At 39.1% G+C, this 119037-nt stretch overlaps 9 protein-coding genes, 1 non-coding gene and 1 pseudogene across 13 annotated transcripts; 6 read left to right on the top strand and 5 right to left on the bottom strand.

The window, feature by feature from the left end:
* Window positions 1-9476: 9476 nt before the first annotated feature.
* Window positions 9477-17938, bottom strand: LOC121328026 (NF-kappa-B inhibitor zeta-like). Of its 2 annotated transcripts, none has more exons than XM_041272478.1 (12): window positions 17833-17938; window positions 15647-15783; window positions 15169-15205; window positions 14522-14616; window positions 13782-14413; window positions 13204-13309; window positions 12718-12864; window positions 12060-12123; window positions 11514-11683; window positions 10906-11016; window positions 10633-10800; window positions 9477-10520 (listed from the first exon to the last, which is right to left on the bottom strand). In XM_041272478.1, exons 2-12 carry the CDS (start codon window positions 15698-15700, stop codon window positions 10467-10469), a joined length of 1638 nt encoding a protein of 545 aa, XP_041128412.1. In that variant the 5' UTR covers window positions 15701-15783; window positions 17833-17938; the 3' UTR covers window positions 9477-10466. The 2 variants fall into 2 exon arrangements, with proteins under 2 accessions (XP_041128412.1, XP_041128411.1); XM_041272477.1 differs by lacking the exon at window positions 17833-17938 and adding an exon at window positions 16693-17233.
* A 9981-nt stretch (window positions 17939-27919) lies between these two features.
* On the bottom strand, window positions 27920-35529 carry LOC121327932 (centrosomal protein of 97 kDa-like). The gene is made up of 11 exons (XM_041272289.1): window positions 35477-35529; window positions 33986-34128; window positions 33570-33728; window positions 32649-32750; window positions 32111-32224; window positions 31540-31706; window positions 31142-31306; window positions 30540-30673; window positions 29745-30378; window positions 29288-29363; window positions 27920-28907 (listed from the first exon to the last, which is right to left on the bottom strand). The coding sequence occupies exons 1-11, from the start codon at window positions 35523-35525 to the stop codon at window positions 28248-28250; spliced, it is 2403 nt and encodes an 800-aa protein (XP_041128223.1). The 5' UTR covers window positions 35526-35529; the 3' UTR covers window positions 27920-28247.
* A 158-nt stretch (window positions 35530-35687) lies between these two features.
* On the top strand, window positions 35688-40133 carry LOC121327934 (60S ribosomal protein L24-like). The gene is made up of 6 exons (XM_041272291.1): window positions 35688-35763; window positions 35887-35962; window positions 38127-38237; window positions 38653-38789; window positions 39143-39206; window positions 39958-40133. The coding sequence occupies exons 1-6, from the start codon at window positions 35702-35704 to the stop codon at window positions 40036-40038; spliced, it is 531 nt and encodes a 176-aa protein (XP_041128225.1). The 5' UTR covers window positions 35688-35701; the 3' UTR covers window positions 40039-40133.
* Window positions 39460-39529, top strand: LOC121328196. The gene has a single exon (XR_005951657.1). It is a non-coding gene; the product is annotated as a small nucleolar RNA SNORD2 (small nucleolar RNA).
* A 2101-nt stretch (window positions 40134-42234) lies between the features above and the next one.
* LOC121327780 lies at window positions 42235-42911 on the top strand (annotated as a pseudogene).
* A 1274-nt stretch (window positions 42912-44185) lies between these two features.
* Window positions 44186-57958, top strand: LOC121327878 (zinc finger and BTB domain-containing protein 11-like). Its single transcript, XM_041272176.1, has 11 exons — window positions 44186-44719; window positions 46008-46252; window positions 51315-51546; window positions 51878-52800; window positions 53153-53335; window positions 54058-54315; window positions 54719-54863; window positions 55200-55317; window positions 55811-55969; window positions 56495-56670; window positions 56986-57958. The coding sequence occupies exons 1-11, from the start codon at window positions 44410-44412 to the stop codon at window positions 57525-57527; spliced, it is 3291 nt and encodes a 1096-aa protein (XP_041128110.1). The 5' UTR covers window positions 44186-44409; the 3' UTR covers window positions 57528-57958.
* Window positions 57959-60510: 2552 nt separating this feature from the next.
* On the bottom strand, window positions 60511-70381 carry LOC121327887 (PEST proteolytic signal-containing nuclear protein-like). Its single transcript, XM_041272196.1, has 5 exons — window positions 70302-70381; window positions 67581-67801; window positions 67092-67166; window positions 66667-66722; window positions 60511-61124 (listed from the first exon to the last, which is right to left on the bottom strand). The coding sequence occupies exons 1-5, from the start codon at window positions 70345-70347 to the stop codon at window positions 61004-61006; spliced, it is 519 nt and encodes a 172-aa protein (XP_041128130.1). The 5' UTR covers window positions 70348-70381; the 3' UTR covers window positions 60511-61003.
* A 5788-nt stretch (window positions 70382-76169) lies between these two features.
* Window positions 76170-79331, bottom strand: LOC121328097 (tRNA methyltransferase 10 homolog C-like). 2 transcript variants are annotated; one of them, XM_041272585.1, is made up of 2 exons: window positions 79251-79322; window positions 76170-78461 (listed from the first exon to the last, which is right to left on the bottom strand). In XM_041272585.1, the coding sequence occupies exons 1-2, from the start codon at window positions 79297-79299 to the stop codon at window positions 77248-77250; spliced, it is 1263 nt and encodes a 420-aa protein (XP_041128519.1). In that variant the 5' UTR covers window positions 79300-79322; the 3' UTR covers window positions 76170-77247. The 2 variants fall into 2 exon arrangements, with proteins under 2 accessions (XP_041128519.1, XP_041128518.1); XM_041272584.1 differs by having other exon boundaries at window positions 76173-78644; window positions 79251-79331.
* Window positions 79332-79562: 231 nt separating this feature from the next.
* txnl4b (thioredoxin-like 4B) lies at window positions 79563-81914 on the top strand. Its single transcript, XM_041271776.1, has 3 exons — window positions 79563-79814; window positions 80011-80162; window positions 80484-81914. Exons 1-3 carry the CDS (start codon window positions 79683-79685, stop codon window positions 80647-80649), a joined length of 450 nt encoding a protein of 149 aa, XP_041127710.1. The 5' UTR covers window positions 79563-79682; the 3' UTR covers window positions 80650-81914.
* A 90-nt stretch (window positions 81915-82004) lies between these two features.
* LOC121328168 (putative protein FAM172B) lies at window positions 82005-85176 on the bottom strand. Its single transcript, XM_041272716.1, has 2 exons — window positions 85000-85176; window positions 82005-83283 (listed from the first exon to the last, which is right to left on the bottom strand). Exon 2 carries the CDS (start codon window positions 83274-83276, stop codon window positions 82200-82202), a length of 1077 nt encoding a protein of 358 aa, XP_041128650.1. The 5' UTR covers window positions 83277-83283; window positions 85000-85176; the 3' UTR covers window positions 82005-82199.
* A 1045-nt stretch (window positions 85177-86221) lies between these two features.
* LOC121327981 (sentrin-specific protease 7-like) lies at window positions 86222-118112 on the top strand. 2 transcript variants are annotated; one of them, XM_041272381.1, is made up of 24 exons: window positions 86222-86361; window positions 87322-87388; window positions 88042-88115; window positions 88630-88752; window positions 89205-89320; window positions 92320-92520; window positions 94436-94542; window positions 95741-95937; window positions 96467-96824; window positions 98485-98672; window positions 99285-99431; window positions 103451-103484; window positions 105630-105815; window positions 107761-108026; window positions 112615-112745; window positions 113107-113223; window positions 113806-113925; window positions 114562-114654; window positions 115258-115376; window positions 116224-116282; window positions 116496-116539; window positions 116846-116914; window positions 117357-117507; window positions 117808-118111. In XM_041272381.1, exons 3-24 carry the CDS (start codon window positions 88056-88058, stop codon window positions 117937-117939), a joined length of 3018 nt encoding a protein of 1005 aa, XP_041128315.1. In that variant the 5' UTR covers window positions 86222-86361; window positions 87322-87388; window positions 88042-88055; the 3' UTR covers window positions 117940-118111. The 2 variants fall into 2 exon arrangements, with proteins under 2 accessions (XP_041128315.1, XP_041128316.1); XM_041272382.1 differs by lacking the exon at window positions 92320-92520 and having other exon boundaries at window positions 117808-118112.
* The last annotated feature ends 925 nt before the right edge of the window (window positions 118113-119037 follow it).

The raw sequence follows: 119037 nt of genomic DNA, 5'->3' as shown, positions 1-119037 counted from the left end.
GTCATTTGAAACTTCAGGATTAAAAACTAATATTTTAAAGGAAGAGTAAATCGTTTATTTGATGTATTGTATTTTTTATGCTCAATGATATAGTGGTTATTTATTTATTATTTATTTACACAATCATAGTCCCAGCTAAAGGCTGGGAAGCCTGTTGTTATTGTTAAAGTTTTCTTCCCTAAACAAACTGCTGCTGCTTGGAGGCGCTTATCTCATGCAGGACACCATATGTGACAAAGACGGCTGTAGTGGGTGACGTCAGACCTGGAACAATAACACAGGACAGACAGACATAGATGTGGATGTTTGGTGAAGCTGAGCTGTGCTCAGCATTTAATAAACGAGATTTAAACAAAACAGCACACGGCACTTGAAGCCAAAATAAAAAGGTAAACAAAATGGACAACACTAAACAAGACAGTGGAGAAACAGACAAACAAGTACCATGCTGGCACTTCCAGCATGCTGTAGCAATTGATATTTATAATTATGCTTCTCCTCTCTCTCTCCCGCGTTCTCAACTCCTGAACACACAACCCCGGGTGAGTGAATGCTGCTTTTATGCAGCTGTACCGAGACTCAATTGCTAATCAATCATTCAATTGGAGTCTCTGTACAACTGCACGTGAATTAATAAAGTGCAAATTACACTACTAAAATACAATATAAAAATAAAATGGAACAAGCTAGGATTACAGCAATGTAATCTATGGTAACATAATACAAGTGCAACAGTGCATCAGCCGAGGATCCAGTAACTTAAGTCAGGCGAGTACAGTACATAGTAGGAGGAGAAGCTCGAGAGACATACAGGTGCAGTCTAAACAGGTGTCTTGTCTCAGTCGCAGCTGGAAAAATCTAAGACAGTTAGCAAGCAATTAGTCTAGTAATCTAAGACAGTTAGCAAGCAATTAGCCAAGTAATGTTAAGCTAACAAGCAGTTTAACCTATAAAGGGATCTAATTGTTAAGCAGTACAATCACCAACACAGCTAGTATTAAAATAAAACTGGTGCCAGGTGCGTTGCCACCACTGTCTGATCATTTGGTAAGTGGTCACAGATTTAGGCAATGCCCACGTCTGGTGTTCCTTGTAAATGACGACTGATAGTGGCCCTGAATCACATGGAGCTTGTCATCTGTCTCAGCAAAGCCAGCTTTCCCACCCACAATTATGAGTCTCTTTCCTTCTTTCTAACCCCTGGTACTGCATACTACATACAGTTTAATTTACGAAATTAGAAATACAAAATAAAATAGCTGAAAGTGAGACAGTATATTTAAATTCACTTTTAATCTTCCAAACAACCACTAGTAACTTGTAGAAGTAACTTGAAGTGCATTTTTTTCCATTACCTAGGAATCATACCTAAAGTAAAGTAAACTAAAAATAAAAATAGCACAGTTTTACCATGCTTACAGATGCTATCATATGTTGTGGTTTTAGCATAAGTTTGAATGTTTTCAGTATGGGCACACAGACATAGTAATAGCATATATTTGCCTAAAACTTTACACATTTTGTGTGAATCCAAATGCTAGGAGGACTGTTGAGGGTTACATTATAACTCTACTTTTGTTTTTTTTGGACTGCCATGACTGGAAACAAACAGACCTTGTTATGGTCTGAGAGTACTACACTACCCAATTGTGAGAGACAGCAGCCACCAATACAAGCCCAGATTGAGGCAGATACTGTATGCAAAAAGGTGTACCATACATGGAGGGATGTGAGCTCTGCACAACAATCAATCCCGTTTGGTCAAGTCAGCGAGATAAACACACAATACATTCTTTCAACAAGGATTTTTTTTTCGAGTTTTGATATCCATGCCAAAATCAACTGTACGCTACGTAACGTAAAGACATCTCTGGAAATCTCTGGAACTGATATACTTTCTATGGTCAACAGACTTCTACGAATTTCAACTCATCAAAAAAAAGCTTCACTATCCTATGCTATTCTTTCCACTGAAATCTGTTGATTGGTATATAATGAACCTGTGCTACTTGCCATAATGATTCAACAGGGTCACGTCTGGCTTCATCACTATTATGGATGTATGCCATGAAAAACCTTTCCTGGAAGTCATGCTTAAATTTACAATGCTGCCCACTGTGTCATGGCTGTAGCTGGGATGAAAACACAAATATTTATACATTGAGTCAATGGGCAGGCAAGTCTTGGCAGCTCCATTACACAACGCCCATTTGCACTTAGAGAGTATACATATACAGCATAATGAATAAAGCTGACTTTTGAGACTGATGAACTTGCTTTACCCATGAGCCAATGTTTGCAATAATTGAAAGGTGATGTCGATTCCACACTGCCCTTGCTGTCAGGAGAAAGCAGCCCGTGAGCCTGACAGAAAGACATTGCGAGCGGGTCGCCAGTGTGGTACAGTAAGTGTCTCAAATGCTTATCACAGCCTATACATGGCATGTGCAAGACAAGATTAAATTGACCAGAATAGCTATGTGGGACAGTCAAGGAAGGTGATCTCTCGATCGAGTTTGAAAAGCCCTGGTGTAGACAGTAGTGGCAACAGTTTTGTCAATGTGGAAATGTACTGATGGACAGTTCCCAAGCCCCTCTCTGCTACAGTGCTTTGTAGAGGTTTGAGAATATAAAGAGAAAGACATGGACAAACTGTTCTTCTATAATTGTAGCGTGATGCAGGTCACAGTTTGACACATATCACAATACATGTCAGAGTCCTAATAGGCTACTACTGTGCGATGTGTAATAAGACCAAATGATAATTAATTAGATTGCAAAACTTAAATGGGATTGGGGAGGATGCATTCATGCCAACTTCGGATCACAGGTATTACTCATTAAAGGACCACGACAAGTAGTAGACAAGAAGCGGATATGTACTGTTTTTGGTCACGTGTCAGAATACACACATTGCATTATAACAATATTATTATTTAGTCATTTAGCAAATGCTTTTATCCAAAGCGACTTACAGTGACTAGAGGGTGAACTATGCATCACAATTGCTGCTGCAGAGTCACTTACAACAGGATCTCATTTGTTTTATGTCTCATCCGAAGGACAGAGCACAAGGAGGTTAAGTGACTTGCTCAGGGTCACACACAAGAGGGGCTGACTGGGGATTTGAACCGGGGACCTCCTGCTATCAAGCCCTTTGATATATCATGAAAAGGATGGACGAATTGCTACACCCGTCATTCTAAAATGATAAAAGAATGGTAAACTCCAGATGCAGTCTGATACAACTTTCACACGCACGCACCCACACATTTACTCAGACACACATCTGGCACAAGAAAAAATAGAACAAAATTCTACATGTCACAGCTGAAGAGTTCCACCAAGACAAACTAAGTTCCCCTTTTGTCATCATCTGTGGTGTAAATGAATGCTTATGATATAATTTTATAGACACTGCTACTGAGGTTTACTAGCAGAATATATGTGTGTACTTACTAATGCTTTTTTATACATAGAATAGTATATAAAAGCTGCAGAACACAAGCTGATAGCCACTCTACAAGAAATCAGAGCAGCTACAGCGGGATTACTGGCCGCTCTGACCTTGAGTGCTCAAAATCATCTTGTATCATTCAAAGCACTCTGTCAACCTGTTTCACTTACTTCAGTTACTATTACTCTCTGTACTACCATGTGCATTTTTTTACCACCCATAATAAAGAACTACTTTTTGACTTGGTTTCCACAGAATGACTACATCCACGCTCAACTCGCTTTACTGTGAATGCATGACACAGTCTGTAGAGACCAGTGGTACAGCATTTACTGCAGCCCTTCACTTCACATTGGGTCCTTCGTGTTTACTGACATTCTACACATCAAATCGTGTTAAACCAGCAGAGGAGAAACAGCAGTATAGACTTCTCCATTGTGAGTGGATCTGATTGGGACTGTCCCGGTGATAAAGGGACTGTTGGCTTGTACAGTAAAACATTCCTGTGACAGTACTCTAATGCAGTGGTTCTCAACCCTGGTCCTGGGGGAACACTGCCCTGCTGGTTTTTGTTCCAACCAAGCACTCAATTACATAATTGAACCCTTAGTTGAACTAATAATTTGCCTAATATGACCTTTTTAAATAGATTGGCTTATAAAAAGTTTAAGAATTTATGTTCATTATACAGTTGTATACCTAAAGTGAAATCTTCATCTGTTTAAAATAATTAAAAAGCTCAGATTAGGCAAATGATTAGTTCAATTAAGGATTAATTATGTAACTGGGTGCCAGGACCAGGGTTGAGAACCATTGCTCTAATGGTTCACTTCTGGTGTTGCTCTTAACAACCATTATAACAAACAAACAAAAAATCTCAGAATTGCCAAACAGAAAAGCTGAAGAAAGGCACACATAGTTTATTTTGATTCTGGTGTGAAATCCCTGCATATGTTACATATGTAAATAGTAGGTATTCTGGTGGTGGTTTGCTATTTTGGATTGTATATAGTTAAGAATGGTGTGATCTTTACCATCTAGTGGATCACCTGATCCTGATTGATGACCAATTGCCAATCAGTTCATTCAAGTTGATTCACCTGCAAGGCAAGTATACAATGACATTAGAAATGTGTGTAGCAAAGGAGAAGCCATACTAATGGGGGATTTCAACTTCCCCCATATAAAATGGGAAAACCCGGTGGGGAGCACGACGGATGAAATTGAAATGGTGGAAATGACAATTGACTGCTTCCTAACACAATTTGTCAAGGCATCGACTAGAGGGGAGGCATGCCTTGATTTAGTCTTTTCAAATAACGAAGACAGAATAACTAAAACAGAGGTCAGAGAACCATTAGCAAACTCAGACCACAACATGGTCTCGTTTTAAGTGCTTTTTAAAACCCCAAAAGTAATGACTAAAGCAAAGGTTTACAATTTTAGAAAAGCAAACTATGAAGGTATGAAACAGAGACTAACAGAAGTAGATTGGAGTAAAATAGAGAAAACAGAAAAAGGATGGCTGTTCTTCAAAAATGTAGTACTAGAGGTGCAAAACAATTACATCCCTAAAGTAGACAAATCTACATGTAAAACTAAATTGCCAAAATGGTTTAATAGATCAATTAAAAAAAATATACAGTGAAAAAAGACACTTTACAGAGCGTTAAAAAGGGACCAAAATGGAAGTACACAGAAAGAGTACACGGAACTGCAAATGCAAGTCAAAAAAGAAGTTAGAAAGGCCAAGAGAGAAATAGAAATGAACATTACTAAAACCAATTCCAAAATGTTTTTCCAATATTACAACAGCAAGAGAACATTCAAAGAGGAGGTTAAATGTCTAAGAGATACAAATGGCAAAATCATAGATGAAGAAAAAAAAATAGCAAATATATTAAATGATTACTTTTCACAAGTTTTTACAAAGGAGGATACGGACAACATGCCCCACATGTCATCCAGTTCCTATCCAGTTTTAAATAACTTTAGCATAACTGAGGCAGAAGTGTTAAAGGGACTAGGAGCTCTTAAAATAAACAAATCCCCTGGGCCGGATGAGATCCTCCCAATAGTACTCAAAGAAATGAAAGAAGTTATTTACAAACCGCTAACCAAGATCATGCAGCAGTCTCTTGACACAGGGGTGGTACCGACAGACTGGAAAATTGCAAACGTAATACCGATCCACAAAAAGGGAAACAAAACTGAACCAGGTAACTACAGACCAGTAAGCCTGACTTCTATTATATGCAAACTTATGGAAACTATAATAAGATCCAAAATGGAAAATTACCTATATGGTAACAGTGTCCTGGGAGACAGTCAACATGGTTTTAGGAAAGGGAGATCGTGTCTAACTAACCTGCTTGATTTTTTTGAGGATGCAACATCGATAATGGATAATTGCAAAGCATATGACATGGTTTATTTAGATTTCCAGAAAGCTTTTGACAAAGTCCTGCATAAAAGATTAATTCTCAAACTGAACGAAGTAGGGATTCAAGGAAACACATGTACATGGATTAGGGAGTGGTTAACATGTAGAAAACAGAAAGTACGGATTAGAGGAGAAACCTCAGAATGGAGTGTGGTAACCAGTGGAGTACCACAGGGATCAGTATTAGGTCCTCTGCTATTCCTAATCTACATTAATGATTTAGATTCTGGTATAGTAAGCAAACTTGTTAAATTTGCAGACAACACAAAAATAGGAGGAGTGGCAAACACTGTTGCAGCAGCAAAGGTCATTCAAAATGATCTAGACAAGATTCAGAACTGGGCAGACACATGGCAAATGACATTTAATGAGAAAAGTGTAAGGTACTGCACGCAGGCAATAAAAATGTGCATTATAAATATCATATGGGAGATACTGAAATTGGAGAAGGAATCTATGAAAAAGACCTAGGTGTTTTTGTTGACTCAGAAATATCTTCATCTAGACAATGTGGGGAAGCTATAAAAAAGGCTAACAAGATGCTTGGATACATTGTGAAAAGTGTTGAATTTAAATCAAAGGAAGTAATGTTAAAACTGTACAATGCATTAGTAAGACCTCATCTTGAATATTGTGTGCAGTTCTGGTCACCTCGCTATAAAAAAGATATTGCTGCTCTAGAAAGAGTGCAAAAAAGAGCGACCAGAATTATTCCAGGTTTAAAAGGCTTGTCTTATGCAGACAGGCTAAAAGAATTGAATCTGTTCAGTCTTGAACAAAGAAGACTACGCGGTGACCTAATTCAAGCATTCATAATTCTAAAAGGTATTGACAATGTCGACCCAAGGTACTTTTTCGACCTGAAAAAAGAAACAAGAACCAGGGGTCACAAATGGAGATTAGACAAAGCGGCATTCAGAACAGAAAATAGGAAGCTCTTTTTTACACAGATAATCGTGAGGGTCTGAAACCATCTCCCCAGTAATGTTGTTGAAGCTGACACCCTGGGATCCTTCAAGAAGCTACTTGATGTGATTCTGGGATCAATAAACTACTAACAACCAAACGAGCAAGATGGGCCAAATGGCCTCCTCTCATTTGTAAACTTTCTTATGTTCTTATGTTCTTATATAAAAGGCTGCTACTCGCTTTTATTCTCAGTTTTGTGGAGGCTGGAGCTTAATAAGGAGCTCCAGTAGGGGGTATTTATAACAGCCAAAAGTCCAACTTTAGTGTTATTTGTACTTAACAGCATTGATTTCAATGGCTGTCTGATTTCTTGTCTTTTTGCCTGATCGCTTTTGCAAGCTTTTGCTAAAATAGCCCCATGCAGTTTGCAATTATTAAAAGCAATGTACTGTATGTGTTGTTCGGTTGTCGAGCATCCTAGATAAAATTACATTGGACCCTAGAGAACAGACAATTCCCTATTGTTTTATAAACGACTCTGGTCATGTAATTAGACACAAATGAACCGTGATGTTTCACCACAGCTCCACACCACCCTAGAGAGGGTACAACACCCTGACGTTTCACCACAGCTCCACACCAGTCTGTTGGAGAGGAGGGTACAACTCACCCTGTCCATTATAAAGCAGCCCTTCACTGTAGTGCTGTGGACAGACTGGCATGTGTTGTTCAGACAGGGCAGGTTTGAAAACAAGTAGCAAAAAGACTATTTGGTAAAATTGCTTAATCACCACAGGCCCTTTGTTAATCTCAGACACATGGCAAGTTGCTTCTCATCTGGTCCTCTACCCCGATATAGTAATGATGTTAGGAACATACATCCCCAAAATGTGAGCTATCAGGATCATGACACATATTACCACGACCTACCTCCTCCTCTGAATGTACATGTACAAATGACATAAGTACTGATGGCCAGACACACAGGTTCCATCATATGCCCAGATTCTGATACTTAGAAATGGCTGGTAAAGAATGTTTTATCACAATTTGGTGGCAAAATGATCAAAATTATCACTGGAACGACCAACCACAAGAGCCTCTCGATTTACTAATTCCACTTTTATTGACTAATAAACTGTATATTTTATTTACAGGCTGCCTGCAGACTTTGACACAGAAATTCAAAGTTGCCTCAGGCTATTCATCTCCAAAATCCATTTCCCAACTAGCCATAATTCTCACCTCTGCTTGGCGCCAAGCACAATATTTCCCCACACAATAGATTACAGATCCTTTTCTCTCATTAATCAGAGATCCAGTTTGAGATATGCAGCACACGCTTTGATTTCTGTATAATTTTGTAAAAACACGGGAGCGCCCAATTTTCTTTTAATTATCTTGGTAAAATGGGTCTTGAGAATGATTAGGAAGTTAGGAGTCACCTTTCTGGCCTGTACTACAAACAACATGGAAAAAAAGCACAACCCCTATTGATATGTGCTTCGCAACGCCACAGACCCCTGCCCCTGCACATGTTGAAAGGGTGGGGGCTTTAGGAAGGACAGTGCTGTTACTGACCAGTATGCAGCCTGGCAGGCACCACAAACATCGCTATACTGTAACCTAATCTAGGTTACAGAGTGCTTGCAGCAAATCAGAGATATTTCTAAAGCTGGATATATGGTATAAAAGGTATGGTACTGTTACTTATTATGTAATTCTGCTCTAAAACCTTATGCAGGGAGAAGGAGAATTCGCATCCATCAAAAAATCTGTAAGTAGTGTTTCTGCCATACAGGTTGACAACTTGTAGGCAATTTGAAAGATTTGTACAATGGGTAAATTATGTAGAAGCAGAACACATTCAGGGTTTGTTCAGCTTCTATTAGCCTTGTCAACTGCCATTTCATTGAACAGCTTCCCTGGACCCTTGAACTTTACTCTGAATCTCTGCCAGCAGTGAACGTGACTAAAACAGTCACATTTTCACAGTACTCCCAGTACAGGAGCACTGTTATTTGCAATTGTGGGGATAATCTGGTTAACAAGATTAGCACTCTTTTACCCCTGGTTCTATGCTTGACTTGGAAAACGATGTTATAAAATGAGTGTTTATTAGAGCTTGCTATCAGGCTGTTGGAAAATTCCATTATTGCTCAAGAGCCTTAGATCATTACTGTGACGTGTTCCAAAAACTGGATTCCTAGCATCCGGCATTTACAATGTAAAAAGTGCCTGTTTTATATGTATAGTTAATCCCAGTTCAGTTTACCTAGATGTGGTCATTTCAACAGCAGCCAATAATCGACAGCCCTAATTTACCAGATTAGACACACAATTAAATAACACTGAAGCAGGTTGTAATTTTTGGTAGTACAGTGAAATGGTAAAAGGCATTTTGCATGAGTGAGTGGTTGGGGGTCAATATATGAAGACAGAAATCAGTGTTTTGCTTGTTAACCAGTGGTGGCAACCCTTTCTCCACCGTGCATGATGCAGTGATTTACTGATAGGGTCAGAAAAAAGTCTACCTCCCTTTTCACTGTTAAAATGAAATGTTGGTAACCCTATTAAGCATGCTGTAAAATTGCAGTTGACATACTGTAAAGAAGATCAATTCTAAACATAGGTAAAGAACATTGTACAAAAAATTCATACAGGCGATTCGTTTAGAAATGTCTTTATTGGAATTATGCATAATTAACAACAACACAAAAATGAGAAACACACACAGGCTTTTATTGATTGTCTGTCACAATAAAGCCTGGATGAAGAAACATTGTCTACAAGACATACTTAGTCAACTGATGTGAGCTCTGAGCAAACAAACTACAGTTGAAATTAAACTCTGAAAACTAACCTGACTACATTTATAATAAACCAGGATACGTTTTACATCTAAACAACCCCCACATTCCGCATAAACAATTAGAGAACCTTAAAGAAAGAAATAATATTAATAAAAACATTGCAATCATACACAAGTCAATTTAATATCCAGCAATTTATTTCATTAAACATTTACATTAAACATTCTTCTTTTACTGGATTTCAATGACTAGGTATTAAATATGTACAGCATTATCACAACTAACTGTTGATGTTAAACTTCTTAGCAAAAGCAAGTCCGGTTTATCAGCGTGTTATAGTTGCGTCAATCAAATAATAAATGTAAGGGATGGAAGCAAATTGTAATCCTTAACAAAAGTTTCCCATTGCAAATGTGCATGCTTTTCAAATACTTTTACTATACATTTAATTTGCCACACAATACTTTGCCTCCCTGTGTTTTACCATTCCTGCTTAATCTTTCTTTCGTTCACTATGCTTTACAATTCTCTGCTGTGTTTTTACCATGACATTTTACATGGGAAATGTGGCATGGATTTGCATTTGCAAGACAGTCGTTTGGAACAACTTATCAGACAAGGCTATCTCTTAGATTAGATCACCTTGACAAACACTGCTGTTGCACACTGATCAAACCGGGTCCTTGCTTAAATGTACCTCTTTTAATACACAAAACACTACACAGTAGTGAACAAAAGCTCCTTTGTTTCATAGAAACAACACACATCTGCCTGTGGCAAATGCTTACGGACGAATAAACTGGACTGCCTAACTGACAGTGGTTGTCAATGAAATGCTGGTGGCTCAGAAAGGAGAGCTGTGTATCTTCACTGCTTTCCCCTTCAGAATGCGCCGGACCTGAGGGCAGGAGAGAGAACAGGAGCAGGTTACTATCAATGCATCCCTAGTATTGGTTTATGTACTGTTGTGCATATCAATGGCTAGGAACAAACTAGAATATCCAGTCTACCTGCTCCCCCACAGGCCCATCCGGCACCAGGTTTTGGGGCTGCTCGTTCTCCAGGTTCCGGGTGCTGGGGTCAGCCCCTTTCCTCATGAGCAGACGCACCGCATTCAGCTGAGCCACACGGTTCTGCAGGCTGGCAGCAATGTGGAGAGCCGTGTTTCCATTATACAACTGAGGAGAGAAGGGGAGAGGGGTCAGGATACACAAAGCTTGAAACCCTGAGTTCTGTTATTAACTGTAAACATACCGCACCAATGCCGTTCAGACATGTCATACCTTTGTATTAACGATCGTGAAGCTGTCAGGCTGGTCCAGGAACAGCTGAAGCAGTTCCAAGTTGGCCTCTTCTGCAGCAATATGCACTGCTGTGCGGCCACTCTTCCTGTCCTGAAATGACACCAAATAAAATACAAAGTTAATAATATCAACACAATCCCCTTAAAGTGACAACTTTAGCAAAAGCTAACTAGGATAATGTAACAGTATATATACCGAGCATCAAAAGAAAAGTATCACCTATATTTGAGCATCAAAAGAAACTACATTTGGATAAAATTCACTAGATGTGATCAAAAAATGACAAACTCTGTTTTGGAGCAGGTGCAGTGACTTTTATTGTGCTGATTAACAACTGACATTACAAAGATGCTGCAAAACAATTTGTCGATCTTGGGCAGGTGTTATGACGCTTGGTCTTCCAGTTCGTGGACTGTCATTGACAGAGTGTGTCTGGTTACACTTTTTTTCAAAAATAAATGTGTTGTAATAGTGATAAGTTTCTTTTGATGCTCTGTATAGTTATCCATGAGTAAAACTTTAAAAAAACATGTGATATTGAAGCTGAATAACATCCCTAGAGAGGATGGTAGGTGCACCAGACTCACCCTAGAATGGACGGTTGCTCCCATCTGAAGGAGAGTTTTGATACAGTCCACCAGCCTCTTGTTCTTGATCAGCAGACCCTGGATGTGGGGAGAACGGGGCTGCAGGGTTTTCTGGAGCTCCTGCACCCCAGCATTGTGGGAGACCACCGCAAGGTGCAGCGCTGTCATACCTGAAGCAAAGCAGAGGCACCTCCTTACAATCTCTTCCTCACTGAGATTTCACACTACTGACATAAGGGCCAAAGCGCGAGCAGGAAAACTGTCTACAAACAACTTAACCCTGTAATGCCCAAGCATTTTTTAAACAAGAAAAGCGACTTTATTTACGTCCCTAGATTCTGTTTTTCCTGTCCAGCAACACAATGTACTGCATATGAAAAATTCGGGTTGGTGAGGCTGGATTTAAAAAATAATACTACAGAGGGGTGGCTAAGCATTGTATCACGATAAGTATTTGGAAATGGGCATTACAGTGGGAATTATCCAATTATCTGGTACCAATTTTCTATTTTATATAATGAAACATATTGAAAAATAGAAACTCACCATCATAATTTATGGCCTCCAGATCCAGTTGCTGGCCATTTTGAAGGACTCCCTTCTGAATTGCCTGCCAAGACACAAAATAACTCAACGTTAAATCAAAGGTACACACACTTTGCCCTGCATGGTACAGTGAGATCTATGCAGCTATACACATTTCGATATAAACTACAATACATAAACTCATTTGACTCGCCTTTCTTGATTTCTAAACATGGGCATTTGTGTGCTGAAACTGTTATGGAAATACTGTGCATTACTGTCTGTAATTGTCAGACAGAATCAAGTTACCCAAGCGGACTGGGGAATGAGGAAGAAAGTAACACAAGACCAGGGATTCATTTCTAACCAATGCAGAGTAAGATTCCATGGAAGTTCATCAATCTGCAATCCCTTGCCTTGCCTGCTCAGTAAATGTTCAGTAATCAGTCTGTTAAACAGCAGCAAGCCCCAGACAGGACAATACCTGCCTATGTACCACTTAGATTTTTTTATTTGTATATATTTTTATATTGAACAAGGTTGAAAGGGTGATGTTTCACTGTTGCATTTTTTATACTGTAGTTAGGGAATTGATAGTCTTACTGTTATTATATGATACTTCACAGTTGAGAATAGTAATTGTAACTTAATATTTAAATTGCATGGTGGAGAACATTACCTGGATAGCCTGTGCGTGACCCTTCTCTGCACACACATGCAGTGGTGTCCTGCCCCAGCAGTCGGCTGTGTTTATTTGTGCACCCAGGCTCAGAAGGTCCTGCACAATCAGATGCTGGTTTGCTGCCACGGCAACCTGCAGGGCACTCTGCAAGAAAAAAAAACAAACAATGAAAAACACTCTTATCAACGCAGGTGACGTAACACTCTACAAGGAAGTAAATGCACTTACTGGTAGTGACTCCCCAACAACGCCCTGCCTTCCATAAATTAGTTAATTTGAGATTAAACTCTATTTTAAGAACTGGTTAAATATTGACCCAGAATAATGGACTTTGATTTGTTTGTTGCCTTTTTTCTCAAAAGCAGCCCCACACTGTCTGATATCTTAAGGACATTTTAATTTGCCATGGTTTCAATAATTGAATTATTTGGACTGGATCAGAACTGTGTTCTGGCAGTCAGATTACAGAGCAGGAGATCTTACCTGGCCATTGTGCTCCTTGACATCCAACATGCCAAACGAAGCCATCTTCCTGGCAAGCACGTAGGACAATGCTCGTCTTCCTTGGGCCACGGCAATGTGGAGGAACCTAGGAACAAGAGATAAAGCTGTTAGCCTGAGCCAGCTAGTAAAAACATTAGCATTAATCTCAATTAAACTTGCTGCAATCTTTGCAGAAAAGTTTGAAAAAATACCATTGGTGTCATTGGCTACACCATTCTGTTATGGCAGCACGTGGTACTGCAATCGATGACAACTGTGAATTGGTTCATTTATGTTTAAATGAGAAAATAATTTGGGATCACTCTATCAATAGCCACTGCATTGTTAAGGAAGAGAGTGGAATTAGAATTTTCCATTGCACATACCCTAATTGTTAGTGCTGTTTAAAGTTATGTTGTTCCTTAGTCTTTATCTTTTTGAAGACTGCGTGCATATTTTATTTAATAAATATAATGAAAGAAATGATCACACGCAGCTGACAGTTCTAGCAACTCATGTATGGTTTACACTGGTTTGTTGTGGGCTTTTGGAAGCAGTTTGTTATTTTGTCTACTTACATGTCACCGTCAGCGTCTTTGGAGAGAAGATGTTCCTGGGAGATGTTGGCCAACTTCCTGTCCTCCTGCTCAATCTGCCACTGGAAGAACGACATGCCTACGGGCTCCTGGGGAATCTGGGGACACTTTGAAGGAAGCTGTGGAGCAGAGAAGATCTGAGGGTCCAGCCGAGGGGCTGGGGAAGAGAAGATGCTTGGCATGTTGAGGGGGTTCTTCTGCTCTTCTTGGTTCCCAACCTGGCTTGGAATGTTGAACTGCAGGATATCTGGCTGGGTTGCTGGATAACCAGGTGACTGATCACTGGCCAGGCATGGTGAAGTATAGGGGAACTCTTGCATTTGGGCTGGAGAGTAGAAGGGGAACATCTGGTCTGGATCACTGGCTTGGGGTGGGCTGCTAACCTGTGGCTCCATGGAAACTTGCCCCCCATAAGACTCATAATATTGCTCTCTCTGGTGATCCTGTGATGGATTACCCCCATTAAACTGCACTGTTGTCAGGGAAACCTGAGCGGCATTGTCATTGACCATTTGGATGACGTTCAGGATGTTAGGGTTTGCTTCTGAGCTTCTGGGTTCGTTCTTTTGGCCATTGTCCATGGTCTCAATGGATGTGGGTGTTTGGGGGGGTGTCTGGAACATTAGACAAACATAAGAGACATGTTAGGAAAAAGACAGAATGGACTAGGTGAAAACAGGAATAAAAGGGGGCATACAATTGCAAAATTAGGGAAGAGTTACCAGAAGATGAAACGGAGCAGCTCTTTTGTAACTGAAAGCATCGAATACATTCTCTGATGCATGTCTCTTTCCTTCACACAGGATCGTTTTCAGCTCTGTCAAAACCAAAGTACACAGGTATGTTACCAACACTTAGAAAGGACTCTGAATGTAGACCATGGAGAGCTATGCTAACTGGCAGAAACACTAGGCAACAAGATTCTATACCTCCCGGTTTGTCAATAGTAATAATCTAAGACTACTTATTATCATTTCAAATCTAAAGTTCGTATTGAAATGTAAGGGAATGACTTTTAAAAAGAATATGGACAACCTATAAAAAGAAATTATGATCTCCACAATTGATCGGTCAACCAAAGACACCACATGAAACCAGAAACAGTATTGTAAAAGATGTACAGTAAAAAAAAAATTAAAACTCTGATATCAAGTATTTTAGCAGCTCTCCTGGCTTATTTTTGGGTTATTTGTTATTAATATTTCTCAGGTGAAAGGTGTAGAAAATGTATTAACAATGTACACATATATTAAGTCATTAAAAACAATACAAGTTAGGAACCCTGTAACCCGGTAACAGTCTGAGGTTCAATTTCTCACTTTGTGCACTTGTTATTAAAGCTGTGTATAACTCGACAATCAATACATACCTTTAAACTCCTCGGGTCCTTCTGTACTCCACTGCACCTATTCACAAAACAGAACAGGCTGGAGTTAGGGTTGCTTTTCTCACTTGTTAATCTATGGAATAGGCTACTGGGTGTCAGTCTAATAAAAAAAAAAGTTAAGAATAACTAATAAACACTATAGTGCAGAACTTACAAATGCTAAAAGAGACATGATACATTCAATGAGAAGCGTTTCGACTAGAAGTCTTTTTTAATGTCTTCAAATGATTAAATATTGAGTTAAGTATGTTTCTTTTAGTATTTCTAATCAAAACATGCATCTAAACTTATCAAAAGCAAGTGGAACACCAAATCCTGCCTTTAAGGACACCAGAACTAGAATGGACAGCCATTTGTTTAAAACAACCACAAATGTTTAGTGTACCCAGTGTGTGTTTAATTGAGGCTTGACCAGTAACAGTGCTTCTGTTATCTGTCCTACTGAATCTCCCCTAGTTACCTGGTTGTGTTCCTGCTGTGGGCTCTGCGATATCTGGTTGCTTCGTTTGTTCATCAGGAGCTCCTTCACTGGGTTTTTCACACGAACTCCCTGGAACCCTTTGTTCTGTTGTTTCACACCCCCCCTTGGGGACTGACCTGCCAAAACAACAGGGAGAGCAGGATTTAGTACTGGCTGTACTTTACAACGTTCTTCCTAAACTAGCTAAACATAGGCTGCTCTCACTGTTTAAAATTTCTATTTTTGACTTTTTGTTTCTCAAAAAAAGCTGAAAAAAAAACTGAATTGTAATTGTAGTCTTCTCAGCACCTCAACCAACATGACCCCCTGGCTGGGCAAGGACCCGAAAACAACTGTCAAAATAAATACATAAATAAATAAAAATCAGTTAACTCAAAACAGTGCTGCCAATTAGAAAAGGTTTATTCGTCTAGTCTCATTTTGCAAAACACTGGTAAACATAAGGGAATCTGTTCAAAATACCTGCCTTAAAAACAGTTCTTAAAATTCTGTCCATATTGGTTCATTATCTGACTATGGGGCTTTTCACTTTCTTTTCTTATCTAACAAAAATGGTTCCTAATCCCACCAATCCACTTGAGATTTATTTGTATTAAACTGGCTAATTTTCCTCCATGTGTTATTCAATTAAAACAAATCTTACAGTCTATTCTGGTAAGTTAAATCAAGTTTTTATTTTAACAAAATCGGGTTGTCTGTTATTAAAGAAAAAAAATATTAATTTTATTTATTTATTTATTAAATTAGTTACTTAGTTTTGCGAAATTTTTTGGGTAATTAAATTTAATTTATATATATATATATAATATATATATATATATATATATATATATATATATATCCATTTAATATTACTTTTACATACACATCAGTGAGTACATGAAGAAATAACCTTTAATTTAAATTAATTTCCATTAAATACCGCGCATAACAGTCAATTGTTTTTTTTTTTGTTTGTTTTTGTTTGTTTGTTTCTTTTGTTTGTTTGTTTTTCCGGGTGATAGAAATTTGGAAAGTCTGTTTACCGTTTTCGGTGGATCCGTCTGGACTGGCGTAGCACCCGGCGGAGCTCCAGCTGCTGGAAGATTCCGAGTCAGAATTTGGAGAACAGGGGGAATAGTGAGACTCAGGGGAGCCGGACTGGTTGCTCGACGCCGGGGAGTCCCCATAGAAATAACCCAGATTGATGGGACTTGTCATCAACCCACATTCGAGGTCCAGGAGGTCCCCACTGTGTTCGGTAATCCTGTCTACTATCATTTTTCACAGAGCTTTTGCTTTCCCTAACCTTGTATTTTGGGAGTAACTCGCTCGCTTTGTTTCTCAACACTTCAGCAGTCGGATTCAGTTATGAGAAGTTTTATGACAGAGGTGCTTCTTTCACATTGTGTTTAACCAATTGAAAATGGGAAGTTTCGGGTTGCAGAGACACCATTGGCTACATCTGACCCAGGGTGGAACAAAAGGGACGCCTACTCGGGTTTTGGAACAAGTAGTGTAAATCATTTTGTGTTTGTTTATATTTATATTTGTTTTATTTTACAAAACCAATAACAAAGTTATGCATATGTTGGCATACGATATAAGTGCATCAATGTCCATGGTACCACTAAACCATTTAAATCACACAGAACAGTCCAACAATTACAAAGATAATTACTTATATCATTAACACAGAAATAATAAGACAAAAATGTATAAAAAGAAAGCGTGTGCCCAAACCTTCTGTATTAATAAATAATCCAGTTCACATACCTCATGCTTTTCAACTACCTGTACGGGGCTGATGAACAGTTAAACGCGTTTTCTCTCTCTTTACAACTGAGTCAGAGAAGACCAGTTCAAGTGTATGGTGTTGTAGTGACGCCTTGTGTTAAAAATTGTATCAACCCTTTGTACAGTTATTATTACTGAATTCACTGAAATGTTTATATTGTCCACATCATTGTCACTGCGGTGTGCAGGGGACTCATGGTCCATACGCCATCACTACCCCTATCTTGATTTACAGTCCTTTTCATGTACTAATAGTACCGGACTCAGTTGGAAGTTGCATTATCAACAAACACTCAGCTAATTACTAACATGTCATTATTTAATGCATTTACATTTAACGAGACATGAAAGAGGTACAACAAAATCAAAGTGAATGGTGTTCACAGTACCTTCATTTTGTTGATCAGCTGGTTTTACTCGTGTAAAAATAAACGTTTTGCTCGTGATAAAGCTCTCCCCAATACATTAACGATCACACCACAATAGTTGCTAGTGGCTTAGTGAATTATTTTCAATCAGATTTTTTATTAAATAATTTCCTCATTTCCTTCTTCTGGTAACTGCAAAAATTCCCTAGTTGCCAAACTCAATTATATGGATCTCGTTATTCTACATTTTTTTAACTATTATATTTGTTTAATGAACGTAGGACCTGTTTGTGTGTTTGGAAATTCCCGAGAAACACAACATGCCTGAAGGTGGGGATTCCCTGGCTGCGCCCAAAACCTGAAACGGAGTCAATTCATGTGGATCAAGACATCGGGCGACTGTTAAATTCATACTTATGTTAGAGCTCTAAATGTTGGCACATATATTGTCCTATATTAGCACAATACAAAGTTCTTTATCACAGGTACAGCTCAAAATAAGGACCTAGGAGGTGCTACATTATTAGCGAATAAAACAAACACACTGTACAAAGGGTCTTTTACAATCTTCTGTTCTTTTTTTTTTTTTTATCAAGCGTGTTTTGTTTTTTAATGTTATTTACAAAATACATATGGAATTGTTTAGGCCACCATATAAAGTGTGTTTTCTTGATTTATTTTGTATACCGCCATACCACCAATGGAGCGTATGCAATACTGAGAACTTTGTCATTAAAGAATAACAAAATATATACGAAGTGAAAGGCATTGAAACGATGAATGTGTACGCACAGACCAGCATCAGCAATGAGTTTAGTGCTAATACAAATAAATGTTATCGCGTGAACCAGCCCTTCTGTTCTAGTGGTCTGACATAGAAACAAAAGGAAAAAGGCGGACATGAATAGGAGTTGTTGATATAGTTAACTAACCATTACTTTAGGCGAAGTACAGAAAGCAGGACCAGAGGGCACTGTTTGAAATTAAGTGGAAGTAGACTTAGGACAGAGGAAAGGTGACACTTGTTGACATAGAGTGGTGAGGGTATAGAATGGGCTACATTGTCATGAAGTTGAGGCAGAATCACAGAGATCCCTTAAGACCTAATTTGACAGCGTTTGAGTTCAATCACATACTAGGAACTGGAGGATCTTAGATGGGCTGAATGGCCTCCTCTCGTTTGTAACATTTTCTTATGTTCTTATACACTTGTGTAACCCTGGAAAGAATAACCAGAATCTTAGAATTAAGAGCCAGTGCCAAATAGTGAACAGCTACTCACAATCAAGTTTGTTTTTGTTTTGCTGGCAATACACAGCTTTGCACTAGGTGGAAAAGGCTTTTCTTACTCAGCATGCATATATACTATTAAAGTTATGTATTACTGTGAGTTCAATAAATAGTAAACATATACCATTGATAATATATTTAAATGTATTATTATTAATATAATACGTGACGTGCTGGTTCACATGCAAGATTTACAACAAAGTTTTTTTTTTTTAATACATTTTAATAGGATTTGCTAATAAAACATAATGAAGACATATAACTTAGCTGTGTATAAATCCTGTATCCTTAATTGATATGCAATATCTGATTGCTATATAATTCATATGTATTTCATGTTCATGTTATAAAGTGATCAATAGAGTTCAAACATGTTTGAAATATGTTTTAAAGTTTAATAATTCTCGGCACAAGTAGGTTTCAATCACCCCCCAGCAACCCCTACAGGCTGTGCAGGTAATTACAGAGTAAGTGCTTGAAAGTAGTTGTTCTTCCAGTTTCCTGCCATAGATATAACCCACTCTAGATCGGCAAAGTATCTGTATAGAAGAGCTGATGCCATCTAGTGGACAGCTGTTTATTGCCAGCGATACAAAAATAAACTTGACTTTGACTGAACAAGCTTGGGTTACATGTCTGTGGTAGGCAACAAGAGCAGAAGAGCTGCTCTGACCTCAGGATAACATCAGCTAAAAAAAATAAATAAATTACACAGCATTTGAGTAATTGCAGCAAAAATGACTCAAACTGATTTCAGACACAATACAGACCAGGGCACATGAACAATGAATTAATACCAAGTTAAAAAGTTGCAATATAAACATTCAACATATCCTGCCAAGAACAACACTTCTTATGCTTCTATAAACTGGTCTGGAATGGTGTTTCTGTCTAAACTACTTGATAGCTTTTGACGGTTCTTTTTCAAATCAGATCTGATGATACAAATTTGTATTGTCCAGGTTAAAAAAAAAGAACCAATATAAAGTTGAAAATAATGAATTGTGTTATGCATGATTTACAATGATGAATTTATCATCTAAAAAAAAATGCATTCCATTTTCAATATCAACCAAAATAACATCTTCTTATATATATAAAGATTAGATTTCATTTCATGTGCTATTTGTATTGACCCCACAACCAGCAGACATGCCAGTTTCATTTTATGAAGTCTTTTAAAATCCTTTAACCTATTATCGTCACACTTTGTGGTAAACAGCGGATAAGCACATTCATTGTACACTTTTTCATATTTCAAGTGTGAAACTGCATTCTTATACAACTTTAGGTGCTGAACATTTTCTGATAAATGCCAATTGATCAGCACCCCCTGGTGGCTTCTAGTTTTCTAGGTTACAGTTCAAGGTACTTGTAAATACCTGATAGCTGTGGAGTAAAAGACATGCCATGGTTTTATTCCATTTTGTGGCATTTTCTGAATTTTGGTAAAGGCAGGGAGAGGGGTTAGGTTTGTGGCAAAATGGTCAATACAGAAACTTTTGAATTGATAGTATTGTGTATAATTTTACTCCACAGTTATCAATGCAGTTTTTGAGGTCTTTACAAGTACCTGGAACTGTAACTTAGAAAACTAATGGCCAAAATGTGCATGAAACAGATATTATGCAGCGATATTTGCTCATATCTTTGATTGTTTCATCACATTCATGCCAACATTTAGAGCAATCTTGAGCCTTAATTGAGCCTTAATGGTTGAAAACCCTTCAACTGGTAGACTGCTTGCTCGGGTCGGCCACTAGGTGGCGGTATAGGCCGCCAGGGTGTGTTGATTAATTGGCACTATGTCAGAAAATGTTCAGATACCTGAAGTTGGATAATTATGCAAAGTTTCACATTTGTATGAAAAATGCACAATCTTGCCTATTTTTTGTGCTTATCCGCAGTGCTATAATGGAACTTGTGTCCAAAGTGTTCTTTTAGCTGTTATTGAGAATCATAATGAGAACTGGATGTCTCTTAAGCACTCTCAGATTGTTTGATTTGCATTTTGTAACATTTACATAAAAAAAAATAAAAAAAATAAAAAACAGTACATGCTTTAAATTATGTTTAAAGGCATGCTCTATGATAGTTACAGAACATACAGAAAGATTATTTACAAAGATTAGTTTCCCCAGATAGAAATCGATACAAAACAATGATTTGAAATACATGCAGCTGCATAGATTTGATGTGTGTGTGTCAATCAATAGGGTTAGGAAGCAATAGAACACGTAAGGCCAGAGTGATTACTCTGATTTATAACCTGACCCCATGAAGTCTTTTGCAGCAAAATGTGCCAAAACGGCTGTACCAAATAGGATTAAAGCTATATTTCAAGCAATGTGGAACACTGTTATCGATAAGCTTGTTTGACAAATGGTTTTACTTCTATTTTACGCAAAACAGTACTATATGAAACACAGAAAAGTAAAGCACTGCACGGTTTTTTGGATGCACTATAATAAACAATGGGTCAAATTCAGGCAATCTTTTGTAATCTAAAGTTTGTTCTCAGTGCTTTAGATCCTACTTCACCTGGTAGGCTATTCCATGCATTTTGAACTGGAAGAAAGTGCTTCTTGTCTTCTTTTCTTAATGTACCTTTACTCAGCTTCCTCTTCTGCTCTCTTGTTCTCTGTGCTGAATTTGAAGTTGTGTCTTAGGTTAACTTTATCATTACCATTGATGATTTTTAATCAAGTCCCCTCTTTCCCTTTTTTTCTAGGCTGAAGAGATTTAATTATTTTAACCTGTCCTCACAGCTCATCTCATTGAGTGCTGGTATCAGCCTAGTTGCCCTTCTCTGTACTTTCTCAAATGCAAAGATGTATTTTTTGTAGTGAGGTGACTAACACTGCACACAGTATTCTAGGTGGGGTCTAACTAGGGCATTGTATAATCTTAGCAGGACCTCTCTAGACTTGTATTCCACACTTTTTGCAATATAACCTAACATTCTAGTTTCCTTTTTGATTGCCTCACCACATTGGTGAGATATGATGACGCCACTACAACCCTGAGATATTTTTCAAAGTCCTCTTCCTCTGTTTCCAGACCATTCATTTTATACTTACAACACAGTGTAACAATTTTTTTTTTTTTTTTTTTGTTCCTGGGTATAAGTGTTATTTCCTAATTGCTTATGTATCTTCCATATGAAATCTTCCATATGAAAGACAGGGCCTACAAACACACCTGGAAGGCAGTTAGTCAAGTATTCAAACCACTGGCGCACAGTGGAATCCACGAAGAGGTGGACAGTCTTTCTCTACAAGCACTTCGTAATGGAGGTGTTATTGAACTGATGAATCAACCCCGTATTAATTAGACACCCATGCATCTTGGTAATAGAAGCCAGCAGGAGAGAACTTCACAGTATAGTGGTGTGTTCGTTTTCTTTAAAATTACCAGATCATCTCTCAAATCAACATGCATTATCTACAGTGCTGTAATATTACACAACAGCAAAAGTTTCCAGAAATATAGTATGTTTATATTTTCAGCTGCTTCCTTGTACTGTATACATTAGCAACATTTGTAAACAACTCATTTTTATCAATGTTGTGCAACATAAAATGTCCATTGTACTGTATGCTGGCCTTTAGCAACATATATACACGCCACCCACTGTGAGTGTCGGCTCCAGTATAAATCTGATATATATCGAGGGTCACGATATAACGAGAGACCCATAGGAAAACAAATAGGCTAACAAATAAATACTGTACAACCACTCTCTCGTTTTATCGGATGCGTCAGGGTCCGGTATAAAACCTCTACGCAACCTGCTTTTTCTCATTTTTCGTGTAAAAAGCAGAACACCATTTAAATTTGTACAGCGGAGGGTAATTGCTTCTCATCAACTCCAACTAATTTTTTCCTCTTCCTCTCCTTTCTCAAATGCACAAACCCGCTGCATTGAAATAATCCATTCTCACAACATAGGAGCTTGTTGCTTGGGAGCTGATGTCACTGCCTTGTGGCTTTTGCTAGTGCATTCATCTTTGGATAGAACAAAAACATTACCATTTATTACCTGTATCTTGACCTTCATTATCAAGGGGTTCCACAGTCACTAGTTTGTTCTTCTCCCATCCTTTATAAATTATTCATATACAGTACAAATTGCAAAGCTTTTTAGTGTGTTTTGCTTTGTATTTCTGCTATGACATGTGTGTCTGCTTCAATATTTTGCCATGTAATTTCCATTTGCAATGTCCATGTCTGCTCCTGAATCTAGCAGCAAGGAAGTTAATAGTGAGATGAACAGCCAGCGCGAGCAGACAGCTATCAGGGCACGGCAGTGGAAAGAAGTAGTAATGAATGTGCCTGCCTTTACATTTTTTGATCAGTTAATAGTTTTTATTTGCTTATTTATGCTCTTTTACCTGCTCTTTTATATGTATATACAATATCTGTGTTACACACAGACACATTATATACAATATGTACAGTATATACAGTGACTCTCAAAAGTATTCACCCCTCTTGGACTTTTCCACATTTTATTGTGTTATAACATGGAATCAAAATTTATTTAATTATGAGTTTTTGCCACTGATCAACACAAAAAAAGTCCATAATGTCAAAGTGAAAAATAAATTCTACACATTGTTCTAAATTAATTACAAATATAAAATAGAAAATAATTGATTGCATAAGTATTCACCCCCTTTGCTATGACACCCTAAATAAGCTCTGGTGCAACCAATTGTCTTTAGAAGTCACATAATTAGTTGAATGAAGTCCACCTGCGTGCAGTTAAGGTGTTTCACATGATTTCAGGTTAAATACACCTGTCTCTGGGTGGTCACACAGTTGGTTAGTACATTTCCTAACAAAAACTACATCATGAAGATGAAGGAACATTCAAAGCAAGTCCGGAATAAGGTTCTTCAAAAGCACCAATCAGGGGTAGGATATAAGAACATTTCCAAGGCATTGAATATCCCCTGGAGCACTGTAAAGTCCATTATTAAGAAATGGAGAGAATATAGCACAACTGTGAATCTGTCTTGAACAGGCCAACTTCAAAAACTGATTATCCAGGTGAGAAGGGCATTAGTCAGGGAGGCCACCAAGAGGCCTATGGCAACTCGAAAGGAGTTATAGTCTTCAACAGCTGAGCTGGGAGACACTGTGCATACGGTAACAATAGCCCGGGTGCTTCACAAAACTGACCTTTATGGGAGAGTTACAAAAAGAAAGCCATTGTTGAAAAAAACTCACATCAAATCTTGGCTAGAGTTTGCCAGAAGGCATGTGGGAGACTGAGACCAAGTGGAAGAAGGTTCTATGGTCTTGTGATTCTATGGAGCTTTTTGGCCTCAACGTTAAGCGCTACATTTGGCGCAAGCCTAACACCGCACATCATCCTGAGAACACCATCCATGCTATGGGGATGCTTCTCTGCATCAGGGCCTGGAAAGCTTGTGAAGATAGAGGGCAAAATGGATGCAGCAAAGTACAGAGAAATCCTGGAGGAAAACCTGCTGAAGTCTGCAAGAGACCTGGGACTTGGGAGAAGATTTATCTTCCAGCAGGACAATGACCTCAAACAGCCAAAGCCACACTGGAGTGGCTTAAAAACCAAAAGGTCAATGTCCTGGAGTGGCCCAGTCAAAGCCCGGACCGCAATCCGTTTGAGAATAAGTGGAAAGAGTTGAAAATTGTTGTTCACCAAGGTCCCCAAAGTGTGCAAATGTGCAAAGCTGGTAGAGACTTATCCAAATAGACTCATGGCTGTAATTGCTGCCAAAGGTGCCTCTACGGAATATTGAGGGGGTGAATACTTAATCAATTAATTATGTTCTGTTTTGTATTTATAATAAATTTAGAGCAATTTGTATGTTTTATTTTTCACTTTGACATTATGGACTTTTTTGTGTTGATCAGTGGCAAAAACTCCTCATTAAATCCATTTTGATTCCATGTTGTAACACAATAAAATGTGGAAAAGTCCAAGGGGGGTGAATACTTTTGAGAGCCACTGTGTGTGTGTGTGTGTGTGTGTGTGTGTGTGTGTGTGTGTGTGTGTGTGTGTGTGTGTGTATATATATATATATATATATATATATATATATATATGTATATATTAGTGCCTTGCAAAAGTATTCAGACCCCTGACCAATTCTCTCATATTACTGAATTACAAATTCTGTGTGTGTGTGTGTGTGTGTGTGTGTGTGTGTGTGTGTGTATATATATATATTGTGTGTGTGTGTGTATATATATATATATATGTGTGTGTATGATCATCCAGGCAGAATACCAGAAGGAAAATATAAACTAGACAACACTACTATGTCAGGCAATGAACATTGTTTTATTAAATACAGGTGGTAAACTATACTTAACAAACAGGGCAGATCTACAATACACATTCACGGCAAGCAGTTTGCACTGTCCATTAATTAAAACAATAACTAAATGAAAGCACCCCACACTGCCTGTGAGATTCTACCACCTTGCTGCCAATGAGAGACTGCAAATCGAAGTCAACAAAAGAGTACCTCCTGCCACCTGGAAGAGACTGCCCTACGCTACCAGAGAGAGAGCTCCAGAGAGAGCCCTGCACCACCAGAGCCCCAGAGAGGGAGAGACCCTCACTGCCCCAGAGCCCCAGAGAGGGAGCACAGCATTGCCAGAGCCACAGAGAGAGAGCTCAGCATCACCAGAGCCACAGAGAGGGAGCACAGCATCGCCAGAGCCCCAGAGAGAGAGCCCCACACCGCCAGAGCCCCAGAGAGCCCACTATCACCGCCTTATACTGAATGCCCCACGCGGTGGCTGCAGCACCCAGCCCCCGCCAAGCTGGGTTCCGAGGTTGCTGTTGGGGTTGTGCTAGCTAACCTCTGCCCCATTGTGTAGAGAGGGGCAGCGGTCCCAGGAAGCCCGGACCCAGGAGGGACTGCAGTCCAGGACTGGCACAAGGGTCTGGAATTGGTGGCTGCCCTGGAGCGCAGTGATGCGACCCAGCCCCTGAAGTGGTCATCATGTTGCGTTGCTGTCCTCCGCCCTGGCAACCACAGAGGCTGCCACACAGGGACCAGGTCAGAGCTTCTCGAAACGTTTGAGTGGGGGCCAGTGTAGCGATGGGTCAATTTGGGGATCCTTGGGACTGGATGCCGGGGATGGGGTGTAGAAATGTTAGTGTCAGTGTGCTGTTGTCAGAAGCGTGTTTTGTGTCTAGGCAGTGTTTGGGGCGCTGCCTGGGGTGTCACATGCACAGTGCAGCTGTATGTAGATTGGATCTGTGTTGGCTGCACTGTAATTTGTGCTTGGTTCTGCCAACCAGCTGTTTGGGCAGGACCGAGGGTCTGAACCATTGGGCCGTGTACTTCTGTGTGTGTGTGTGGGTGTGTGTGGGGGGGAATCAATATTTTATTTGTGCAGCTCAGGGTCATGTTGTGGTTTTCATGTAGCTGTGTGTCCTGGAGCTGTCAATCTGTGCTAAACCATTTAATAAGAGAGCATCCATTTGCCTGCTGTTCCAATAAAAATAGCAGTTTTTGCTGCTTTAAACTGTAACCTGTGCCGTCTCCATTTCTTCCTGCGGCGGACCAGATATGCTGCCACTACAATATATAGCAGATTGTTAAATATCTGGAATCTGAATTGAATGCATTGATTGCTAGATTACTATTTCTAGTAATCAGAGGTGTTAAATGACAGTGAGTACCGGGTGCATTTAATAGATCTAACAAGTTCTGCTTTCAATCCGTTCTGATGACATGTCAAAACACATCAGCATACCTGTTTTCACCTTGTTTTAATGAATAAAGTATAAATAATGGACACACTTTTGGGATGTAGAACTTTATTTAGCATCTATATTTTCTTCTCTCTCTCTCCACAGACACAGATGCACCAAAAAAACACAACGCTCACGTCTAATGGATTTAATCAAATATTTTAAAAAGATGTCAAACAAAATCACAGAAAATGTGAACAAAAATACAGATCAAAGAATGATAAGTTTTCAGTATAAAACGTTACACACGTGTCAAAATGAAAACATTACAAAGTTAGTATCGGGTATGACCTCCCTGAGCATTAACACGATCCTGGTAGTGTTGACTAATAGACCTGATCATCCTCTGGCTAGACTGCTGTGGGATGTTTTGCCACTCTTCCTGTGCAGCTGCAGCCAGCTAGCGAAGGGTGGCCGGTCGTGGTTGCCTTGAACAATGCAATTGTCAACATAACAGTCTTGAGCTTGTGTGGTGACCCTCTGCCTTTCACGACGTGGCCTGTCCCTCACAGAGCCGGTTTCCTGGTTTCTCTGGTCTAATCTGCTGATTATTGAAGCAGAACATCTAATTTTCCAGGCAACTTCTCTCACAAACAGGCCGCCTTCAACCATGTCGATAGCAACCAGGCGATATCTTTAATTGTTCTTGCGTTAATTAAAATCATGTCTTTTCCAAAATGGCTATTTTTACAGATTCTTAATCAACTCATTTTGGCAATTTTAACTCAACTCAAATAACAAACATTTTTTTTATGAAATCACATGACTTGAGCTCAGTATTTTGCTATCCCAAGAAACAATACTACTCAATGAACAAACCTGCTCACTATTCAAAATGCAAATAACATTATGTATTTGTCCAATGAGCTTTTAGTGTAAAACTTACCGACTGCTGCATTTTCATTGTGCCTTGTGTTTTTCAGGCACAATAAAAGCAGATCAAAACGGATGAAAAACACAAGCTAAGTTAGTAGAAACAATTGGGGCAACCTTGGCCCCCATCGCCTTTACAGTTGTGCCTATTTGCTTTGTGTTGGGCAAGGTTGCCCCAATGGTTTCTTGAAACTTGGCTTGTATTTTTGATATTTCTACTTTAAATGGCTGGGCACTTTTGGTAACTTGGCATTTTTTCACCTTTACCAGTGTCTTTGTTTCAGCTTTATTATACAGTGCCGACTTCTAGGTATGTACAAGTGTAGTCTGAAATGTACATTTTGCAAAGTTTAACCCTTAGGTTTTGAAGTTTGAGACAACAGTTTTAAAATGTTGGCGATTCATTCCCCTTAGTTCTGTGCTTGATGAGGGGAACAAACTGAAATAAGATAGCTTGAATGGCCCCAGTTATCTGTACAGTACCCACTGAAAGTTACGGCTGTGGCAAGCACTCTTACGTGCCTGCTTCCACTGACAGGCCTTGCAAGGCTGGCTCCACCCCCCTGTCCTTTACCTCTGGACTGGGAGTCCAGTCAGCCTGTAATACTGCCGATGTCTCTTGAGGAGGAAGAGGAAGACGTGGGGGGGTCTCTCCCACTTCTGCAGAGTTGGATCTGGGGCTCTCTATCCTCTCCCCAACCCGGTCCTCTGCCTCCTCCAGCTGCTGGACAGAATTCAGATATTGCTCAAGCAGGCTGCTGTCCTGTTCACTCCGTGAACTCTCCTTGCTGTTTACCTCCTTGCCCAGTTCCGTGCCTTCCCCGTTCTTAGTCTGCCCCTCAGTGAATGGCCGCACAGTCTCTATAGAGGCCCCAGTGCCAGAGCTCAGGCTCTCGTCCGTACTGCATTGGCTGGAAAGCAGGGTGCGTCTTAGCTGGTCAGGTTCGCCCCCACCAGCACAGGAGTGGAAGCCAGAGTCAGGGAAGGACTGCTCGCAGCAGTGGGATGCTGGTCCTTCGGTGCTGAATGCCAGAGAGTTGTGGGGTTTGGGATCATAGAGATTTGAGAAGGAGAGAATGGATGGAGCCAAAGTACTGGATGAAGGAATCTCTCGCTGGGAAGCATACTGAAGCTGCTGGTTTACAGACTGCTGCCACTGCTGGAAGTACTGAAGCTATATATAAATAAATAAATAAATACACATAAATGTCACATAAGATCTACCATATTCAGAAGACCTTTGATTTTATTTGACTACCAGGGATTTAAAACTTTCTAGAAAGAAAATGTAAACTCATTTTGATGTATATGAAGACACATAATTTAAAGACGTGTGTATGTATCATTTGAATGATTCTGAAGATGGCATGTTCAGAAATGAATGTTGTAATAGAAAGTAAAACTCAAAACCTGTCACTTCCTTTTGTGCTTCAGCCAGCATTTACAGTCATGAGAGGCCAAACCAAACATAGCTTAAACAAAGACACTAAATAAAAATCTGGATTTGAAATAGGGGCCAGTGGTTAACATGTCCTAGGCTCTAGTGTGAAATACCTGTTTCCACATGAATTTTACAGCCTCTTCTTGCACAAGCCTCTGTATTTGCTCTTCTTCATACTCCTTTCTCAGCCTGGGAAATGCAACAGTAAGGCTTGTGTAAATGATCATAACAAACACTGCTTTGGAAAATAAGCTTGTTTACAAAGAAAAAAGTTTTGAAACACTGATTCATTGATATTTTATAATATTATAACTTACTGAAACCATATAGTTAAGTTGGTTAACATAATCTTGAAATCCATAAGTTCTTTTTAAGCATATCTAAATGCTGCTGCAACTAAAGAATATATGAATGATGGGTGATTTACTAACATTCCAATGATGGGTGATTTATTGACCCCTTCACTAAAATTATTATAAAAATCCAGTGGACTAAGGCAGTATTAATCTTGCGGTTACAATGGTTAAACTACAGCGGTTTACTAATAAGACATTAAATATATTATCTTACTGTCTTAATTCATCAGACAGGAACACAATGTGGTCCTGCATTCTGCGCAGGCGGATTTCAGAGCAAACTTCCTTAGCCCTGGGGTCGAAACGCCTGGTCCAAAAGCCTCGCCAACATGCCTGAATTCTGATGGCTGCTTCATTCAAACCATGAAGGATACCTTTCTCTTCCTCAGTAACGGTTTGCTCAGACCTCTCTTCAAAGGGCAGCGCTATCTCCAGCAGATTGCTTCCAGTCACAGAAGCTGCAATGTCACAACTGCTGTGACCCTCTCTTGCTGCCTTCCCAACAGTCTGCTTCTCTGTCCAGACTGGCTCCTTAGCCTCTCTCACCCCAGTCTCTGAACTATTTCTGAATTGCAGGACTGTAGCATCAAGGTCCTTGTCTGACACCTCCTCCCTTTCAAGCTTCAGCTCGCAGGCAGGTGACAGAGGGGACATGCCGGAAGTCACAGGCATGAATGTGGACTCAGAGGACAGGAGGCTGCAGTTCAGCTTGTCCTCGTCCGTGTGGACATCTTCCAGGTATAAGAGCTCGTTGCGGGATGAAGAGGATTGTGCTGACTGCTCAGCAGAGTAGGAGTTATCAGCAGACACACTCATTCCCAACCAGGTGTTGACCTGAGGTATAGGCTCTGAAGCACAAGGTGAAAATAAACAGACTTTTTTTAAAGATAATTATTCATTTTGCAAATAAAAAGTGTGTGAACTGGTATCATCACCACTCAGTGCCACCACTGCACATGAAGCCCTTTTAGACACTCCCTGATTTTGTGACGTGGAAGGCAATTCCTACCTCTGTCAACGGACCCCAGTGGTGTGTGTACTGGACTGCAGTGCTCGACTGGGAGTTGAACAGGTTGGTTCAGTGTGGATGAGCTGGGTGGACATCCTTTCTGAAACTGCTGCTGCAGCTGTTTCTGATGAAGTCTGGACAACAATATTCATATACAGATTAACATAACCCAAAACAGACCTTTTTTTTGTTTTTCTTTTACCAATTCTGACCAAAACATTTAAATGTTCATGTAGTGTTACAAAGCAAAAAATGTTGACGTTTACTTTAGCCTTACTACATTCTATGATTGAGTGTTTTATATGAACACTAAAATGTTGGATTATTTTAATGTATAATTATTAATCTAAACTATATAAACTTGCCATACTTGAGGAAAGTTCTGTAGAATTTGTTGGAAGTGTTTTTTATTCCTATTCCTTTAATGATGAGAAACAATATTCAAAGCTGTCACACTTAGAAGACAAGACACTTGGACAGTGAAATAGGACAACAAGTAAATACAAATGTCACTGTTCTATGTGTATTTTGGAAAACATTTTCTAATTTGATTTCAGATGAAGCTTTACAAAAAAAAAAAGCAAATATCTTCACAGTCCCACCTTTGTTTGTTTAGTATCTTCTCCAGTTTGGCATCCTCTGCAGACTGCAAGGCAGGGCTGGATGACAGGGGGCAGACTGAAGCCAGGTACTGCACCAGCTGGATGTGCTGCCCAGGACGGTATGATCGCCCTTTGCCTTGACTATAGAGCCACTCTGCCTTCAACCTGGAATAAAAAAAAATATCAGAATTACCAGTGCCCTTGTGTTAATATAAAAAAGAACAGCTTAGGAACATGTCTTATTCTCCATTGGTGAAGCATATCACTGCCTGGAGATACAGTGGAAGTGGTTTTTGCATATATATTAATACTTGAATACTCCCAATTATATCATGATAGATATCATATCAAGAGGTTTTCACTGACTGAATAATAAGGAGATACTGACAAATGCATACCCTTCCTTCTGTGACACAATGTACCCATCTAGGATCTTGAGACTGAGGCACCAGCTAACTATGTAGGGCCGATAGTCGTACCCAGGAAGGGAGGGAGTAGCCATTACACAGGGGTTGCTCATAATGGACAGCTGTTCCAGTTCAGAGAGCGAAGTCAGAAAAGAAACCTGGAATAAGAAGCATTGGTCCTGTGAATTAGAATATGAGTTACAATGGTGGAGCTAGAGGGCTCAGAGGATTGGATTTTTACAACTGACATCTGCTTTTGAACCTGTTTAATGTGGTCTAGTTGATGGAACAGTACTTTGTTCACTCTTCTAGTTACTAATAATGTAATAGCATACATTGGGTTAGATTATAGGAGAAGAATGAAATATCTAGAAGTGTATAAAGGTGCTTTAACCTTTAAGATACTGTATATTATTTAAATACTGTACTAAAACTAACCCTGGTGGTGTGTTCTTTGCTAACTCTGCCCTCTGCTGGCGAGAATAAGCTAAAATGCTATATACATGCTACAAAAAGTGGCGATTTTCTAATAGTACAGGGTTATTTTAGTCCAAGGTAATACCTCATTGAGATCACATATTTCATTTTCTGCCAAAGACAGGATGTTCAGCCCTTTAGGCAGATGAATTGGCACAGTGCGCAGGGTTGTTATGATGTTTCCATGAAGCAGGAGAGTCTAGTTAAAGAAGCAACACGATTAAAGTAACAGATGCAAATCAGCATGAATTTAAACCTGAATTCTTGAAGTACAAATACATTCTGAGATGCTTGGTAATGAAACATGTCTACATTTTTACAAAAAACATTTAAAAGACAAACAATTCTGTTTGTGAAAAAAAAAAAAAAAAACAACAAAAAAAAAAAACATAACCACTCACAAATACCATTTCACAAGAAGTGGAGAAAACTGTACTTCCGCTGTGTAGGAACAGTATTAATAAGGCAAGAACAACAATATATTAAATGCAAGACAAACTTTAAATTTCACAGAATACTGACCCTTCTATTAAAATAAATCTCCCATTAAATATTGGTACCTGAATATTAAAACAGAGCCCCCACTTCTACTCTAGTTTACACAAGGTTACTGGAATGACTACCTTTAATGAGGGAAGCTTTGAGAGGTCTGTTATCTGCGAGATGTTGTTGTCAGACAAGTCCAGGTGCTTCAGCGCAACACAGTTGTTTATCTGATCAATTACCTGAAATATTAAAAAAGGTCAGTTAGCCATCATGTGATAGTTGTCACTCAGATTACATTGTTTAAGTTGCATTGTTTATACTCCTGTTGATGTAATGCACTTCAAGGTGTAGTGATCCATCAGGGTTAACAAATACATCTGTATTTTGGATGGTTGATACTATGCTTGTGTACTCAAGAAGAATGCCATTGACTGACAGGTTGATTTATCCAACTCTAGATCTACCTTTACCCACCTGTCCAATCACTGCATACAACAAGCGATTAATGAACAAGCCACCTAATTTGTGGAAGGAATACGGAGAGTTAAGTTTGCTTTTTTATGTAAAATATTGCAATGGAAAATGTCTTGGATCACTGCAGTGCAGCTGTACAGGAATGACTGAACCCAAGAAAGAAAAGCACTACTGACACAGCTGCATGAATCAAATCAATGCACTGTGAAATGTTAACAGGTTAGACTTTAATATACTGTGTTTGTTTTTTCTTCTCTTGTGTGGCATGCTAGGCACTTGTGTTTCGAATCTTGTATCAATTTATGGTATCACTGAGGTAGTCCTTTATAAATTAAGATTGTGCCATAAAAAAAAAATGCTTTAGTTTGATTTACCTTTCTTTTTTTACTGTACTAAATTGCACTGAATAAATATATTTTAGAGTTATATTGAATATGAAAATGTAGTGCCACTGCCTCAACCTTTTTTTTTTTTTTTTTTTTTTTTTTTTTAATGTGGAAACCTTTGACTTTAATGTTAACATCTCGCCTACAAATAAAGCCTCTAAACAAAACACTTCCTTTACATGTTAGCAAGAAAGCTACCTTGATGTTGTTCCCAGCTAAGTTCAGCCACTCCAGATGTCCCAGGTCCTTTAGCCCTTCAACATACCCAATGCTGTTGTTGGGCAAGTTCAGTACCCTGAGGTTCGTCAGTTTGGCTACTCCCATCATCCGCACAAGCCGATTGTTGGCCGCAGACAACTGGAAGAAATAGAATTTATTAAAAATAAGATAGAAAAATTAAAGGAGAGCCAGCTTCCCTTCATTGTGTCCAATCTGTATTTAACCAGGTAGGGAAGAATCTTGTAAAAACTTAATTGATAGGAATGGTTTAAATAGTGCTTAATGACAAGTCCATGATAACCAGAAAAAGAAATGGTCACAGCAAGTAAAGAAAACAGAAAACGGTTTTACAGTTTCAGTGGGAGCATCGATCATCCCCTTCTATCAAGCTGTACCTGCATTAACTCTTTACACTTTTCCAGATGCTCCAGCTTTATGATCTGGTTCTTGTCCAGGATCAGCGTGTGGGTTCCAGCAGCGCAGGGAAACACTGGATCCAGCTTCTGCATATCCTGGCCTGACAAATCAACCACAGATCCTGTGCACAGAATAAAAAACACATCTGTGTTAGGTCATGCAGAAATATAAACAATGGAATTCCAACCACTGAGCTGAAGGCTGTCCAGGTTACATGGTTCTTCTCCATTTTTTTCTCCACATTTTCAACTATATCTTGTCTGGACTCACAACCACGGTTGTGTCATAAGAATTGCAGAAGATCAACGTATTTGCATGTACTAATGTGTTTATTCTACAGCTTGAACCAGAATACACTGGTGTTCTCGTTTTTCATTTCAGGCATCCATCAGTGCAAATCTATTCACAATAATGATCTCACAGCCTATAGACTAAGTGTAGTTCTCCCTAATTGGATAATAAACAAAGCTTGATGTACTGACAGGGTACAGTATTTGACACCAAACTAACCTGGAGCCAACGATCCAATTAAAATTCCCGTAAAATGCACTCCCATAAAATGTGCCCCAGATTATGAGGTGAATTTCACATTTTACGTGCGTGTTTTGTTTGAAATGTTGGCACTGGTTTCCGTGATGTGAGATATAAGATTAACACAACATTAACGCTAATGAGAAATGATTGTAACGCTGCTCTAATTATGTATGAGGGCTGACATTCAGTAGTGGGTTAAAAGTTATAGTGGCAACATTAGGTGAATTACAAAGGACACAGTTAAACTGTCACCGAAGTCTGTTTCATCGCATAAACTTTAGCTTTACGAAGCACGGTCCAGTCTGTTTGTATTTTAAATATTTGACATTAGTAATCTGCAAAATGTCAATAATAATAATAATAATAATAATAATAATAATAATAATAATAATATAATTCTTACCATATTTGTCCAACGTGAGACTCGAAACACCCATTTTGCAAGACTGTTTCCCAGTACACTGGTGGTAATTATACTGTGTTCCTATTTCACAGTTTACGGTTTTACTTAGTTCAGACTGCAGGTTAACTGGTTGATGACATTTACACAACGTTGCTATGCCTGTCAAACAACATTTACACAGTATTTTGTTTGTCCAAATGACAGGATCAGACTGTATTGAGACTACCAACCCACACCTGGCCAACTGCCTGTCGCCAGGGAAGCGCAAAAACGCATGGAAGCTGTAGTTCCCCTCTGAAACCACATACATTCAATCAAATGATAGCCACATATTAACAAAACTACAACTCCCTTTGCGCATCGCGCGCCATTTGTCTTGCGTATTTCAAAACAAACCAGGGTTACGCTGCAAATTAACACACATTCAGAGTTGATAGCCCCTCTACGATTTAAGGATAAGCTCGAACTGTGTTATTAACACCATATTTACACAAAACCGTGTACTGAATGCCCAGTAAGTTACTACAGTTACCTTGAATATTTGCCATATTACAGTCTTCTTCCCACTCAGATGCCGCCATACTTCCCGCTTATGTTGACGCCAGGCAACGGGTCTCACAACTGACTGGTCATATTAATTTAACAAAACATAATTGTAAATCAACACTTATAAAACAACGTTAAATTACTATAATATCGTTTGAGAACAGTGCTTTATATTTTAATTTAGTATTAGAATAAATAATTATGAACAGATATGTACTTGTGCCCGTCCCATGATCCTCTCTTTCTTTTCGCCATCTTAGCCGCAGCCATGAAGTGAGTGATTCTGTTTGTTATCCGCAGCCATCGGCGCTTAAAATTAATAAAATAACAAACATTAAACAATCATGTTGCATGAAGATGTTTCAAAGTTTAATAATTCTATTGTATTTCTTGAAGGGTCGAGCTGTGCAGCTTTAGCGGTTACAAAATCTACCCTGGTCACGGTAGGCGATACGCCAGGATAGACGGAAAGGTAAAGAGACGCCGGCTTTCAATTTATTTGTTACAGTTTAGAACATTGTTGCAGTAATAAAAGCCCAATAAAGACATATCGACTTAATTTATTTGCATACAGTGTTTATGCGCTAGTTTGTTACTGTGTGAATATACATGACATGACTTTGCTATGTGTGGAAATCTCTACCAATAGTACAGTGCGGCGAAGGAACGTACGATAGACGTCCAATTTCCGTACGTTTATAGTATGTTGATTCCAGATCATACACACAATCCTCAATTAATTGATGTTCATTAAAATACTTATCATTCATGGTTGGCTGGTCAGCCGTGAGATATGCGCGAAAATGTAACATATCTTTAGTAATAACAGCATATTGTAACTCCATTCTTGCGTTGTGAGTGTGAATTTGTCTTGAGCTCAAGTACCTGTAAAGTTAAGCCTTGCTGTGTCGTGTGTTTAAATTGAATTTATGCATGGATGTGGTGCGTCTTATTGCTGAGGTAATTGTGGAGTGCAGAATGACTTATCATTCTATAGACTTTGTGTGTCTCTCTCAAGCATGTTGCCACAAAGTTTAATTCATCTGTAAATGTGGATTATTTATGTACAATGTTTGCTATAAAATTACTTGTTTTAATTGGTGGTTTCACAGCTTCTCATCTTAGTGCCGATTGTAAGGTGTAACTGGTCATATAGATTAAAACACAATGTTAAATGTTTGCCCTAATTATAATGGCATGTTCACCTTGTTGGAGATCTATGGTTTGATCAAGAGAGTCTACTGAGGTGGGGGCAACATTAGTTTGTGGAGATTTGATCTGTATCATGTATTGTGCACAGGGTAGACTGTAAACATGACTCGTCTGTGCATAAACTGGTAGTCACGTCATAATTTGGTAAGAGTATAATGGTTACAAACGAGAGGAGGCCATTCGGCCCATCTTGCATGTTTTGGTTGTTAGTAGCTTATTGATCCCAGAATCTCATCAAGCAGCTTCTTGAAGATTCCCAGGGTGTCGGCTAAAACAACAACATTGGGGAGTTGGTTCAAGAGCCTCAATTCTCTGTTCTGAATACCCCATTATCTAATCTTCATTTGTGACCCTTGGTCCTTGTTTCTTCTTTAGGTCGAAAAAGTCCTTTTGGTTCACTGGTAGAATTTTTAATGCTTGAATTAGATTGCTGGGAAGTCATCTTTGTTCAAGACTGAATAGATTAAATTCTTTAAACCTGTCTGCATATGACATGCCATTTAAACCCGGAATAATTCTGGTCGCTGTTCTTTGCACTCTTTTTAGAGCAGCAATATCCTTTTTCTAGCGAGGTGAACTGAACACAATATTCTAGATGAGGTCCTACTAATGCATTGTAATGTTTTGACATTAATTCCCTTGATTTAAATGAAACACTTCACTATATATCTGAGCATTTTGTTGACCTTTTTGATAGTTTCCCTAATTGTCTAGATGAACACATTTCTGAGTCAACAAACTCCTAGATCTATTTCATAGATTCCTTCAATTTTAGTATCTCCCATGTGGTATTTTATAATGCACATTTTTATTGTCTGTTCAGTATCTTACACTTTCCTATAAAATGTCATTTGCCATGGGTCTGTAGAATGTGGTCTAGATAATTTTTGAATGACCTTTGCTGCTGCAGCAGTGTTTGCCACCCCTATTTTTGTGTGCAAATTTAACAAGTTTGGTTACTATACCGGAATCTAAGTCATTAATGTAGATTAAGAAGAGCAGAGGACCTAATACTGATCCCTGTGGTACTCCACTGGTTACCTTGATCCAGTTTGAGGTTTCTCTTCTAATCAGTACTTTCTGTTTTCTGTATGTTAAACACTCCCTGATCCATGTGCCTGCATTTCCATGAATCCCTACTGTGTTTAGTTTGAGAATTAATCTTTTATGGAGGATTTTCTCAAACTTTCTGGAAATCTAAATGCAATTATCATCAAATCAAGCAGGTTAGTTTGACATGATCTCCCTTTCCTGAAACCACGCTGACTGTCTCCCAAGGGTACTGTTACCATACTGGTGATTTTTTCCACCCTATCCAACAGTGTATTATGTGGATTAGAATGTTGCTGTACATGTCATATTTTTTCTTATTAATGTTGCTATATCTCTCTTTCTGAATATAATGGTTTGTTTTTTTGTAATAGGTTTTCCAGTTCCTGAATGGAAAATGCGAGGCAGCTTTCCTTTCCAAGAGGAATCCTCGGCAGATCAACTGGACTGTTCTATATAGGCGCAAGCACAAGAAGGGCCAGTCCGTAAGTGTTTACATGGCATGGTTATTGAGCTTGCATGTCCATACAGTGGTGGGAAGTTTGAGAACCCCAACTGTTAATATAGGAATACAGATACTCAATAAATAATACTATTTTAAAATTGGAAAGAAAGGCTGTTAACCCTTGATCTGATTATGGAGTTTGACTTTGCATCATCGTACCCAATTGTACATTAGAAGTTCAGTTCCATTGACCTAATTGTAAGATTCTGTTACCCTGTGTGTACTGTTATTGCAGATGCATTTATGATTTGCAAAACATAACTTGCGTATTAGGTCGTGGCAGTAGGTAAACGTGTTATAAGTAATATATATTTGTCCAACATGCTGGAACTCCAGCCCATGGAGTGGGTTATCAAGCACCATTTCCTAACTATGCCTGTGTTTCTTTGTCGTAGGAAGAGGTGCAGAAGAAGCGAACCCGCCGTGCTGTGAAGTTTCAGAGGGCCATCACCGGCGCTTCTCTGGCAGAAATTATGGCTAAAAGAAACCAGAAGCCTGAGGTGCGCAAGGCCCAGAGGGAGCAGGCGATCAGGTGAGAGAGAGTTCAATTTATTTGCAGCTTCTGTGTTGTGTGGCGAATTCAAGTGGCATTTTTGGTTCTGACTACAAACCTGTTCAGTGGGTGTAACCTAGAATCCGTGATGTACAAGTTCTGGCCATCGAAGTCTCTCGCGTTTTTGGTTCACGTCTAAAATAGGGAAAGCAGTGATTTGGAAACTGCAGTGCAACTTTAAACAATAATGCTGAGCATCTCATCTGTCATACATGTATGGCCTCAAGTATCTTCATGACTAACTTATTTTCACATGTAATTTAAAATGACTGTAGGGATGTACCATTGGTTTTGTACAATAATTAAATTAACGTTTGTTTGAATATAAACAGGGCTGCTAAGGATGCTAAGAAAGCCAAGCAGGTAACCAAGAAGACATCTGCCCCAAGTGCTAAGGTAAGATAACTAATTTTTTTAAATTTTTGGACCATGTTTCACAAACTGCAATGTAGGTATGTTAGGTTAAAGGTTGAGCTATCCTACACTTGTTGTTGCATCACTATCTCAAAACGAATGACAAGTCTCAAAACTTGAGGACATAGTTTTCCTGATTTCTGAATTGGCTCAATTTGCAACCACACTCCAATCACTGCCTCATAGTGACTCTGCACTGCCTCGTTGTGTCTGCGTCGGACTCACAAAACAAAATGAGTGAAATGATGCTTTACCATCTTTCGGGACTGACCTGAAGTGGAGACAACCTTTTCAACTGATCACTCATTTTGGGCTAAGGGGCCTAACTAGATGTCCTCAATATTATGTAATTTCCAGGGCCTTGTCTTTTTATATACATTTATTAAATGTTCAGAAAGGCTGTTGCATTAATGAAGCTCAGCTGAGAATAAAATGTAATTCTTCATATTGGCAATGTTGTAGGAGTTAGAAATACCTGTAGCTATTAGCTGTGTATGTTTCAGAATCCTGGACATATATGAATTCTGATGTATTTAGTGATCTGTGTAGGCATAAAATGTTTGGTTGGTTCCAGATTTGCAAATGGAGACTGGCTAGTTTTTTTTTTTTTATATTTTCCTCCTTATATTGTTAAAATACCTTCATCTTGCCACTTTCTATAGCCTGATAGTTTGGAAAGAATATTGGATGAGTAGGATTTGTGGAACTGAACATTGTATTTTTCTCTTTGCAGGCTCCAGCAAAGGCTGCACCTAAACAGAAGATCGCCAAGCCCACAAAGGCACAGCAACCACGTGTTGGTGGAAAACGCTAAGCAAAATGAAGTGTCAAGGATCTGTAATAAGTTGACATTTGCAAACACTGTGTCATGAGTATTTATCTGCAAGGTGAATAAAGCTTTTTAAAGCAGCATGTAGTTCTAAGAATTTTTGCTGGAATGGCAACACAAGCATTTTGAAAAGACCTGGTTTAAAAGTTTGCCAATTTATCAAGTTTCTTTTTAGCACTACACTAATAATACATGCACCTGGTTGAGCAATTGAAGGCCTGTGCATCTTGGGATCTGCTCACAAATGTAAATATGTAACTTAATACATATTTTTTTACAGACATTGGATATTAGCTGGTACAGCTGATCAATGGGCTATGCTGTGCCACAGTTTTGTGATGTCTGTTTTTGTTAACATAGTATACCACTTCTGAATTGAGTCGCAGACTAAATCCAGCATTAGCAACAACACTGATGTTGGAACTCACAATGTGTCTTGCTTTATACTGCAAATAAAAGGACACTGCTTTACCAATGTTTCCAATAAAGGTCAGATGCTCTGTTACTACTCTAATAGAATGTTAAAAAGCACAGCTGACAGGACTCCTGTTTTAAAACCACTGCTTACTAATGAAGTGCTTCAAGCAGATGCTTGAACCCTGTCTAAAAGTTCACTTTTTCAGAGGACAGATGATTATTACAGACAAAGGTAGGTACACAGCTTCAAGAAGTTGTAATGTAATGGTGATAAAAGCATTGCTGAGCCGTGTTCCTAGTTAATAAAGGAACTCCCTTATACCTTACATTGTATCACACTACAGCAATGCCATTATCCTTTAAAGAATTGGTCAGAGTGCTTTGTTTCTTAAAATGTTTGGTTTTGCAAATGTCCCTACCATATTTGTTTTTAATTTACTCATACCCTCTCAACCAGTTGAGCTCCTGATGTCATTGATGTTTTCTGATTAAAGCGAATGGATTGCCATTGCTTGACCAGTAAATAAGTTTTAACTCAAACTGTGTCTCTTTAATGCAACTTATATATAACACCTCTGGCATGATTAAGGCATAGATGAGTTAATGTTATTTTTATAACAATAAGCACAGTCGGTAAAGCATGGAACTGATTTTTTTCCAGGTTTGTGTTCATCCATCTGTATGTCGCATGTTTTAGCATTTCGCTGAATAATTGGTTTATTCTATACTGTTCTGTACATACTGCTTTTATGTTACGCAACTGTTCCATCATAGTGATGTCTCAATTTATAGCCGTAGCGGGGATCTGGCATATACAGTACCACAAAACTTTACACAGCACATATATCATAAACGTTCATTATTAGCGTACCTTTTTAATTATTTTATTTTATAAAATGCTCTATTCTCATTTCTACACTGAACTCCTTGGTCTCTATTTACGCTTTTACATAGCGCGTTCCACCAGACCACGCCCTAATATAGAATAGTTTTGTCATAGTTACTTTTAAGCCCCATTTCTACTCTGATCCATACACATATTCCTGCTTCTAAAATTATAAATGCACACATTCAAGTTTTATAGCTCAGGAAGCAACGTAAATCTCTTTGTTCTTCCAGTTTCTTACTGAGAAACATTTAACATATTGTAGCGATCTCGGTTACCGCAGGCAGGCGCATTACACAGGGCGAGGCAATCCACACAGGCGGAGGGCAAGCGCGAACCCGGGACCTCAAACTGAAGCATAGCATCTATACCACTGTACAAAAGAGCCGGCTCTGTACACACACATGCACGTTAGCAGACAGCATTATGTTCTAGAAAAAGTACGTTGATATCCATTAATTTAATGTTACGTTTGCAATGCCACACTGATAGGGTGGAACGAAAGTAGCAGTACTGTTCATAAGTAAATCTACATTAAAATACTGCATAAATAGTTCATATTATTTGAAATACAGATGTATTTAATTTGAATGTAGTAATGAAAAAAATGGTATGGTTTAAATAGTAAAGCACTGTATTAATCGCGCGCTGTTTGGTTTTGAACCTTTTGCATCTCCTTCACCATGTGTTTTTGTTTACTTACAAACGAACTCTACTAAATGTTAAAATGATATTGCTTTGTAAGCTTGGTGTGCTGTCTAAAAGCTTGCTGCCTTCCAGGGTTTGTTACTTACCTTCTCAGCTCCGGACACGTATTTTGTCGGGAAATGTTCCCCCAACACAGCAGGGGCAGATGTTCACTCGGGAGTTGCGAGTGAACTGCGCAGAAAGGAATTAGATACAAAGCCACTTTGATCCTGGGTGAGGGCATTGGACCGCAGCTCCTAGAACACGTTGGACAAGTGTTTGTAAAGGCAGCTGTACCTGTAGACTGTGAGATTGTCAACATCAACTCCTGCACTTCAGATGACAAGGAAGTCATGAAGGCCATGAAAACAATTGACCGGGACTGAAGAGCAATATCCAGACAGATCACAACCAGCTCCCTAACCAGGAGTCAAAGAATCTCTTACTTAGGACCAAGCTTGACCTTTTCGCCAATATGCTCCACCATAAATGCTTACCAGGGGTTAAAACCCGACACAACGGCATTGACATAGTTGTCATTAGGGAGAACACAGAGGGGGAGTACTCAAGGCTGGAGCACGAGAGTATGCCAGGGGTCGTGGAGAGCTTAAAGATTAACACACGATCCAACTTCCTCAGGATTGCCCAGTACACTTTCGAGCCTGCCCACAAACATGGGTGAAAGAAGGTGACAGCAGCCCACATGGCAAAGATCATGAAACTGGCTGTTGGTCTGTTTCTCGAGTGCTGCAAGGAGATGGCGTCAGGCTTCGCAGATACCAAATTTAAACAGCTGATAGTGGACAATACAACTATCTTTTTTTTTTTAACAACCCAGAGATTTTGTATTAAGTCTCGGATTTGCTAAAGGTTTTCCAAAATACTAATCTTCCAAAGCATTTTGAAATTAAATTTGACCCCATTTAAAAAAAAAAAAAAAAAAAAAAAAACACTTATAAAGGGGAACTGTAATGCAAATCAATATATAACCATTTCACTAGAAATATGTTAACTAAAGCTTTTGACGCATTTACAGCCTATCCTTTAGCAGTATAACGTACAAAAAACATTAAAACAAATTAGCATTGAATGTATTGGCGCTCTTTTCCGTCGCACTTTGTGTCACGTCCTGTTTTGACTCGAGCTATAGTCACACACAGTATTATATTGAGCGTATGTATGTCCAGTTCCTGCATTATGTGGCCAATGTTTTGTTATGTCCGCCCTGTGTTGGTCTCTAGGGCTTAATCACACAAATATATTTTCTGTTACTTTTGCACCTGAAAGCTTTGCATCCCAAAATAATACACCCTGACGACGTTAACAGGGGTGGGTGGCTGTCAACACTATGACGTAACAGCGGCGCCAGAAAGGTTCTAATATGGAGGGGGCCTGCAAAAAAAAAAAAAAAAAAAAAAATGAAATACTGCCCAAACGCTTGACTTTTTAACAAAATTGGATACAGAGCCTTGTTATTTTGAGTACAGTTCCCATTTAAAGAGTCAATGTACAGTATGATAACATAGTACTTTGCATTTTTATTGCATGTTCAGTCGCCACAAGCTAGAAAGGCTGTATCAAAGAAAAATTCAGTGTTGTGGTGTGATTTAGGCAGAACTGAGATTGAGAGAACAATGCACAAGCTAAACTGACAAGAACAATCTTATTGCACTTAACTATTGAAAAATAATGAATAACAAGTTCTGTTGCAATTGCGTATCTTGGAGTCGCAGGAATAATAATAATAATAATAATAATAATAATAATAATAATAATAATAATAATAATAATAGTCATTTGCTTTACCGACACACGATTAACAAGACACCGCACACAAATTAGAGAACCATGTAACATAATTTATTTTAAAGTTACTTTGCTTTCCATATTAATTCCATTGTATGTACATATACTTCTGAAGCACAGGATACTCAGCAACGTGATGGTGACGCATGTGGAGTTTCCAAATTGGACAAATAGTTGTTTTAAAACAACAGCGAAACGATATTTGTTTGTGTAACATACATTCCCTAACCCACACCATAACGTTAATGTTTTTGCAGATAAAAAATGGTTTCGGACTTTCCGCTCAACATGGTCCGCCCATCAAACGCAACATCCGCTTGTGCAGCAGCCATTTTGTCTGTTCATGCAAGCCTGTCCCGCACGTTCAATAACTGCAGTTCCCCCTTTGAAAACATAACATATATTTATCATTTTTCTTAGCTTTTTAAACCGAATGGAAATTGAAATAGGTTGAAAAAACAACCGTTCATTAGAGCAATCGAAATCGTTGACAGATCTTTGCGCTTTATTTGTTTTGCTGCTGCTGTTGTGCTAAAGCGGCGGTTGGGGGTTGGTCAGGCATGTCTAGCGAGGAGAGCTACCTGGCCATCCTGCGCTACCTGACTGATGAACGTGAGCCCTACGCCCCGGGGACAGAGGGAAATGTCAAGCGCAAGATCCGCAAGGCTGCCGCCTGCTATGTTGTGCGGGATGGTACGCTGTACTACCAGCGGCGTCAGAAAGGCCGGGAGAAGTTTGCCGAGCTGGAAGTAGTTTTGCAGGCTGGGCGGCGGAAGGGACTGATCGAGGCCGCACACATCACCGCCGGAGGAGAGCACCTCAACCGCCACCAAAGCTGGCATCTCATATCGCAAAAGTACTGGTGGAGAGGTGAGTTTCGCACTTTAAAATTGTATTTATGTCATCGTTTAGCTTTGACAATAAACCTACCTTAGTTAATTTAATCAACGGGATCTTTATTTTACTGAAAATGATAGTCTGCTCTTTTTTGTATTGTTGTCAAAACACCAAGGTCATACCTCCTGAGTTTCAGGTTAGAGTTATATTGTACTGAAACCAATAATAATATTAATAATTATACGGGTTTTTAAATTTGCCTTTGCCATTATGTAAATGGGTGGTCATCACGGGCAAACGTGTTTTGTTTTTGTTCGTCTGTGTGGTGGTGTGTACCAATTATCAGCCATATTTTCTGGCCATTACTGTGAGTTGACAAAACAACCGATCTGTTGAACCAATTCAATTATACCAGCTTGACATAGTTCTAAACAATTTATTTCTTTTCATCATTACACTATACATTATTACCAGTTCCAGCACATTTACGCCATGCTTGTCGTCAGGCCTGCTGGTTACAGTGACCTTTTAAAATATTAAGCTGGGACAGCTATGGGTGTAGTTTCTCATGGTATTTCAAGCCTGGAATACCCAAATCGCATTCCAATACACGCAGCATGCTATTGATAGCGCAATGTTATCAATGAGCATGTTGTTATTAATGGGACTGAAACAGAAACACTAACATGTGTAAAAATGAATTCAAATAAAATACCTAATAGGCACAACCGTTATGTCAAATGAAACATTTAGAGATTGTAATGTCACCTCATTTAAATGTGGACCTTTGTTACAGCACTTCCTCCGTCAGAGCATCTGGGGGCAGGGCAGTTCTCTCAGGCTGTAGTCCAAACTCGTACTCTCGGAGTTCCAGTTCAAATTGTGGTGCTATCGATCTGCTGTCTATAGAAAGAACAGAATCAGTTTCAAATATCTTTCGATCCTATTTTAGTGGCAGATGGAATCAAGGCATAGGTTTCTGATTGACTAGAGGTCTGACTTTCATCCTTCATGTCACACTCGCATATTCTGTTGTTGCTACAATGTTGTAATTGTGGTTAATCTTATTAAATAAGACACCATATTAGGACATTTATTGGGTCATTTATTCTGAAGTGGACCAGAGGGGCTATAGCCCCCTTGCCTCTATGACTTGCATTAATACTTTCTTTTTTATGGAAAGCGCATTATACACACTTTAAAATCTTTTCACAATTGTTTTACACACAGATGTAGTCTGCACTATTAGCAATGCTCAGATATCCTGGCATATTGCTGATACACCACCCTGTTCTGTCTGCCGCCATCCCTTTACCTACAGGTATATTAAAGCATGTGAAAGACTATATCAAAGAATGCAGCCGATGCCAGGAAAAGCAGGATCGCACTCGGGTGTGGCCTGACTCGGTACCCCTGGATGAGTTTGGTGAGGACAGCAGAACCAAGGAGGATGATGAGGGCGAGGAGGAGGAAGAGGAGGAGATTAGTATCTCTGAGCTGCAGTCCAGTGCCAGACCCAGGCCCTCTAGAACAGTCAAGCTTGTTTCCAAGCATGAGCTGGTGTTTGTAAGTAAGCCTTGTGAGTCAGCAAAGATAAAGCTGTCATTAAATGTTTTTCACTATAACGTACTCTGATTCATTTTATCATTGTTTAAAAAACAAACAAAACTATTATATATATATATATATATATATATATATATATATATATATATATATATATATATATATAAAATGTATACCTTTTGTTGCCTTAATTAAAAATAAAAACTGAAATAGCTTGGTTGGATAAGTGTCCACCCCCCTTCTAATAGCAATCCTGAATTAGCTTAGGTGTAACCAATCACCATCAAAATCACACACCAAGCTAAGTTGCCTCCACTTGTGTTAAACTGTAGTGATTCACATAATTTCAGGATAAATTCTTGTAGGTTCCCTCTACTGGGTAGTGCATTTCAAAGCAAAGACTCAACCATGAGCACCAAGGTGCTTTCAAAAGAACTCCGGGACAAAGTTGTTGAAAAGCACAGATCAGAGGATGGGTATAAAAAAATGTCAGATGCCTTGAATATGCCTTGGAGCACGGTCAAGACGATTATTAAGAAATGGAAGGTGTATGGCACCACCAAGACCCTGCCTAGATCAGGCCGTCCCTCCAAACTGGAGGACCGAACAAGGAGACTGATCAGCGAGGCTACCAAGAGGCCAATGGCAACTTTGCAAGAACTTTACAAGCTTTTATGGACTTTTTTTACAAGACTGGTCAAAGTATGCATGTGACAACAATATCCCAAGCACTCCACAAATGTGGCCTGTATGGTAGGGTGGCAAGAAGGAAGCCATTACTCAAGAAAGCCCACCTTGAATCCTGTTTGAAGTGTGCAGAAAAACACTCGGGAGATTCTGTAGCCATGTGGCAAAAAGTTTTGTGGTCTGACAAAACTAAAATGGAACTTTTTAACCTAAATGCAAAGCGTTCTGTTTGGCGCAAACCCAGCACAGCGCATCATCCCTTGGCAGCATCATGTTATGGGGATGTTTCTTATCTGCAGGGACTGGGGCACTTGTCAGGATAGAAGGGAAAATGAATAGAGCAAAGTACAGAGAAGTTCTTGAGGAAAACCTGCTGCCCTCTGCAAGAAAGCTGAAAGTGGGATGGAAGTTCACCTTTCAGGATGACTAGGACCCAAAGCACACAGCCAAAGCTACACTGGAGTGGCTGAGGAACAAAAAGGTAAATGTCCTTGAGTGGCCCAGTCAGAGCCTCGACAAATCCAATAAAAAATTTGTGGCATGATTTGAAGATTGCTGTCCATCAACGCTCCCCAAGGAACTTGACAGAGCTTGAACAATTTTGTAAAGAAGAATGGTCAAATATTGTCAAATCTAGGTGTGCAAAGTTGGTAGAGACCTATCCCAACAGACTCACAGCTCTAATTGCTGCCAAAGGTGCTTCCACCAAGGCTTAACTCAGGGGGTGCAGACTTCTCCAATTATGATATTTCAGTTTTGTATTTTTAATATGTATTTTTCTCCCAATAAAAACTTTTTTTCCCCTTAACAATGTGGAGTATGGTGTGTAGATAAGTGGAAAGAAATGATCATTTAAATGCATGAAACTCCAAGGCACTGACACCAAAATGTGAAAAATGTTGGTGTAGACTTTCTATAGGCACTGTGTATATACACACACACACACACACAAACACACACATATGTACTTATATAAGCTGATATTCATAAGTGAAATGCATTCAAAAATTTAATTTTTAAATGAAAATGTAAATCTTGTCAATTTCAATGAAATGGCCACCCAAAGCAAGGGGATTTCAGTCAGTTAAAAGTCTGTATAACACGGTGTTAGAACACTGGCCTAAGTATGAAAGTGTCTATGTTAGATGTTCTCTGAGTTAACTAGCATGTTACCTAATTAACATTTTGCCACCAATAATTGTTAACAGGTGAGGAAACATGATTACTATAAATATGGGTAGCATAGGCACAAGTTTGTCAGTGAATGTAAGGGAGCAGAAAATGGGAAAATACGCTCAGTTAAGCAAAGAAAAAAGACAATTCCCAGAGAATTGAATGTTCATTTCTCTACTATAAGCCGCCTCCAACGTCATTTTAGAGAATTTGGCAGTACGTTAACCGGCCTCACAACCGCAGGCACGTGTAACCACACCAGTCCAGGACCTCCACATCCGGCTTTTTCACCTACGGGATCGTCTGAGACCAGCCACTTGGACAGCTGATGAAACTGTGGGTTTGCACAACCGAAGAATTTCTGCACAAACTGTCAGAAACCGTCTCGGGGAAGCTCATCTGCGTGCTCGTCGTCCTCACCACGGTCTTGACCTGACTGCAGTTCGGCGTCGTAACCGACTTCAGTGGGCAAATGCTCACCTTCGATGGCCACTGGCACGCTGGAGAAGTGTGCTGTTCATGGATGAATCGGTTTCGACTGTACCAGGCAGATGGCAGACAGCGTGTATGGCGTCGTGTGGGCGAGCGGTTTGCTGATGTCAACGTTGTGAACAGAGTGGCCCATGGTGGCAGTGGGGTTATGGTATGGGCAGGCATACTGAATTGCATTTTATTGATGGCAATTTGAATGCAATGTGATACCGTGACAAGATCCTAAGGCCCATCCTTGTGCCGTTCATCCGCCTCCATCACCTCATGTTTCAGCATGATAATGCACGACCCCATGATGCAAGGATCTGTACACAATTCCTGGAAGCTGAAAATGTCCCAGTTCTTCCATGGCCTGCATACTCACCAGACATGTTACCCATTGAGCATGTTTGGGATGCTCTGGATCAACGTGTACGACAGCGTGTTCCAGTTCCCGCCAATATCCAGCAACTTCGCACAGCCATTGAAGAGGAGTGGGACAACATTCCACAGGCCACAGTCAACAGCCTGATCAACTCTATGCGAAGGAGATGTGTCGCGCTGCATGAGGCAAATGGTGGTCACACCAGATACTGACTGATTTTCTGATCCACGCCCCTACCTTTTTTTTTTTTTTTTTTTTTTTTTTTTTTTTTTTTAAGGTATCTGTGACCAACAGATGCATATCTGTATTCCCAGTCTTGTGAAATCCATAGATTAGGGCCTAGTGCATTTATTTCAATTGACTGATTTCCTCAGTAAAATCTTTGAAATTGTAGCATGTTGCGTTTGTATTTGTTCAGTGTGTGTGTATATATATATATATATATATATATATATATATATATATATATATATATACATATATATACATACAGCTCTGGAAAAAATTAAGAGACCACTGCAAAATTATCAGTTTCTCTGGTTTTACTATTTATAGGTATGTGTTTGGGTAAAATGAACATTTTTGTTTTATTCTATAAACTACTGACAACATCTCTCCCACATTCCAAATAAAAATATTGTCATTTAGAGCATTTATTTGCAGAAAATGACAACCGGTCAAAATAACAAAAAAGATGCAGTGTTGTCAGACCTCGAATAATGCAAAGAAAATAAGTTCATATTCATTTTTAAACAACACATTACTAATGTTTTAACTTAGGAAGAGTTCAGAAATCAGTATTTGGTGGAATAACCATGATTTTCAATCACAGCTTTCATGCGCCTTGGCATGCTCTCCACCAGTTGGGTGACTTTATGCCACTCCTGGCGCAAAATTCAAGCAGCTCGGCTTTGTTTGATGGCTTGTGACCATCCATCTTCCTCTTGATCACATTCCAGAGGTTTTCAATGGGATTCAGGTCTGGAGATTGGGCTGGCCATGACAGGGTCTTGATCTGGTGGTCCTCCATCCACACCTTGATTGACCTGGCTGTGTGGCATGGAGCATTGTCCTGCTGGAAAAAACAATCCTCAGAGTTGGTGAATTGTCAGAGCAGAAGGAAGCAAGTTTTCTTCCAGGACAACCTTGTACTTGGCTTGATTCATGTGCCCGTCACAAAGACAAATCTGCCTGATTCCAGCCTTGCTGAAGCACCCCCAGATCATCACCGATCCTCCACCACATTTCACAGTGGGTGCGAGACACTGTGGCTCGTAGGCCTCTCCAGGTCTCCGTCTAACCATTAGATTAGACTGTTTCGAACCGTCCTCGTTGTGCATTTCTCCCGACCTACCGTTTGCCATTCTTTTTGTAGGTCACTTGATGTCATCTTACGGTTGCTGAGTGACATTCAAATGAGTTGGCGGTCATCCCAGTCAGTGGAGAGTCGTTTTCGCCCTCTGCCGGTCTGTAGCTTTGTTGTCCCCAGTGTGTGCTGCTTGACCTTGTTCTTCTGAACCGCCATCTTTGAAATTTTAAGGATGGAAGCAACCCGTTGCTCACTGTATCTCTCTGCCAGTAAAGCCAGAATTGAACCCTTCTTTTCCTCACTCAAAACTTTCCTTTTCAACTCTTTGGGCATGGTCAATAGTTATTTTTAACTACTACTAGCACTGTTTTGCCATCCAGCTGGTCCTATTGCAAGAGGATAGTGATGACCACAGGAGTGGTTTTTATACTTTTTCTCATTAACTAAGATTTGGTTCAGGTGATCCCCTAATCAGTATCTCATTCAGTAGAATGAGGTGTGCCTGTGTTGGAATTCAACAGACACTGGGATGGAATGGCTGCCATACATGTAGAGATGCTGATTTAAGAAAAATTTGCAGTGGTCTCTTAATTTTTTTCCAGAGCTGTGTATATGTGTGTGTAATATATATATGTGTGTGTGTCCATTTTCTTGATTGGAGCTACTGTACTTCTTGAAAATGACTTGAAAATGTTCCCTGAAACAAGGTGGTAGATGTTACATGGGCTTTACTGTCTTCCTGTTTGAAAGTGCAGGAGAGGCGTTCTATTCGTCTCATCCCAGACCTGCCTGACTGTACTCCCCTCCCTCCTCCAAACATTCCTTTCACAACTCTCTGCAAATAGAGCCCTGCCAGTGAACCCTAATACACAGACGACTTGTGAATACCAACATGCAGAGAGAGGTCGTCTTTAAAAATTGATCTCTCTGCAATGCTATCCTTTTGATTTCTCTACTTCATTGCTCTCTTTCGTCAGATATTTTGATGCTCCAACTGTGCCTTTTTGTTTTTTTTTAATATTTGTAATTTCTTTTAGGTGGACAGCAAAGGCATTGTAAAGCAATGCTCATCGAAGCATGGACAGGCGATGCTGGACAAGCTAAACTCGCAGAGGCTCAATAATCAGTTCTGCGACATCACATTGCTGATCGAGGGGGAGGAGTACAGGGCGCACAAGTCCGTTTTGGCAGCCTGCAGCGCCTACTTCAGTGAGCTCTTCATTGAGAAGGGAGCCATCTCCAGCCACGAGGCCGTAGTTGATCTGTCAGGTACTTTGGCGTCTCTCAAAATGAAATGTAATTTTCAGCTGTATGAATGTAAAATTGTAGCTTGCTAAGGAAATGTTAATTTACCAAGCTAGAGAATCCTCAAAAACTGTATACTTGAAGGATGCAGTAAATATGATAAGTAGTAATTTCCAAATAAATAAGAAATAACCTAAATAGCTCTGTCAGTGTTTTAAAATAGATTTGCTCTGCTGTAGGTGTTTCATGCCCGGCAAATAGATCTATCTGCTACGCTTTTGCTAAGTGGAATGAACCCCCCCCCCCCCAAAAAAAAATAAAAAAAATAACCTGCATTGTTTTGTCCACCCCCCAGGCTTCAGCAAATCCAGCTTTCTTCCTTTGTTGGAGTTCGCCTACACTTCAAACCTGTGCTTCAACTTCTGCAGCATGGCTGAGATCGCCACTCTGGCACGCCACCTGCTTATGCTGGAGGTGCTGGAGATATGTGAATTTGTGCACAAACAGGTGGAGGAGAAGAAGCTGACAGTCTACCAAAAGGGGGACGTGCACACCATTGTGTCCTCTGGGGTCGTGTCTGAGGAACATGAGGCGGCCCAGGCTTTCACCGAGGAGCACATAGAGCCGCAGCCTCCCCAGGAGCAGGAGGTGGAAATGCCTGGGAACAGTGAAGAGGGGCCTTTCCTGGTGACTGTCCAGGATGACGACGATGCCTCCGGTGGCATTATTTTTAATGGGGAGACTGCGGCTGCAGGAACCAAACATCAAGCTGACATTCAGACCATGAGGGTAGCAGAGAGTATGACTATAGCTGCTGTAATCCAAAGCACTGAGTCTCCAGCTGCGACTGAAGTCATTCAGGATGACCCCCCAGAAAAAAGCCAAGAGCCTGACGCCATTGTGATAAATATTGAGACAGCCGAGGGTGCCTCAAAAGCCGTGGTGCATTTGGAGGCCAGAGCACCCCCTGTTATAGAGGAGGAGGAGGAGGGGGCAGAGGAAGTCCAACAGCCTGTTCCGGTCCCTAAACGGAAGCGCGGCCGTCCGGCCAAGGTGAAGCAGGAGGTGATTGTGGTGGAAGAGGTGGAGACCCCGGATGTCATGGAGGTGGCCGAGGACAGTGCAGGCCTCTGTGACGGGGAAGCCACAGTGGATGATACATATAAGAGCAGACTGAGGCAGCGCTCCCTGGAGGAGGGGGGCTACATCCGGCTCCACATGGGCATGGAAAACAAGCTGCAGAACAGGAAGGGGAACCCCCGCTCTGCTGTCCAGAAGGTATGGTTTTACAGTCTTTCTTGGGTGTGTTTTTGTGTGTCTGTGTGACAGGTGCACAGGTAAAAATCAATTGTATGCGCTACAGTTATTATGGATCCAGGGTCCACAACCTTAATTAAAAGCAGTTCAATCACAAGTTTCTAAGTAGGTTGAAAATAAAAAATACACACTTGGTGGCCGTCTTGAATTGGTTCAATTTATCAATGGGAGGTGGAAAAGTAAACTGGGCTGTTGTATCTTGTTTCCCCTTGAGGGGTCTTCTTTGCAATATGTTACCCTCAGTGAATGTGTCACAGAAAATCTATTGTAGTAGTTTCCATTTAGTAATTGAGGAATTGATGTCGATCTGTAGGTGGCTCAGCGGCTGGTGAAACGGGGGCGGTTGATGCAGCCTCCCAAGAAGCAGCAAGGAGAGCAGGCTGAGTCGACTGAGAGTGAGCACATGTGCACTGAATGTGGTATGGTCTTTCAGCGCCGGTACGCCCTCATCATGCACACACTGAAGCATGAAAAATCCAGAGGTTATAAATGCACGGTATGTGTGATACACATGTTGCTTAGGAGTGATTTTAACAACTTCTTGTGATCACATGTTCTATTTCATTCCTTGGTACAAATTAAACAGTGGCTTTGTCAGAAGTGTATTTTGAAGAAAGAAGAAAAGTAATTGCCCTTAATTACAAAATTAAAAAAAAATCCTTTGTTTGAACTAAATCAAAGAAATTCTTTAAAAGTGCTAAAGTAGGCTAGCTTTGTAAACAATCAGGAAAAATTATTAATGATTAATTATTCAATCAGGACATAGCCACATTCCCTGCGTGTATTTGCAAGGGATGGAATTAACTCCATCCCTGCCAAAGTTATATTTAAAGTTTACTTAAACGCACTATATACAACTGAAAATACACCCATGGCTAATTTTTAAATAGCATTTATGACACAAGAAGATCTTATGGTGCTACACAGTTTCACACTTTTCAACTTCTGCAGGTTAAAAAGCGGTCTGTAGTCCCTTGTGTAAAATGTACACAGAATTGGCAGTTTATTGAGTTTCTCTACAAAGTAAGAGCTGGAGCATGAACTGTAATTTTCATTGAGTGTGGTGAATGATGCGTGGGGAGGTTTAGAGCAGGTCAGGGATGGCATACATTTAGGGGAAACAGTCCAAGGCATGCAGAACACATACTGGATACCCCTCTACATATGTGAAGGATTAACAAGTGTAGGAAAGTACTTATGATAATGTTTCTTCCATAGCTCTGCAATAAGGATTTCCAGTATGCAGCCTCCCTGCGTGCCCACTTGGTCCGACATAAACGCAAGAGTGAGACCGCACAGCCCAGCAGCAGGGCAATCCCTGAAGCGGATGCAGAGGAAGGGGCAGCAGTGGGGAAGTCCAAGGGCCGAACTAAGAGGGAGTTTGTCTGTGATATCTGCGGGAGGACTCTGCCTAAGCTCTACTCCCTCCGTATACACATGCTGAATCACACAGGCGTCCGGCCGCATACATGCAAGGTACAGCCATCAATATCTCTCACATTTTTAATCTCAGAAAAATATTGTATTCTTGTTTGGTTCTGTCTGCTTTCTTGTTCTTTTGCCATCCACTATGCTACCAGTCTTGCCCACCGGATATCAAACTACAGAGTTTAAACCAGTAAAAACACTATACTGACACACGCTTGCCACCATTTCGCTGCTTTAATGGCTATGCTTTAAACTCTGGCCATATCAATAATACATACCACATACTTTGACATAAGGTTGTTGTAAGTGGTACTTAGTTGTATTTTCTTCCTTATAGTTCAATTACAGGTGTGGCCCAGTGAACATTAACCGCTTCAGTGCCATGTGTGTGACACAGTATGTTTTCATTACAAAAAACAAGTAAATTTCCCTTTTTGGTTTTGCATTTCAGGTGTGTGGGAAGTCATTTGCCCACAAGCATAGTTTGAAAATGCACAAAGCCCTTCACGATACCTTAAAGCAGTTTCAGTGCACGTTGTGTGATAAATCCTTTGTCACCAAGCGCAGCCTCCAGGAGCACATGAGCATCCACACAGGTAAGAGTGGAACAGGGAGCGAAAATAGTTGTATTTAAAAAGAATGGAAATGTAGCTTTGCAATTAAAAAAAACAAAAAACAAACAAAAAGTTATATTTAATGTAGACTGAATGTATGATGAATGTCTACCTAGATCCCATGATGAAATCAAGCTAAATTAAACTGTTGATGTAACCTCATTCAGTCTGTTTGGAGGGTTTTTCTATTTCCTAGAAATGTAAACATTGGAAAACAGTAGTACTTGTCTGATAGTGCACTCATTCTCTGTGAGTACAGAAGGTGTACATATTATTATGCCTTACCTTAATACATTTCTGTTTTTAATTTGGGCACAGGAGAGTCCAAGTACCTGTGCGCTGCATGTGGGAAGTCATTCCACAGAGCCTCGGGACTGAGCAAGCACTTAAAGAGGCACCAGCCGAAGCCTGAAATCCGTGGATTCCCATGTACTCAGTAAGTGTCATTGCAGTAACCATAAAAAGATGAGTGCCGATCAGAATCTGTGAAACCTCAGTTCATTAGTTACACACACTGGAGATGGTTAGGTTGCTCTTAACAGTAGCAGATGTAAATTCTGTTCTGCCACTCTAAAACATTTAAAACATGCTTATTGTGTACAAGGGTTAGAAAAAAAATCAAACATCTAATGATGCATGTAAAGCTCTTTAGTGTAGAACACATTTTAATGATTGAAATTCTATTAAGATCCTCCACTACTTCGATCACTGGTACAGATCACACTGAATGTAATGTTTTCTACTTAATTTTCCCCCTGCAGTTTATCATTAATAATGTCATAAATTGGTCAGACCATTGAAAATGAAAGACCAGTTTAAAAAATAAATCTGTATGGCAAACTTGAAACCCTATTACAGCATTAAGTTGCACAGTTGCAATGTATTAGAAGTGATGCCCTCAGTAGTGAATCAAACTCTCTTGGTAACAGATGTGATAAAAGCTTCTATGAGGCGAGAGACCTCCAGCAGCACATGAACAAGCACTTGGGCTTAAAGCCGTTCCAGTGTCAGGTGTGTGGGAAGTGCTACAGCTGGAAGAAGGACTGGTACTCCCATGTGAAGTCACACTCTGTCTCCGAGCCCTACAAGTGAGTAGAACATCTGGTAAAGCTGGTTGTGTTGTACAAACTCATGTCTCAATTAAAGAATTATAAAAATTATAGTCTACAGTGGAGGTAACACATAACAGTAGTTTTAAACCTAGTAACAGGAGACTTGGAGACTTATTTTGAGGCAACTTTGCTGTATCAAACCCAAATGGTGTTCCATGCTTTGTGTTCCCTCAGCTTAAGTTAACAGGTAAATAAAAAAGCTTAACCAGTTCTCGGTTAAAAAAAAAAAAATTGTAATCCTGAAAACCTTGATTGACCTTGTATCAGGAGGAAATTCGTAGAGGGTAGATGGGCTGACAAGGCATCCCATATCCTTCTGGAAGCAAAATTCACAAGTCCCATTGCTTAAACGTATTATTTATACCACTTTGACTATTCCGGAAACACTGTTATTTGTTTACACAGTCATTGATAGTGGCACTCAGTACCTGAGTTATGAAAAGGATTAGGAATACATAAACTGTTTCTATGGTTAATCTCCTTTTCTAATGGATGTTCTAGGTGCAATGTGTGTGGGAAAGAGTTTTATGAGAAGGCTCTGTTCCGGAGACATGTCAAAAAGGCCACTCACGGCAAGAAGGGCAGAGTGAAGCAGAACCTGGAGCGTGAATGCGAGCACTGTGGTAGGAAGTTCATGCAGCTCCGCGAATACAGGAGACACATGAACAACCACCAGGGTAAGAGACTGGGACAGACCACAGGTGCTTTCATTGGGTGGTGGATCACATTAGTTGGAGAACCCTTATAATGCAACTATATTTAGCACATGTAAAATTACTTTGGCACATATAAATGGGCAACACAATAACCCTCTTAATACTGCACTAAAGCACAATGTGATAGGATATCTGCAGTAACCTGTACCAGAACTGGAGTAATTGTGTAACTTTTATTCTTTATCTATCTTTTGCTTGTTTTGTTTTTTTTGCACATCCTTTTTCTTTTCATTTCTAGACCGGACTGTTTTCTAAATTGCTGTTATTTTCTTTCAGGCGTGAAGCCTTTCGAGTGTCTGACGTGCGGAGTGGCGTGGGCGGACGCTCGCTCACTGAAGCGGCATGTGCGCACGCACACAGGAGAGAGGCCCTACGTGTGCCCAGTCTGCCAGGACGCCTACATCGACGCCCGCACTCTGCGCAAGCACATGACCAAGTTCCACAATGACTACATCCCTGGCAAGATCATGCTGGAGAAGGACACACTGCAGTTCCACAACCAGGGCACACAAGTGGAGCATGCCATCAGCATCATTGCCCCCGACCTGCCTCCCGAGCTGGGGGAGCGGAGCGAGGAGGAGCTGGTCAGCGAGGAGATCGAGACCGTTCTGGTCACTGAGGAGACCATTGAGGCCGTTGAAGCAGTGGCCGCCACTGAGGAGTGTGATGCTGTTTCCACCCTGTCTGACCAGAGCATCATGCAGGTGGTTAACTACGTCCTGTCCCATCAGACAGGCCCCGTCAAGCTGCCTGAGGTTCCCCCTGAAGCCATTGAAACTGTGGAAGTGGAAGTGGCGCATGTTCCAGAGACAGAGTGATACACAGCACTCATTGAGCAGTATTTATCCTAGCTCCTGCAGACCCCACCTCTTCTCCAGCTTGAGTTTTATGGCAAGAACGGACATATGCTTTTGTACTTGTTCGTTTTGTTTAAGCTTAAGAAATGACTTAGCATACTTAAATTGGGTTTAGCCTTTTATGTAAGGGGAAAACACCAAACCTGCTTGAAAAAGGTAATGTTGCAATCTGTGAAAGTGTAAATAGCAAGGTGTTTTTTTTTTTTTTCCTTTTGCTTTACAAACTTGGACAGAGTACAATGACAATACTTAATGCCGCTTCGTCTAGAAAAGTCCACCACCTTGTTTTGACTGTACTTTGTTGGCTCCCTCCTGTATATGGCCGTATCAACCACATAATGTTGTATGTGCTTTGTAATTCTGTTGAAGAATAAACGTATATGACTTATGGAGACCATGCACTTGTTAATAGTCTCCTACCTTGATAAGACCTTACACTACCTCTTTGCAGATCAAAAACGATGGTTTCTAAATAAACCTTGCAAGATTGTAGTTGACTCTTTCTGATGTAGGCCTATTACTTTATGTGCTCTTCTAAATAGGGTGTGTTTTGCTCTAGGATCATTCCAAACTCAATAGAGAGAAATCTTTTGATATCAAAAGTATAAAGCTGTTACAGGTTAAAGAAAGGCTAATTGTTAAACAAATCCAATATTAAAAGTTAAGATACAATTGCAAAGAGGTAACTTGGTGCTACTGAATTTCAATAATTTTCCATATATGTCTCAATTGATATTTAAATTCTGGATTAATTGACAGAGACAATGGTATTTTTACTTCCCAGTGCTTATATCTAATCTGGTAATTAATCGTCATTAGAAAAGAGAGTATCCACACAACTTATCCTAAACACTTTATTTAATCAACTCATTTGAGCAGTCTGAAAATCAAAATGTGATGATCGCACACTTGAAGCATTAAAAAAAAAAAAAAATGTATAGCACACAGTACGTTTTGTTTACATATTTAATTTACATATCCTGTCTTACCTATTTAACAGAAAGAAAATGCTATATATAATACCCGATCTCATAAAAAAAATCTAAATAGTGATGTTAAAGACCATCATTACCAGCATAGTATTGTACCTGCTGACATGTTTTGCAGTTTTACATCAGGATAACCTTTGTGTGATAACTAGAAATCTCAGGGTCTCGAGTTAAATGAAGACTTAATTAAAAACTATGTAACACAATTTTTGTTCCTGGGTAGTAAGTGTTATTTCCTAATTGCTTATGCCTCAAAAGTATAGAAAATGGCTATTATTCCCCACAAACTTTGCTTTTGTGACCAGGACAGTGATATTTTGAAATTTACCTATTTCCAATGAGAAAAGGGTCTTTTCGTTCGCATAAAGTCAGAAAAAAACAAATGTATTTATACTAAAGTAATACAAAAATGACTACAAAAGATTTAGAAGTGAGTAGTTTTTCTGGATTTACGATTATACTGTAAATCACTTTCACGAATCAGCCCCCAAATGTAGTCTCCCATCATGTTCTCGTTATACTGTCCTTGGTAGCGACATTCAAAGTCCAGTATATCCTGGTGGAAGCGCTCTCCTTGCTCCTCCGAGTACGCTCCCATGTTATCCTTGAATTTATCAAGATGAGCATCAAGGATATGGACTTTGAGGGACATCCTACAGCCCATTTTGCCATAGTTCTTCACCAGTCTCAACCAGCCCTGAACCACTACAACAAAGCTGTTCCAAGCCGCTTTCTCCTTACTCGTGAGCTTCTTGGGGAATTCATTGCACTCCAGGATCTTCTTTATCTGTGGTCCAACGAAGACACCGGCTTTGACCTTTGCCTCAGACAGCTTAGGGAAGAAGTCTTCAAGGTACTTGAAGGCTGCTGACTCCTTATCTAGAGCTCTGACAAATTGTTTCATAAGGCCCAATTTGATGTGCAGTGGTGGCATCAGCACCTTCCGGGGGTTCAACCAGTGGCTCCCACTTGACGTTGTTCCTCCCCACAGAGAACTCTGTCCACTGTGGCCACTCCCGCCAATGGTAGTGCGCCTTGGTGTCCCTGCTGTCCCAAAGGCAAAGATAGCAGGGAAACTTGGTAAAACCGCCTTGCAGACCCAACAGGAATGCCACCATTGCAGCCTCTTGATGCCATCTCAGAAAATGCAGATATGTATCCACTTAGGCAGCTGGAACTGAACTGAACTGGTGGGCTTAAGGCCCCTGTATTTATACTACTATTTATATTACTGGAACATTCTAGAAAGTTCTAGAAGTTACTCCAAGTTTACTCAGCACTGAATCTATCTAGAATGTTCTGGAAAATAGGTAAATTTCAAAATATCACTGTCCTGGTCACAAAAGCAAAGTTTGTGGGGAATAATAGCCATTTTCTATACTTTTGAGGCATAAGCAATTAGGAAATAACACTTACTACCCAGGAACCAAAAAAAAAAAAAAAAAATTTGTTACACGGTGTAATCTATTTGGTCTTAACATTAAACACACTATTATCATATTACATCTTTTGTTTCTCAATTACATTAATGCAGATATTTGCAACTGTTGCAAGAATGTGGTGTATTTCTGCTGATGCTGTACATCACTATCACAATGAAAACATTGGACAGTGAAGGCTAGTGTAGTTCTTGGCTGCTGAAACCTGAAAATGATTGTAGAAAGCAGAACTACACACTATCACACCAGGTAATAACTTTCAATTCAATGAAATAATTATTTTACAGAACTAATTTTAAAATTGTGGGTTGCTATACAGTAATGATGAGTTGCCATGAACGGGGAAAAAAAAGTTTTTCCTTAAGAATGTATATGAAAGGTAATCAACCTACCAGCTACTGAACAAGGTAAGACTTTAGTGAAAACAAACTTTAACCACTGCAAAGCTGTAATACAGTACTTGGTTGGCATTTTCAGTAAGTTTTCTTTACTTTTATTATCTTTCATTGTTTTAAAAAAAAAAAAAAAAAAACCTGCCTGGTACCAGAATTGTATTGCATCAACTGTAGGTCAAGTGGTTAAAATTTGTTCACATAAAGCGGTAACAAATATTGTAAAACAGTTTTTTCACCTGAAATGGAATCCAGCAATGAAATGGAAATTTCTATATTATCAGTTTTTTGCACAGAAATGTGTTATTGGTAATATTTTTTTTATGAACTGGAATGAGTCCTCAAATTTGCATGTATTGTTTTTAGTCAATAAATTATCATGGTACAAACTTATATAGTATTAATGTAGTGTATTATACCTATGTTTTAACAGAAAAAATGAGGCACACCATTAAAGAAGACTTTAACTAATTTAAGGACAGGATACTAGTCGGTTTATTTTTTTTTATATATATTTACATTTGTTTTAATGTGATAACTCCAAACTAAAAAACCCTCTCCCCCTCCTCCCTCAAACCCAACCACACAAAAAAAAACAAAAGTTCACAATATGTCATTTATTTATCTGGAGTCCTGTCTAGCTGTTTCTTTTGCTTCCTTTCCCAGAGTTTTTGGTGATCAGAAAAGCCATGCTTGCCCTTGTTAAACGAGTTGGGTCCTGCTGACGTAGGCGTATCTCTACAAAAAAATAAAAATAAATATTAGATCTATATAGTAACACCATGACAGGCCAAACAAATGATACAATTCAAATAGTTAACATACAGCTGGTATGGGATAGGGAGATCATAGACTCAATTTACTGATAATGCATACTCACTGGATGGTTTTAAAATATTTCCACAAGAGTAAATGCTTATCTTCTAGAGTGAGGACTTTTAATCCAGACAACATAGCAATTACTAAAATGTTTACATCTAAAAACAACTGCATTTATAACAAGCCAGACTTCCAGAGGTTAAAAGCAAACATAATTTTTAATGAGTTGTCCTTCAAATCTCTTTTTTTCCAGAACAGACTGAGCAGGCCTGTGGAATACACAAAGCATGGTGGGTGGAAAAGTTATTGTTAGGCGGGATCTGTGACCTTGTATCATTGAGGTTTATGGTCATGGATTCCTGCACCCCTTTAATAGTTTATGCAATATGTAAATGTAAGTACATCATGCCTTTGTGTGCAGCTGAGTACAAAACATCACTACGAGGAAGTGATAGGAGTGTGGTTGTGGGTTGAGGCAGCACAGAATCTGAAAAACTGTTCCCCATCTCCTTATTTTTTGTGATGAATTGTATTTTTATTTTTAATAACAGAAACAAAGCATAAAAAATAATAAAATAAACTATTTGCAACATTGCCAATGCTTGCATATTAAAATAATAATAAAATAACTAAGAAAAAGTTACTACAATATTGTTATCTAAAAATAAAATTACATACCAAAAACAGAAGCTAGTGTGAAGGTAATGGAAAGGAAGCCCATGTCATTTAAATATCACCGTAGCCAAATTGGCAGCAGTTGCACTCCATGCCTGTATAGTTGTCAGACGTTCCTTATTAATCCTGGCTGTGGAACATTCCAAAAAAACAATGCTTCTAAAGTCCAAGAGCCAGGTAGCAATCACAGGAGGAGAGGTTCTACCCAAAGCCGTAAAATGGATTTCTTGGCTGCAGTTAACCCTGCCAGAAGTATCCTGCTCTGGTGTAGAGAAAGACCCAGGGAGGAGTCATCATTCAATAGAAATACAACCGGATATTTTCTGATCCGAACCTCTGTCAGTTAAGTAAAAGTTTGAGCTACACTGTCCCAGAACTCAGCCACAATCAGACATTCCCAAAACATGTGTAGGTATGTGCCCACTGCACCAGTCTGACAACTGCACAGAGCGGACCAGGGGACCTTCTCATTTAAAAAGTATGTATGGAGTAGCATATGCTTTATGGATAAGTTTAAAGTGTATTAATTGGTGAGCTGGGTTCTTGGAAGCTGAAAAAATATTGTTCCATACATTGTCCCAGTCAGGAGAAAAGCCCAGCTTTTCCACTTCACGCTCTCAAATTTTTGTAACTGGCAGAGTATTACATGCTTGTTTTAGAAAGTGTCCATAGATAGTTGAGACTGTCCCTCGTGAACAGCTGTCTGTCACCAGCCAGTCTATCAAAGGATGAGGACATACATCTGAGTCCCAAGGAACCCCATAGGCACGTAAAGCAGACCTTAGTCTTAAATATAGAAAATATGAGAAACCTGGGAGAGAGAAGTCTTCCCTGAGTTCCTGGAACGTTCGAAGGCCTTTACTGTTAAAAATATCTTTAAAACTATGCACACCGCCATTTGATCAGACAGGGTATATAAAAGGCTTACCTCCTGTCAGTAAATGATTATTATTCCACATAGGAGACAAATGAGAAAACTTAAATGGACCACCCATAATTTTTCCACATCATACCAAGCTTTTAATGAATTTGCAATGATAGGGCCAAATTTGAAATTTAAGTTTTTCTTGGGGATGACAGTAAAAAATAAGTCCTGTAGTCTATGTGGATGAACTATAACTGCTTCCAAATTGCGCCAGGTGACCTTTGAGACTATGCTGGTCCATGTTTTTTTTAAGGTTCTAACTTGAAAAGCCCAGTAGTATAGTTTAAGATCAGGAAGAGAAAATCCAACATTAACCTTTGTGCGTTGCAGTACTGTTAGACGAATGCGGGAACGTTTTTCATTCCAAATAAATTTAGATATAATAGAATTGGCTTCCTTAAAAAAAAGTAGGATAGGGGTAACAGAAAATAAAAAATTAACTCTCAGTAATATGTTCATTTTAATTGTGGCTATCCTGCCTTGTAAAGATAAATGCAAGGGAGACCAGGTCTTGTTTAATTTTGTCAAATAAAGTAGTTTAATTAACTGTGTTTATAAGTTGCAGAGAGGGGTGAATTTGTATTCCCAAATATGTCAATTTATTATCAGTTAGCATTGTAATAGGGAGTTCTGCATTCTTTGCTGCTAGATTTAGAGGCATTAAAATTGATTTAGCCCAGTTAATTTTATAACCAGACATACTGCCAAATTTAGTAAATAGTGCTAGACAACGAGGAGTTGATTCTGAAATATCTGAAAGATATAAAATAATGTCATCTGCGTAAAGAGAAATGTAATGTTTTGAGCCTGCAGCAGTTATTGGAGAGATATTTGTACTTTGTCTAACAGCTTGAGCTTGCAGTTCCAACAATAGAGCAAATAGCAATGGGGAGAGAGGACATCCTTGACGTGTTCCCCGTCAAAGTTTAAAAGGGGAGGACTGACAGCTACCAGTCATCACAGATGCCAAAGAATTGTTATATAGTACTTGCACCATATGAATAAAACCTAGACCAAATCCAAAGCATTCCAAGACCAACCAGAGGTAGTGCCACTCAATTCGATCGAATGGCTTTTCCACATACAGGGAAAAAACTGCACAAGATTCCGAGTGGGAGGCAGCATCACAAATGACATCTAGTAATCTACGAATATTGTCAGAAGCTAGACGCCCTCTCATGAAGCCTGTTTGATCAAAGTGGATCAAACTACCAATATATTGTTCTAATCTAGAAGCCATGACCTTAGCATATAGCTTTGCATCCGTGCACGTAAGGAAAATTAGACCATAACTGGAACATTCATTTGGATCTTTTTTTTTTCCCAATAGTGAGATTGACTGTATTTTGGTCCCTATAAAAAGAGCCTGTTTCAATAGCGTAGCTATATCTATATGGTAATAATAATTTTGCTTGGTGCGATGAATGAGGAATTCTGCTTGTGACAACGTCAGGGCTTTAAATTCGGTTTTGAGAATATTTAATTGTTTTGCTCTATCATCAGAAAAAGCCTGCTTCTGTCCTTTCTCAAATTTGAATTTGGGTTTCAAGGTTAATAATTTGTTTGTTTCTAGAGGTGTGTATATGAGAAGAAAATGCAGCACAATTACCTCTCAGAAAACACTCAGTAACTTCCCAAAGAACCTGAGGATTCTTAGCAGAACTGAGATTAAACTTAATAAATTCTAGTATTTTATTACTGAGTTGTACAATAAAAAAGTATTAAAACGCCATCTCTTTGCACCTGAGGGCGTATTGTAGGCAGGCAATATATCACACAGTACATGGGAATGATCCAAAATTAATATTGGCAGTATGTCAATTTTTGTCACATATTCAGTAAGTGTAGATGAGGTAAGAATATAGTCAATCCGAGAATAGGTTGTGTTGAGCAGAAAAGAAGGTGTAATCCCTTGCATTATCATTCTTCAAACGCCAAATATCCCGCAAATTAGTATCTCTAATAAAAATATTAAAAACCACTGACGAATTCAAACAATTATCATCTGAATTGGGATTAGATTGATCTAAAACCGGATTACTTACTGCACTGAAATCTCCTCCTGTTATTAACTGGTGCTCCGAGAAATCTAGACAAGCATTCGCTATACCAGGAAGTAAGTTAATAAAAGTGTTTATTTTGAAAGCGGTGAATGTCCTCAGATTTAAGATGAGATTCCTGTATTAATGCAATCCATATCCTTTTACGGTGCAAAAAATCTAAACACTGTGCGTTTAACATGAGTATTTAAGCCATGGATGTTCCAAGATAGAATATTAATATCAGCCATCATGGTGGACCAACAAACGAAAACCTCTCTCTCAGGAAAACAAACAAAATTAAGACAGACATAGGGTGTATTCTACAAGTTGCAGCAAAGAGCACATTGTGTGAAAAGGTAATATACCAGTTAAAATAGATATCGGACAGATATGGTATGCAAAACAGTACAATATAATTGTAGGCAAGCACTGGCAAATAGAACAACAATAAAGAACAGATTCATAGAAAGTCAACACTGAGACATATTAACAATAAACACAAGGCAGTCAGCAGAGAGGTAGAAATTACTCTCTTATCTGCCAAAAACATAAAACTTCACTGAGCTGTGACCCCTCAACACAGCAAGGTAACGCTCTGATCTCTAAACCCCGGCCCTGACTCCAAGTCAACCAGGTCCATTGCTGAAATAGGGCCCGCACTCCAAAGAGACAGCGAAATCTTCAACTTCCATAGGTGTTTTAAATAGCTAGTGTTTCCCCCCATGAAACACCTTAACCAGAGCTGGATAAATCAGGAAAGACCTGATCCCCTTCTGAATCAAAGGTTTCCTGGCTTGCACCATGTCCAGTCTCTCCTGAGCTGTGACACTGCTGTAATCCGGGAAAAAGCGAAGTGAACAGCCACCGTGCTACAGGGTGGAGCTGGTCCGAACTCCAGCGAGAATAGCCTGGCGGTCGTTGTAACGCAGCAGCTTGAAAATCAAGGTGCGCAGCCTATTTCTACAGCCTTCCTTTCTGCTGTAGATGTGGTGGGCTCTTTCAATCTCAATAGATCTGCCCTCCAAAGCCGGAATCCATTTAGGAAGAGTACGTTGGAGGAATTTGATAGGGTCATCCTTCTCTTCGCCCTCGTCTAACCCAACAAGCCTTAGATTATTTTGGCGGTTTGTCCTCGTACTGGACCAGTTTCTCCTGCAATTTATCAAGTGAGTCTGGTTTCAGCTGACTCCTGTTTGACCGCCCGAACAGTTAGCTGCATATTGTCAAACTTAGAAGTAAATGTTTTCAAATCCTTTTCCAAGGATCCGAGCCTCTCCGTTAAACCGTGAAGTTCTTCCCCAATAACTTGTCTCATTAGGGGCTGCAAATCCCAGAGCTGTTGTTTCAGCAAACCCGCAACGGTAGCACGCAGCTGTGACTCGGGGAGGTCGGTACTCATATCCTTTAACTTTTTCTTTAATGGTGAGGAACTCATGTCTTTAATACGTTTCATTGCCATCTCCGATATTTTATAATAACTTATCGAATTAAGTGGCTGAAAAATATCGGGTGGGACTCCATTCCTGTCTGCAGGTCACCTGATCTCCCCCATCTCATGTTTGTCGTATTGTATTCAGTGTAAGATGGCTAGTGTAACCAGACATGCAAGCCAGAAAACACAATGAGAGCTTCTGGCTGTCTGCATCAATGTTAGGTAAATAACATGCATGCAAGGTAAATGTATTGTTCCAGAAACTTTCCAATAATGAGAAATCACAGGCATGATTTTTTTTCTGACCCAGTGAAAAATAAAGTGGTGAAACAACAGTACATAGCTCTGTCACAGCTGAAACCGTTTCTTTCTTTTAGTGTGTCATACCTGCCGATGTTTTTCATCCTCATTTTTGCTTCTGGTGGCATTTCTTCTGGTTCACTCTGAGGGGAAAAATTTAAAAACAGAACAGAATTAACTTCTTCTCTACTGGAGTGGAGGGTGGAGACCTATGGTGCCTATTAAATATCATTGGTGGGACACGAACTAATCCCCAGCTGGCACAAATTAATTATTTGTGGAATAATCTGAGAACTATTCCAATTTGACCTTGGTTCTGGAAACATTTTGGTAAGACATTTAACAATATAAGGCAGCAGTCCTGATATCCGGAGTCTCTGGAATTCTTTATGCAAACAGGGAAGAACTGAGACAAATACTGCTTTGTGAAATCTCAACACTTATCCAAACACATTGACATCACAAGTTCCTTGACCTTTGTTTTCTGCTATCATTAAATACTTCTTACTTACATCTTCTTCCTCGTTGAAAACTGCTGCTACTGCAGGTATCTTAGCAGGCAGAACTGGAGCAGCCTCTTTCGGTTTCTAGAATTTCACATTTAAAATAAAAAATGCCATTAACAAAACAGCCCTGCTGGATGCTTCAACTAAAACATTCACACCAACCCACAACAACAGAGGCAAATCCCTCCATCATTGCACTTCTAAAATTAAAGTGTATTCTTGTTCCTTGTCTCGATTTAATGGGTCCCATCTCCCAACGATTATACAGATTATTAAGCTGGTTAGGTGGAGTTTATGTGACGGTTTTTTTGTGGAGCACTCAAAACAAAATCATAAGCTCTGAAGGATTCCAATCATTACCACAAAAGTAAAGTTATCCCTGACAAATTCAAACTAGATTCAAAATAGGTAGCCAAATAAAACACGCAACTTAAACCTTTTTTTTGTCCCCTGCAAGCATGCAAAAGCAACAGGAAATGAAAAAGCATGACTTACGCTGGCTCCCAGTTTGATAGAGATAGGGGCTGGCTTCTTGATCAGCTGACTGCCTGATGGGAATGCTATTTTAGAGACTTTGGCCGGTGCCGGTTGTGAGTTGGAGTCCCCGGCTGCCTGTTTGGCAGATCGCTTGTCCGCGCTCCGGCCTGTGCTCCCCCCTCCATTGCTGGAAGAGACAGTCTTAGTTTTCACACCTTTGCCTCCCTTCTCTTCGGGTCCTGGTGGAGTCGAAACAACTTACCAAGGTGAGCTACTTTATACCGAGCAGGGGAGCCGAAGCAGCAACTTCATTAAGTACCTGTTACAGGGAGGATCTCTGTGCAGCCTTTGCCCTTACTGACTCAGCTGGCTTGTCCACTGTTTGCTAGATACAGCGGATAATACAGCAGCAGCTAAGAACATGTTGCACAGCAAAAGTGACAGCAGCAAAAGGTTAAATCTAAAAACACAGATGAGGTTGGCTCGGCTGAGTAATGCCAAGCCCCACTAACAGGTATGAATTATAAGGACTACATCCCATGTTTCATTGAACCATAGCATGATTGCTGGCTGCACAACACAGCCATGCTCCAGAAACTGGGATGTGATTCCAATGACACAAAAAATAACAACTTGGCCCAGAAACTCTTGAAAATGCAGCAATGTACTTCCTTGTAAGGCCCTGGAGGTTTGTCTTTAACTTTAACTTGCACCTGCACATTGAGCACTTCAAATTGCATGCCCTGCAAAAAGAAACTAGGGCTTGGCCCTGTTAGGATCCCACTTCCCAATAACATGCATTAGAATAAAACACACTTTACCAAGTTACTTAATACAATTTACATTAAACAGTATTCCTCTTCTACAGCTATCTTTAAAATAACTTACCAAAAAAAAGTGTATACACATTGCTTTCAAATTAACAGTGCTGAAACTTATAGCCACCTACCTGTTGAAAAGAGCAAATTATAACAAGATGGTTTTTGTGAAGAAAAAATAATAATCAACAGATGCATAATGCATGGTTATTTGTTTGAAATGTGGGTGGAGGTTACAACAAATGTGGATGCAAAATTTGGATGACAACCACGTGGAAATTCAGAGGCTAAATGTTGTTACTGTTAGTGAATGGTGATGATCGCAATTCTTTGTATGAAGCCGCAGTGTTTGTACTGGTAAAGTCAAACGCCTATAGCTGCACCTCCAGACACTGTATCAAAACTAATCTGACAGTCTAGGATGTGGGAGCCCACAGTGCTTATCCAAATAACTTGATAAGCACACCTATAGGAGTTGGTCAAAACTGAATTAACAGATCACCAATGGTCACCACAAACAACTTTAGGGCTGTGCAAGCTGGCAAGGCAAGGTTACATAAACTCTTGTCTAATCTTAATATATAAAGAAGAAAGTATGTCTGTCTGTCTGTTCCTTTATGCATTCGGATCCAGCAGGAACCAGTGCAGCCAAACTTTGCATGGTCTCTTCTTTCATCCAGGGGAAGGTCAAGGGCTATGTTTGGATCCAAAATTTTGACCCCTGGGGTACTTTATTTAGTAACCCCATTGCTGGTTCACTACAGTAGCCATGTATCTCAAATTAAAGAAACCCAGAAAACCATAAAATAAATAAAAAGAACAAAAATTTAAAAAAAATTAAAAATGGCAAAAACCCAAGGGTCCGACAACACTGTTCAACACCCAAGATTAGTAATTTATAGGAAACCATAATGCTACCATTACCCAATTTGTCATCCAAGAAATACTGAATTTCCCTGGGCAACAGCGGGTACTTCAGTTTTATATTTATTTATTTTATATATCACTGTGAGATAATGGCGTCTTAAGAGATGACTGTACATACTATATGAACAGCTGGGGAAAACATTTTTGGCTACATCTTATTCATACTTACTGTATATAATATAATATATATATTCTTTCATATCGATATTCATTCATTCATATATTATACACACACACACATTCACCCCTGTACATAAATCTGTTAAGTTACTAAATCCTAAAACAAATGGAAATGTGGTTGCCAAATCCCTTTAAAACCCATTGGAAAAAATAAAAAAATATATAGCATCATTCAGAATGCCTTAACAAACCGTTTATTGTAGTCGATGAAACAAAAGCGAACTGAATTAAACCGTGAGCAGTCTTTCCAGTTAAGATTAACTTAATTGACTCCAGTCAATTATCTAATCACTTTTGCATATATTAACGAAAACATATAGCCTAATCGTGATATATTATGTGTCACAATTTGTATCATATTTTTTAAGCGCCGTACAAATAACAATCATGTAGAGAGTGTATATTTAATAAAAATAGTGTTTAATTAATATATACATATATATGTGTGTATGTGTTAGAGTACGATATAATGCCAACAAAATGTCGGTAAACAGTATTCTGCGCTGAAGAAGTAAGACGTATTTGTTTTGCGCCACAGTACCGTACGATCAAGCTTAAATAAATCAATACGGGTAAACAAACGCTCTCTACGGCTGCCGTGCATAAATACATATTGCATTATATATGTGTATGTGTGTGTCAAGTAGATGATTACTGCAACTAGGCCTGGTTATGCACACGGCCGTAATTGAATATTTTCTATTATAATGACATACAACATTACTTTGCCTAAATGCCTTCGTTTCAGATTCTTTACGCCTAAGTTTTATTTTTATATTATCATTTTAGCAACAAATAAAATACTTATTTTCACCTCCGTCATTCAAGACATTTCCATCAGACTGCTTCTCATCCGCCATCTTCCTTAACAAAAAAAAAAAACAGACATGTCTCTCCACCCCCACTCTTCCTTCACCCGACAGATCAGAGGGAGGGTCATCAATTACCTTGTGAAGAAAAACTGCCAAAAATCCAAAAAATAACGAATAACTACAAAAATATTATAATGAGATACATATGTTTATGTTGATGCAAAAGCAATTTGATGTGGTTGCTGGAGGATAGCGCCTATATTGAATTAAGACTGATTAGTCATTTTATCTAAAGCGTTATATGCATTAATAATAATAATAATAATAATGAAAATAAAATATGTATAGTATATTCTTGAACAAAGAAAACTACGTGGCGACCTAATTCAAGCATTCAAAATTCTAAAAGGTATTGACAGTGTCGACCCAAGGGACTTTTTCAGCCTGAAAAAAGAAACAAGGACCAGGGGTCACAAATGGAGTTTAGACAAAGGGGCATTCAGAGCAGAAAATAGGAGACACTTTTTTACACAGAGAATTGTGAGGGTCTGGAATCAACTCCCCAGTAATGTTGTTGAAGCTGACACCCTGGGATCCTTCAAGAAGATTTTGGGATCAATAAGCTACTAACAACCAAACCAGCAAGATGGGCTGAATGGCCTCCTCTCGTTTGTAAACTTTCTTATGTTCTTATGTTCTAAATGTAAAAAACAAACATTAAAAAATGACAAGATTTTCAGCTGGCATGAAAAGATGCAGTAGGGAAATAAATTAGAATGCTTTTGCTTAGCTTTCGCTCTTTTAAAGTATCATTTTACAAGAGTGTCCTGCAGATTATTTTATGTTTATGAAAAACAGTTTAGAGAGTCAAGAGTGGTGGTGATATTGCTTTAATAAAAATAAGAATAAAAATAAACTGCAGGGTGGGTCTGGGGTATGTTGCTAAAAAACTACTCATTGAGTGTGGGCGGGTTGTGCAGTTTCAAATCCCTGTACGTCGATTTGGGCCGGGGATCCTTAGGGAATGCTTCACTAGCATTTTCCCCACTGTAGTCTGGAGTCAGTGTGCCTCCCTGGACCACAGCTATTGGTTGGGCTGAAACCAGAAGCTGAACTGTTGCCTCCGGTGTTTTGCTAGACATTTTTTTTTGTTTGTTTGTTTTAAAGCCGAGAGACAGTGGCACACCTCAGTCCTGAACTGAAAACCTGCTTACATTCAGTGGGCTTCTCTCAAGTAGAGACAGTCATGAAAAATGGTGTGCTGGTCTTGTGATTTGGAGAATTGTTTGCTGGGGAAGTTGAGAGACCGCCATCGTCTTTCACTTGTGGCCCGAGCTAGATCTGAATCCAAACCTCCAGAGATGAAAGAAACCAAAGAGGCAGGAGACATACCCATGGACCTCTTAATGGGTAAATTGTGGGAATCTGATTGGATTTGCCCTGAAGTGTAGCGACACAAATAGCTCGGTTATGTTCTTGATTACACATGGTCTGTATGTCTATTATGGTAAGTAAAAAGGAGGCATTTGTGTTGGAGGACACTTAAAAAGAAAAAATTAAGCAGTTAAACTAACCTCATTTTAGTATGTATTTCTTAATATAATGTATTTATTTTATTGTATTCATTTAAACTGGGATTTGCATAGTACAAATTACAACAGAAATAGTTGAATAGAAAACAAGTACAAGTTGATACAAATACAATTATTTGAAGCAAACCGGTTCTAAATGGTCACTCATTGTGAAGTGCACTTGGTGCTTTCAGCATTGTTATAACTCTGAAATGTATTCATCTTGATGTCCAGTACCACATATCCATTCACGGTGTATCGCATTGCCCCTCAGTTTAAAACATCCACAGGTTGAAGCCCAAACCTTCACTCGCACGGTGTATTTCACAGGCACATCTGTGTACATCTGTTATGGCAGACATGGGACTGATCTGTGTTAACCTGTACTAGTCCTGCTCTTCACCCAGAATTATACAACTTTTCCCCTTTATTAAATTCCCTGTTTGCCCCTTTCCTCACACTGCCTTTGCGATAGACCCAAGCCTGAACTATCCCCTTGCCGGACTCCCAGGTGAAACTTGTGTACCCATCGCATCTGCTCCTCTGGCACCCAAAAGCATTGCTTCTTTGTTATCAATTGCCATGCGGTACACCCAGGGTTTTTCTTGTTGGATTTAAATGGCATTGTAGTTAGTGGGAGTGGCAAATAAGAACAAAAGCTGGTATTGTTTCAGGTCTGTTGAATATCGGAGGCAGACAGTCAGAGCCTTCAGGGGCTCCTCTTTATCTGGCGAGAGCTTTCACATAGGCATCGTCGGACCCTCTGGGAAAGGTAAATACTTTTCCTGTGAGATCTATTGTGATTTAAAAAAAAAAAAAAAAACACCAAATAGGGTCACCAGCAGTTTGCCTTGTAAATAGCACTACCTCATTGATTCGAATGTCGTTCAAGTTGGCTGGGTGCCCACAGGATGAGCTGTAGTGGCCTTTGAGCTCCTATGGGTCAGTCGGGAAAATTGGCAGGGTATTGCCCACATCATTATGCTTCAGCAACCCCTAATGGTCAAGTGCCTGTTCAGAGGCTTGCCAGGCTGGGCCTTAGCTCCTGGGTTCAGTAGCTTGTTAACATTTGTTGCTTAGGTTTGGCAGGTGAAAATAGGCCATTTGCTAAACAGCAGGAGTTGAGGCCGTGCTTGTATCGTTGTTCTGATCAGAAAGGGCTTTGGGCATTTGAAATATTGGGTAGAAAAATGTCTACATATTTAGAAATTATAAATTTTCATTGGGGTATGTAAACTTTTGACTACAACTGTGTGTGTGTGTGTGTGTGTGTGTATATATATATTGAACAAAATATAAACGCAACAATTTCAAAGATTTTACTGAGTTACAGTTCATATAACGAAATCAGTCAATTGAAATAAATTAATTAGGCCCTAATCTATGGATTTCACATGACTGGGAATACAGATATGTATGGTCACAGATACCTTAAAAAACAAAGGTAGGGGCGTGGATCAGAAAACCAGTCAGTATCTGGTGTGACCACAATTTGCCTCATGCAGCGCGACACATCTCCTTCGCATAGAGTTGATCAGGCTGTTGATTGTGGCCTGTGGAATGTTGTCCCACTCCTCTTCAATGGCTGTGCGAAGTTGCTGGATATTGGGGAACTGGAACACGCTGTCGTACACATCGAACCAGAGCATCCCAAACCTGCTCAGTGGGTGACATGTCTGGTGAGTATGTAGACCATGGAAGAACTGGGACATTTTCAGCTTCCAGGAATTGTGTACAGATCATTGCGACATGGGGCCGTGCATTATCATGCTGAATGAAACATGAGGTGATGGCGGTGGATGAATGGCACGACAATGGGCCTCAGTGTCTTGTCACGGTATCTCTGTGCATTCAAATTGCCATCGATAAAATGCAATTGTGTTCATTGTCCATAGCTTATGTCTGCCTATACCATAACCCCACCACCACCATGTTCACAACGTTGACATCAGCAAACCAAAGCCATACACGCTGTCTGCCATCTGCCCGGTACAGTTTAAACTGGGATTCATCCATGAAGAGCACACTTCTCCAGCATGCCAGTGGCTATCGATGGTAAGCATTTGCCCACTGAAGTCGGTTTCAATACCGAACTGGAGTCAGGTCAAGACCGTGCTGAGGACGACGAGCATGCAGATGAGCTTCCGAGACAGTTTCTGACAGTTTGTGCAGAAATTCTTCGGTTGTGCAAACCCACAGTTTCATCAGCTGTCCAAGTGGCTGGTCTCAGACGATCTAGCAGGTGAAAAAGCCGGATGTGGAGGTCCTGGGCTGACGTGGTTACATGTGGTCTGCGGTTGTGAGGCCGGTTAACGTACTGCCAAATTCTCTAAAATGACGTTGGAGGCGGCTTATAGTAGAGAAATGAACTTTCAATTCTCTGGCAACAGCTCTGGTGGACATTCCTGCAGTCAGCATGCCAATTGCACGCTCCCTCAAAATTTGAGATATCTGTAGCATTGTGTTGTGTGACAAAACTGCACATTTTAGAGTGGCCTTTTATTGTCCCCAGCACAAGGTTCACCTGTGTAATGATCATGCTGTTTAATCAGCTTCTTGATATGCCACACCTGTCAGGTGGATGGATTATCTTGGCAAAGGTATGTAAACAAATTTGTGCATAAAATTTGAGAGAAATAAGCTTTTTGTACGTATGGCAAATTTCTGGGATCTTTTATTTCAGCTCATGAAACACGGGACCAACACTTTACATGTTGCGTTTATATTTTTGTTCAGTGTGTATATATATATATATATATATATATATATATATATATATATATATATATATATTTATATATTTTTTTCTGTTCTTATTGCCAATTACCAGGTGGACAACAAAAACATACACCTTCTATGTTCTACTATTTGACATGGCTTCTATGAGTTGGAGTAACTCACCATCGCAGTTGGACGTCAACACAAACACATTTTGGTTTAGTCAGTACTTTGACCTCTGGAACACAATATTTTAGGTTTTGAAGAATAAAAATGACACACATGATGGTAACGCAAGCCTCTCTGGTATGCCTATTAATTTTGAAGGGTGAACAAGCAGGGACTGCAAAGCAGCTAGCATTTGTGTAACACAGATATCGGGCTTGAACTCATTGTATGTGTAAATCCTCTCATTAATATACATTAATAAAAATCAATGACATGAAATACAAAGCAAAAATATGTTTAAAAAAGGTCCATTGTAGATGTTTTTCATTTAAGGTTTTGCAGTACAAGAACTCTTCTTGGGGTACCTTTTCTTTTTTAGGGTTTATATTATAGTAAACAGCTTTTTATTTCCTGGACGCCGACAATTACCGTATTTGACTGTTACAGAGCAAATTAATCTGAATCAATAAGCCCCCTCCGACATGTGAGGAAGCTGTACAACAGGAAGTGTGCACCTGGTACTGAATGGTTGGGCAGTTCATTCCAGGGGCAGTCGGAAGCCGGCCATTCAGGAAAGGGGCGGAGTCATGGTACCAGGAGTCACCGACCTAGTTCAGTTAGCAAAGTGTCAGTCATGAATTGGAGGAGACGTGACTGAACTAGCTATCAGTGAGGGCGGGGCTCAGGGTTCTTTAGGGAGACGTGCCGTCATAATTGGTTCCTTAGTTGTGGACGGTGGAAACGTGAGTGGAGTGTTTTCCTATTTGATGAATTGTCTGTGTTAGTTTTGTCAGATGGCTAGTATGAAGCCGGGAGCTGCAGCAAGAAGCCAGCGCTAAGACCCTACCACTGCTGAGAGCTCTGCACCTGCACAAAGAGCACCTACAGTCTGGAGACAGGATTTTTGGCTTTGACAGCGTTTGTCTTTGGATTATTTCAGGACTGCAACCCTTTTTGTTTCTGCTGGCAATACCCACTGTTGGGTAGCGCCAGTCTTATTATTTAACCATCTCAAACCATGGAAAAAGAAAGATTAAAAGTACTGTTTTAACCGTAACTTTGTGTCTGTTGTTGTTGAAGCACCTACATCACCTGTAGACCTGAGCACTGCAAATCAGTTGTTCACAGACTAATATTTAAGTGTGCAGTTATTCTTGTTTATTTATTTTGTTATTTATGATTTATATGGTTTAGCCTTCATGTTAAATTATGTCAAGTAAAACTGTATTTCTTTCAAGGATTCGTACAATGACTACAGTTTGGGATGGACCAAAGACCTCAACTGTGCAAACTTGTACCGATCACAAACCTATAAAAAAAGAACATGTTGTGACACCAGCTTTCTAAGTTTAAAGGGGTACTGATCCATAGGATTTTATGAATGGTTACAGAAAATATCACGTTATTAAATGTTTTCAGCAAAAGAAAAAAGGCAATTTGGGGGTGAAAATGAAGTACTTTAATGATTTGTACCCCCTGGGCTACAGCAGAGCCTACAGGTAGGAGCAGATTGAGGCCTGTTTAGTTCATGGTGACAGAAGGCAAGATAAAAACTTGTGTATGTGCAATTGAAATTACTATCAAGGAATAATAAAATGGAACTCCAATAATCTATGGTGCACAGAATAGAAAACAGTAGACTACTGTAGCAGAGCAAGGCTTATTTTTACAATGACTATATGCAAATTACGGTTCCACTGAAACTTTACAATGCCACAAGTGTTTACAACTGCAAATGTAATTTTGAGGATGTCCTCAATCAAAATAATTTGCTTTAATCATAGAACAATTTGAATGTTAGCCATGGGCGTTACATTGGTTTGTCACGGGACACAATCTGTACTATTTTGATACCTTCTGTATGTTCTGTAAGGAAATTGTGAGGTTTTCTGCCTGAGAATGCTGACAGGTGAGCCAATTCCTGAAATGTACACTGTGATGTACCCACAATGTTCAAATGACAATGTATCAACAGTTCAAGACCACTTACCAAGACAATAATAGAATAGGTTTTCTTGGAAAGAGAAAGTTATCTTTATTTATGCAAGGATATGTTTTTGTTGGTGTTCAAAATATACTGAAGTTTTTATTTTGTTCTTTATGCATTGTCAACATTATATCCCAGAGTTTTATTCAGCTTTTGTATAAACTACTTAGGGTGCACACTTTGGAACTGGAACATAAGTTAGCATATAGTCTATTGAAAACTGTGGAACAATTTTTAATAAAACAATCAACACTTAATCCAGGAAGGGGAGTCCCGATAGCAAATGAAAAGAAAACTGTTTATTGCCTGGAAAACCTGTGAAGTCATCAATAGTGAACTGATTCGATGAGGAGGCATATTTCTCAAAAACCTGGATACTTCCCATTGATGGAAATATACAATTCCAAATCGTTCAAATCGTTAACATTTATTTATGCATCTAATCATTTTGGCCAACATGTATATCTTGCTTTGAAATGCAACAGTTCAGCAAACTTATTAAGTTCAGTCTTCCTCTTCCCACCAGTTCTTCCCCTTGGATTTGTCAGCAGTTTCCCCTGACCTGCTGTCCTTAAGGCGTGTCTGTTGCATTCTGGGATTAAAGGTCTGATGCCTGACGAAAGCACCTTGTGTTCTGCTGTTGTCCCTGCGGGCCTCCGCTTTCCCCCAGTGCTTGTGTTGACTTTGCTGCAGCTGGTTAAACCCTTCGTGTTTCCTACTGGGAACAAAGCGCAGAGCCTTCTCCCAGCTTCCGGTGTCTTTGATCGTCAGTAGAATACGAATCACCTGGTCCAGGGTCAGATTTTTGGCCCCCGAATCCCAGTGTAGGTACTCGTCCAATGGGAGCCGGGCAGTGGCTAGATTGAGCCGCTTAGCATTAGCCAGGGAAAGGCCAGTCTGGATGGACTTATCCACCATAGCGCCTACAATGTAGACCTTATCATGGTCGAAAGTCTTTAGCACGTGGGGCGAGTCTGCTGTCAGGTAGACCAGCTTTTCCCTAGGAAACACTTCCTGGTGTGGCTGGTCTGTGACGCTCACAAGCAGTCTGTCCCAGGCCCCGCTGTAGCGTTTGATAAGTTCCTTGTGATAGGCGGCCTCCACCTTCAAGTTGCAGAAGTGGAGGTGGAAAGGGTCCAGGGCCCTCCGGTTCCAGCCTTCGCACTCCATGAGCTGGGAGACTGTGTTCTCGATCTCTCTGCGGGTCATATAGCGGTCGTAGCTCATGTCGAACACCAGAGATTGTCCGAACTGCATGGCCTGGGCCGCCCTCCAGCTGTAGAGGGTGTCTATGGAGCGCTGCCAGAACTGGAGAAGGAAGGTGTTCTTCATGCGGCTTCCCTCCTCTTCCTCATCCTCCCCACTACCCTTAGCATCCTCTGCTCTCTCCTGCTTCTTTTTCTCCTGCTTCTTTTTGCGTGCCTTCTTGTGGCCCTCTTTGAGGGCAAGGTACTTCAGGTACTTCTTTCTGGATGACTTGGTAGACAGTTCCTCCAGAGTCTGCAGCTCCTCCTTCGTCATGTTTTCTGGGACCAGCTTGCCAGCCTGTCGCCACATCTCCACCAGCTCCCGCATTGCACCCAGAGGGGAGGCTTCCACGGTTTCCTCTGCTTCTGTCACTGCTGCGCTGTTGCCTCCAGACTTCATCACTGATTTCCAGAGATCCAGGTCCAGTTTCTCAGTGCTTGGCTGGGAGGTTTCTTTCCTCAAACAATGGGCTGTGGACAGAGCACGGCAGGGAAGTGAAGAAGGCAACAGCAGGGATTTGAGGCAGTGCATCATCAGCCAGCTCCGCTCCCTCTGCGCGAGGACTGGTGTCTGTTTAATGCACTGCCTCCTGAGAATGTTCACGAGATGCGTGTTTAGGAACCTCATAGTACAACTGTTCTGAAATCAAAGAGCTAGGCAAAAAAAAAAGAGAGAAATGTGTTCATTGTTTTAGAAAAACGTGTTAATTTTTTGGCAAATACATTTTACATCTTTAACTTTTTTCATTATAACTTAATGCCATCACACCTACAAAGTAACTAAGCATAAGCAGATGCCACAAGCACAGCTACATTTTTTTTTTAAATCGAACTGCCTTTCTGCTGGGAGCGGTTTCTGTTTTTTTTTTTTTTTTTTTTTTTTCCAGAGAATCGTGAAGTAAGCTATCTGTTGTCCTATCTATCTTGTTTTTTACAGTGGGTTGTGCTGTGGAAGCTGTAGTTCTGGTGTGCAATTATTCTGATGCACTATTATTTTAAATAACTAGTACATTAATACCCGGATTTAGAGACATATCAACAAAACGAATCGACGTGTACAGCCTGTTCTGACCGAGAACACTGACTTGTACTACAACTAACAGGAAAATCATTCCTGGTTGAATAAGTACTGAATTAATGACAGCAAATCCTGGCATAACGACATTTCCATTGCGGTATTTACTAGTTTAATTAAAGTCCTGTTTGTTATTAAATAATAAATTGCAACTGGGGCTTCGTTCACAACAGTGACGCGCTTACCTTTGTTTGGTAGATTACACTTATTCGGAATACTGATGACTTGCTGCATCCATGCTGTCAGCTCCACGAAAAGGTCATAATGACGATCGTGTAACCTGAATTACGTTCCCCCAAACTAAAGGAATCTGACACCGACGGAACCCTTGGTGTCAAGAGGTGCTTAATCACAGGATATGTTTATTAAACATAAACTCTCTTCAGAACGTCGTTTTTTACCGTCATAATATAAATTAAATTAACTTACAAAATATGTTTATAAAGAAAAATAATATAAAAATAACTATGTGTTTCCTGCGGGAATGTCTTTAACAACGGTAACTGTATTGCTTCCGCGTTTTGAACAGGCGTGTGAACACGGAATGTGACGCTTGTTTGTAATTGTACTCTTTATAACACATTGGAATATATATATGTGTGTGTGTGTTGAGTGACATGAGTTTGTTTCTGCCTAAGCTGTCCTGTAAAAAGGAAGTCGATGAGGTGATAAAGAGTGTTGCAGAGAAAGTTTTGGTTCTGAGATTCGGGAGAGATGAAGATTCCGTCTGTATGGAGCTGGATGAGATTGTAAGCGTTTTAATCACTTTAATCAAACGCACGATACAATACATATTAAAAGCCGTGACCTTAAAATAACCAGACTGAACCGAGCTTGAACAGCACACACACTCTGTATTTACCTGAGTAAATGATGTTTGCACATCTAAAGGCAAGACAATGATTTAATTAACATTGCCACATCAATCTGTTTTTGTCCCCAAAGCTTTCAAAGACATCCCACGACCTGAGTAAAATGGCTGGTATCTACCTGGTTGACGTAAACAAGGTACCAGTGTATACCCAATATTTTGACATCAGCTACATTCCTTCCACTGTCTTTTTTTTCAATGGACAGCACATGAAAGTAGATTATGGGTAAGTGTATGTTTTCTGTAGGTTATGCTGTATAAACATATTCATAAAACAACATGCAAAAGGCGGCAAGAAGAAACTTTGAAGTTGCACAGATGGAAATAAGACTCCCACTGCATAGCAGTTTGATCCAGTCCTGGTTTTACTACAAGTTTAATGGCACACCTGTAGTAAAACCTGGAATGGGTGCTATGCAATAGGTGTCTTACTTCCTTTCGTGGCATGTTTACTTTATGAAGCTACTGTGAGTCAAATATGCAGGCATATTACTGTGTCTTAACTTTCTGAGTTACAGCTTGTTGACTGTCTCATTTTCTTCCTTAGGTCTCCAGACCATACAAAGTTCGTTGGAAGTTTTAAAACCAAACAAGACTTTATTGACCTAATTGAGGTAATTTACCGTGGGGCCATGCGAGGGAAACTGATCGTGCGAAGCCCAATCGACCCAAGGAACGTTCCCAAATATGACCTCCTCTATCAAGGAATATAGGTGCCAGGGGGCTAAACTTAATCAGATTGGACCAAAATGACTGCTGAGTTTGAAAGTCAGCACTTCTCTGAGTGGGAAACAACAAGTGGATAAACATACAAAAATGAAGCCTGTAGGCCTACTGACTGCCCACAGAACAGTTTAGTGGTCGTTTTCTAGCTGTTTGCACTGACTGTGTAAATGCAGTGTAATGGCTGGTTTCATCTTTTGACTATTAAACTGCAGTGTCTCACATCTACACCATTTTACACTAATTTTTTTGTAATCCCTTGTTGTCTATTAGTAAATGTTCCTAATCTGCAGGGATACAAATTACTAAAATCTTAAAAATGTTATAGATCAGGAGGCACATCTGACTTAATAAAGGGGATTCTCTTTTTTCCCCACAAACTCTGTTTTTGTTACACTGATAAGATTGTGCAGAGCTGATATTTACAAAATGGTAACAAATACCCAGCAAAGTGAAGTGTTGAATGCTTTGATATGCAGTTCCAATACATTTGTTTCTCTAGAGGATCAGTATGAATAAAATGTTTTGTGGGATGGTACAATAACCTGAGACTTGTTTAAAAATAATAATAATAACTGAACATCAGTTTGTTGTAATTGTGTTGAATGTAATGTGTGGTCTCGTAATATGGTTTGTAAGAAAAATAAACATTAAAAGCTTTGGTCAGAAGACATTTTTTGTTTCAGACATAGGAGATTTAATCTGGTTAAAAATTGTAATCAGATCGTGATATATGTAGAACATTATATATTTAAAATGTATTGCCGATTAAAATTTCATAAAGTGTTGTAACTCAAATTGCAGGTAATTTGTATGATAGGCGTATGAAAAATGTTCATCTGCATGTCCGAATTGACAACTTAACAGCTTTCACAAATATTTCAGTTGAAATATAAAGCATGCCTAGAGTAACAGCAGCACACAATGACCCCGAAATAAATTGTACGATAAAGCTTACTTTAGTAGTGAAATATGCTGAAATGTAGTTGGTTTGGGAGTTTCCATAATTCCAGTACTGTAGTTACACATAAAATTATTATTATTTTTTTTTTTGGAACTTAAAACAAATGCACTTTACAAAGTACTCATTGTTGAATGAAAAATTATTAAATGTTTGCCAAAAGCCAGTATCTGTCCCTGAATTTCACAACAAATGGGTTACTGTAATTCACTGCGCTAAACTCAAACACACTGGTTTTCATGCAGCTGTGATCAACAAATAGGTTTTTGTTCTGTCTTGTAAATAAATAAAGATGCCCACATTGATTTTTTAATTATTTATTTTATTACAGTTTGTTTTATGGTTACATACCCAATCACCAATACAGATACATCTGCATGACAAGAAAAGCAATCTCTGAATAAATATCCATAGAGCCCAGTGGTCAGCCCAAGTCATCAGCCAGCTGTACACAAAGACAGCAATAGGAGGGATGTGTGATCATATTATAATTTAGCCAATCACCTCATTGCCTAGCACAGTAATGCTATCTTTCCCTCATTCTCCCTATGTAATATAGATTCCAGTGCACTCAGACCCTCAAAATGGTGAAAATCCCCCAAATGCTGTCTTGGCAAGACCCTGTTTGCTTTTGCTCCTGGTGACGATTACAGCACGTGAAAAGGGCACCTTGTTCTTGACCTTCAGGGCTCTGGTGAAGAATCTGAACACTGACTGTAGGCAGATCCAGGGGGCAGACTCATGACTCTGTGTGCCCGCTGACACCTGAGGACAGTCCACCTTCACGAAGGTCACGGGGCGGTCAATGGGCCTGGAACTGAGCACCCACTTGCGGCAGTGCCTCTGGATCCACTCCTGGGTCTTCTTGTCCAACACCTGGTGCCACATGTTGTGGAGAGAGTCAATGAAGGCTACAGCATAGACCTTGCTCTGAACCTCCTGTCGCCGATGAAGCAGGAGGTCCACAAAGACCAACCCCCCATACCCGTGGGCAATCACAGCAACATGCCTGGCCACGCATTTGGACACAAAATGGTCCCAGATGTACCTCACATGCTCTTCCGGAGTGCTACTGCACCTTTTGGGGATCCTGAAAAACTCCTTGTCTTCAGGATCTGCAGGGCTTGGAGAATTTGTACTTGTGTTCTGAAGGTCAGTGCAGTATTCCTCTTCTACTTTGATCTCAAGGAAGTTATCATTGGGGTTCATCACAATCACTCCACAGGAGTCTCCCAAAGCCTTCTTAATGAAGGGGATTTGGCTGCCTTGCTCTAGCCCACTGTGAACTATCAGCTTTCTGCTCCACTGACCAGCACGTATGACTCCCTGGTCTTGGATCAGAACCACCAGGCCTTTCGGGTTGTCTAAAGCCCCGGGGCTCATAAAGAAGAGACTCTTGGGCTCGTTCTCTTTGGCGTCCAGAGGAATGTAGACCCTTTGCAGGTGACACTCCCCCTCCAGAAGCCTGTAAACGTGCTCTGTAATGACCTGCCCAAGGGCTTGGTAGCGCTGGTGGTTTCTTTTGTATTCACCTCTATGGTAGTTAAACACAAAGGCTTCCTGGGTTTCCCTGTGTCTCAGCTGGCCCTCTTGGTTAAAGCAGTATTGGAAACCCACAACCGCATTCTCCATTTTCATCCTTTTCACAGGTTCCATTTTGGATCTAGGAAAAATATTTTGAAAAATGAAAACCATTGCAGTTGACATTTCAATGCCATAAAATGTAATTAAAGCCTTTTCGGAAACCAAATTGTAATATTGATATTATATATTATTATATATAGATATATATATATATATATATGATATATGTACTGAACTATAGGTGACTGAAGTGTCCTGAAATAGTTATCAAGTTTGACTTTAGTTATCTAGTTGAAGTGGAGTGCTGAACTGTAGTACTGTATTGGCAAAGCCCAAGCCATAGGGAACACAATTGTACAATAAAAAATAGCCCATATGAGCAACCACATGCTTAATTAACACTCTGTATTGTTAACATGCATAGTTAGTAAACTATGTTATATGGGCTTCAACAGCACCCCCTATGGTTTTTTTTTTTTTTTTTTTTTTTTTTTTTTAATTTTCTCATTACTGTATTGAGTTCAGTGCAGCTCTTTAGATCCACTGAATAGACCTAAAAATGCATTTAAATTGCTTTTATTTGGAAGGAATGTGATCAGATCGGATGGTTAGCTGCACTAGGTTCAAGTTTAGATTTGGAATCTGCAGCTAATTTCAGCAGTAAATAAAACAAGTTTAAAATCTGTGTCAAGTCAGAAACAGATTTCCAAACTACCTGCTGTTTTTGTTTTTGAGTAGGAAAAAGTCTTACATGGGTCAAAGTTTGTCAAAGATTTGAATGCAAATACACAGAAATACATGCAATGGAAAAATACACATTGCAAGACTACCAACATAACACAAATTAAATTAATACAAAGTGGAGCCAAACTTTTTGATCTAAATGCAGAAAGCTAAGCATTAGGTTACACTGGCTTTGACATGAAATTAGCCACCTAAGGGAGCCTGGAAAGTTACAAGAAAGTAATAGACAAAGAGAAGGAGATGGGATACCTTTATTAAAAATGTGAACTAATGTGACGCTGACACCGAAAGGGTGTCACCACCTTCTACAATGTACCCATGTTAACATTTATAAGAGTTTGTCGTAGAATGCATTCTATTATTGTGCACCCAGCCAATATTGGATTGACTGTCCAAGCCCTAGACTGTCTCATGAAAAGTAATGGTTCTCCAAAATGTCAATGAAAGTCTGTCAATATTCGCAAGAACAAGTTTCATTAATCAAAAATAATAGCCAAACTGCCACAAGTTAACAATAAAACATGCACTATTGCATGTTTTGCAATAATTTTTGCAGTATTCACACTTAAAGGATATCTATTTAAAAAATGACCAAAGTATCATAGACACTGCTTCAGTACTGACTGGAAAAAAAAGGTCAGACCCTGCATGTAATCAAAATTCCATGAAAACACTCGTTTTGCTTCTTCAACAAATTAAAGGATTTTGAGACTTAACTCTAAAACTATATTTCTAATTCAAGTAGAAACTCAGCTTCTAAATGAATATTATACTAATCGACATAAGAAAGTTATAAGCATGAAAACAGGTTAACAGTCAATGTAACGTAATATCTAATACTGTGGTTACTCGGATTTAATGGGTAATTATTTTACCTGGCCTAATATTTGTAAAAAGTGTAAGTTCACGCGTGTGTACCTTCGATCTATGGATAAGGCCAATTAAAAAGTAATGCAACAAATGTGATCGTGTTGAGAATCTTTATGTATGTATTTATTTATTTATTTTAAGAAAAGACAAGTACAGTATTTAGAGGAGACGCAAAACTCACCAATCAACCTCTTTCCCCCAAATGGCATTTGATTCGGGCTCCTCTGTGGGGTGTTCTTCTGCCTTGGAAAAAATCAAAACGTTTTATCTATTTGTATTACGTTTATCTTGAAATAACATGTCAAAACATATTTTCACACAATATATAGAAAATGAATGTATTGAAGTGGTTCAGGGACCAAATACACTCTGAAGAAAACAGAAAAAAATGAACGACTACCGACTTCCCCACCCCCTCCGTTTATCACTGTTTTGACTGGATACACCCTCTGCAGTTAAAATAGTTCACCTGTTTTTTTTTTTTTTTTTTTTTTTTTTTTTTTTTTTTTGGTTTTTTTCGTACCTCCCTCCAAAAACGCAGTCTTGTCCATTTAACGGGAGTAGTAACGGCTCCTTGTAATTTAAGTGGTCCCCCTAGTGGTAATCTGATGTAGCATCGTTACTATATATAAAATAATATAATAAAATAATAAATAACAACTGTATTTATTTGTGCCTTTCATTTAGTTACACGGAGCTCCCAACTCTGCTACAGCAGTACTTTTTAATAACATTTCTGGTTCTAATAATAGGTAAGAATGTAATTGTTCTTAAAACATCGGTTAATTTCTCTAATAAGTAGCCAAACTTCTATTTAACTTTTTTTTGTCCTTTTAAAACTGAATGCTGTTCGCAGGCAATTGGTATTGCCACCAATTACCAAATACTTTTTTGTAGGCTAAAAGTGCAATTAATAATTTTTTTTTACCCTTGTTGCCGCAAGTACCATTACACAAATCCGTGTAGGAATTGAAGACGCAGTTAGAATTGATAGATTTTATTGGCCCACCATATACAGTGGAATATGTAAGTTTTCAAGTATAGGCATTTCAACTGTTTTTTTGTTGTTGTTGTAAAATGTGTTACAGTAACTTATTGGTATTTCTAAGACTATTTGAATAATATGACTTTGGCTAAATAATTATGCGTTTTATCACCTACAACTACCACGTGGTTGTATTTTCTGGTTGGGTGTTTATTTGTAAACAGGTTTATACATGTTTTATACATGTTTTATAAATTGACACAGAATGACAAAACACGCAGACGAGGATGTTTGAAAGGGATACAGTTCACAACATTATTATCAAGGCCATTTGTGACTACCGGAAGGAAGCTGGATGTTTAACAGATGACATCCGGTAAAACAGGAAGTGATTTTTTTTTTTTAGTGCTATCTGTTTTTGAGAATTTGCTGTAGCATTTTATGTATTTTCTGGCAACTATTATTATTATTATTATTATTATTATTATTATTATTATTATTATTTGGAATACTGTCACGTGGGGCAGTTGCTGGTTGCTTTTGCGAAACTACAACCTGGTAAGTAGAGGAATATTTATCCCGTAATCGAGAAATAGTATTATTTTTAATACGTACCATAAAAAAAGTCGATTCATGTAAGCTGGATACAGTAGGGTTCATCAGCACATGTTGCATTTTAAATGGAGCCATTTACGTATTATTTTGGTTGTTACTTACTAATACTTTAAATAATAAAAAACAACAATTGAATTAGTCAGTTTATAACACCTACCGGTATTCTCAGATGTTATTTGATTTAATGCAGTTTTGTGAACTGTGCATTGGTGTAATTAATGTATCTTGTACGTGTTGTTAAAGTGCAATTTCTGACTTAGTGCAATGCTCCTTTGTTTTTGTTTTGGTATAGACACAAAAAGGCCTGATGAGAAAATGTGTGTGTGTGTGTGTGTGTGTGTGTGTGTGTTTTTGTTTGTTGTTTTTTTTTTTATTTTAAGAATAAGACACGAGCCATTATACACAAGAATGTGCTATTTTCAAATGAAAAAACAAATACATACACATTTTTGTTGTAGTGGATCTCTCATATTTACATATTTTACCGATCATAAACCGATCGTAAACAACAGAGGCACCTGGGCAAGCACTAGAAAGGAAGTACTGTTTCTGTAATCCTGAATTATCCATCAGCTCTACAAAAAAAAAAAAAAAAAGACGTCAATTCATATAAATACTATATATGAAAAGGTACCTTTCTGTATAGGAAACGTTCACTCTGACGTTTACAGGTAGATCCACCATTACAGATGCAGTTCATTACATATTACGTTAAACGACATAATCTGCATATGGAAACTAAACAGCCAAAGGAGCATCATTCCAGTCACATGGCAAAATGTGTTTGTAATGTTTCATGTAGACCTAGACATATAAAAATACTGCAGATGGTATTTGAAGCAGATTGCTTCAAAGTTGTCCACGGCACTTACATTAAGACTAACTTAACGTCTCGTTTGACAGGTCAGAGTGCTGCTGATTTTGAGGATGGGGCACTCCGTCTGATTCCCCAAAACCTTCTCCACATAAGGTTAGCCTCTTAACAATATATATAAACAGAACACAATGGAATTTAAGTAATGAGTTGAAACTCACCAACTATAGCCCCCCCCCAAATAAATAAATAAATTGCAATAACTACATATTAAGCCTTTAGTTGCTGGGAACAAACATGCCTTTATTAAAGTGTGTCTGTTGCAGATCTTACAGCTTTTGCCAGCACATGAGAACATCATGTACTGATTTTTTTCTTTTACATGTAGCCTGCGAAGTGTGTATTGGTAGTTGCTAATCCAGTGTGAACAGTAAATGGCATGCCTGTCATTGTTCAGGTTGATACACGTGATGCAAAAGTTAAGTGTATTTTTTGTGCATAAAATAGGAAACCACTGTTGAGTAGCACAACTCTGTTATGAAATGCAGCTGGAGTCAAGATAAGTTCTACAAGTTTACATCAAGCAAAAAAATAAAAAATCCAACCTAAAAGAAGCCAAGAAAATAAACTATTGTGTACTCATGTTTTAACTTTTATTGAGATTTTATTGAGAACTTTTATTAACAACTTGCTGCTCTAGAGTATGATATTTGAAGCTGTAATAAAAACGCAGATCAGAAACAAAGAGAAACCAGATTGAAACTTTGATGCCATTCTGCCGCAGATACAATGTCATTTGCTTCCTGCAGTGTTTACTGGTGTCATGGAGCCGAACAGCGTGCTCACTCTGTCTCCAGAACTGGACATAACTGAACCCCACAAGGTAAGAGGCTGTGACACTGCTGTACATCTTGAACAGTTCAATTAACAGACAGTCAACCCTTTCAGTCTAACATTGCAGGTAACGTTCCCCCCCCCCCCCCCCCCCCCCCCCCATAAATAAATAAATAAAATAAAAAATAAATGTGTGTGCAAGTTTAAGAAAACAACACCATCATTCTTTTAGAACAAAGCACACGCATATGCCTAAAATATTACCTCCCAACCATTATCTTGCACATCATTTTTTCAATGAAGTTCCATTAGATGTGGTATCCAGTGAACATTAACTGTTTCAGTGCCACATTGTTTTTAACCTCTTTTTCACATTTCTGTTTTCTGTCATGTTTACAGACCATTCAAACTGATATGACACTCTCCTTGGATTATGCTACAGTGCCAGGAATGCTTTGTTTTTATGTTTCGTTATAAACCAATTTTTTGGTGCTTCAATCACTGTACTTTTTCTAAAAGTGCATGTTAGTTTATTATAATAATGCAATTCTAATTTGCTTCAGATGGCAGTAACTTTCAGAATACCTAAGAGGAAACCATCTTCAGACTCAAAGTGCATGCACATGCAGTCTCCTTTGTCACGCCTTTCTAATTCTGGATATGGAAGTGATAACAGCTTAGATAAGGTAGGCTGAAGTTCAGATCGCCCTCGTACTGCAGGGAGGTACATCCTTTACCAACGGAGAGCAGGTGCCACATCGAATGTCGAGAGTGGATATGCATGGTGTGGAAATTGATGATTTTGTTAAATACGATCACTTTAATGACTGGTTGTCCTTCTACTGTACTATTCAGTTATATCAAGTGTTGTTGCGGTCCACTGATCTGAACACCTCTTCCTGACTATATACGGTACGAATCCTGCTGATGTTTCCTCTCAGGGATGTGTCATTGACACTATTGTTAACATAGCTAAATACATAAAAACAGTGAAAGAGGTCTGGGGTTGAACATGTATTAGTTTTGCAGCGGCAGCATTAAGGTCTAAAGCTCTTTATATCATTTAAATACTGTAGATCCCAATGAAGGGCTTCTAGTCTGTGGCATGGTCAATAATTTAGTCTTCTCTGTTCAACAGGTGTGTTGGAGTCAGTCCCCTAATGATGCCAGAAGGAAAAAAGACTTGCCACCTTTCAACAGAAGTAACATTTTCCTCAATAATCAGGCAGCAAAAAACAGAGCGGCATGGGCCTGGTAAGAGAGTGGTATTAAAGCTAGCAGTCCCTTGCTATACTGAGTTTCAGTCTCTTTCTCCCTGCAGTCCACTCTTCTTCGGCGTTTAATAGAGACCTGGCGTTTATTTACAGTATTTGCCAGCAGACCCTGTGCTTTGTGGAGACTGAGGTTTTACGTTATATACATTCTTTTGTATTGCTGAAAGAGTTAGATGAAGCTTAAGGTGTATCTTGCAGGTTTTGTTTATCACTGAAATTGATGCAGCAGTGTATGTTAAGAATATTAGCATTATTATTATTAAAAACAAACCCAGCTTAAACAGTTGCATAGTTCAAGTTAGATATAAAATGTTATAGCTAATTTGACATCTGCACTGTTTTAAGAGCTGAAAACAAATAACAAAGTCTAATTAAGCAAATTATCAGACTGACAGGGTACCACCATACTGTGATATAATTTGTGATAAAGAATGTCCTTAACAAGTTTTGGTACAATTGGATAAGCGACTCTCCTAGAGGTGTAAAAAAAAAAAAAGTGTGACATGCAGACTTGGCCAGACAGACAGACAGCTTCTATATACCCCCAGATTACGACAAAATGTGTTGAAGTATGTACTTAGAAAGTTTAATCATAATTGGACAAGCAAGTTGATATATGTAGACTCAATCGTGCAACACATGTACACCTGCCTAAGAGACTTATATTTATAAAGAAAACAAATATGGCCCAAAAATGTACGAAACAGCCAAGTTAAAATACAGGGTTCAGCCAACCAGAAGCAAATAAAATCGACAAGAACCTGAACTGGTATCCAGTACTGGGACCTAAAAACTGGAGTGATGTGATGCTATCTCTGTAATGTAAATACAGCCTACTTTAACAAGGATCAATTATAGATGTCCTATTACTACAGTTGATCCCTTTTTACTATCTTTTTGTAATAGTAGGTTTCAAGTAATTAATTTAAAATATAAAAACAAAACAAATTCTAAAAAGGGAACAATCTTCCAGTATGTAATTCTTTCCCGTTGAGTTAGTAAATAAATTAATGTGGTTGAGTTCTGTATATTACACCACAAAGCCTGGGAGCCTCAAACTGGTTAGCCTTGTCTTTTGCAAGACATATGGTATGAAACTGGGGGAAAGAGCTCTGCAAATTCTGGTTGTTCCACATACAGCAATGTTGTTTGTTTATTTCTTTTTAAACTACTGTATAAAAGGCAGAAACACATTAGCAGTAAAGTAGGATGTCCTTGGCTCACCGCGCACCACCGACCCCTGTAGACTGGCCAGGTGCCTGTGGGCTTGCCTGTAAGCTGCCTAGGAGCTGCGTTGTCCTCCGACGCTGTAGCTCCTGGGTGTTTGCATGGTGAATCCGCAGTGTGTAAAGAAGCGGGCGGCTGACGGTACACTCTTCGGAGGACAGCGTGTGTTCATCTTCGCCGCTCCCGAGTCAGCGCAGGGGTGGTAGCGGTGAGCTGAGCCTAAATAATTATTGGGCATTTCAAATTGGGAGAAAATAACAAATAATTGGCAACGACTAAATTAAAAAAAAAAAAAAAGCATTGTGTTATTCTGCCCAAACCTGTGTTGTCCTAGAGTTACTAAAATGTACCATCTACAGTGTGGCTAATAATTTTTCAATGGGCTAATATTAACCTGATACATCAGAAGTTTGATCCTATGCACAGAGCATGCATTGGATTTGTGCATCTCTGTCAGTAATGCTATACAAAACACACCTATGAAGCATCCCGAGTCCTGAGCACTGTATTCTTGGGTTGTGTCATACTCGTCCACTTCCTGGTCCTCTCACAAAGGGAGTGTTGTATCCTTCGATTCCAGCTGTCCCTGACCTTGCCAAAATGCAAATATATGTACCTGCAATTCATAGGTCCATCGCTGAACTCTGTTGCCGGGGTTAATGACTGTTACAAGTGATCAGAATGAACACAGTTGTGCATAGTGCAACTCTGGAATACTGTCATTTATCAGACGGATTTATTTTTTTCTGCATAGAAAAGCTGTCTTTGGTTTTAACAGTTGAGGCTGGCAAATGTGTATGATGTAAAAATAAATAAATAATTAATGCACACATCTTCCACCAGATGGTGCTCTCTCTATGTAGCACAAAGCATTATGCTACCCTGATCTATTAGGTTTGATCTCTGTTCTAAAGCAATGGTTGTAAGTATGATCATGGAGAGTGTTGCCGGAAAGAGGTCATGAAGTACAGTAGGATCTATTTTATACAATTGCACAATCAATCAATTCATTTTATACAATTGCAACTATAGGTACAAACTTGGTTACTGCTGATTTTCAAGGAAACTTGCTAAGAGAAAACATTTAATTAAGCACCCCTCTAAGGGGAACATTTATGAGTTTGCAAACCTGCTGTTGCTGCCGCACCTACTATGGCTAATATCGCAAAACCATTTCAGCTGGCAACTTCATATTTTCAGTGTTGTTTAGATTTCACCACAGAGTTTAATGGCACCTTTCACTTCAACCTTTGACCTAAGATGGCTGCAATAAAATAACCAGAGGGTTAACATAGGCACCACAGTAAGAGAAGAAACATGACATACAGTACTTACTAGTTTACCGGTCCCTGTAGTTTAGATACCAACTTATAAAATACTTAAATAAGTTATTTACTCCTTATGTGCGATGTGACTGCGGTTTTAGTTGATGTTATTTCTGGAAAATTACACGGTTAAACACGCCCAACCAGAAAAAAAAGACAGTCTCAAGAAGCTATATCTTGGAAACCACTTGTACATGGGCATTATTGTTATGAGATGCTGTTGTGCAACTTGGTCTGAATTAAATTAGTTTGTGGTGTTGTCATAATTATATATTTTAATAGTCACTATGGTACTATCATTTTGATTGAATCCAGAACGCTGTGGATATAGGTCATTGTGATATAGCTTTTCTTGGCACTGACACCTCTAATGTGTTTACTTTAGCAGTAGGTCTGTATGTTACTGACATACCTTGTATTTATACAGCAGGAATTCCAAAGTTGCATTGACGGATGTCTTGCTGACTGAAAAAGGGCGACATTATTTAAGCAGACAGCAAAACACTGATTGTAGTTCGACACACACCGACCGGTCTAACTCTCAATCACCCCCACCCTCCTCTTCATGTGAGATATCAGTGCAAAGCATTGCACCGACTGCAGCTCGTCAAACCTCCCCTTCAAAAAGGTATGTGATTTGTTGTCAGTGGCTGCGCAATCTAGTGGGATGGCAAATTCTGCAGTCCAGTGCTTTGCTTTTTTGGTACTTATTGATCTAATATATTTACTAAGAAGTTCGGAGAGGGAATCCTAGACTGCTATGATGCAATGACAAAGGACATTGTGGAAATTGTATTGCAATACAATAGCTCTATTAGTATGTTAAACCCACTGGTGTTTACCCCGTGGGGGATTTATTGACCCTTCAGTAAAAATACTTTGTAAAGAGGTCCACAATGGAGCAGGTTTACAACTTTATTAAAATCTGCTGTTTATATTAAGTATTTAACCATTCATTGCTTTTAGAGATGCCTTAGCTTCAGTTCATTTATTTCAACTGTATATTTTTTGATTGAGTTTCAATTTGTGACCGGCTGAGCTTGGCTTTATCAGGTAATGCATATCCATCAGAAAAAATAAATACTGGGATTTGCTGAAATAGATTTTTCCGTAAATATGTAGCTTTTCTTATCTGCTTGGAAATGTAACACATGTTCTGTCATAAATTGCCCTAACATCAGTAAACGGACAATTTGCACTGTTTGCAGAAATTGGTTATAAATAGTGGTAGTCGTATCGTCATGACAAACACATCATGCATCAAAACAGCTCTTATGACAGTTCAGTTAATGTAACTTAGATAGTTTTAAAGAAGTTTTAAGACGCAATGTTTTAATCATTTGAGAGTTAACAGTTTTAATAATATGCCATATATTGCATGAAAACGAGGAATCATATATTTCATAGTTTAACGAGAACATTTCTATCTTCACACTCATCGTCTGCATTAATGAAACTGTGCATATCTGTGACATGTTCTAAAGCACCGAGGTATCAAAGGAGATTTTAAAGTAAGATTTAGCTGTTTTTGCTGACCACGTGTTACTGTAGGCTTTTGTAGGCAGAGCTACAGTACCAAGGCACTAGAATGCCATTACTCGGCTTACTAATCAGTCGTTTAAAAAATATTTGAACAAAAAGAAGACCGGGTCTGATTGCGATAAAATTTGATAAAGACCACCTTTAGCATAAATCTGGGAGTAGATGCAAGCTGTCTGTCACACTTACATTTTTACATAAAATCTGTGCAAAGGAAGATGATGTTGGTTAAGTGACTGACAGATTCTGTCCTTGCAGGGAATGCCTCCTTTATCCTGTCCTTGTCTAAGTAAGAAATGATTAATCATTACTATTGTGTTTAAACAATTAATTGATTGTGTGACAGGGGTGTATATAGTGGAGCAGAGGCTAACACCTTTAGCTTATATGTAGGTTGTGTTTTCTGAATGGTGTCTTCCGTGTTTGTCTTGCTCTTCTGTAAAGGGCAGTAAGTCCGGGACATAAGTGAGCAGTTATTTTTTCTGATGTGAAAGTATGAAAGTACATTATGATGATAACATGCTGCTGTGAAGCCAGACCTTCAGTTCTGATGCCGTTTCTTTCATTTAGTCTGCTTTACTGGGAGCACGACTGGCTTTTTGTTTGTAATGCAACCAAGGTAGTTTAATATACACTTGTTTAATTTAACAGTGTTACTGTTATCTTCCCGAAGTTCAAAATGTAATTTGAATGTATTTGTTTTACATTTCTCTTGCTGTTTTGTCGTGTGTGATGTTGTTTTGAATGGAACGATAATGACAATATTGGAGCTACAGAACCAATAACTACTGATGGCAAACACCATAAGATAGTATGGCAAAAAATAAATAAAAATGCCTTTTGAAGCAGCTTAATCCTTACCTGTTTATTCATGGAGTACAATTGGATAATATTTGGTGTTTTTTTATTTTTAATTAATTGAGATTTAATTGTATAACAATACAATACAGTATAAATTGTGCTTGCTTTTAAATTTGTTGGAAATGTTTTTTTTTTTGTTTCAGGGGACGGTCCAGGAGAGCCTCCGATTCCTTGGTACTTCAGAGGAATGAGAATTTGAAAACAAGATCAGATCATTTTCCTCTGAGGAGATCCAACGTAGAATCCAAAGGTTAGCATCCAGCTTCACTGCAAATTTACAAGGCTTTAAAACAGCATGTGATAAGTGGAGAAATCCCCACCTCTCCCAAGAGCTGCTTATGCCCTGTTGCACAGACAACTTCTTATTTACTGTTCAAGTCATCTTGTACTGTGTGAGCATCCACAACACTGTGTTGAGTGCAGTCCAACTAGGCAGATCTCAAGGTACCATTTATGTCATCACCAAACGCAGTTTGAGAAGTGCCGCCGCTTGCTACTGTGCGTCAGTTTAGCTGAGGTTCTAAGCTTGCTGTACAGTCTTCCTGATGTTTCTATAATTACCCATGGACCATTGTTAAAAAAATTCCAGCGCCGCTAGGTAACCTGCACTAATCCCAGTAATCTGTGTCCTATTGACCTGGTTCAAAGTTTTTATCTTAAAAAAAAAAAAAAATCCTAACCAGTTGGTGTTTGTGTCTGTTTTGTTGCAATTAAATTGCGACTGTAAAGTAATGGGTAACATATCTACCCTAACATATATCTACCCTGTCTCCAATAGTCATTTGTAAATTAATGGGAAAGTTCCATGTCATTTTCCTGGCAATCTGAGATAAATAAACAAAAGCAGCTAGCATTATGGAATTGTAAAACCTAAAGAGACAGAACTCAGTAGTGAACCCAACGCTCTCTTTTGATTGAGCTAAAACCTCTAAAAAAAAGTTTGTCTTTTATTCTTGTGCATTCCTCCTACAATTCCATCTTTAAAAAAAATTTTAAACAACAAAAAAAAGCTGCTTTTACAGTAATATTTTGTAACAACCAACCCAACCCCCTACACAAAATAACAAATCATTCTGAAGTCTTAGTTTATCATAACAGTGTAAATGGGCAAACTATTATTCCAGTTGCTAGAAAATGTTTCAGAGTTTATCGGCCAATAAAAATGAAGTGAAGAAGAATCAAATAAAGCACAATCAGCCTTTTCTGACCAATGAAATTCCAGAGTACAACACACTTTCTAAATATAGTACAGTATAAATGAATGGATACAAATTCCTCTATTAATAGTTTGCCTCTGTTTACCACTGTGCAGAAGTTGAAGTGGTTATTTAGGTTAACTTTATACATACTATAGAGTAACAGTTATCCATATCAAATGGAATATAACACCCGTAGTTATATATACATTCTTAGCCTAAAATGTTTTTCCTGTAACTTTATTTTGTCAGATTCTCCAGCAACAAGCAAGGGAAAGAGTCAGCAATCCAGTGAAAGTAAAAGGACAAATGAGAAGTGCAGTGAGACTATTCTTGGATTCAGTGAACTTAAAGATCCTTCCTCGGAGTGCCACAAGAGGAGAAGATCAGAAAATAGCATTCCAGATCCCACCGTTAACATGGATCAGGACCGGACCCTGACTCCACACGTAGGGCTCTCTGCATTGTGTGGGGGTAGGGGGTAGTGACTTCTGCACAGCACGAGTGACTTAACCTAGGATAACATTTTAATTAGGAAAATTACGTAGTGGCAGTCAGTTTTCTTGGGGGAGGCAATTTGTGTTCTTTTAAGTTCAAATTAAATTTAGAGAACGTGTACAATACAGTACAGAGGAGGTGAAGGAAGAATGGTGTAAACCGACACAAAGGAATACATTTGTTAAGGATTATTATTATTATTATTATTATTATTATTATTATTATTATTATTATTATTATTATTATTATATTTAAGCAAGTGCATATTTTTTGTGAGAAATAAAATCATTTTAATGGTATACAACAAGCAAGAAGCTACTCATCCTGCTCCTTATCCTGCAGAATGTTGTTTCCTATGAGTTTTACACACAGTTCTTTTTGCTTTAAAATAGGATGCATTGGCAATATAAGGGTTGTATACTATATATGTATATCCATCGATTTCTACTTGCCTATAAAACCGTCACTTTGGTTTTCCAGAGGGAGAGAAAGTACAGCATTGAGGCCACATCACCCGGCAAGAAACAAGAAACTGAAAAGGGGCTTGACGGACAGCGAACCCTGTGCAAGGAAAGTGTTCTGAAGGAGTCTGGACGAGCTATGGGGATTGAAAGAAAGAGGCTGTGCTTTGAGCAAGAGGCAGAATCCCGTCTCCTCGGTCAACAGATGGAAGAGCAACCAACCCTGCAAGAAGCAAAAGCTCACAGGAAGCATTCTCCCACAGGCAGTCCAGAGAGTGATGCAGAAAGACGAATGTGTAAAGAGAAATCTGTCAGCCTTAGGGCACAGCGTTACAGAACTAAGCCCAAGAAGCCCTCATCGTGTTCGAGTGAGCCTAGTAAGTAGTATAGGGAAGCTCTATTCATTTGAGTTCTGTGCTCTGTAGATTGATCCCCCAATGGACAATAATAGAAACATTTTATAACCACTACACGTTTTTCCACATATCCATTTTACTTCATGTTAACAAACCATTCTAAGAGCGACACCATTCCCCTTGCACTATGCCTGCAGCAATACTTTTATTTCACATAAAACACCAAAGTCTAGTTATCTTCCCAAACTACAGTGCTCTACACAATCAAGGGTTATTCAGAGACATGCTTATAACCAGTGCTGGAAACCTGTGACTAGCACAGCAGGTGGTTTTATGGCTGGTCCAGGAATTGACATCAGCCAAGCACATGGCCAGTGCACCGTGATGAGGATTTGATTTCTAAGAGGGCGTGGATTGCCAACGGCTATCGTGTCCAGATGCGTTTTTGCCTCATTTGTCTTTCTTGAGACCTGTACTATTCAAGAAGCAGTAGGCATACTACTTGGCATGTGCAAGCCTTTAAAGTTCCCAAGAACCTATTACATAAATCAGCCTTGAAACAAAGCTCAGACTGAAAGAAATGATCAACACTGTCCACTGTTTAAATATAAAGGACAATGCAATGTGAGGATAAGTGAACAGTATACATACAGTGCTATGAAAATAATTAGTATGTTTTTTCTAATTTCTATTTTTTCAGATTACATCACTTTTAAAATGTGATGTACAGTAAAGCTCTCGATGCCTAGGCAGGAATGGCACTCAGAGTCCAGTTTTGTGTTCTGGTGTTATGTATGTTGGTCTGCTCCAGTGGTTCAGAATTAAATAACCTACATCAGCTTTCCTTCTTGATTCTTGCAATAGAACCAGCACCAAGACCCTCTTGCAATACTTCTCTGTAGAAGGGGTTAGCCTGTTTACGCATCGTGTCTACTGCTACAGCAACATGGGGAGATTGCAAAGGCTGTATTAGTATAACTTCTATGGATGATTTGATAACTTTATTTTCTCCGAGAGAAATAAACTCAATATTCATCACTGTATAGCCCTACTGTAAAAAAAAAAAAAAATATATATATATTCTATAGTAAAGACCTTCATCAGTGTAAGGACAACATCAAGGCTAAAATTGAATATAATAAACATGGTAGACAAAACGGTTTTGACTCTTCTACAAAATAGTTAACTTGGCACAGATCTCCCACCTGACACAGGTTTTCTGTCTTTGTCCCCAGAAAGATTACATTGGTCCTTGTTTGACAATTATTCTTTTCACGGTAAACTCTTGTGGTATATTGCTAAACTAGTGACAATAAGTGCCTTTTTGAAAGGTAAATAATGGTTACTCATGTATTTTGATTTTAAGTACATGTCTGTGCAGTCTGATATGCATTGATAATTGGCATTTTATTTATATTATTCTACATGGATGACCTTGATACAAACATCAGCATAATACATCTCTTAGAAGTAAAAATGAAGATGGGCTTGGTAACAATTTTTTAAAAGCCACAAAAGATAGAAAGTGTGGACTTGTATCTTTTTCACTTACAGCAGAGTCTAGATGGCTGGGTTGTTTTGTTCTACATATTAGTTTCTGGTGAATATGTATTTTCACCCACCATCATAGTCCCTATTGTCCCTTTTGTGAGTAGCTGACTTTCATTTGTTTCCATTCCAGTTGTACTCTCTAGCGACGAAGAGGAAGGAAATGTCTGCCCCACCAGCTCTTCCTCCCTGACTCCCACCATCAGATGCCTGCGGTTACATGCCAAAAAGACCCCCAACAGCAGAGACTTGGGCACAGCCAGTGAGCCCTCTGGCAGCGAGTCACAGACTGGGAACACAAACGAGATCAGTGAGGGTCAGGTACAGGACATGCAAGGGTTGCAGTTTTCTTTCATTTTTACATTTCTCTCCTTATTACATAGTAGCGCAATCTTAGATACTGAGATCCGGGAATCACCCTGTGTGGGGGAGAACATACTATATTCCTAGGTAGCTAGATTTGGAAATCAGCCACTACTGATGGCTATTTACATTAATTTTCAGTTATGACATGAGTAACACTTAAATGGTCATTTGATTAAGTGGTTTCCTTTCTGACACAGCAGCTTCCACATTGGTTAAGCCTTTTAACTGTTTAGATTCCTAAATAATAAATGCCTGTATTGTCTCCCAGTGGGGACGCATATCCCTTAACATACTGATTTCACCATTTTGAGAACTGCTTTTTCAACTGCCTTGGAGTTATTGAGAGTATCAGAATCTGGAGATATGAGTAGATGCCCATCCGTCTGCCATTATGTACATGGTTGTTTAATGTAATAAATGCTAAAACATTCCTAACTGTCATTTGAAACCTAATGGGCTGTGTAAATGTGCCTAAATTATGTCTGCATAAGTGTATTCAATCACTTTGTCTAATATCTCCCAGGAAAAAAAAGAAGTTTTTTCTGCTCTTTTACTTTTATATGACAGATGACAGATGTGAAGACATCCAAGGGTTTAAAAACTCCAGTTCCTTGCAGGAGGGAGAGCACAAAAGAGAGGGATGCCTTGTTAGAACTGAACTTCACTGCTGTACATGTGGGAAAAATAAAAGGGGTGGCGCATGGCTGCATTCAAGTAAGTGTACAAAAAGTAGTGTTTAGACACTAATACTACCGCCCACCATCAGCAGTGTTGACTGATGTAGTCTCAGTGTAATATCTAATTTTTTAAATTAATAATTTAAACTGAAAAAGGACAAGACAAAAGTATAGGATATTAGAAAAGTCATGATCCCCGCTGATACAATTTATCTGCAGCAATGAACTTTTCTTTTTTTCAGCTGTTCTGTGTGCAGTTTGTAACACCTTCCCTTGTTATAAAAAGCGGCCCTAACATTTCCATGTGCTACATATGTATTTTAATTCTCCTGTTTATTCTTGGGTCATTCCATACCAACTCATTCAGAGCCATTGCCCGACTGTCTTACCTGGGGGTTTTCGGGCCCACTGAGCAGAGAAATGCTAATCATTTATTATTATTTGTTTTATTTACCCTTTAAGATGTAAGTGACGAGTTTTATTCAAACTTCAGCCCAATACTTTGCCCTGTAGGTGATGCAGGTCCTAAAATATTAGTATTGCCGTAAGAACCTTAGGGACCACTCTTCCAAATTCTGTGAAACACTTCTAGTTTAAATCCCCACCCAGACTTTTTCTATGTGATGTGGCAAAGTAATGCCATTCTGCGGTGATACCGAAGGCTTGCTGATGAAAGCTAAGGTTGCCAAAGTTTTTGCGATTCTTGTACTGCATAGGAGCTCTGTCACTGAGGTAATGTATATGTTTCAAGTCAGGGGCCTCCCTCTTGATTAAAGGAATTACGTCCTTCTGAGATGCATACACTGTCGGCGTGGAGTGATGCATTTCATTACTCATCACTGCAACACTCTTGCTTAAGTTCACCGTCCCGACGGAAGAGGAAAGCACAAACGAATGGAGTGTTGCCTGAGAATTGTCTCAATGAAATTCTTGGGTAGCATCTTGGATCACAAAACTATAATTTTCTGCAAAATCAAGCAAACAGATGGCTGATTATCAGTTTGTAGTTTTTAAAACGCAACTAATTGAGGTTTTGGTAGTTTCAAATGTGTCATAACGCCAGTTCGGTTCGGAGTATGCGGTACTTTAGACTCACCAAAGTGGCCATAAGCAATGCTTAATACATGACAAATGTAACTTAAAAAAATCAGAAAAAAAATCCAAAATTCACAGATACCAGCATGCTTGATTCTTGTAGCTCTCATCCACATCTATTCAAAAATATCTTTGGGTGATTTTTTTGGAGATTTTGAACCATTGGTTATAATTTCTAGGATCCTAAAGTCCCCTAATTAATCACCAGTGGGGGGACTTTGAAACCTGAACTTTGGTTTTACAAAAGCGTTTTAGAACTACTCACCAGGGGACACCAAGAACGTCGTTATCAACAATTTTAGGACCCACATCCCCTACAGGGTAAAGGGTTGGGCTGAAGTTCGAATAAAATTTGTCACTTACCCCTCGTCTGGCAACTTGCCAAAAATGAGTTAGATGCTCCTGGTATTTTTTTCTCTCAAGCCCTATTCATTACGAGTCGAACAAGGTGCTACACATGATGGTAGCGATTAAGTTGAGCCTAGGATGATTTTTGTGGTTAAGGTCACTGTGACAGGAATGGTGTTGTGGTGACGTCAGGCCAGATGCAGGAACCAAACACACAGAGGCAGTACTGCAGTTCAAAAGATGCTGCAGCGCCGTTTATTCAAACAATAATAAATATTTAAACAAAAAACACCTGCTCACAGAGTGAAATAAAAAGTTCAAACAAAAACAAATCAAGAACGACGTCATAAATACAAATACACAAATCATAACACAAAAACAAAATACGACACGGGCGGAGGGGGAGCCCCCGTACTAAAAATAAACAAACAATATATTTAAACAGTGGGGCTTGCCTTGCCCAATTTTCATGTGCAGGGCTTTCTACCGCCCTGCTATCGTCACTTTTTCACTTTTAGGTTGACCTTTGCCAGGTCACAGCTCAAAGTGGGGGGGGGGAGATTAACATTTCTGAGTTCCCGAAAACCCCCATAATCTGAGAGAAAATGCCCCTTTTCTGATTGAGTTGGTGTGGAAGCCCCTGTAATCATCATTTTAATCCACAAAAAGTACACAACATGGCCTGTTTATGCTAGAGCAGGAAAAAGCCTAGTTTAAAGGATTTTCTCCCTGTTTTTTTTAATTTTTTTATTTCCATGCCCTCATCCATCCTTTTTTTTTTTATTGGCCTTGCTTACATTTCTCTTGCACTTTATTTTAATAAGCAACATCTGTTTTTCCAGTGTTGTTTTTAGTAGGCAAGTTCTGATGCAGTTTTATTATTTTTTTTAATTATTTTATTATTTCAGGGACACTGTGGCCTTGTCATGGAATAAATTATTGTGCTGAATAGCAAAGTAACTATTTGTTGCCACTTTGTGAAAAGCAACATTTATTTATTTATTTTTTGCAGTTAATTATAAACATTAATTTCTGTCTACAAATTACATGTAAAGCTCTAAAGAAAGTTTATTCTGTCTATGTTTATCCTCAAGGTCCACAAGATCACATATGTGGTCGTGTCACTATGTATTACATTTTCTCATGCCAAAATTGTCCCGATTCCCCAGCTGGTTTATGGTTCTTTTTTTTGGGGGGGGTTTACATGAACATACTGTGGCTGTAATTGTGTAATTACAGCAGTGGTGAGGGCTATTGACCATATTCACAAACTATTTGAGTTAACCAAGTTCTTCTAAAATGAAGAAGAAAAAGCATTGTTTCAAAGCGTCAAATAAAAAGCTTAGGATGATATGTAAGTTCCTTCAGTCACCGTGGTTGTTTCTAGCAAGTTCTGTTCCAGGTAGATTTTTCACTTCGTAAAAATTGTGCACATTTTGCAAGGTGGTAAATGCTTTGTAAATATGGCTGTATGCATCTCACTTGCATACTTGTTTTAATTACAGTGACACAGATGATGTTTTGATTATTAGAGCTATGCAGATACTTGGATTTTCTGAGTAATTCCCTTTTAAGATATGTTAAGTTGTTAAGTGTTAATTAAAAGGAATAAAGCACTCCTTAGGTTACCCTTACACAGCTCATTTTAACTGCAATTATTTGTCCTTGATTTTTGTATCCTTGTGATATACAATCATTTAGATTTCACTTTGCTAACTTTCTCAGATAGTGATAGCTCTTCAGGTAGCGCTAAGGAAGAGTGACATGTAGGTGACAAATCAGTTGCCTTTGTTAGTTTTGTGACTTATCTTTATTGTCACTTTAGTAAAAGTGTCAGTGCCCAATGAAAGGAAAATAAGCTTCCAAACCGCTTTTAAATCACTCAATGCACAATTAATTTACCACTGATTGCTGCTTTATTAAAAAGGACAGGGAAAGGTAGCTTTTCTTGTTGTGAAATTAGCCCATTAATTAATAGGCTTTATTTAGGTTTCATTCAATACCTGCCAACAAAAATGCTTTAAAGGGAAATACTCTGATAAACTGATTATCTGTGCAGCCCTGTTGATTACCAGTATGTCTGTTCAAATAAAATAGTTACACCAGTCCTAAGAATAATTCATCAAACGCCTATAGTTTTTACTTTCTTTATTTTCGTGGCTTTGACACCTAACACGATTATGAAATGAAAGGTAATTTGGCCTTGCCAATATTAATGCCTGTGCGATCAACGTGACTACTTAGAATTTGTTATTTCTTCCAACCCTAGACCTGCGATGTAATCGCTTACCACATACTTGCTGCACAGTTTTATTACGCCCTGTTAAATGCACTTTACTGGCTGTGCTGTGACAGACCTCCTCTTCTGAGACAATGCAGTACCTTGCTGCAATTATTAGTGGAAAATATTTTTCCACTTTTTGACATTTTCGATGCCCTACAGTCAGAAATTCTGAAGGGGGGTGGAGGTGGTGGTGGGGGGGAACCAACAAGCCTCTCCTTGTAAAGTTACCTGGCATACTGTATAAATGTCCTACTCCCATGTTGTAAATTTTTTTTCAATGTTGATGTTGGCTGTTTTTAATAAATTCTGCTCTTTTCTTTCCTTTGCAGTTTATGGCTAACAGTATCATAATACCTCTGAAAGGTAATTCATATTTATGTATTAATAAATTACAATTGAAATATAAAGCAAACATTTGACCGTACATCTTGGTGGCGACTTTTTTTTTTTCCTACTTCCATGTGGCGTCCGTAGATTATATATTTTTTTGTATTGAGCGTTAGAGTTAGAAAAAAAAAAAAAAAAAATATATATATATATATATATATATATATATATATATATATATATATATATATATATATATATTTTTTTTTTTTTTTTTATTTGGATGATTGCCTTTACCTTGTTTTAATTTCCCCTTCCTCTCCAGTTTCTCTGAGATATGAATGTACCGGCTTTACATTTTATTTTATTTTTTAAATGTATTCTCATTTTGTTGATCATTAATGAAAATTTTTGTATTGTGGGTGTTGTCGAGACATTTTTTGTTTGAATTGAAAGTGATTGTCTTGGAGTCAAACGTGTCAAAGTTCAAGTATATTTTCCTGTTGAGGAATTATCACTTTTTGACGTCACTAGCCTTCATCCATGTGTTGTATTATTTCATTGACAGTTTGGAATCTATCTTGCATTCATTTAAATCCAGTGACAATGACGATGAACAGTTTCAATGTGGGATTCAATTTAGATGTTTAAGTTTTATACTTGCTTTTTCTTTCATACTTTATATAAACAGAATACTCCCATGAATGTTCGTGGGGTGCTGTGTTTATTTCACTCATGAGGGTGGCCATCCTTATTCGTGAACTAAATATGTTCATGAAATATCTGTATACCCTTATTGTAATTTGCAGTTGTTGTGGTCAAAAGTAAAGAATAGTCAAATATGGCAAAGAATAATGCCTTTGGAAGAACCAAATTTTATGCTCTGGTAAATGCTTCTCAGAAATGATATTATAAAATCACTTGTCCGAGCAAATTTTAAATTGTGCACGTGACATGAAACCTTTGACGTACGTAATGTGCAGATTGAGACAGTCTGACTAATTTGATAATAAGCATTGTAACATATTGTTGCGATCCTGGGGGGAAGGGAAATAACAAGGATAGTGTAGAGGGTGTGTGTATGTGCCAGGGGTTGCATGATGGTGTGCACGTGCAAGGCTTTGCATGGTGGTGTGCACGTGCCAGGGGTTGCATGATGGTGTGCACGTGCCAGGGGTTGCATGATGGTGTGCACGTGTCAGGAGATGCATGGTGGTGAGTGCGTGCAGTGGGGTGCATCGGGTGTGTATGTGCAAGGGGTTGCATGGTGGTGTGTACGTGCCAGGGGTTGCATGGTGGTGTGTACGTGCCAGGGGATGCATGGTGGTGAGTGCGTGCAGTGGAGTGCATCGGGTGTGTATGTGCAAGGGGTTGCATGGTGTTGTGTACGTGCCAGGGGATGCATGGTGGTGAGTGTGTGCAGGGGGGTGCATCGGGTGTGTACGTGCAAGGGGTTGTATGGTGGTGTGTACGTGCAAGGGGTTGCATGGTGGTGTGCACGTGCAGGGGGGTTGCATGGTGGTGAGTGCGTGCAGGGGTTGCATGTTGGGTGTGGATGTTTGTAGGAGAATTGGGTTGCAGGTTTGGCACGAAGGACACGGAAACGGAGGTCTGAGTAAGGGGTGGAGGGAGTGAGGGGATATTAGGGTGTGTGAAAAAGACCAAGAGGTTCGGGAAAGATGAAGATGAGTGAGAAAATAAGTGTGAAACAAGGGTGTGTTTAGGGGAGACAGAGAGACCGAGGGAAAGAGAGAAAAAGGTGTAGGGTGAGGAAAGACAAATACAATGTCATTTTCATTTTTGACTCCCAGTTCCCTTCCTTGACTATGATTTTATTAATGACCTCTGTTAAAAATAAATGGCTTGAGCCTTCAGTTTCAAATACACACCGTTGCAGTCTCATTTCTGTCCCAAAAATAACCAGCACACTTCCAAACCAAAAGTATATCCGCTTTATATTATTGTGATTTATGTTTGTAATTAAACTCCTCTATTGCAAGTTTTATGGACTCAAAACCTCCATCATCACTGTTTCCGAATAGATTTTGGTGAACTGACTGAGAACATTTAATCCTAAATTCTATACAAAAAATACCAAACTGGTTTAAATTTGTACCTTATCATTTTATTTTAATTAAGGTATAGATTATGTGCTACAGACAGTTGTTCTATTCTGTTCAGATCCCGAAGAAGAGTGTCTCTCGTTGTCAGTGGTGACATCCCAGTTACAGAAGTATGGAATATGGAATCAAAGCTCTGGGGAAGACCCAAGTGAAACTCACACAGTCATCTTCCTGTGGGTCTCTGGGGCTCAGGCACAGTTGATTCAAAAGGAATTATCGGCAATCCACCCAGTGGAACAGCCCTGTAAGTGGGGAACACTTTCTCCTTTATTCAGTTATTGTTTTGTTTTTTTATCTTATTATTTTCAGTTATATTTTTCACAAATTAAACTACAGGGCGCATCAAGTTTACTAGGGGATAGCAGTCTTCAGAATGGATAGGGTATCACCAAAGACTAGCCAGGAAGACTGTACACTAAACTGTACACTAGTTTTAGCTTTTACAGTGCCGTGAAAAAGTATTTGCCCCCTGTCTGATTTTCTGCATTTTTGCACATTTTTCACAATGAATTTGGTCAGATCTTTTTGTGGGTTGTAGTAGTGTATAGAGGGAGTCTGAGAGAAAAAATGACACCAAAGTTTAGTGCTTCTTTCATTTGTTTGGTGTGCAAGGTAATCAAACATGCAATCATCAGGTGTGAAAAAGTTACTGCCTTCCCCCCAGTTAACTCAACCCAATTAAAGGAATAATTAGGGTCAGCTGTCTGAATACTTTGGTTAACAATCAGGCCTGATTTGGGCCAACCCTGCCCAATATAAATCTGACTAACTTTGGCCCTTACCATCAGAGTGAAGTTGTCAGCACACGGGTTCGGGAGGCACATAGTGCCATGATCAAAAGAAATTTCTGAAGACCTACGGAAAAAAAAGTTGTTGATGTCTATCAGTCTGGAAAGGGTTATAATGCCATTTCTAAGGCTCTGGGGCTCCACCAAATCACAGTCAGAGCCATATTGTCCAAATGGAGAAAGTTTTGGACAGTAGTGAATCTTCCCAGGAATGGCCTTCCTGCCAAAACCTCTCCAAGAGCAAGGCGTAAAATCGTCCAGGAAGTCACAAAGTACCCTAGAACAACATCCAGGGATCTGCAGGCCTCTCTTGCCTCGGCTAAGGTCAGTGTTCATGACTGCACCATCAGAAAGACACTGGGCAAAAATGGGATTCATGGCAGAGTAGCAAGGTGGAAACCACTGCTCACTAAGAAGAACATGAATGCTCGTCTCAGGTTTGCCAAAAAGCACCTGGATGATCCTCAAGAGTTCTGGAACAATGTTCTATGGACAGATATATGAGTCAAAAGTGGACTTTTTTGGCCAACATGGGCCTCGTTATGTATGGCGAAAACCAAACATTGCATTCCGCAGTAAGAACCTCATACCAACGGTTAAGCATGGTGGTGGTAGTGTCATGATTTGGGGATGCTTTGCTGCATCAGGATTTGAACGACTTGCCATCACTGAAGGAACCATGAATTCTGCTCTGTACCCTATTGAGATGTTGTGGCAGGACCTGAAACGAGCAGTTTATGCTCGAAAACGTACAAATGTTACTGAGTTGAAGCAGTTCTGCATGAAAGAGTGTGCCAGAATTCCTCCATGGCTTTGTGAGAGACTGATCATTAACTACAGTTGCAGTTATTGCTGCTAAAGGTGTCATAACTAGTTATTGAGTCTAAGGGGGGGGGGATTACTTTTTCACACAAGAGCATTGGTTGTTGCAAAACTTAAATAAGTATCAAAATGTTGTGTTATTTGTTCACTCACTGTTCCTTTTATCTAATATTAGAATTTGGTTGTAGATCTGATAACATTCACTGTTAAAAATATGCAGAAATGCAGAAAATCAGACAGGGTGCAAATATTTTTTCACAGTACTGTATATATATATATGCAAGTCTCTTTTAAAAAAAATAAGTCAATTGGCATTGCGACAGACTTCTGTGATCTTGGTTTCATGCTGTACTGTGCCATCCTATCGCAATAAAAAGTGATTCCAACTGGCATATTGCATAAATATAAGATCTAAAAAATAAGTCTAAACAAAGACATTAGGAAGTGATCTGCGTAATTTTCATATGCATGTAAAATTTTACTTTGATATACTCTTTCATGACAGCTCAAGTTTTATATTAACAGCTGTGGCAGGAGATTTATGTAACTGACATTATTTATTTATTTATCTTTGCACAGCTAAATCCAATGAGTTTCTCTTTGTTGAACTGTGCACGCCCCCTGACGAGGAGCAGCAGCAGATGCTGAAGGAGCTGATGTGTGAGACGGGCAGGAGAAGTGAGATCCCCAGCCTGTGTGCTGCGGTGCCCTGGGAGGAGGGCCATGCTCTGCTCCAGGGTGTCTCCAGTGACTGCCCCTTCATCTCCTCCTGGTGCCTAAGCCAGGTGCAGAACCGGGAGCAGGAGGAGAGTGCCCTGACCCCACCTTCCACAGGCTCTCCACAGGTGAGTTAAACACAGGATACAGATTGTGAGGATCGGAGACACATGGCACTGCGTTAAGCACTGAAAATTAGGTCATGTGAAATTGTCCTTGTCCTGGGTGCATCCAGTCCCATACATGGCTTTCTATTTCTTTCTTTCTTTCTTTTTTTCTTTTTCTTTCTTTCTTTCTTTCTTTCTTTCTTTACTGTTTAAACAAGCATGTTAGTCATTCATCCTTGCTACAGCCATAAATTCAAAATTAGAGCCGTCAATAACATGAAAAAGTAGATCACCATGACCTACATCCACTGTATGCATAAGTAAAAATGTAAGTTTGAAATACAGATGCATGGACAAATCTACAGATACCGCCATGCCTTGTGCTAAAGCGTGTGCAGGCAGGGATATGCTACCCCCAGTGGAGAAAAATAATTGCATAATTACATATTTTCTTGAGGGAGTGGTAATAGTAATTGAAATTAACAAAGTTACCAGTTGAAAGCATTTGTTATCGCCGAACACTACAAATGAAAGGAGGTATTTTGCCTGGTTGTATATGCATTTGTACAAGGTAAGAGCTGTAACTGTTAAGTATGTTTATACTGTGCCTAGGTGATTGGATTCAATTGAATTTCAGTTTACAATCGGTTTGGACAGGTCTGGCCATGTGAATGTGTGTATGCACAAAAATGTAGAAAACACAAACTCATTAGGATTGCCTTTAATAACACCATTATTTAGGCAAGAGGCATGTCTCGTCAATGCAGCTTAGAAATACTTTTGCTTCCTTATAATTACTGCAGGAATTAGCTCTGGATCTCTTCCCAGTCATCAGAAATCATGCAGTTTTCCAGATCTAAAAAAGGAATACGCTACATCAGCTAGAGAGAAAATAAAGTGCACTGTTTAATCTAATCGAGAGAAAAACAAACTCTTCTGGAGCCAGCTGGCTTAGTGAATTGGGTCAGTGCACACTTTTCATTGTTAGTTTGCTAGTTCAACAAGAAATATGGTTTGTGTTTGTATTAGTGCCTCATAAAGTATACCTTTTATGACTGTGTAAGGAACAGCAGAAACACATTAAATAATTGATAAATGGCCCAATAAAATGTCAAGTGTGTTGTTTCTCAAGTGCCCAGATTTTACTTCTCTGTACTTGATTTCCCTAAACACCAGAAAATGCTAGTGCATTAGGGATGGGACGGTATAAAATTTGCACGGTATGATAACCGTTAAAAAAAATACCGTGGTAACCTTAATACCACGGTATACAGTACATCATGCAAGTTATCAAATAAATGCTCAAAAGAAGAGACTAACGTAAATCACTTAAATTCAAAAAAATAAAACCAGCAAAACACACGTCCTTTCATGGAATGATTTAAACATTTGGTATTTAGTATTTAACTATGTCAAGTGACTATGTTTCTTTTTTATAAAGACAACACCGTGTAACAAATTATTATTTTTTTTTTGGTTCCTGGGTTGTAAGTGTTATTTCCTAATTGCATATGCCTCAGAAGTATAGAAAATGGCTATTATTCCCCTCAAACTTTGCTTTTGTGATCAGGACAGTGATATTTTGAAATTTACCTATTTTCCAGAACATTCCAGATAGATTCAGTGCTGAGTAAACTTGGAGTAACTTCTAGAACTTTCCAGTAATATAAATAGTAGTATAAATACAGGGGCCTTAAGCCCACCAGTTCAGTTTAGTTCCAGCTGCCTAAGTGGATACATATCTGCATTTTTCTGAGATGGCATCAAGAGGCTGCAAGCATCCGGCAGATGCATTTTGCTATGTCTGCGGCCAATTTATCAAGACAAGAGCAAAAAAGTACTCCGTGGAAGCATCTGCTAAGAGGTGTGAGGCCTACAAGGCATATTTCGGCATGCCTTTCGGGGATCAAGACAAACCCTGGGCACCTCATTTCACCTGCGAGCACTGCAAAAAAACTCTGGAAGGTAAGATGGACAATTGTTGCTCAGAATTTTATGTTATAAAATTTGTTAATTTTTGAAATTGTAAAAGTTTTTAATTTTAAAATGTTTTACAATTTTCAATGTTATTGAAAAAATATATCATATATGAAAAATGTTGCGAGAATCTCTTACACATTAGTCATGGGTAAAATAAATGTATTTTTGTAGGATGGTACAGAGGGGAAAAGAGAGCCATGAAGTTTGCTATCCCAAGAATTTGGCGGGAACCCACTGACCACTCAAGCAACTGCTACTTCTGCATGGTGGAACCTTCCAAACGTCGGACTGGCAAGAATGCACCTGCAATCACGTATCCGGATCTTCCTTCATCTATCGCCCTGGTGCCACACTGCCATGAGCTCCCCGTACCCACTCCTCCGGAGAGAGAGCAGCTGTCTTTAGAAGAGAGCAGCAAGTCAGAGAGCGAGGAAGACGACGTAGGTCCAGATGACAATTTCAGAGCTGGTACTGAGGAGAGAAACCCATACTACCCCAACCAAAAAGACCTCAACGACTTGATTAGAGATCTTGGTCTCACCAAGTCGCAGATCAGAGGAAGCGTCACCAACTTTTTTCCAGCTTCTTCACCCGTCAAGATGGGCTCTGCTTCTGCCACAATGTGACCAGTCTGTTCGAGGCAATCGGAATCGCCTGTAACCAGAATGAGTGGCGCCTCTTCATTGACAGCTCATCCAGGAGCCTCAAAGCCATGCTGCTCCCTAATGGTAACAAGTACCCGTCTCTTCCCCTGGCTCACTCGGTGCACCTCAAAGAGGATTACAACAGCATCAAGACCTTGCTGGACGCCTTGAAGTATGATGAGTACGGCTGGGAGGTCATAGGAGACTTCAAAATGGTGGCATTCCTGATGGGTCTCCAAGGCGGTTTTACCAAGTTTCCCTGCTATCTTTGCCTTTGGGACAGCAGGGACACCAAGGCGCACTACCACAGGTGGGACTGGCCACAGCGGACTGAGTTCTCTGTGGGGAGGAACAACGTCAAGTGGGAGCCACTGGTGGACCCCCGGAAGGTGCTGATGCCACCACTGCACATCAAATTGGGCCTTATGAAACAATTTGTCAGAGCTCTAGATAAGGAGTCGGCAGCCTTCAAGTACCTTCAAGACTTCTTCCCTAAGCTGTCTGAGGCAAAGGTCAAAGCCGGTGTCTTCGTTGGACCACAGATAAAGAAGATCCTGGAGTGCAATGAATTCCCCAGGAAGCTCACTAGTAAGGAGAAATCGGCTTGGAACAGCTTTTTCGCAGTGGTTTGGGGCTTCCCTACTATGTGGAGCTGGTTGAGACTCTGGTGAAGAACTACGGCACAATGGGCTGTAGGATGTCCCTCAAAGTCCATATCCTTGATGCTCATCTTGATAAATTCAAGGAGAACATGGGAGCGTACTCGGAGAAGCAAGGCGAGCGCTTCCACCAGGATATACTGGACTTTGAACGCCGCTACCAAGGACAGTATAACGAGAACATGATGGGAGACTACATTTGGGGGCTGATTCGTGAAAGTGATTTACAGTATAATCGTAAATCTCGAAAAACTACTCACTTCTAAATCTTTTGTAGTCATTTTTGTATTACTTTAGTATAAATACATGTTAGTTTGGATTCATATGTTGTTTTTTTCTGACTTTATGTGAACGAAAAGACACACATGCACCTGTTTTCTCATTGGAAATAGGTAAATTTCAAAATATCACTGTCCTGGTCACAAAAGCAAAGTTTGTGGGGAATAATAGCCATTTTCTATACTTTTGAGGCATAAGCAATTAGGAAATAACACTTACTACCCAGGAACAAAAATTGTGTTACATAGTGCAATCAGAATAATAGTAATAAAAAAACAAACAAACAAACAAACAAAAAAAAACCTAAAGTTGTACACACTCAATGTTTTACTACAACAGTATTAAGATCTATTTGCTCAAAATCTATTGCTCAAAATGATGAGGTGCTGTAGTTTGTTAAAACATTTTAACTTAAATAAAGTTAAATAGATAAACAGACATATAAATAAATACTTTGTTTAGCTCATGGCATATCGAATTGGGAAATGATTGGCCTTTTGCTTAAAAAACAAACGTACCACGGGTTTTTATTTAAGAGCAGAGATGAGTTGTTTATTTTTTTCAACCGGTTAAATAAAATATGTATAGCAAAAAAAAAAAAAAAAAAAAAAAAAAAAAAAAAGTATTTTAATACTAAAACGTGTTATTAGATTTACATTTACGACGCAAGTAAGCTTCTGGCGAAACCCTTGTGGTCAGGTGCGGTGTGTATAATATGCTCGAGATGCACCTTTTTAACATTTGCTCTGATGAAGACATGCTTCTGTTGAAACGCGTTTGCAAACACTATTTTGATGTGTAAGAATAAAGTTTTATTAAATATCTGCTACGGATCTGGATTTTGTTGATGGGAGTTGCTGTCTTTTTTCCTTGCTACAGTTTGACCTGTGATTTAGAGAGAGAGAGAGATTCTGAACTGAGAACACTAATCAAAGGGGATTAAGTACTATTTACCATTAAGTGGCACTGTTAAAAGGTCTAACCAGTTGAAACTAAAGTCTGTCAAATTACAGATGAAATGCTCTTGAAAACATGCACTTCTTACAGGAGGAATGGACTCAGCCCACACCCAGCTACACTCTCTGTCACCGGAGAATGAAGGATACCTACTCTGTTTCAGTTGGTTTGAGACCAAGCAAACTTTGGAAGGAGCACAAGTACACGGGACCATTGACAAAGTTAGTGCTTAACATGGCTCTGTGCTTATTGCTTACAATGAATATATAAGAGATCTGTTGTTTTTGCGAAAAAGCAGGAAAGTAAAATTAATCTCTCTCATTTCTAGAAAATCTGTGAAACCTGAAAACTGTTTTGAAGAGTTGTAATGGTTATGTTAAGAGCCTGTCCATGCAGTGTGGATGCATAATACTTAATCGTATTTACTTGTTTAAATAAGAACACAAAATCAGTACGGGTAAAGTTTAAGTGTAGGAGCCAATTGGCAGGTTCCCAGGAGCTTTTGGCCATTTCCCTAGACAATCATTAAACAGAATCAGTCCTAGATTATATAGGTTTTTTTTTTGTCTATCTCTTTCACAGACTGATTGTGTTCCCTCCCCCTCCTACCAAAGGAGGTATCGCCGTCACCACTGAGGATGTGGAGTGCCTTGACAATGGACAGTTTCTCAATGATGTCATCATTGATTTCTATCTGAAGTAAATACATGCCTTTTTACTTAATGCAAGACTGAGTTATGTATGTGTTTCTGTGTGCTACCAATTAGAGTGAATGGCTGTGTGTATGAAAATGTGGTTGGTGTAGGTTAGACTGAATTCAAGTGATCTGCAAAAAAATAGTGGTGCTCATATCAATCAATATTTCAATATTACTTCTCTGAAATGTGGAATGTGATTAAGAGGCCAATGCACCAACATGGATTAAATAAAACTCAGTTTAGTACTAATCCGGGGTTATGCACCACAAAAAATTAGTAAATATTGGATGAAGCAGGTAATTCTAGATTTCTGATTAGCAATCAGTCATTATTTGTAAACACCATATTTAGCAAATGTAAAAGGAAATATAAACAAAAAAAAAATTGTAAAGCATAAGAAAACATGAAATTCTATTAATTTTACTCATTAAATACTTTTCTTTGCTCAGATGTTTAAATTAATTATCAAAATAGTCCTCCTTAGCTTGTACTATCAGTTTTGAATCCAATTGATGACTGTAAGGGGAGGGGGATGAGGAGTATTTCCAGTTGTAATATTGCTGTTTTTCTTGCGCTGTGGCAGGTATTTAATGATTGAAAAAGTGCCAAATAATGTTGCTGAGCGCACACACATCTTCAGCAGCTTCTTCTACAAGCAGCTGACCAGGAAAGACACCCCAAAAGAGGGGGCGGCAAACATCTCGTAAGAAACTCTCAATTGTAGTTTTCTATCGTTGTGCCATCACAAGAATGCATATGTAAACTCCACACGCACATTTAGATGATAGAAAACAAATAATTAGGGGGGACTTGACCTGAAGTTTGTAAAATCTTAAAAGGAGTTGACATAGTTATGCCTAACCATTACTTTAAGTGTCGTATAGAGACCAGGACCTGAGGCCACGGTTGGAAATAAAGTGCAGATAGTTGGCATAGAGGGAAGGGGACACTTTTTTACTTGGAGCGGGATAACCAACACTGTTGTATTATGTTGCCGCAGGATTGATTGCTATCTGTTTCCAGTTTTTCATAATTTTTAACAGAATTGTAATATTTAACATTTCTGCACAACAGGCAGTATGGGAGTGAAAATATTTGCCCTGTTACTCGGCACACAGATATTCATTATTGCCAGGGCTTTGTAAAATCTGTGTCTAGCGCAGTTTCAGTGCACTTTGAGGTTTTAAAGGGGAACTTCAACTTTACAATATACAAAAGCTCATCTTTGTTAAGTTAATAATCTTGTATTTAATTGCATAGTCCCAGTGGATACAATAACTACCACAATACAGAATTCAAAATGAAATATGTTTTCGTAAGAGATACCATGTGGTTACAGAGCTCCGCACAGGAGACACCAAAGAGTGAAAACCTGGACTCGACATATAGATATCTTTGACAAGGATTTCATCTTTGTACCAGTCAATCAGGAGTAAGTATTTCTTAATTTTAATAAAGTTAAACATTGAGTATAGGAGAGGTTTGCACACACAGTGTGTTGCAATTAAAAGTATTTCCATGCAGGTCTGATGAGCTAGTGCATGCACATTTACTCTGAGATGGTTCATTCACTGCCCAAAAATGTAGAGAATTGAAGCGGAAAATCACCTACTCTGCCCTGTATGCTTATACAAGTGTCCATGTGTTCCTGGAGTGACGTTTGCTGTAAATTACCACTGGAAAGCACAGCCCTGGTGGCAAGCTGGTATTTATGGATCAAGCCTGCAGATGTGTGTATCAGATGTGCTACTGTGACCTTCAGCACTGGGCATGACACACCTGTTTCCACAAGAACAATGTCCCTGGGGCTACACTTTGTGGGCTTAGGGTAGCAAGGCACTCAGTCCATACATGCTGTGGGTACTGTATGTTGTACACTTATAATTTCTGTGCATTTTACTAAGCCAAAATAAAACTTTTAATGTGGCAGAATCAGAGATAGTTTGATAGTTTGTTAGCAAGTGGAGTTATTAAAAAATTCAGACATTTGAAGAGAATTCCTGCATTTTAATAATATTTCTTTAATTTCTCAAAGGGCACATTGGTACCTGGTTGTAATTTGTTTTCCTGGGATGGAGGAACCAAAGCATGAAGACCGAATCAACCAGTGCCCCAGGAAGAATGGAGAGAGGAGCAGTTCAGAGGAAGAGCAGGGTATGGCTGCTAGAGGAAAAGCATTAAATGGGTTAATGAAGGGGAGATGTGAAAAAAGTAGCAGCAGTAACCAAGGGAAAGCAGGTGTGGACAATTTCAATTTGCTATAGAAAAATGGCTGAGGTCATTACTCTGTCATTCTCAAGCAGTCTCAGAGTCTGGGGTCATATTCATAAAGCATTAACATGGTGGTAAATGACTGTCCCACTGATGCTGCATGAACAGAGCTGCTGCATTTCGTATGAATCTTGCCCCTCTGTATGTTGTGAAGTTCCTTGAAAGCTCAGTTTATTTTTGTGTGCAGTACATTTTCTCTTGAGAGAAACACAGCATATATGAAATATGGTATGGCTCTCCTAAGCTTTTGCTCTCGTCCAAAAAGTGCACCATGCATTTTGAAATACATTTTGGCTACACTGGTATAGTCAATTGTGAGCCTCTGTTTTGAAATATGTGTGGTTTGGACTGAGTTCACAAAGCTGTTTGTTTATATTTCTAATAACTGATTTATTGGTTACTGTTACTTGTTTGAGCAGACAAACAGTTGCTTTGTGATGCTGTGTGTTAAGACTTTGCAGTACACCACCACAGAAGAGAAAACAATTGAGTGCATTGAGTACATTTCTTTAATATTAAATGTGTATGCTTTAAAGAAATAAATACAGTGAAGTTTAAATTAACTGGCCACAAAGAGACAGATTTGTGGCTGCTTATTCAAGGTGTGCCTGTCATTCATTTGTGTTTTGATATAAAATCATTTGTTCTTCATTGTTGGAGCGAGTGACAGCTTAACTCGTAAGATATATTTATCAGGATTTATGAAAAACATTTTTGTTTTCTTTTAAAGGTAGTACAGAATTTCCCAAAGCTACATCATCAAGCGTGAATAAGTTACAGGATTTACCGGTGAATATAAACTTATTTTTTAATAAGTTTCCATTGTAATATCACCAATGGCTCTTGAAGGTTGCCCTGTGTGATTATAGTTGCATATTTTTTTCAGATTTAAAGTAACTGAAAGATCATCCAAATTCATTATACATACATTTTGTGTGTATGTCTATGTATAATGTATGCATGCTTGCCCTGATTTTTGTTTTATGTGTCATTGTTTTGTAGGAATGTACAGAAAAATACTGTCGAAGAGCAAAGGTTTATAAAAGGTGAGCAAATCAAACATCCATTTTTACAATGTAGTAATGTAGGTAATGGAAAATGCGTAATCATAGTGCGCTGTGGGACAGGTTGCAGAGCTTCTTGTCCCACACAGGCTGTAAAACGGAGGACAAGTTAGACCCTCTACTCAACATTAAATGCTGCATAGGGGCCCTCCTAGGGAGGTAAACTGTTACACAAAACCTTAAAACATTTATTTTGGCTGGTCTTTAAATATTTGCTCAAGCAAGTTTTTTCTTTTACTGTTGACTCATAACTGTAAAAACATTCGACCGTGTACTTTTCCCCTCCAGGCCCTGTATTCTCATAATGGATTCTCTGAAAATTTCATCACATGAGCGCACAGTCAAACAATTAAGAGAGTAAGTATGAAATCCTTGGGGGGTCCCCAAGTGGCTCACCTGGTCTTCGCTGGGGATTCCAAAGGGAGCATCACATTGGCTCTGGCGGTCCCGTGGGTTAGGAAAAAATAATTGGACATTCCACACTGGGGAGAAAATGTGTCATTGCCTTTCATAATATATCATTCTTTATGTGCTTAGTTATCTACATTTATACTTTTTGGCTAGAACTGACTGCAGGGATGTAAATAAGGCCCCCATTGCATAGCAGGTTAATCCATTCCTGGTTTTACTAGGAGTTTAATAGGACACCTGAGCTTGTTACCTATACACTGACTAATCCGGCTCATGGTGAAACCGCTATGAATTAGGAGTCTTATTTCCATCCCTGGACTGTATTTTGCTTGCACGGGATAATAATGAGTTCAGCGTGTTTAAATCAATGCCACCTTCCTTCTGGTAGGTATCTGCAGGTGGAATGGGATGTCAAGATGGGGACGCCCAGGAGTTTCACATCAGACCAGATGACAGGATCAAACTGCAGAGTACCGTTGCAGGACAACAGCAGTGACTGTGGGATCTATCTACTGCAGTACGTGGAAAGCTTCCTGCAGGTAAAGTCATGGCTGTGTGTGCTGTGCTGTTTGTCTTCTTAGTTACCACGAGTGTGTTATAAAATTTACTTGATTCTCTAGCTGCATGCCCATTTTGACCTAACCCCACTCAGGTTTTCTTAACCAGTAACTAAATCAGGACCTCTCATTGTGTCGTCCTCTATATCACTAACTATACCAGCTACGTCATAATGGTTGTAGCCACACCATGATTTACTGTGGTATGAAGGAAAGTCTGATCATTTTAATAGGTAAGGCTGGCTGGAATTTTTTTACAGTTTTTTTGCTCTTGTATTCCAGAATCCCATAGTCCACTTTGAATTTCCAGTTCAGCTAGAAAAGTGGTTTCCCCGACAGGAGGTAAAGAGAAAACGGGACGGGATTAGAGACTTAATTCTGCATCTCTACAGACAACAGAAGAGCAGCAGCTGATGAACATAGTGGCTGAACCTTTCGCAAACACTGCACAAGATTACCAGAAAGCTACTTGCCAGATTTCATTATGTGCACAAACAGAAATGTGTATGTAGTGGCCTACGTGTTTTAAATGTTTTTGTTTTAAATGTATACCTTTTTATTAATGGTTATTATAAAAACAAAACAAAAAACTTGTAAATATAGGTATAAATATTATAAATAAATATTTAGGATATAAATGTTTGTTTTTTGGTCTTGTGCCTTTTAAGTTTACCAGATGCTCTTGAATTTGTTTAATGGATCTTGGTGGTATGTCCTTCACCTGTCAGTAAAAACAAGCTTCAAAGTATAAATGGAACTAATTTATTAGGAATGTGTTCCGGGAACCACTAAAGAGTCCTAGTCTGGCTTGCTGAGAAGCTAGTACGAGACCAGTTCCATAGCTTTCAAGAGGGACTGGACACCTTTGTCATTGACAATGTCATAAATTATCTTAGAAACATGCAAATCGCCTTCCATATGAAAACAAGGCCATCTAACAGGACACAGCGCTATCCTGTAACATGTTTCTACACACAAAACTGTGTAATTGTAGCTTACAAAATAATTTTGTAAATCTTGCCTGTTTTGCACTTCCATCGTCTAAAAAGATCTGAAATGTGCAGTTTTAAAAACAAACCAAAACGTTTTGTAGCACATGTGTATTTCATTTGAAAACATGATTATGTCGTACTATTTAAACTTAAAGGATCCTCTCGGTTGCAATGTCTTGTTCTCAGGTTGTTTGTTTCTGCTTGCACTCCCTGGGTGTTGAGCATTTACAGTGTGAAACTATTTTGTTGGCTGTGATTACTATAACACAAGAGTAATGAGGAAAACATGGGAGCATATTCAATCACATTCAAAATATAAGATGTGCTTTCAAAAAATGTTCCTAAAGGGCAGCTTGGTTTTTATATATATATATATATATATATATATATATATATATATATATATATATATATATATATATGTGTCCAGTACGTTCTAGATAGGAACAAAATGGTAGCTGTGACCAAAATACTGAATATTGAACTGACAACATTTCTTGTCAGCAGCAGATGTCAGAAG

The sequence above is a fragment of the Polyodon spathula genome, chromosome 15 (assembly GCF_017654505.1).
Source record: "Polyodon spathula isolate WHYD16114869_AA chromosome 15, ASM1765450v1, whole genome shotgun sequence".
Taxonomy (NCBI): Eukaryota; Metazoa; Chordata; class Actinopteri; order Acipenseriformes; family Polyodontidae; genus Polyodon; species Polyodon spathula.
This window is presented reverse-complemented; position numbering and strand designations above follow the sequence as displayed.

Excerpts from the sequence above, each read along its gene's own strand:
- LOC121328026 (XM_041272477.1), bottom strand. The coding sequence starts at position 16,927 with ATGATAGTAGACAGGATTACCGAACACAGTGGGGACCTCCTGGACCTC. Across the intron at positions 15,784-16,692 it reads AGACGGATCCACCGAAAACG|GTCAGTCCCCAAGGGGGGGT; the intron begins GTAAACAGACTT and ends TTGTTTTGGCAG. Across the intron at positions 12,865-13,203 it reads TCAAGGAGCACAATGGCCAG|AGTGCCCTGCAGGTTGCCGT; the intron begins GTAAGATCTCCT and ends TTTTTCTTGCAG.
- LOC121327932 (XM_041272289.1), bottom strand. The coding sequence starts at position 35,525 with ATGGCGGCATCTGAGTGGGAAGAAGACTGTAATATGGCAAATATTCAA. Across the intron at positions 32,225-32,648 it reads CAAAGCTTCCCTCATTAAAG|ACTCTCCTGCTTCATGGAAA; the intron begins GTAGTCATTCCA and ends TTCTTTAACTAG. Across the intron at positions 30,674-31,141 it reads AAGATACTAAACAAACAAAG|ACTTCATCAGAAACAGCTGC; the intron begins GTGGGACTGTGA and ends ATTGTTGTCCAG.
- LOC121327934 (XM_041272291.1), top strand. The coding sequence starts at position 35,702 with ATGTACTTGTGCCCGTCCCATGATCCTCTCTTTCTTTTCGCCATCTTA. Across the intron at positions 35,764-35,886 it reads ATCTTAGCCGCAGCCATGAA|GGTCGAGCTGTGCAGCTTTA; the intron begins GTGAGTGATTCT and ends TATTTCTTGAAG. Across the intron at positions 38,790-39,142 it reads CAGAGGGAGCAGGCGATCAG|GGCTGCTAAGGATGCTAAGA; the intron begins GTGAGAGAGAGT and ends GAATATAAACAG.
- LOC121327878 (XM_041272176.1), top strand. The coding sequence starts at position 44,410 with ATGTCTAGCGAGGAGAGCTACCTGGCCATCCTGCGCTACCTGACTGAT. Across the intron at positions 51,547-51,877 it reads GGCCGTAGTTGATCTGTCAG|GCTTCAGCAAATCCAGCTTT; the intron begins GTACTTTGGCGT and ends TCCACCCCCCAG. Across the intron at positions 52,801-53,152 it reads CCCGCTCTGCTGTCCAGAAG|GTGGCTCAGCGGCTGGTGAA; the intron begins GTATGGTTTTAC and ends GTCGATCTGTAG.
- LOC121327887 (XM_041272196.1), bottom strand. The coding sequence starts at position 70,347 with ATGGCGGATGAGAAGCAGTCTGATGGAAATGTCTTGAATGACGGAG. Across the intron at positions 66,723-67,091 it reads TTTTCAACGAGGAAGAAGAT|AGTGAACCAGAAGAAATGCC; the intron begins GTAAGTAAGAAG and ends TTTTCCCCTCAG. Across the intron at positions 61,125-66,666 it reads AGGATGAAAAACATCGGCAG|AGATACGCCTACGTCAGCAG; the intron begins GTATGACACACT and ends ATTTTTTTGTAG.
- LOC121328097 (XM_041272584.1), bottom strand. The coding sequence starts at position 78,618 with ATGAGGTTCCTAAACACGCATCTCGTGAACATTCTCAGGAGGCAGTGC.
- txnl4b (XM_041271776.1), top strand. The coding sequence starts at position 79,683 with ATGAGTTTGTTTCTGCCTAAGCTGTCCTGTAAAAAGGAAGTCGATGAG. Across the intron at positions 79,815-80,010 it reads GTATGGAGCTGGATGAGATT|CTTTCAAAGACATCCCACGA; the intron begins GTAAGCGTTTTA and ends TTGTCCCCAAAG. Across the intron at positions 80,163-80,483 it reads CACATGAAAGTAGATTATGG|GTCTCCAGACCATACAAAGT; the intron begins GTAAGTGTATGT and ends TTTCTTCCTTAG.
- LOC121328168 (XM_041272716.1), bottom strand. The coding sequence starts at position 83,276 with ATGGAACCTGTGAAAAGGATGAAAATGGAGAATGCGGTTGTGGGTTTC.
- LOC121327981 (XM_041272381.1), top strand. The coding sequence starts at position 88,056 with ATGGAGCCGAACAGCGTGCTCACTCTGTCTCCAGAACTGGACATAACT. Across the intron at positions 92,521-94,435 it reads CAAACCTCCCCTTCAAAAAG|GGGACGGTCCAGGAGAGCCT; the intron begins GTATGTGATTTG and ends TTTTTGTTTCAG. Across the intron at positions 113,926-114,561 it reads GAGGGGGCGGCAAACATCTC|AGCTCCGCACAGGAGACACC; the intron begins GTAAGAAACTCT and ends ATGTGGTTACAG.